The sequence below is a fragment of the Oenanthe melanoleuca genome, chromosome 1, assembly GCF_029582105.1.
Source record: "Oenanthe melanoleuca isolate GR-GAL-2019-014 chromosome 1, OMel1.0, whole genome shotgun sequence".
In the NCBI taxonomy this organism is placed as follows: Eukaryota; Metazoa; Chordata; class Aves; order Passeriformes; family Muscicapidae; genus Oenanthe; species Oenanthe melanoleuca.
Window position 1 is genome coordinate 32,173,311 of NC_079333.1, and position 121,896 is coordinate 32,295,206.

General features: G+C 38.9%; 2 protein-coding genes across 6 annotated transcripts in view; one reads left to right on the forward strand and one right to left on the reverse strand.

The window, feature by feature from the left end:
• EED (embryonic ectoderm development) overlaps positions 1-9,651 on the reverse strand; it is a 17,247-nt gene extending 7,596 nt beyond the window's left edge. The window contains exons 1-4 of one of the 2 annotated variants that reach the window (XM_056495884.1): positions 9,496-9,651; positions 6,515-6,667; positions 1,084-1,176; positions 69-134 (exon numbers count right to left, since the gene is read on the reverse strand). In XM_056495884.1, coding sequence (XP_056351859.1) covers positions 69-134; positions 1,084-1,176; positions 6,515-6,667; positions 9,496-9,615 — 432 coding nt within the window. In that variant the 5' untranslated portion in view covers positions 9,616-9,651. The remainder of the gene's footprint in view (positions 1-68; positions 135-1,083; positions 1,177-6,514; positions 6,668-9,495) is intronic. The other variant, XM_056495894.1, reaches the window with a different exon arrangement.
• Positions 9,652-57,237: 47,586 nt separating this feature from the next.
• Positions 57,238-121,482, forward strand: PICALM (phosphatidylinositol binding clathrin assembly protein). 4 transcript variants are annotated; one of them, XM_056496719.1, is made up of 21 exons: positions 57,238-57,541; positions 82,961-83,103; positions 85,262-85,337; positions 86,564-86,666; positions 87,478-87,571; positions 88,079-88,190; positions 89,512-89,618; positions 90,795-90,836; positions 91,544-91,629; positions 92,842-92,965; positions 93,294-93,430; positions 95,179-95,279; positions 104,521-104,628; positions 105,555-105,686; positions 105,797-105,827; positions 106,639-106,738; positions 108,453-108,476; positions 110,502-110,561; positions 112,844-112,948; positions 119,014-119,116; positions 120,029-120,116. In XM_056496719.1, the coding sequence occupies exons 1-20, from the start codon at positions 57,412-57,414 to the stop codon at positions 119,104-119,106; spliced, it is 1,908 nt and encodes a 635-aa protein (XP_056352694.1). In that variant the 5' UTR covers positions 57,238-57,411; the 3' UTR covers positions 119,107-119,116; positions 120,029-120,116. The 4 variants fall into 4 exon arrangements, with proteins under 4 accessions (XP_056352694.1, XP_056352776.1, XP_056352848.1 ...); XM_056496801.1 differs by lacking the exon at positions 108,453-108,476; XM_056496873.1 differs by lacking the exon at positions 119,014-119,116 and having other exon boundaries at positions 57,239-57,541; positions 120,029-121,482.
• The last annotated feature ends 414 nt before the right edge of the window (positions 121,483-121,896 follow it).

The following is a 121,896-nucleotide window of genomic DNA, read 5'->3' on the forward strand; positions in this document are numbered from 1 at the left end:
TCCTACAAAGCCTCTTGATTTTTCATAAAGGAGAAGCAAACACGTGGGTATTTAACTTAAAAGGATACATCAGCATCCACATAAGACTGCAACAGACGGATTTCTCCTTGGGAATGACATTCATACAAAGTAACCTGGAGAAAAATAAACAAAAATAAATAAGTGGGAGAGACTACTGCTTAGCTGTGACATTTCAAAAGGAAATCACATGCACTCATCTATTGACTGCCTGATTGGGAGAGGTAGAGGGCCTCTTTGGTTTAGATTTCATCTATCATTCGTTTAACAGGTGGAAATGGTTTGATAAAAGAATATCCACAGCAGTTTCAGTAAAACACCATTCCAGGACCTGTCAGCTATCCTTCCCATATAATGAGGTCTATTATTTGAACTGCCTTAATAAGATAAACCCTTGTTGGAATTAATTACTGCAGTCATCTCTAACATGGCTTGGTCTTGTAATGAGTCATTGATACCTTACTTAAACTTAGTTTAACGACTCATAGAAACCTTGCTTAAACTTAGTTTAGTGTTTCTGATGACTTGCCAGGCAGAACAAACCTAGAAATGAAACACTTCTTATTTATTCACAATACTTGCACAAAATGCACTTCTCAGCGGTTATTTTCAAGACTGAAATGACATCGATCCTTGTTCAGAGGAAGTCTATAAATTCACTCCACACAGGCCATCAATTTAGCTACTGAGCTGGCTGGCATCACTGTAGACAGCTCTCATCCTGTATATATGAGTAGATGACCTTTAGAAAATAGTAACATTTATGCAAAGTAATTTTATTGAGAAGATACATTTATGTACCTCTCTTCCTTATGCCATCATGCATATTACTGAAGGACTTTTTTCTTTACTACATAGATTAATTATCAAATAGCTAACATGACTTTGTAGAACAATCCAAAAGATGCAGTTCTCCCAGGTAACAGATGTTACACATCTTATAAATACATCTGTTCATATTAAGTATTGTGTGTCCATACAAAACACAGGTAAAGGGATTTCTTGAAAACAGGAATGCATGCAGAGCCACACAGAAGGGCGTATGACGAAAAACAGATTACTCACTCTGTTGCTGCCTACAGTGGCAAAAACAAGAGGATCACCTTCTTTGCTGTGCCAGTTAAACTGGACTCCAAACAGAGGCTGGCCATGGTCCTCCTATAGGTGTAAAGTAAGATTAGAGATAAAAAATCCAACAAAACCCACAGGCACATCATCGCTGTGAAATTCAACAGTTTAATTGACAAGTTTCCCTCCTCAAACTAATAGGTTCACAGCCAGTATAATTTTAGATAGTGAGGAGTTAACAATCATAGTTTTGTAACATCACATTTTAACTCGGCTGTCTCAAAGGGAGGTTAAAGGAATATTCTGACAAACACACCCCTCCCTCTTCTTTCTCCACCAAGCTTTCAAAAAGTAAAGGGAAAGAACTGTTGTCACAACTGTTGTTATGGCTAGAAGCAGGCAGAACTCACAAGTTGTATTTGCAGCTCTACTATTTTGTTTTACAATTTTCAATAAGGCAACCTCTGCATCTTAGGTCATACCTATATGCATTTTCTATCATAATTACTTATACACAAGGATTTGCAACTTCACAGGGAAGAATTACCAAGAGAGAGAATTATAATGGTAAAAGCATGTAGAAGGGTCACATTTAACTATTGCGTTACGGCTAGGTCTTGTAACTTTGTCACAGACACAAGGAACTCTCTCCAGGGTGTCACAATACTGCTACAAAGTTCATGTCTACAAAACGTTTTCAGATGCCTTTACGAACACTTACCAGAGAAACGCCAAGTATTATTTTTATACAACTTACATCAGTTTGAAAGAAGAAAAAAAGCAGGTATGTTTATGAATTGTGATGAATATGGTGGTGCTTGTTAATAATTGATAACAGTATTTTGGCCTGCCCTGACAGGATGTTTTCAGCAAGAATAAATGTTCATTGAAGTGCCTCCCCACAGGGGACTGTCTGGGACAGTGCAGGCAGGAAGGAAGTGTCTCATGATGGCTGTTCAGCAGCCTTCAAATGGCAGCACTTCAGAAACAACACGAGATGTACTAGCCCTGGCAGGTCTGGCCTGTCCAAAACCAAAGAATAAATTCGAGGAGGGGGTGTGAACAGAAAGTCTAACATTCCTTAGAAAAAGAAAAGGAAGTCTGGAAAAATTTTAAATAGCATTATTTAATAACAAGGCAGTATCTGTTATGAAGAGAAATAACTAGAAGAGCTAGAAAGAGAAAGCAGAAAATCTTTTGGAGATTATGGCCCTCCTGCAATTCTTAAGAGAGGTAGCAACTTTCAAACTTTAGTACAGATTAAAAAGGATTGCTCAAAGCTTAACTCAAAGTATTACCCATCATAACACAAAAGAACAAATTAATGGCTTTATGATATGAGGGATACAGGAGATCAGGAAAGGGAAAAGTAGCAAAGTTATTAGTAAGCACAGAGTAGAAGAAAAAACAGGTATTCAGTATCTTTAAAGCATTACAGAAAACTAGAAATGAAGAATGAGGAAAACTGTAAGCCATAAAATTGCATACACAAGGCCATGACTTTTTGTGTGCAATACATTTAACTTCACTTTGCAGCAACACATGCATTAATTTTACCTGGTAGCCTTAATTTTTGAGTGTTTTAAAGTCTTGTGCGAAGAGAATGGCTGAGACATCAAATTCAGAAAGCTTAATAAAGTTTTTCCACTAATAATAACTTGGTTTCAAATTTCTGCTTGAAGGAGTTCCTGCTGCTGAATAGTGAGTGCTTCTGACATATCACATGAAGACAGCACAGGCAAAATGCATCGATTCCTACTCCTTTATTACAGAGACATATTAGTAGGTTTTGCATTTATTTTTCTGGAACTACCTTGTTCTCTGTCATATGCTCTAATAAATTCAACAAAATATGGAAAGTGAAAAGCAGTATGATTTTCACCCTCAAGATAGGATATTTTTCCAGCATAAGTTGAAATAAGTGTCTGATTTTCTAGGTAGGACCCAGACTAAGGTGGTAAGTAGAGATATATAACAGAGTGCTATATTGTTTCCATATTTTTATATTTGAGTACATACCTAAAGTATTTTGCAAGCTTTTTCAAAGAAAATCTATTTCCCTGGAAAAAATTACTCTTCAAGACAAATATCTTTAGTCTACTTACTTCCCCCACACTACATTTCTCATACCAAGTGCTACAATCTCCAGGAGCCTGACTGTACATATTGCAGTTTTGCTGGTGTTTGATGGATGAAGCAGCCAGGCAGAGACTCTTGAAGGAAGATACCAGGGTATCTGCAGAAGCTCTGCTCCTATTTAAACTCCCAACTCCCTAGAGGTCAGAGACAGCACATAGCTATTTCAAAAATACTTGTCTGCTCTAATTTTTGTCCCAAGTGCAAAACAATGAAGGAGGTTTTCCAAAACATTGTACTTCTAGGTGCTGTACACAATGTTTATGCTCAGATGCCAAGTATGTGACACAAATCTGACACTGGTTTGTACAGACAGAAGTGACCCAGATACCCGTCCAAAAGTAAAATTGTGAAATGCCATCTTGTCCCTGCTGTGTATAAAGGGCATGAAACCCAAAGTACTCAGGTTCTAGAGAAAGAAGGCAGGGAAGAAAACAGACCTACTGCTACAGAAGCAAATAAATGATCAGTGGTGAGCTCCAGCCTTACTCAACATCAACTTGAGTTCAATCAAAAAGTAAGATTAGACTTGGTTTTAGACAGAAAGCAGTGAAGTCAATACCATGCCAAAAACAATCACCTGCACGAATGCCTTTTAATCCGTGTCACCCACACTGCCAGTGGGGAACCAACAACCCACACGTGCATTTCCCCTTCCCAGAAGTGGAAGTAAGCCATTATGGGCAGTGGATTTAATTACATTTAGACTCCATTACACATCAACAAGCTAGAATTCTGCGTGGCATTGAATACTGGTTCCCAAGCCAGGGGACAGCAAGTAGAAGCTGAGACAACACCAGGCTGCTTACAACTTAAGCATTCTCCCTAAGCAAAAAAGGGTAGGGAAAATAACTGCATTGCTTTAAGGGGAGCACAATAAAGAAAAATATACACGTTTCTGCCAAAAGATCTATGGAAAACATATATGTTTTCTATGCAAAACATATATGGATATATGAGGATGTGCAACTGTGCTAGCTGTGTTAGCTGTGTATGCTCATTTATAACCCAATTTCCATTCAGCCCACAGAAAGCAAAAATTTTTCAGTACCTCTTACAAGTAACTTACTACTCCAAAAAGCAATAAAGGCAGTTTTTTATTTCCTGTCATTTTCCAAGCTGTATTTTTGTTTTCCTGATGCTTATATTTCATCCAAAATAACTCCCAAAGCAGTGTTTAAAAAGCATACTTAGCAAGAACTGAGTTTTTCAGGCTGAGTCATAACCGTTTAACACTCAAAGCAGACAGTAATGGCCATATTTCTTTGTTTCCCCAAGGAAAAAAGTGAAAAAAAAATAAGAGGGAAAAACCAAGAGTACAAAAGTGGAAAAACACATTTATACACCCCTAAAGAATATTAATTTCTATTATCTTTAAACCATGTTGACCCTTCATTAACTTCAATACCTGCACCTTACAGTTTATTTCAAAAACATAAATGGGGGGATATATGAAATGGTACTCAAAGAGTCACAAGTGTCTTTCTAAACTCACATACAACATTCAATTCTCATTCTTCACAGTATCTGCAAAGTTAGTATGGAAAAAGAGGAAAAGGAAAAGAAGAGAGGCTTCCTCAGTCATGAAGTAAAAAATGAAATTTGGCTCCTACCTAGTCTCGTCTTAACATGCACACTTCTTATTATTACCATTAATCTCAGATCAAAGAGAAATAGGGGAAAAAACTAACAAAAATACCCCACTTAATTGAAATGCTACATTTACTCCCTCACAGCTTGATTCCACTTGCACAGGAATCTGTTCCCAGACCCCAGCCCAAATCCAAGGAAGTCAGGGATTGCTTAGTCTGTTCTAGCTTGGTCATAGCTTGGTCTTTTGGATCACCCTACAGTGGGGTCTGGATTGGCATTGGAGTGAGGGAATGTTTTGTTTTCCCAGAAGATATTTGGAAGTACTAACCCTTTTTCTCTGCAGATAGAAAACAAGTATGAGTAACACAGCTCAGAACTTGTTAAAAGTTTGGGTGTCCAAAGGCCCATGTCTGTGTTTGAAGTATGACTTGAAGCCACAAATAGCACCATCCGCGGGGGCGATTCACACGAATCATAGGAACTGCTGCCTACCTTGGTGAAATGAAACCACCTCCCTTCCTCCTACACCCTCAAAGGCCTGGAGGTAATTTTTATACTTTGAGAACACAATAAGATCAATTTGTCTCCCAGATATTTTTGTCACCGTAACTTCGTATCACAATTTCTCCAGTGGCAAAGCTCATTTAGAAGGTTTCCATGCTCCAAACCTTTTATCCCCTCCCACTCAGGTATGCCAGCGTTTCATTAAGGCAGCCTGAAGATAAAGTTCAGAAAGAGCCACATCAGCACAGCTCCACAGTTAAGCACGGGGGAATGAAAAAATACTCCAAGAGTAATTCTGCAGAAAATATCCACTACTGAACTACACAGATCCTCACAGAGTTTGCCGTAACTCCCATCTTGCTCCAGACACAATCATCCTTTATTTAGAGACCTTGTAAAAATGAAATCATAAGGCTTATTTACAGCTTTTGACATATAAATATCCCACATGAGGCTAAGGAATGAGGAAAGAACATCCTGACACAGTAAAATAGCCATGAATGAGAAAACTCGTTCAGTCCACCATAGTCTGCCACCATTGCAGTAGAAAACAGCACTACACCAAAACAGCAGAACAGGGAGTAAAGACCATGAATCCACATGCCCTAAAACCATCAGGTGTTATATGGGAAGATACATACTGCCTAAATCAGGTGCTAACACGTGATCTCAACACTCACAATAAATTAACTGAATTGCACTGCATAGTAGTTATGATACTGCCAGAGGGCAGGAAATACCTGATCTGGCTAAGTGTGAGGAAAAAGCTACTCTAAGATTCTTGAATTGATTTGTTTGGGGTTTTTTTTCAACGCATAGAGAAATCTGTGCAGGTCTTGTGCTCTGCATGGAGTTGTCCCAGGTTTTGTTTTAGTTCAATTTGTTTATCAGACTTCTCACATTTATCTCTAGCATCTACATCTTCAATGAAATGCATAACCATAGCATCACACAAAACTTAGCAAACTGTACGAAAACAGGGTTAATTGCAGCACTACCTACTGTTTCCTATCTGTCAGTATTTTTTTCTTCAAAACTTTGGCTATTCCAAGAAAGGTAATTGCTTCAAATCAGCAGGGAACATAATTGTTTAAAAATATTCAAAAGTATCAAGCTTGATGCTGTCTCACAACCAACATTAACATTGCTGCCAGTAAGTGGTGCCCAGCATTCCCTGAAGCTCACACATACCTACCTTTAGGCTATTTACACATTTGAAGGAATATTTGCACTTCTTTGACTTCCATTTTCCTTTCCCCCAGCTTTTTCTTCCCGGTGCATTAGGAGTGTTTGTTGGCGTATCGGGGCGTTCGGTATTAGTACCGCTTTCAATACTAACGGCATCATCCTAGAAACATTCAAAATTATAAAGAATGTCACAAAGAGATCATTAACTACTGTATAAATTCAACTCATCTTGCAGCACTTGGCCTTTTCACTTTTTCTTGTCATTCATGAAAACAGATCTCCCAGCACTCGGTGCTATTTGGATTCATGTATTTAAATCTAATGCCAGCATAACAGCATTCCTCTCTAGAAACAGAACATGAATCACACAAGGACTAATCCAAGAGGGAGAGATATGAACTGTGATCTAGCGACATTTCTTCAGAATACTGGTAGCTGCTCTTAAGAAAATGTCTAGAGATAAAGCAGCTGCTTCTCCCAGAAAACACCTTTGATCCAGAGGAAATGAGTACTTCTGTAGTACTGAAGAAGAGTTGTTTGTGTAAAAACACGAGGCTTGACCCTACCCAGAACTGAGCCATTCTGAGGCTTCTGTGCACCACTCACAGCACGGTTCTGCAGCAGGTCAGCATCGAGACCAGAAGACAACGTCCCACCTCTTCCTCCTGCTCTGTCCCACAGATACTTACTTGTTTCCACTAAAAGCTAAATTCTAATCAGCTAACTGGTCCAACTCGCCCTCCAATCATTAGCATAAGGTAAGAATGGGGAAAATTGAAAAAAAAAAAAAGGATACACAAAACACCCCATGCATCTGCTGAAAGACTTTAAACTGGCTTTGGATAATCAGCTACAACTATAATTTCACGAGTGGTCTGACTGCAGGGCACTGTATAAAAGGACATTTGCCTGCATCACCTGTCACACAGAACTTCACCTTCACTGGCAATGTACCTGCCAACCCTGTGCTTCCATATGAGTATACTCAGCTTGTTAAAAATCAATTTTTCCCATTTCTTCTGGCAAGATCCATCAGACTAGTGGGGGAGAAAACATCTCAGGCCAGGTAATTTCTAGAGCTGAGCTAAGACAGACAGAGGCAGACAACAGCCTGTCACTGGAGGAGATTCATGAAGCTGCATTAGGAACAGGGAATGAGGTCAACTATAAACATTAATACACCAATTCCCACCAAGCATTTATTCCTTGTCCCAGTTTCATGTCTGTATTATCAGAAACCTGTAGAGGTGTATTAGTCTTTGTTTGCCCAACAACTCTGAAAAACAGGACATACAGAGGACAAAAAGGAGGAAAGATACCACCCAAGCCTGTAAGTGAACTGCCCAAACCTGGAGTCATTCCCTTCACACTGGGCCCCTAAAGGAGCCAACCCTCCACAAAATTATTAACCAAGTTTAGTAATTTTTAAGATTTCCTGTTGTCCTAAAAAAATTCAGAGTTTGCCAAATTTTTTGCCAAATTTGCCCGAGCGCACTTGCCATAATTTTAATATTTGACAAGACTGAAGTTTTCTCTGGACTAGACAGATACTGTCAATGTGAGCACACAGGACAGCTGGTGTGGGCAACCATACTGGCTATCTACAACTACCACATAACCAACAAATCTGCACACAGGACACCTGTGGAGCAAAACACACCCTTTCTCCAAATCAACACTTTTATGTCAACTTTTAAACAGAATCCCCCATCTTGCAGGAGTAGTGGAGTCCAGTAATGAACTCTTGAAAAAGGAATCCCTTTGCCACTGAGGCAACCCACATCAGAGATTCAGAGAATCATATAATCAGAGTGATTTGTGCTGGAAGGGACATTAAAGATCATCTAGTCTAATCCACTGCCATCCACCTTTCACTAGACAAAGTTGTGTAGAGCTACATCCAGCCTGGCCTTAAACATCTCCAGGGATGGGGCATCCACAACATCTTTGGGCAGCCTATTCCACAGTCAGTGACAACCTACAACTGACAGCAAATTAAGCCTGAACGTGTCACCAAAGTACACTTGGATCCACAAATGCGGCTGAGTCATGAAAAAAAGCCAAGAGAAGTGGTGTGGAACATCTCAAACCTGCCTGTCACCTCACAAGCACCACTTCCAAAGGCTGTGGAGGATGTGGTCCAGATCACTCACTTGCTGGATAAGTGCAGGAAAAAACTTCCACACACTATAAAACACACACACACACACACACACAGAGTAACTACACAAACCCCCTCCACACCAGTAGCTACACAAATAGACTGCTCAATACCTTAGATTAAGTTTACCTTTCAAGTGTAAGTTATTCTACATCAATCACATTACCTTTGCTCTAAACATTAGAATTTCACCTAACTCAGAGATTACAGACCCCATCCCTGCTGCCTTCTGCTGACAGTAGTTTACTAACAGAATGTCCTGTTTCTCATTCACAAAGAGGCTGCACACATAAACTTGTGCTGCATGTTACTCTTCAACAGTGACAGTGAAGACACAGGATGCAAAACAGCAAGATGGGCAATGCTGCTAGTTTCCAGGGAAAACAAACAAAAAAAAACCCAAAAAAAAAAACCCCACAAAACAAAACAAAAGTCTGACGTTTTGAAGCAGAGTTCGAGACAGAGCCCGCTCACAGGTTGGGCCTCAAATCCACCTTCACCCACGTGGAGGCCAAGCGGGATTCTCTCCCCCGGACCCTCCCGGTCTCTCCCACCGGGGCCTCCCTCCAGCGGCCACCGAGCCGAGACGCGCGGGCTGAGACCCCCTTGTCGCTCTCCCCCCCATCCCCTGTCCCGCCCGGGACACGCCCGAGGGGGTCCCGGTGGGCGATGTCCCCTCACGGCGGGGCCGAGGGGCGGCGCCCCCCTCCCCCCTCCCCTCCGCGCTCCCGCCCGCCCCCGGCGCGAGGCCCCGCGCGCGCGCGCGCGCTCCCGCCACAGCAGCCCCCCCACACCCGCGCCGCCCCCTAACCCGCGCCCGGCCTCACGTTCTCGTCGCCGGACAGGTCCCCGGGGTTGCTGTTCTCGTCGCTGCTCAGCTTCTGCTTCTTCGCCGGCATCTCTCCCGCCGGTGCCGCCGCCGCCGGGGCTTCTCCCCGCTCAGACATCTTCCCCGCCCCCCACCCACCGCCACGCAGCCGCAAAGCGCGGACGGGGAGGTCGGAACGGCCGTGCCGTAAAGCGGCCGCGCTGCCCGGGCCGGGGCCGGGGCCGGGGAGCGCCTTTCCCGCCGCTGGAGAAGGGGCTGAGGGGGCGGCGGGGACCCCGCTGGTCTCGGGGGCTCGGCCGAGGATCAGCCCGTGCTCCCAGCGCTGCTGCCTGCAGCCCGAGCACGCCTGCGGTGGAGAAACAAACAGCCCCTTTCGCCGCCGTGTCCATCTTTGTTGTGCTCAAAGCGTTTGTTGGGGGCTTTTTGTGTTCTCTTACTCCACAAAAGTCCTTCAGTCTGCAAAGAGCGTTTCCGGATAAGAAAGACGGGCTATTCTCTGCTTCCTACTTCTGTACTCCCTGGCAAGTTCCTTCTGCAGCCATAAATTAAATAACTGTAGTTGCATGGGGTTTGATTATTTATTTATTTATTCGCAAACCACAGGTCTCAGAGTCATAATAATTGCAGTAAAAAACAACAACAAAGCAACAAAACAAAAACCCCTTTTAAAAAAGGGGAAATGTAATCTGCCCACAGGCACAGCATCTTATCTCCTATTCTTGTAGAGGCAGAAACAAGTCTTTTCTCCCTGAGGGGGATATTCCAGTCTCAAAAAAGCTTTGAGGGCAGTGACAGAAGTGAGCCGTGCCTTGTATATAAAATTTAATCTCGCATGAGTTTCAGAGATAAAGAGGAAGAGATATACTTCAAATGGTGTGTGTACTATAGTGTTTTTAGCAATAAACAGTCTCTGTTCTGTAGAACTCCATTGTAGGCTCCAATGAAGCATTACACAACATAGAAAAAAAAAGATGGTAGTTTACAGGTAAAAGCCCTGCATAGAACTGTGGTGTAAAATTGAGGTTTTATAGAAGTGTAAAAAAAACATACAAGCTTGTTTCTAAAATGCAGCAGGTTTTTTTTTTTTTTAGGCTGGTGTCTCATAATTAAGACTAAATCATGACTGTGCTGCAGATTTGTTGAAAGAAGGCCAGGCACAAAGTTTTAAGCGGAGAGAATTTTTTACTTCTCCCTGTGGGTACCCTTGAGCTACTGGGGAGAAAACAGTTCCCCTTTGTCCTGGAGCTGTCAGCTGACACACTCCAGATTGCCAGCTGAGCTTCACGTTCAACTCCACCATGTTTCACCAGCTCACGAGGAAAGTGGAAGTCTCAGCTAGCCTTCATTCAGAAAGGCTCCTCACTCACTCCCAGAATCAATCAGTTCATCTCCCTTAAAAACTGCTGTGTCCTGGCAGGTCTGTGCCTTCTCCTATCTTCTAGATGCTGGGGAACTTCCTTCTCAAGATGATAACTCTGCTTCCCTCTGTAGACATTTTTTAGTCTAAACCACTTGCTTTTCTTTTGCTTTCTTGGAAGACATGAAAGGCTGCTATACCAGGGGAGCCCAGCTTCCAAATGCCATAGTACATTTCATCTAGCTTCTATTTAAAGAATTAGTTATGTGGTTAAACACAAGCTTGAAAGTTCAGGGAGTTTGCTTCAGTTTGTGCTCTGCTGAGATTCTCTTTGGAAAGCTTCCGTGCTTTTCTCTGCCTCAGTTTCTCAACAGTGCTATGGGAGAAGCTTTTCTTATTTCCCAGAGGGGTACTATGAAAAAATATATTTATGAAAAAATATATTGCAGTTCATTATTTCTTTAATTAGTATAATACTGCTATATAAATACCATACACATATTAACTAAGAAGTAATAGGGCCCTTGGTATAGTATATAGAGGAAAACCGGAGAGCAATATTTTTTTTTTTTTTTTAAATCTGCAGTCAGTTTTAAGCAGTGATTTAATGGTATTTTTAAAAACACATGGTGGGTACTTAGGAGGCTGGATTTAATATATATGCGAAGATTCTGCCAAATATGAGTTCTCATAGGATTGCAACAATAAATGTCAAAAAAACTCTGGAATGAAGACATGGAGTCTTAATAGATAGTCTGGTTTGGTTTGTTGGTTTGTTTTTTTTTTTAATACATACCACAATATTTCTGGATCATTCAGTGACATTAAAATACTTTTTATATAAATGGGTAAAGAGTAAATCAGTCTCACGCTTTTCATTCATTCTCTACCAGGCAAGCTTCTTCACAGAATCACGGGATCATGAAGGTTGGAAGGAGCCTCCAAAGCTCAACATCTCTAACCCCTGCTCAAAGTAGAGCTGGTTAAAACCAGTTCCTCAAGGCCTCACTGAATCCAGTGATATTCTGTGTTCAGTGTTTAACTACCCTCATGGTTATCTTTTTTTTATGTTGTAATTAGTCAGAAATTCGCATGCTTCCATTGTGTCCTTTGCGTATTCCATGTCCTTTGTGGCTGTGTCTGCCCCCTGCTCCATGGAGCAGCAGATCCAAATGTTCCTCAGCCTTCCTTTTGCTGCCACTGCACCTACAGAAGCCTTTCCTGGTAACCTTCCCCTCTCCGTATGGTTTCATCTCCCAGATGAGTTTTGGCTTTCCTAACACAGCACTACACACTGAAGCAATGTCTCTGTGCTGTTCTTGGGTAGTCCATCTGTGCTTCCACTTTCCATACACTTCCTTTTTGTGTTGGAGTTTAGCTGGGAGTCCCTTATACATGCATGCTGGTCTCCTGCCACACTTACTTGGTTTTCTGCACATTGGAACAGACTGCTCTTTTTCTTAGAGGAGCTTCTCCTTGAAGATCAGCCATCTGTCCTGAGCCTCATACCAATTGGATCCTGCCAAAAAGATTCCCAAGTAGGCCAAAACCTGCTTTCCTGAAGTCCAGGACTGTGATTCTACTTGCCTTGCTTATTTCTCTCAAGATTTTCAACTCTACAGTCTTGTGTTTGCTGCAGCCACATCTTTGACCACCTCGCTTTTGTTTGTGGCAAGTCTAGCAAGACATCTCCCCTGGCATCTTTCTTCAGTGAAGTGATATGCTTCAGGTAGTCCACACAGCTTCTGCCTTCTTCTAGTGATGATTTTGGCAACCAGCTGCTCCAGGTAGCTGAGAACTTTTGTCTCCAAGAGTAAGCAGTGGATGATATGTAAGAAAGAATGTAAGAAATAGTAGTGTTCTAAAGAGTCTTAGAATTAGCTCAGGGTTTTTAACTGTGTGGGTAGCACTTAATTTTGCCATCTTAAAGATGAAGGGGCTGTGCTGTGCTGGGAAAGCAGGATATATGGAATAGTGAGCTAGTGGGCAGACATCAAGGAGTAGAGGCCTGGGTAAAAAGCTTTTTGTTCCCACTGACAGGGAGCATGGAGGGGCATTTTGCTTAGGCAATACCTGTTTTCTTCCAACCTGTCCTGTTACTCAGTGAAGCATCTGCATCTGCTTTTTAGGGCTCCTGCATTAACAGAGGGGCCCTGGCCTCTCTGCTGCCCCAATACTTCACTGCCTTCTGTGCAGAGAGCCCCACAGCTAAAATACCTGATACCAGGATCTGCTCTATAAAAAGTGTTTCTTATTATTGTTACTAACTGGTTTTTATGTATCCATAGATCAGAACTACTGAATTAACTGGGAAAAAGTAATTTTTAAAATTTTATTAGCTCGAGAAGAAAACACAGCCATGGCAACTGAGGTGAATTCAGTTCTGCTCCATGTATTGTCAATAGCCCTGTCAGTCCATCTCCAATTACAGAGGCTGTTTTACTGGTATTTTTATTAAGAGTCTGAAAACATGGCTGGATTTCCAAAACAGCAGTTGAGTTTTTACGTCTGACAGCTAACAGTTTTTGCATTATGAAAACAGCAACATTAGAAACCAATTGGAAAAGCATCCACACGGAAAACTGTAGCATCCCTTTTGTGTAATGGGAGTGCAACAGCCAGAAAAGGCTGCAGTCTTTTCCCCCCTCTCACTTTTGAAAGATTAATGGGTCAAGCCTTTGGCTGACTCATACTCTGAAAGCAAGGAACAGCTCACACATTTAAATCTTTCTGCAGAAGTTCAAGATGATATGGATAAAACTTACATACGTTATCCATCTGCCAGAACTAACAACCTGCATAAAAATGGAAGATGTATCTGAATAAGAAGACAAGACAGCTGAGTTGATCTGACAGCTCAGTGATACTGAAGGAAAGATATCTCACCCACCCCCCTTTCCAAACCTTCTTCATATTCCTAATTCTGGTTTTCTACCACTGCTCTTCCATTGGCTTTGCTTTTCAAAACACTCTCAATGAGCCAGTTCAGCTCACTAACCCAGAAGAAAATTGATCAAGCACGAAGTAACTTGATCCTTTGTCTTCAGCTAATGGGCAAAACCAGACAAATACAAATTCTCTGATGACCACCAAAAAGGAAGCTGCAGCCAGGAGTGAAAGATGGCAGAGAAACAAGATCTCATTCCGATGGTAGTGGTGAGCTGCAGCTCAGCAATGTCCTGAAATCTGTGTGCCTGTGTGGCCTGTGTGCCACTTCATTTCATGGTTTGTCTCCAATGTTGAAAGGGTTTGACCCAAGCTGTAGGTTTCTCTATGCTGCTCTAACAGCTCTGTTGCCATGATGACAGAGGGGCAATGTGCAAAGTATCATGTCAGTCTGTGGCTTCATGATCAGCAACAGCATGGCTCAGATAGTCCCATCCCACCCCATCCACCTAATTTCTCCTGCTTCCACCTGCCCTTCAGTTCTCTGCCAAGGAGTGATTTACATAGCTGTGTAAAGAATCACACAAGTCAAGAACTGGCAGAAGAAAACAAGGACCATATCTCTATTTTGTTGTATTAGATCAGTTCTCTTGTTTGTTCACAAAGTAGTACACAAACAGCTCTGCTGTCATAGTGCAGGGAGTGGTGCGAGAACAATTGGTGGGAAGAGAGGGAGGTGGCAGGATAAAAAGCCAGAATTACTTAAGTCAGTATTTTTACCAAATAAATCCTCATGGACTCACAGCTCATGTGAACAGAGCCTTTAGTCTAGTTTAAAGTGACCTTTCTTCCAGAATATCAGGTTCTGTATGTGAAGGGGCTCTCACTGAACCAGACAGGCACATAATAGTACATGAAGCATATTTGCAAAGGGACTTTAGAGCCCAGTTTATAGAAGAAATAGGGAGATCTACAGTCCCACATACTGGCTAAGTGACAAAGTACAATAAAGATTCTGTGATGTAACTTCAGCCATCAACAGGAATTCAGCTGCTGGTGTGCCTGTAACAGACGCAGTTTAAAATATCATAAATGTAAGGGCTGCTGTCCATCCTATTGGCCATCCCAGAACTAGTCCATAGAAGTGTGAATATTAAAGGCTCTAAATCGCCATAACACCAAAGAATCTGAAAGGCCAGGATAAGAAACTTACATTCAGTTAAACTGTATTTCACTTGCCATCCGTACAGTGAGCAGAACTATGTGCAGCTACCTCCCTAGGATTTTCTCCCCATCTTCCCAAAAATACTAAAAGGATGATCCCCACAAAGATTTGCATTCAGCTTGCGAGAGGTACAATAGGTTGGGAGCATCCAGGGAAGCCCCATGCTTCTATTACCACTTGGAGCCCCTTTGGCAGGCAAATCTTGGCCTAGGTGTCTCCTTAACACCAGGGAATACTCTTAGAGAAGCCACCCTGCCACACAGCCAGTCTGTAGGGAAGATAGTACAGACTCAGGCCTTGTGCTACATTGTCTGTTCTGTGACAACATCACTCACCAAAGGAGCAGCTGATGCAAAAAAAAAAAAATGGGTAAATGAACAAAATTTTTTAAATGCAGCTTTTGCCTTTGCCTCTGTATGTAATTTTTGACTTTTTTCCCATGCCACACCCTAGTTTTTCTATGTAGTTCACCATGGCAATACACTTTCCCTTAATATTTTTCTATTGAAATAGCCTTGCACAAGGCTTAGCCCAAGTGTTTTCCACTGAAACACACAGTCATGATGACTGTGTTGACATCATCTTCAGAAGCTACTCACAGTGCTAAAACTTCAGTGCAATGATTCACTGCAGCAAAATGTGATGATTTAGAAATTATTTAGACAGTTATGCATTGTAATTCAGGTTTTCTTTAGCTGCATGGTGCAGGAGTTGTTTGCTAGGGAAAATGGTCCAACACCTATGGTTAATCTGTATTTAAATAAATGCATTATTCTCTCAGCTCGTATTTCAGTTTCATTTTCCAGAAGTTGTACTGGAAAAACTCCAAAGTAACTGTGAAACCTCATAACAGGGTGCAAGCAGATTTGCCAGCAGTGCTTAAAAGGGCAAGAGTCCACATCAGCAGCTGCTGGAACAGCTCCTGTGTCCTATCACCTCATCACTTTTCTCTTGCGCCTTCTTTTCCCAAGAACTCTGCTCCCCAGGGTCTGCCTGTCTCTGTAGTGACAGGCAACTTTCAGTGCCAGAATCATTCCTCTGGTCGTGCCAATTCATGTAAACTTGTTGTCTCTCTACAAAGAGGAAAGTCCTGGGTATTAATATTTATTCCTTCCCACTCAGAATGTGTTTTCACTCTATTCCAGTGCAATGTAGCTGCCATTCCATTGTGACTTTCTGTCTTGCCTCAGCCATATGCTCCCTCCCCTCCACTGCACGTGATGGCAACCCCATCAGCTAAACCCATTCATTTAAACTGCATGGAGCTGCACTTTTTCCTGCATGATGCTGGAGGTGGTGTTGCTAGAGCAAGAGGGCTGTCGGGGGGATTCCTGCCTCACAAGCCTTTCCCTTGACACACACATGGTGTGGCAACAAGTTCACAGGCACAAAGATTTATTAGTGGGTCTCAAGGCTGAGGGCATACATTGAAACTAAAACGGAAAAAAATAATAGCGAGATTGAGAAAGGGAAAGGCAGAGCTCTTCTACATGGACTCTTAAAAAAAATGGGGAGAGAGTCCTGAGAAAGCATCCTCTCCTGGACTTCCCTCCAAGCTTCCCTGTAGTGCTTTTACCATAGCAATGATATAATGATTTTTGAGACCCACTCAAATTGGCTGAAACCACTTATGTTGTGGGTGCCACATGTCGGGTGGTTGTTAAGTTTTGTGCCCCCTGAAATGTAAACCAGAAGCAAAAGGATAGGAAAAGAGGGAAAGGAGGGGTGATTCCCACGCTGGTGGCAATCACTTCCCATGAGAACCTGCTGAGAACACTATCAGGGGCTTGCAGGTGCAAGGTCATAAGAATAGCAACTTGAGAACAACAGAATAACAACGTGAGAACAACAGCACGAGAAAAACAAGGGGAAGATTCTGCCCCAGGAGCTCTGGGGAACGTTGCCAAGGCAGCCAGGGTGAGAGGACACAGCTCTGGGAGGCAGGTTTGGGGTTGCAGATGAGAGGCCCTTAGCAATACAGAAGGCTCAGGCGCCTAAAGATATGGGTGCAACAGCCTGGGACATGCTGCTGGTGCTTGCTGTGCCCTTTTGTCAGTCACACAGCCTCATGCTGAGCTGGTGGAAGGCACAGTAAAGAAAATGCTTCTGGGCCAAAACATCATTTTAGCTCAACAAAAGCCAGTCAGGAAACTACATTTTCAGGAGCCTCTCTCCTATGTCTAACTCCTGTCCTGTGCTCAACCAGATCAGGGATCCAACAAAAGTCAAAATTAATGGAGCCAAAAAGAATAGAATATTTTAAAATGTTAGAGCCAGCATCAGAGACAAAGCAAGAGCAGAGAGGTGCATGGGCAATTTCTCCAAGCAGCAGCAAGGGCTAAGTCTTTCTTAAACCCATTGTGAGCATACACTTCCAGCCATGCTTTCCTTTCCCTTTCCTTGTATGGGCACAATCTTTATAGTGACCTGCTTCACATCAGGCATCTATCCATGAACTATGCTTCTTCTCTTTCTGCTGTCTTTCCTCCAACCTGGTTTACCACTCAGCCACACAAATAGTTGTGATGACCAGACAGAAAAGACTGTGCAGGGTACAAATGCCAAAGAGAAGGTAGGAAACAGAAAACATAAACTTTTGCTGCTTTTATAATAACAGGTTAAACTATGGCCCAAGATGTCTTTGCATCACTTTTCCACTTTAAGACCTTAAAAGTTTGGAGAAGAAAAACATGATCTATCTCCATGCTGGATATTACCAGACAGGGCAGTGCTGTCACAAGTGCACTGCACTGTTCCTTGCTGCCATGCTTTATTATTGGAGCAGCATTACCAAATGGAACTCTCCCTCATTAAGTCTTTTTCAATCTATTCAATAATAGTTTAGCTGCTGGAATGGAAAATGGCACATTCCACATGGAAATGACAAAGAGGTGGGAGGTGACTGAAAAAACACTGGGGTATAGGATTAGAATTCCAAGCACTCTTGACATATTTATAGAAGAGTCTGAAAATAGCTTTTTAATGGAGGTAAATCTGAGATACTGCACTTGGGCAGAAATGTTCAACTGCACAAGCATGGGACAGACAACATAGAAGTAAAGACCAGGCCTCAAGAAGGAGGCTGAGGGGATTATAACAGATAAAGATTTGAATAATGTCATCTACTACAGCTAAGGTCTTATCTGTATATCCAGTTCCAGGCACTACACTTCAATAATAATTTGGCTCTCTTGGAGAGTTTCCAGAGAATAACAAGCAGGAATGATTATAGGTTTGAAACCATGACCTGCAATGGAAAAAACTGGAACTTCTTACCCTTAATAACAGAAAAATGAGAATAGAGGGGATAACAGACATGAAAAAAGGGAAAAGTTATTGAAGAAATAAATTATTTTCTACAGAAGAAGAAGCAATGGGCTTTACTTGCAGTAAAGAAGATTCAGTTTATGTATAGGGAAAATACTAATAGATAATTAATGGGAATAGGTTGTTTTGAAGGATAGTATATGGAAGCTTTAAGGTTAGAGAAATGTCAGTCATTCATATTTTAGGCATAACTGATATAAGGCCAGTGAGGCCAATGGCCTCTTGAATTCCCTTCTATACAGACATATTCCAGATGCAGGGCAGACAAGGAGGAAGCACAGAATTAACAAGGATTAGTAGAGAACAAAATAGTCTAACAGATTACATTGCAGCAGAATCAGGGGCAAGTCTTGTTGGCCTGTTTCCTTCACCCTTAGTGCCAAGGTAAAATCTGGGCTCAGGGTAGCTGTGTATTTCTGATAATCTTTGAGAAACTGAAGAGGTAATATTTCCACAGTGTGCATGTTGGCTTATTGCTGGAAAGGGGTTTCTAAAGTTGGTAGGGAGAAAAGTTACTATGAAAACTGTGAAGTCTTCAAGTTCCTTTCTATATATCATGGCCTGTGCTTGCCTGTTTGCTTGACTCTTTCATGGCTGACAACAGTGTTGTAATACTATAAAACAGTGATTTTAGTTCAGCCTCAGACTGAAGGCTTGCTTTTAAATGCATAGACAGTCCAAGTCTGTACAAGCTAACTGTTCCTAAGCATGATTCCATGTAAATATGTGGGTGGCTCACAGGCACCATCTCTGCTCGTGCAGAGAAGCTGTGCAGTTATGTGCTGAATTTCAGGCTGAGCACCAGGCACTTTGCATTTACTCCTCTCCCACCTGTGATACCTTTTATTTGCCATTGGGATGCATATTACCCACACTGCTGTCTATAGATTGACTCTGAACATCTTAACTGCATCTAAAGAACATGTTAAATTGTTAGAAATGTCACTCTAGAGGGTACCAGAAATGCCTACAGTTTTAGCTATACATTATTGTTGGGTATCTGTTGTGCTTCTGTATTTGACAGAAATCATCAGATCCAACTATGAGCAAGAACATCCCTTAGCCCACTTCCTTCAGGATTATTAGCAAGACAGCCACAGAAAAACCCTTTAGAAAAATATATTTGGTTTCTTGCAATAAAATACAGATATGTGTACACTTCTAATCTTGTCAGACACTTGTCTGAGACAGCAGGATCTCACTGGTTTCTGACTACTTAGGAACAACTCACTTTTTTTCATTTCCATCTCTAAATCTGAAGCAAATAATTATGATGATTTCCTCACTAATGTACTTTGGACCCTATTGAGGAAAAGTTCACTTTTAAGTATTGTTTTATTACTTTCAGGAGGAAAAAAAACCCAGCTTTTTTAGGGACTTTTGAGATGAGCTGCTGAGAAAATTGCAGATTTAAGACTGCATGAAAAAATTGTTACTCAGACTTCATTCACATGTAGCATCTGTTGTATCTAACTAAATTAGCTCACTTCTATTTCCCTCTCATGTGGTACTAAGCATACCTCTTTTTCCCGTAATATTGTATGTAACACAACGTGTTATTTATTTTATGTAACACAACGTGAACTAGACACAAAGAACATTGGAGATAATCATAGCTGAAGGGCTTCAGACAGAGACAGGCTGACCTCAGAGGAGGGTTAAGCAGGAGCAAGATGCTGTCCTGGACACCAGAGGCTGCAATATTCCAGCCAGAACATTGCCACTGACAAGAAAAGCATAGGAATGTATTCCCCAACTGGTTCCATAGTGTAGTTCAATAGCTGTTTCATTTACACTTCATTGATTTTTAAGAGTAGAAAGGGTATTATATCATCCAGCTTGACCTCCTGTTTAATAAGCACAACTGAGCTTTACTGAATTCGTTAGTGTTGGGCCCAAAATCTCATGTTTATTAAAAGTATTTTCCACAAAGGCATCCAGTCCTGAGCTGAAGACTTGAAGAAATGGAAAATCTCCTGCTTCCCATGGTAGTCTGTTCCACTGGTTAATCACTCTCACAGTTGAACAATTGTGCCTTATTTCTCATGTGAAATGTGCCTGGCCACAGCTGTTAGTGACATTAAGTGGTACCTGGTATTTCTTCCCTGTAAGAATAAGTTTTGTTATCAAGCCACCTCCTACTTTATTTTTGGTTTTTATGAGGATTGTTTTGTGGTTTTTTTGGGGTTTTTTAATATTTTTTTTTCTTTTTTTAAAGATAAAACATTGCTTGTTAAGTGCAGAAACCAGCATACCTATGGTAAACAGCCATAACCACAAGCATATTTGCTGCCAGTATCCTGTGTGCCCAGCCCATCACACCTCTTGCCATGTTTCTCCTCTGGAGCTGCCTGTTTCTTTCTGCTGTCAGACCTTTCTCTCAGCCCATTTCAGGCACAAATAGTTTGGTTTCTTAATTACTTTAATGGGAAGTGTCCTGGCTCACTGTGACCCAACAGGGCAGCTTTGCAAGCAGATGTCAGGCAGCAGCACCTTATGTTGGGAGGAGGAATATGGAAGCAGCAAGCAAACACTGCTGACCACAGCAAAGGATCTCCATCTGCAGGCATGGTTGCCCACCTTTGGTCACAATTCGGTGACAATTTAATAATAATAATTTCAATATATGAGTCCCAGCTCATATAATCCCATCTTGTTCCTAGTGCCAACTCTCATGTTTATATGACTCTCGAGGACCCCACTCTAAGGCAATAAAGCCACAGAAAACTTTCACTTATTTCACTGAAGCAGTTTCCTAGCTCTTTGGTGCCCAGAGCCAGCTCATCAAAGGAATGGAAAAATTCCAGTGTCAGCACAATGGAGGACATTGAAATCTGTCTTCATGCTATAAGTGTCAGCCCCTAGAGCCATTCTTCATCGGCCTGTGCCCATGAGTCACAACCCAAAGTTTCTCTGACCTCACAGCAAAATGCCACTGTCCTCACAATTCATCTGTAGACCTAGAACAACCTTAAAGCTGACCATCTTATATATAAAGTCAAGTTTCAAAACAATATGGACACATGGAAGAGGTAATATAGGCGTGCATTTTCAAATTATTATTGGAATGAGCTCTGCCTCCATCTTGGACTACAGACCACAAAGAAAGCTGGAGATCAGCTTATTTTCAAACTCCCTGAAGATATTCACTGGAATGCACTCACTATGTTAAATACCTGAACAGGAGACCAGAGGTTTAGGGAGAAAATCTTGATTAAATCTTCAGCTGCTGCACATCAGGATGATGCTTAGGCTTCTTCAGAACAGCATTGTTTTATTCTTGGCTCAACAATGAGGTCTTTAAATACTGGAAAAAGAAAGAAAGGCTGCCTTGTTTTTGTTTAAGAGTTGTTACAATGGTGATCACTTAATCTAGCCTTTGTGTTTTTTGCCCAGGGAAACATTTAAAGAAAATGTAATATTTTAATTAATATCTTAATAGTCATGCTCATACATAGATTCCCACAGCAGCCAAACAGGCACTGGCCATCAGACTGCTGGTTATGATCATCTGTCTTCCCCTTGTACATGTTCATTTCATATTCATGGTAGCTCGATTCATTCCAATTTGTAAAGTAATAAATTCCTTACCAAAAGCTGATGTCACATTTTCCAGAAGAAGGTCTCAAAAGGTGTAATAAAAAAATTAATTTGTACATGACCATTTTCTAATCTAACCCTAGGAATTATTACAGCTCATATTGGCATGGCTTTATTTTTAAAATAGATGTTGATTTACTGGAAGCTGCCACAAACAATCAAAACAGAGTTAGTTATCTTGTTTCAGTTTCACTTACAGTTTAGCTGCATTCATGCCATGGAATTTTAGAGTTAATATCTCTTCCATGCCACAGTTTTATTGCTATTCCTTTAAATGAGAATGTTTCAATTTTTCATGAGAATATAAAGAAAATACTAATTAAAAAATAAAAAATACTCTTTTAAGACCAGTTAATCTCTCACTCTTATACCTTGTAAATCAATGGGGGTTGTACAGTGTTTGAAATACCATTTCCCTCCTTCCTTTCATGCTCACCGCTATTCTGTTTCTGTGAATGGCTCCTTGTGAAAAGCACATGAATGGAAGAATCCCAATGTGCCTCTTTTAGGTGTTCATTTCATGCAATTCATCATAGTCTCCCCTGTTATCCTGCTACTAAAATTAAGTTTCAGTATTCTTTCTTTAAATACCCATGGTTTTCCATTCTTATGTGAGTCTTACTGCCCATCTCAACCTTTTTCTTTTAACTATATTCTTTATTAGACCCAGTGGCCAAGCTGAGCTTATTTCAGAATATTCCTTCAAAAACTCTCTGCTCTGTCTCCAGGTCTTTCCTTCCTTAAATAATACTGACTAGTCTGCAGGTTTTGCCTTCCTGCTTCTCACCTCTTTCCAGATCAGAAATTAACATTCATAAATATATCCATGGTCACCACTTCAAACAAGGAATATGAGTAGCCCCTAGATGGCAATTTTACAGAAAATAATACAGGTTGTTTTTCTTATTACGTAAGCAAGAGTTTAGTTTGGGTAGAATTTTTTTTAATAGAAGTGTGTTTTATGATGCTTTTCCTTTGGAAGAGTTATGGCAAGTAATAAGAGCATTTGTTCTCTCATTTAATCCTTCTCCCCAGAACAGATCTGGGGATAGCGTTGCTTCCGGCATTTGTGACAGAATAGGCAACACTGTCCCCACCATCACTGCCAGGTCTATATAACACATGATTACAGGGAAAATGATATAGGAGGACACCAAACTGCCAGGACTGGAATGTCACCTGCCATTTGGTATTGTCATGCTGGATATAGCTTCTACTCCAAACTTTTGGCTACTCTGTGTTAACTCTTGGCTGTGATGAACATAGGTGGAGTAATTACTGATTTCTCTCATCTCTGGCCTCTCATTTTATTTCTCTTGGATGGCTTAACTCTTCTTTATTCAAAGGCTCATTTAAGTCCAACTTTCTGTCTCCTGATTCTTTCCAATTCATTTTATTGATGGATTTAGGGTACTATAATGTAAGGGTGAGACATAAATTTCCTTTTCCAAAGATGTCTAAGGGTTTGTCATATTGGTGTCATCTTTCTAGTGTGTCATTCCATTTTGAATTGTAGCTTAACCAGTATCCTAGTCACTGAAGCATGATTTCACTATTAGCTGTGTACATCATCCCTTTCTGGGTAGCACAGTTTCAGTCTGTGAGCTTATACCTTCCTGTAGATTCAGCTGTGACACTGGAAGAAGTTATCAGTCCCAAATTTTCTTTTTTGCCTCTCTTCCATTTATTCCTGATCCCTCATATCTGTCAAATGAGTTGTTTATGTAAGCACTTCCAAACCCATCTCTCTGGCAAAAGTGACCTAGATTCTGAAAATGAATTATTTAAACTTTTTAAGCCAAGTTGTCCCTTTTTCACTCAAATGAGTTAGAAAGTATTCCCACTGCTTCACCAGAAAAAAAACCCATGGAGTTGCTATTTTAAAAGAGAAGAAAGAATAACACTTTGGTGGAGAGACATGATGACAAAGGCAGCAGTGGCCACTTCTTCCACCACCAGCTGGCTCTAGTGGAGAAAACTTCTGCTTTCTGCATGCAGGGTATCTGCTCCACAAAGATTCCAGTGGATAAGACTGGAAACATCTCTGCTATGTGGATTTGCCAGTATGAATCAGCACTTCCTAAAGGATGTTCTACACTGTGCTCATCTGCATGATACAGACATTCAGGAGGAGAGTGTGAGCTAGAAGAATTTAATCTAAATCCAGCCAGGATCTTCCACTAGAGCAACCACTGGGCTGTTTTACATGTGACAGCAGTGAAAGTTAAATGAAGAGGATGCTGCTGATCTTCCTTTTCAGAGACCAGTATTGAAGTTTCCAGACACAAAATAAACTTTAATTCCCCTGCCCTCTCAACACTAAAACACTGAATGAGCATTCAAGTGTGCTATATAGTTTTATTGGTGTCTCATTGAATCTTAAACTCTTTCAAATCTCTAGAGTGACTATACACAGTTTTTCATGCTACCATTTATTCTACATTCCTGTAACTTCCTTCTTTAATCTTTGCTGATAACCTCATATTTTCTCTCATTCTCTGCATTTTCCAGCATATTTTCAGAAGGAAATTTATGCTAAAAAATAACCTTACTTCTCTGCACTGTCTTCTCATCCTTGTATGTGATGATGTAAATAGAGATGTAATCCAAACATACATGTGCTCTAGTTGAACAACTAGCACCTATATTGCTTAGGTTTTCAGGGATGAAGAAAGAAACAAATATTGCAAATGTAGAACCAGTGTGAAACTTCACCTATGTGCTTGACTGCTCAGGCTGCTTAGCTATAGGGACAAACTATATTAATTGGCAGTACAAAGAGTACAATTGTCCTAAGCAACTGGTTTCATGCATACTCTGTGGTGGAACACAGTTACTTGAGTGCTTTCAGGTATTTTCAGGCAAGCTGGATGAACTTCATTGCCCCCAGTGCCCCATGTCCATAGCAGAGGTGACTCTGTCTCAGCTAATCCCTTTGGGGTCCATGTGCAGTCAGTGGAGGAGGCAGCACCATCTATCCACTCTGGTTTAGACATTTAATTTATGATGTCCTGATTTTGGTCCTATGTGCCTGGCTATGAGTGAAGTAAAGGGATACAATGTAATCCAATATTAATGTTACAATTGTAAAAGAAGAAAAAAAAAAAATGAAAAGAAAAGAAAAAGTTAACTAAGGGCTCAATATTACAGTCTTAGTGTCTCTCAGTCCACTTCCATACCTGATGTGAACAGGCCCCTTTTGAGTGGATCCTATTAAATAAAGCCTAAAAGTTTAAAGTATAAATTGAAAAAAATATTTTCTTTTTGGAACACTGCTGTCTTACATAAATGTGACAAATTTCACAGTGTTGCACAAAAACTGTATCAAATCAAGACCCTGGTGAAGAGAAGGGAAGTGACAGTCCTGGAGCTGTAATAGAGAAAGTCATGTACAGATGTTGCCAAAATGTCAGGATCAACAGACTTGAAGCAGCAGCAATCTTTGCAATCAAATGTCTTAACATCCAATAAGTTCACTGCCTCTTGTGAACGTTATTCATGTGGATGATAAATCAGCAAGGTGACGATCAGGTGCTCCTCACAGACAAAATAATGGGTAGAGCTGGTGCTGAGCACTATTAAACACTTCCCTTGTCCGTGAGAAAAGGAGGGTTATTTCCATTCTACTAGATATTCTCCTCCCTTTTTCTTGAGAATTTATATTCTTGCATCTGCAGCCCTTTCTTTATCAGGACAAAACATTCCTGCCCATCTGCAAAGCCCTTCAGGCACCATGCCAGGTCAACAGCTTTTCCCAACACATAAGGCATGTTTTGCACAGAGCAGAAAACAGTTATCCAGAGGAACAGGACACACAAGATAAGGTAAAGTTGTTGAGGTGCCTCAGAAAGCTTGGCAGATTTCAGAAAGAATGCTGACTGATTCGACTGAGACAGAGATTTGTACAGAATTTTATCCAGAAATGGATATAGATGGCTGTAGGTGTTTCATCAGGAATAAAAGTCCTGATGACACCTATAGCCATCTATATCCATTTCTAGGCAGCTCCCTTCAGCCAGTCTTTGTGACCGAATGCTTTCACAAGGCATAAATAAGTGCTTAATGGTGACAGGCACAGGAGATAGTTCCCCAAATAACTAGCTTTTCTTCCTGAAAGTGACTAACTTTCATACATTTTGGAAAAACAAGTTCAATGAATTAATATTTTTTGTATCTCAGAGATATTTGCATTATTATTAATTACTGGCATGCAGTAGTTTAATTCTTCTACCTGTTATCACCTGATCGAGATTTCACTGGAGATAACATTGAAATGAGACACCACACAAAGCAGAAGACCTGAAGAAACTGTATTTCTGTAAATAACACCCTGGTTTCAAAGGAGAGGGCTGCTTGAGGGAAGAATAGGAGGTCTAGAAGAACATTTTCAAAGAAGGATATTTATCTCCTAAGACTGTAATCACAGCTATAACTGCTTTCTGTGGATTCCAGGCTAGCATAGCTCTTGTCAGCTATTCCACAGAACTAGTGGAGGTTTTCTTTCTGTTCTGAAGTAATTCCTTATGAGGTGTTTTAAGCACCTATATTCAAACACTCTATCTATTAAGTGGAATGGTATCCTTTGGTAAAAAAAAAAAATACAACATTATTGGTGAGCATTGATGATGCTCTTTCTAGAGCAAGTGAGGTGGTATCCCAGGTCTTGGCTGTATATTACGCCTCTCCTACTGTGTTTTGCCTGTTTCTTGTTTCTATGGCATGAGGTACGTTAGACATTTTATATACATTGCTTTGGGACATACAAAGGGCTTATATTTTTGAAAATTGTCTAACTTTTCAAACTATACCAGCTGATCCAACAAAAGATAACCAATAAATCTTGTCTCACCAATGTCCACTTGAAGAACAACCCTTTCTGTCTGAACAGCAGATGATAGGAACCTGCTACAGCCTGGAAGTTTTCTGCTTTACTTGAGCAAAATGATGGTGATCTTTTATTCTAAAGTGTGGTATTTTACAGACAAAAACAAAATACAAGATTTTTGCCAAAGGAGTGAATGCTTGTAACTGAGTGTTGGCTTCAGAACCTAGCTGAAGCTTTTCAACTTAAAAGTATGAAAGAATCAAAACCAGAAGAATAAAGATTTTCTAACAAAGGAAGCACAGTGTTAGTGTTTATGAAAGAGGACAGTGGAAATCTCCACTGGAAAGCTTTGTGAAATGTTATTTACCCTTAATTTTTCAAAATTTTTCAGTTTATTATTTTCTTTACTAATACTTTATTATTTCTATACTATGGTGGCTCAACAGAAGTTGAGCTCTGTACTGTGTACACATGGGCAAATAGCTTTAGAATCTAAACCCAAGACAAAAGACCTAGATGGAGAGTGAGGAAGCAGTGCAACTGCATTAGCCAGACAGACAGCATGGATTGCCAAGTATTTTCTAGGCATCATGGCCAAGGAGAGCTGCAAGAAGGAATCTGAATTAGAACCATGAATCGGTCTGAGAGATCACTAATAGGAATACATTTTTTTTTAAACATGGCAAATATGTGGCAGAAGCAGGAGTAACTCTCTCAGTATGCACGATAGGAAGAGAGGACAGAAAAGCTTAACCTCAGTGAAGGTGAAGAGATAGAGCTGAGTTTTGATGAACACAGAAGGAGAACTCAGTAGAACAATATAGATGTGGCTATGCATGTAGAGTATGGATTGTACATAAGAGCTGCACAGCTAAGAGTTATCCATATTCTGAGTAAAGTTTCATACGCTTAAGTAGTTTAATTTTTGACAATTTATGTATCTTGCTCATGCAAAAGACCTAAAACTTGCACAGAATTTTTGCCAGTGACTTGTATAGCAAGGGCTTTATCTTAGAGGAACTTAAACAATTGAGTCTGTATATAAATGAATTCAAAAGAGGCCAAAAAAGTCAAAACTGATATCCAGCATATAGGTCTGACTAACAGGATCATGTACAGTGCATAGTGCTGCAAAGAGTGAGAATCAGGTTTTGGTACTGCAGGCTGAAACATCTTCCTTAGTCAGATGGAATATAAACCCATTGCACATCCACTGAAGATGTCAAAGCAATATGAGGTTTTACTTTGAGCAGAAAGGACAGAACTCAGATGCCATTGTAGCATATATGTATAAATCCAAACCAGTCACCCAATCTTCCTTTATGGATGGTAAAGACCTACTGAATGGATTTTAGGACACAATCAATTTCACCTACGTTAAATATCTAACACAGGCCAGTTTTGAATAAAAAGATTCATAACTTTGGTCCCTGCAAGTGCCTTTTTCTGTCCACTGACTATGAAAAGCAATTCAGGTGCCTGGTTTAGCTGTAGACATCAATGCTACAGATGCCTAATGTTAGGTGAGATGACTCAACCATTGAGGCAGGTGTGGAGTAGTGACTGTCAGTCTAAAGAAAAGAGATGGTAGATTATTATACACGTGAGTGTGAGGTTTCTCAGGGATAAAGTGCAAAGAGAACAAAACTCTGTATGTAAGTGCTTTTGTGTGTAAGTGCTGCTCATCAATCTATCATGTATGGAATTGTTGCTTTCAGAATGGAAAGCTTCCTGCTCTGGAGAAGGAGGAGGCTAGATGCTCAAACTTCATAGAACATAAGGAAACTGCTAGCATAAGGAAAGCAACAAAGTGATTTCCCTAATGATTACTGTTAAGTCTAGTTCCAAGAATACTGTCTGTGTATCCAGCAAACTCTCTTGGACATGTACATTTCCTCTGGCTCTGAAGTACTAGGCTACAAAATACCATATAAGTGCATGAAATGTCCAGACTTTTTTTCCATGAAAAGAAAGCTTTCAGCATTGCAAAGCCACTTGCAGACATTACTATACATCTTTTTTACTGCTGGCAAAGAGCAGGAGGGCATTCTGTGTACATGGCACATCTGCAAATAAAGCAGGTCTGGCATGCAATTCTAAGTTGTCTCTTATTTCCCACTCAGATATCTTGCAGCTGAAAATGAAGGGTGTTTGAGGATAAGCATGTTTGGAAAAAATTCTTTGATAAAGAAAGCAAAAGCTCAACATTTGAATTAAAATCTCACCACTGCAACAAACTGAATTGTGCCAGGACAATCCTTTGAATGGATAAATAAGAATTCTGTGGATAAATAAAACAATAAATGCTGAAAGGCAATGAATTTAAACTCTATGGTCTCATGGTAAACCACTGTATTGTGCCTATATGCAGGGAGAGGATAGAAAACACTTTGCAACATGACATTTGGCCTCTACAAATAAATATTCATAAGTTACAAGCAAAGGGGAGAAACAAGAAACAAACAAACAAAAAAAAGGACTTTGTAGCTGCACAAATTCCTGTGGTTAGAAAGTATTTGGATAATGATGAGATATCAATAATAACCAGGAAGCAGAACAACAAACAACATAAAATACCAAACTCAGAGGCAGTCAGCCCAGAGTTTTCCATCAAAGTCAGCTCAAAAAAAAGGAGACAGATTTTAAATAGCTATTGTGGATGAACTCACCACTGTGTTTCTACAGGCTGATGACATGATGACTGCTTTGATTTCAATGTGATGTAAAGCCAAACCAGCACACTGTTGACATAGACCCATTGTCTCATACTAACAGAAACACTGTTCAGTTAATGGGTCAGGTCCTGACTGATTCAGACCAGAATCTGAGACCGGAATAAGCCAATTGAAGCAGATTATTTGATCCTAGTGGAGAACTTTTATCCTCTCTCATCCCTAGACCATAGATAAAACAAGTGTCAAGTAGCCTATACAGTGAAGGAGCACAGCAATGAGTGGCACATGGGGTTGGAATGAAATCCCTGAGGTTCATAGAATTTTCCCTTGTGCAGAGACAATACAGGATCCATATATGTAAGTTCTGCAGAATCTATCCTCTGAGGTCATAAGGGTAAAATTATGCTGCTGACAGTGCAGGGCCAGGGTGTGCTTTCTTAGCAATTGAATGTGCAGATCATGTAGCTGCTGTGGGGATAGCAGCACATGATAATGCAGACAGAGACAATAGATGATATCTGGGCAAGGGATCCCCTGTGCCAAGACTCATGTCAGTGATGTCACACCCTTGGCAGGGAGAGCTATGTAGCATCTCTCAAATGTCTGTTTGGGGATGCAGACCACAGCTTTGGCCTGAATTGCCTTCAGTTTCAGAGGGTCACGAAAATGCCTTCAGATAAAAGAGGCGTTTCATTGCAGCTCAGGGGCTGCCCATCTCCACCCAAGAGTGTGTGTATAGCAGTAGCCCTTCTTGTCACATGCTTTCATCAGTTTCTTAAAACAGAAAAGCCCACATACTTACAAATTAATGTATTTATTCTGTTAGAATAGAGATGGCCTTGTGGCTTACATTTAAGTATCTACCTATGGATTTGAAAAAAATCGTAGCAATCTGCCTATACATGAAATCCTACCAATCAGGGTTTTCTTGTCACATTACTACTAGTCATCTCTACCCTTAGGCTGAAGCTGTACTGAATTCTATTCAATACAGCATTATTATTTGCGCATTCTCCTGTATCAAGGCCATTAGCAGGCTATGTAAGTACGTAAGTGAATCTCAGTTTTAACATATTGCTGAATTAACAATAAGCAAAATATATTTTGTGTTCAACTGCAATAGCCCAGCATCAGAAACAGGATAGTTCTCCCTGTGCATACTAGGAAAGTGCTTGGTCCCTTTCAGAATGGAAATCTAAATTCATCCTAAGCATCATTTTGACATCTGAGAAAAGGTTTAGTAACATGTCTAGCCAAGCCACAGAACTTTTTCACATCTGGATTTGTCCCATGTGCTAAACTGCTTCAGTCTGTGAACAATTCCAAAATACACTTGGCTTTATTATTGTAAAAGAATGTAATGTTATATAACCAAACGTGAAAGCACATATTGTGGAATATTTCAGAAAGAACAACATGTTAAAATTGCACTTTTAAAATAAGGTTTGAATTTAATGGAGAAAATGGTCTCAACTGGTCTGCATATGTCAATAGTTTACTTTACGTAATCGGCTGAAGGCAGAGAAGTTTTCCTGCCAGGAAAACTGCTTTTAAAAATAAAATCACACTGGTGAAATGGGCTTTCTTCAGAGCAGAGGTGGGCCTCAGCTGCAAATATCGTATCTGGCTTGTTCAGAAGTTTGAAGCACTTAAATCCCAAGGTATTGCTCCACTACATCTTTGAAACAGATTTAGAAGTTATCCTTAAGGAATTAAGAACATGTCTCTCTTTATACTATTCTGAAAAGTGATAAAAATAAGATCTTGGGATGAAGTGAATTTCCCTTGAAATATTAGCAATATCAAGATGGACTTTTCCCTGGCTGTACTGAATGGCTCTTTAGGGTCAGAAAATCATCCTGAGTTCTTCTTCACCATTTATTTAGTTATGAACTGCCAGAATAACAACCAAGCTCATTCTAGGCCCAGAGGTATAGCTGTGTTAGGAAGGAGATTATGGTACAGTTGAAAAATGCCAGCCCAGACCTTCCAGAGACTCTTAGGAAAGGCCTGTCTCAAATTTCCACCTATAGAAGAGAGAATTTCAGAACAGTACTGTGGGAATATGTGAGAAATATGCCTTTGCTTGCAAATGGCACCACGTACTGACAAGAGACCATGACAGAGAAAGGTGTTAAAGGTTTTCTTACTTGTGGATAAGCAAAAGGTTTAACGTAAAAGAGAAGAGTGGAACTCCAGAGTGGATTTCTTTTAAATTCTTCAGTGTTACTTTTATGTATCATAAAGATGGGCCACCTACAGTTTGTTTGTTCCTCTGGAGTTTTTATCTTTTATTATGCTGCAGAATTGCTGAGTTTCATCAGCTAATCATGATCCTCTCTGTCATTTCTCAGGCCTGATAAAAATAACCTGTGCTTTCTGGGAGAAGAATGGACAATGAACAATGCTCAGGATAGCACCACTCCCTATTTCTGCACTGCTGTCACCAAGGAGGGTAACAGCATGCTTAATAAATGGGGGCAAAGTCTGCCTCATGGATACGCAGCTTCTCTTGGGGGATGTAGTTCACCTTGTGCACATATCCCTCACTAGCCGCATTTCAGCAGCAGGCGATCTCTGTGGGGGAAACACAGCAGTCTTTCCCATTCTGTGCCACCAGGATTACACAAAGGAAGGGAAGTGAGGAATACGTCATCCAGCTGAAACTACAGAGAAAATTCAGGGAGAAAGAAAAACATCTGAGCTGGAACACAGCCACGTCTCGGAGGTTAACACCCTACTTCTGTGAAAAGTGCCGTAGTCATAATGATACAAAAGTGGTCAAGTCCTCATGTTTCATACGAAGGAAGGCTTTTCAATTCAATTTCCATTTAACAAACCAAAATTCAGAGCAATGCTGTTCTTTCTAGGCACTCTAGACTTCTGGGTAAAATCTGCAACAAATAGGATGCCTTTTTTGGTTAGGAAATCTTAAAATATGTGGTGTGTGTCAGAATCCAGTGAGTAAATCAATTAATAATTCTCAGTCTATGGCTTATTTGTGAATCATTTCTTTGCATACTTTACTATGCATTACTCATATTGTGTGGTCAATTCCTTAAGGCTTTGTCTTCACTGCAAAAGGGATCCATTCTTCATTACAAGCTACCTGGGCCAGATCAGCTTTGCTCTCTGCAGCTGCATCTTTTTTTGAGTTTACAGAGACAGAAACTGCTGAGCCTTGCTTCCATTAGGATTTAAACTAGTATAGCCAGTTGGAGAAACACAGCAATTTTAATGGAAAAAAACCACTGAGCTTGTTTTGGATATTGTTTGCTTTGCAGTGAACATGTCATTTTTGTCCAAGACATTGTTTCAGCTCCCAAATTGAATGACGGAAATTTTTTAAGGAGAACAATGGAATGGCCTTCTTGTAAAAAAAATTCTGGTTGCCATCCAACTATTTGCAAATAATTCCAATTGTAGAAGTCAGAGTAAAACAAACTCTTTAAATTATTTGTGAATACACTTGAATTTTGTATTTTTTTAATAGAGTCTGCTTACTACCACACTTGGACATTGCTCTGTGAAAAGAAGGGGATCATATTTCCTGTCCAGAAACACCGAATTCTCACCCATTAGATCCTACTTAGTATATAAAGTCCTGCACCACAGTAGCTCAGCTTTCCTCCATCTTATGCTCCATGAAGCCTTAATATATTCTGATAAGAAACAAGATATCTAGAGGTAAGCAGGAGGGCCTAGCTAAAAATACAACTGAATTAAAAGCTTGCCTTTTGAATGCCTTTTTTGTTACTTAAGATCTGCCTGTCAAGTGAGGTGACATTCAGCATGAACTGGATCTTAGAATCTCAGCCTTAGTCATTTCTGCTTAATGCAATAACATCTTGAATGAAATAGTTTATTTCCTGGCAAAGGGTTTAAGAGCAAAATTAGACTGGGTTCTGGCATGGCACTTAAATTGGCTTCCAGAAAGCTTGTGATTATCTCCTGAAGCTGGCTGAGCCAAGGGTCTGTTCTTTATCAGTGTTTCTTGTTCTGTTCTGTCCTTTTCATTCGAGGTACAGCCTCACCAGTGCTGAGTAGAGGAGGACGATCCCTGCCCTGGTCCTGCTGGCCACACTGCTGCTGATACAGGCCAGGATGTCATTAGCCTTCTTGGCCACCCGGGTACACTCTGCTTCAGGATCAGCTGCTGCTGACAAACACCCCCAGGTCCTTTTCCACTGGGCAGCTTTCCAGCCATTTTTCCCCAAGCCAGTAGCGCTGCCTGGGGTTGTTGTGACCCAAGGGCAGGACTCGGCACTTTGTTTTATTGAACCCTGTACAACTGGCGTTGGCCCATCCATCTAGCCTGTCCAGATCCCTCTGCAGAGCTTTCCTGCTCTCCAGGAGATCAATACTCCCACCCAACTTGGTGTCATCTGCAAAGTGACTGAGGGTGCACTCAATCCCCATGTCTAGATCATCAGTGAAGATGTTAAAAAGGTCTGGCCCTAACACTGAGCCCTAGGGAGCACCACTGGTGACTGGCAGCCAACTGCATGTAACTCCATTCCCCACCACTCTCTGGGCCATCCAGACAGTTTTTAACTACAGTGCACCATTCCAAGCCATTTCTCCATTAGAATGCTGTGGGAAATGGTGACAAAGGCTTTACTAAATTATCAGTGTAATGGAAGAGATATTAAAGCTTCCATTACTGCTGGTTATGCAGTCCTTGTTTCTACAATGTCTAAAAAGACTCATTATTCTGTAGCCATGAGTTTACGAGATCAACAGCCTGGCAATGTAAAAGACAAAACAACTTTCATTATCAAGATAATAAATCAGTCACGAAGATCTACAAAATTACTTTCTTTTGCCCTTGAGACAAATCCTTCACACATAAAAGGGTAGGTCATCTCCACACAATTCAGTATTGAGTCTATTATCTTGGAAATGTGCACAAATTTATAGAAAACACCATGTGGTCTGAGGTTTGTGACAGACATTCCCATGTCGGTAAATGGGACTACAAGTGTGGAGCATTCTTCAGTGTGCCACTGGCCAGTCTTGAAATCATTACAACCTGCAGCCTAGAAGTGAATCCCTAGGAGGAGAATAACTTCAAATCCCTTTTTATTAATCCCTCGAGCTGATCATGCCCTTTCCTCTCTTGGGCATGAATGAAAAATTTAATTTTCCAGATTGCTTTAAACAACATCTGAGTATTTTGCATATGCAGGCAAAACATGCAAAACCATTAAAGCAAGAACAGAGAAGTCCAGAAGAATTTGAACTATTTAAACTTAGGCAATTTGCTAGAGAAAAAGACCCTTGCTATGGTTTGTTTCATGCTTCTGGTGAGCTCTGCATTCTAGAGATTGATCAAAATAGGACAAAGTTCATAGAAACTTTTGTTCAGTTGATTAGAATCATGGAGTTGTCTAGGCTGGAAAAAACCTCTAAAATTGTAGTGTCCAACCATTACCCAGCACCACCATGTTCACCATGACATGCTGTTCCCAGGTGCCACATCTACATGCCTTTTGAATACTTCTAGGGACGGATATTCCACCACTTCACTGGGCAGGCTGTTCCAATGCCTGACACAGGATTAACAACACGGTATTGAGTTAAGGGAAGAAAATGGCAGGAACTGCTGCTTGTATGGTGCTGTAAGAAAGATGCTTCGATTTAGATCTGAATTGCTGACAACTCTTAAAAAGTTCACGTGTGGCTGGTTCCAAAGCTGAAATTTACAGAGAAGCAACTGGCAGTGTGCCAGGAACTTGATCTCTCTGTTGCTTTCCAGGCACTAAATTGTTTTAAAGGAGAACCTAAAAATACATCAAATGCTCCCTGATGAATAATTTTCCACATATGCCATTTCTGTACTTGTCATAGGACTGTTATGAGAGTGAAGTATTCTACCAGCCACTCTCTCTCTGCTAAGGTGCCCAGCACATAATGACTATTTGAGAGCCTGGGATTCGAATGTCAGTACATCCAAAGCAGAGGAAACACATAGAACTTCATAGCTCTTACTGGGATGTGGGAAAGCTTCCTGGTTAAAAAAGTAATAATAATAATAAAAAAGCCTGTGAAAACTGGTAATTTCAGATTTATGCCTGGTGTTATGTGATCCTTCCTCCCTTTGAGGTACAGAGGATACCTTGTTCTACCTTCCGAAAACATCCGGCTCAGTGGAAGGAGGATGTTTGTTCTGTTCTTCTGAAGAAGTTTGAAGCAGAGCCCGGTCTGGGGCCCCTGATGAAAGGCTTCATGATGCCACACTCCCTTGAGGAGATTTTGAAGTAACCTAATTTGCTGTGAGATACAAATGAAACCGTTTACAATGAACAGGTTTTTCCCTTTTATGTGTAATGTAATCCTTCTTTTAAGCTGGTGGATTCCTGTCATTCAGTTTTGCTGAGGCACACACTGACTTGTTGTGCATATCCAGTTATAATGCTAAAAATATTGAGAACCCCAACTAGTGTGGCTGGATTACTTGCAATTACAAATTACCAAAATTCTCAAACTTGGTGGGCAAAATTTTGGTTTTAGCAAGATGTTTCTCAGCTGATAATCTAGGCAGAGATTTTTAAGCCTGATGTCATTATTTGCTTCTTCATGATAACTGCAGAAGATTCAAAAACCAGATTTGTCTGGTATACATTTATCTTGGAAAATAGATTGGAGAACTTGCATAAGTCTTACATAAAGTAAATGAAAAATGGGTCTTAACAAATATTTAAAGCATTTTGTCCACCATTGAAGATAGAATTTTAATTTCTTTCTGTTGTTGCTACCCATTAACTCAAATTTCTGGCACATATCCCGAAGAAAGCCATATCTGTTCAAGATTCCATGCCTTATATTTATTTTGCTGAAACTGCTGAAAAATTCTCTGCTGCAAGAAAAGAGAAAGCTGATTTCAAGATTTTTAAAATACAAACAACAATCAAACAAATTCCCAAACAAATATATTGTGATGCCTCTAAAAATACACAAGTTAAACCATCTCTGTCTCAGATGCCAGGTTCCTGTACTGTTATAACCATGACAGTTTATCTTTCTACACTGCACCATTGTGAGATCAGTGGTGCTGTGTGTGTGTCAAATTCCCCCAAAACTGCAATCTTGTCTTCTTTATCTAATAACCAGCCAGCTGAGGCCATGCTTGGCTGCAGTTGACATCAGTGAAGGAAATAATAAAACAGTTAAATGCCCAAAAGTTCTCACCCATGGCAAAACATCCCAACAGTCAGAATTACTTCAACTTTACCATGGCAGAAACAGGGTCAGAAACTTGTCCCGTATCATTCTCATCCTGCTAATGATGAGTTCACTGAAGATGGCAGCTTCTGGCCCTAAATGCAGAATTGAAATAAAAGAGATATCTAGACTCCCAAGGTTTTTTTCAGACTGTGTTTGGCTTATAGTGATGGTCATCATATCTATTCTCCACACCTGGAGTATTGCATCTAGTCCTGGAGTCATCAGTGGAGGAAAGACTTGAGCAGGTCAAGAGAAGGGCCACAAAAGTGATCAGAGGGCTGCAGTACATCTCCTGTGAGGAAGAGGTTTTCAGTCTGGAGAAGATAAGTCTTCAAAAAGACTTATTGCAGCCTTCCAGGAAAAGGGGCTTATGAGAAAGATTGAGACTGTTGACAAAGGCATGTAGTGCAGCACAAGAAATAAAAATGGGGTTTCTGAAGCAGGGCAGGTTTAGATTAGACATTAGGAAGAAATTATATACTGTGAGGGTGGTGAGACACTAGCAGAGAATAGTGGTAGATTCCCCATCCCTAGAAACTTTCAAGGGCAGGCTTGATGGGGCTGGAAGCTGGAAGCTGGAAGGAAGGGCAGGAAGATGTCCCTGGTTATGCCAGGTAGGTTGGAACAAGATGATCTTCAAAGGTCCCTTCCCACCCATTCTGTGATTCTATGCTTCTATACCTGATCAGCAGGCACCAAACCCATTGCCTGGAATAAAGTCAAACTGTCACCATGCTCCATCAGTGCAGCCTGCTCCTGTAAAGGCACTTTGGAGAAATCTTGTATCAACCACACAGCTAAAAAGGCTTAAGAGCATTCTTGTCAACAAAAATCCTTGTTTGTGAAGTAAATGAAGTGGACCACATTGTTTTGGTTACAGCTCCAGCAGGTACAGCTGTTATTTGATCTTGGCATATTCTTTTCAAGTCCTGGCTGTGTCAAACCAGTGACTTTATTTTGTTTATTTGCTTATTTGCAAAGAGCCTTTTTGAAAATATCCACTACTTTTTTTGTGGGTAATTTCACAGTGTTCAAATGCCTCAGTTTTTAATCCTTCTCTTACTGCAGCATGGGAAACTACAGAAAGCTAGCTTCACTCCTGGCATATCAAACAGGAACAGTCCACATCTGGGTCTGACTCCTTTGATGACATTTAAGAAATTCCATTGCTCGAGGAGTTTTGCGAGGAAGACAAAAGTCAACATTACACAATGCCTTGGTCTGGATGTCTTGGAGCAGGACACCTAGTCAAAAATACTGCCTTTGTTGTACTCAGCACACTCAGAGCTCTCGAGCTCCACTGAATTTTAGACTGACAGGGGTGATACAGGTGTATCTCCTCCAAAAATCGCAAGCCCAAAAGCAACTACAGCCAGTTTGACCTCAAAAACAGTATAAATCAAAGCAACCATCAAAGAGATCAAAGAGACATCAGCTCTGCTGCTCGTTACTACAGCAATACAACCTTAGAAACAAATTTCAAATTTGCCTTTAAAGAGTATTTATAAAAGTGCTTAATCTCATTCAAGTGGTGTAAGAACATCTTGATAATAGCCTCTATACATTCTATAGGATGAAAACACCTGCTTTAATACCTTACACAAACATGCTCTTAGCTTTGTGGTTTATCCAGTACTAAAAAAATGTTATGCAAAAATTCACTTTACATATTTCATTAACCTTCTTAACTCTGACCCAGCGTCATGATACATGCTGAGAAACTAACAATGTATTTTACATAGCAAATGTATGTCTCTGTCCCAGTAATTTCTGAGCAGAGAATAAATAAATGTCGATTTTCCAGCTGTACCAGCTGAGGAAATTATAGACCCTCCTCAGTAAAACACTTAGCATCTTGTTAATTTGAATAGCTCTGAGAGAAAGCTTTAAGCAGAATAAATGACCCTTTCCCTTAACAAGAAGTAAGGGGCAGAAAATGAGCAAATTTGCATATGGAAAATACTTACTATTCACCAGCACTAAATGTTTCCTGTTCAAAGCAGTAGAGAAGAATCTAATTCTCTAGAATGTTTTATTGAGGAGCTAGAAAGTTAATGGGAGAGGGAAGATACTACTCATGTTTACCTCAGGAAATAAGCTAAAGTCAGCATTGATAATTCTGCTGAAGTGCTCCCAATTTCCATATTAATGAGGTTCTTATTTGCTTGCTTAAATCCACATCTAAATAAAACAGGTCTGAGGAGGCTTCAGGATTAATGCTGGTAGATTCTAATAATTCAAACAAGTTTTCAGGGTCTTTTAATACTTACATAATAACTATAAGACCAAAGAATAACTTAGCCACGATTTTTAAACGTCTATGATTTTTGTTACTTCCTATTTACCTTGTGACAACTGAGAAAGGCTCAATTTCACAGAAGAGGAGCGCAGTTTTTTCCAAAAACAGACTTTCTGAGATATTTTGTGGAGGCCACTCAGATATTAAAGATGTCAGTGCCTTCAAGTAATCCATATCTTTGGAAAATCTTAGCCACAAGGGAACTGGCTTCTCAGCAATGTTGCAAGCTGTATGAGATAACCAGCTTGGCTTTAGTTTTCTGGCTAGCTCATAATGCAGTCCCTTCTGAAAACAAGCTATGAAAACACAGTCTGCTTGAAGTACTGCAAGACGCTGTACCATTGGGGAAGCAGAAAAATCTTCTATTCCCCTCACTGCACAGAAAATTCCAACTGATAATGCTCAGATGTCCTCTTTAAGTGACCTAAAAGAAGCTGCTTCACCATTTTGGCAACCATCCAGAGTATATATTTTGTGTCCAAAGCTGGGGAGAAAAAAAGCCATAGAGGTGAATGATTTTGCAGGAAGACTGACACACAAAAAAGCACTTGGAATATTTTTAACAGAAGCAAATGTTTCACACTGTTTTACCTTCAAAGGCCTGACTGTGGCTCTTGTTTAGTTTCTTTTGTACTTGGCTAGATCCCAGTGTATGATTTGCAGAACATAATCTGCCTTTCCTGTACCTGTGGGTTTTTTGGTAGCTCAGGATTAGCATCCACTGAAAAAAAAAAAAAAAAAAAAAAACATTTTTCAAGGCAGCATGTTCAACTGCACTCACCAAAATCTACGTTAACAAGATCAATAGGAGTGTGTGGGTTATACGACCCAGGGAATAGCTCATTTTGGGCACTTCATCAGTCATTAACAGTCACTGGAAAAGCCATAGGATTCCAACAGTGACTGCAGGTAGATATCAAATTTAATTGCAGCCAGAATTAAGTGTTTTAGGTTGGCAAGCTTTTGTTTAAACAGATCTGTAAATGGCATAAGACTGGCCCATAATAGCTACATAGCTGTTTCACATGGAGCACTGCATGTTAAAAATACCATAAAGGAAACCTTATCAGTCTCTACAACTGAAAAGAGGTTGTGATGAGGTGGGAGTGAGTCCCTTCTCCCAGGCAGCAAGTGTCAGGAGGAAATGGCCCCAAACTGTCCCAGGGGAGGTTTAGATTGGATATTAGGATTTATTTTTTTTTTTTATCTAAAGGGTTAAAAAGACATGTAGATGTGGACATGGTTTAGTGTTGGGCTTGGTATTATGGGTTAATGGGTGGACTCATTGATTTTTCCCACCTTAGTGGCTCTGTGATTTTATAAAATTAAATTCTCTTCCTCTCAGCTGCTCAGCTGCTCCAGAGTGTATGTTGGCCGCCCTATACCAGCGATGCACAGCAGCCACTAATCCACTGGGATGACCAATGTGACACAAACCAAGCACAATGCAGCAAGAATGTGCTGTCTAAAAGTCTGACTCAGAAAAAGAGGGCATATATGCATGTATAAGGGATGTGAAGAGAAGAGAGTCTGTACCTCAGTTTAAGAGCTGTGCGTTTAAATATGCAGAGAAAGCATCTCTGCATATTTACATGCAGAGTTGTATAAGGAGGTGGAAATTCCACTATCATTGCATCATCGCTGTTCCATCTGTGTCAGCAGAAGCATCCCACTGCACTGGACAGACAGTATGGCCTTGGTGGGGAGAGAGGTGGAGAAGAATGAAGCTGTGAATGGAGTGCAGAAACAAAGAAAATATCTTCATGTCATCCACACCTCTGATTTTTATTTGAGCATTGTCTTTATCCCCTTCCTGCATTCCACAAAATCTTCATATTGCTGTGCTCTCAGCAAGGGAACTGTTCTACACTGACTGTCCAGCCTAAATCACAGAAGGCCTGACAGCTCTCCAAAGCCTGCCTATAGTTTCTGTGTGACACTGAACAGAAAAACTCTGTAGGCCACTGTCCCTTCCAGTGCAAGAGCATGGCCCATGGGGTGAAGTTAGGAGAGGCCAGGCATGAAACAAACAACAGGAGATGGCTCTTCAGTTAATGGTTCGGCCGCTGTCCCTTTTGTCCCTGTGTCCTAGGGATGGGGATTAGTCCAACTCTGAAACATCACCAAAGCACACCCTGAGAAACTAAGAAGGGATGAAAAAAGAGAGAAGGAAGAGAAAATGAGAAGTCAAAAAACTGTAGGGAGCTGTGGATGAAAAGAAAGAAAGACATGGCAACAAATTGTTAAAAAATTAAAAGTAAGGAACTTTCAGCAATCTGGTGAGATGCTGGAACAGCAGTGCTATTCTGTCCAGGGGCAGAAGGACAAATGGAAAGAAACCTCACAAACTTGGGGATCAGTGAGGCTCAATCCTCTTAACACAACTGACTGGCTTGGCAGAGGACAGAAGGAGGTAGGTGAGGAGGTCTAACATTGTGGTAGAGTCTTAGTTGGACAAAGGAAAATAAAAAGGTGAGGGGAAAAGTGAAGCTGCAGGAAGAAATTCTATGGGAGTAAAAAGAGGGAACATGGACTGACAAGCCTTATCTAACTGTGTGATAGAACACATCTTGAAGAAAAGGCATAATTCTACTTATAAGCTGCTCTGTGAATGTATTTTTATAATAGAACCATAGAATAATAAAATGGTTTGTGCTGGAAGGCACCTTTGAAGAACCTGTAGTCCAAAACCCCTGCCATGGGTAGGGGCATCTCCCACTAGATCAGGTTCCAAAAACCCTGTCCAACCTGACCTTGAACACTTCCAGAGATGGGGTATCCACAACCCCTCTGGACAACCTGTTCTAGTGTCTCACCACACTTACTGTAAAAAAATGCACTGCCCAAGTGGGATTTTTCCACTTTTTGTCCACAGTGATCAGAGACAATAGATCAGAATATAAACTGAAAGACTGGATACCAGGCTAAATAAAATCAGTGAAGAAAACAGGAAGATAGGAAGAAATATCATCCTCAGTACAGAACATTTGGGCTAATGACTCTCCTGGCTATAGGGAGTGCAGGCACAGAGCTACATGAATGATGACTGGACTTGCATCTGTTTTCAACAGAGCTTGACACCATTACCCGTACAGTTCTGGGAGTGCTGAGAAGTCAGGGATCATGGCTGGGATCAGGGCAGTTTGTGCTGTATATGCCAGCAGGTTTTGTTTCTGAAGTGTGAACACAAGAAACAACAAGAGACAGTAAACAGACAGTGGCACTTTAAAAGAAAATGGTAGGTTAAGGAAGGAACACCTATCTATCTTGTCACCGACATTTAGAAGATGTCTATCACCCTGTTTTCTAAATCCCAAACAAATTTACAGAATTACAGAGTTCAGAGGAATCATGTATTTCTCTCTGCCCTTCTGGAACGACAGTGGTAAGTCAACTGAGTCTTAGATAGATGATATATAGAGGCATCTCCTTCCTCTGCCAGAATTTGGAGCCCTTAGTCAACTGGATAGAGGGAGACCAGTTTGTGGCATAAATTTAAGTGCAAGAACACAGACTTTCTGTTATGTACCTGTTAGACACTTCTTCAGTAGTTTTCTTTAAGTACAGGAGTTCTTCATCTAACATAAAATTCATAATTCTCTTGGGGAATCCTATCCAGATCCCAAAAGGAATGCATTGTCCTAAGTGGATGGAGACAATACCTCTCTCTCACTCTGACATTCCCACTAGGATATAAGTTAGAGGCTCTGTTTTGGCCCCTACCATACTTAGATAGCATATGTTATTCACTGGGAGTTACAGCCTTTGCAAATACATTTCAAATTCTGCTTGATTTAATCAGAGCAATTTTCTCTTTCCTAATGGATTGGCCTTTGCCTCTGCAAGCCAGGAACAATTCAGCTGCAGCAAGAGCAGGGAGGGCTCACTGGTATCACAGCAAACCTTCCACCATCCTGCTTTTCATGGTGTTTGTTCCCAATTCCTTAACAGCAGTCCCTCCTCTCAAAGTCCACTTCAGTTCAGTGAACTTGAAGCCCTGCCACTTCTCACAGCCACCTCATTGCTCTTGTAAATACAGACTCCTTATAAACTCTCTGTCTCTGCAGTGACAAATTGCAATCTTCAACTCCGATTGATGGAAAATTTATATCATCACAAAGCTACCTCTTACCTCTTTTTGTCATCTCCAGGACCTCCCAGAGACCTGATCTCCAAAGGTTGTGGCAGAGCTGCTTTTAATAGGCTTCAAGGAATGGGAGGAGTTTGTCTCAGTCTGTCCACATCTTTCCTCCCCTACCTTCAGCCAGAATTGAACAAACTTGGCTCTTTTCCAAGAACAAAAACAAAGGAGAGAATATTGCCTTTAATCTCCATGTCCTGCTTTCACTGTCACTGCATAGCTGTGAGGGGGATTGTGAGGGATAAATTAGTCTGTAGCATATCTGTAATTGCTCAAAACGCTGTAACAAAAAGTGTGAACAGCATGTGAAAAAGGGATCACCTTTAGAGCCCAAGTGATGCTGAGCTGAAACCTCTCAGCAAGAATAATTTTAAGAATAAGAGTGCTGTGTACTGAGCTCACTTTCAATGCTGATGAGAATGCTGTATTGAGAAAAGTGGGGGAAAGCCATCACCTGTGAGATGTGCCATCCACATTGGCCTAAAGCTCTTCTTTTACTTGGGAGGAAAATAACTAATTGGGGAGATGCAAGCAGTGCCTACCTGACATGACTTTTGAGATGTAAGCAGGTATCAGGAAACCTGTTGTACTACTATTAAACAACACAAACTCTGCACTGGGTCTATGACCAGATGTAAGAGTCTGTGGGACTATGCAAAGGACAATAAAAGAGGCATTATCAGCAGCCCAGATCTTAAAACAACATGACTCATATTTCATTACCATGAAATTTGCTTAAAAATCTCACCATTTCCTATAGATAGCAATTATGGAGAGGGGCTCCCCTTCCTCCTAAACTCTGAGCCCTGCATTCAGAAGTCCTTTCTTTGCAAACCCCAAAGCTAGAAACCTTCCAAAGAAATAAACAATAGTTGAATTTCTCACATAACCACTAAATTCCAGAAGCTGGGCTTTAATGTAAAATGCAAAGAATTATAAATGCTAACATCAACTTGGCAAAGTATCCTCTGTTCTTGGCAAAGGCGTCCTACAGGTGGCAAGTTTGAACTCTGGTCTGTCTGTGTCTCACAAGGCACAGAAAGGGACAGGTTGAGGGAAGGGCACCTGTCACAACATGATCCCCCATGTGCAGCAAGGACTATTGCTAAGGTATAAAGGCTGCATCGACCTGTACTGATTTGCTGAGCAAGAGACTTCAGAAATGGGTATGGCTTCTATCTGTCCTTACATTTTTGAGTCATTAGACAGCAAGGCTGTGAATCAGTTGCTTTTGTGCTACATGAAGAGCAATATTTATTGCACCCAGAAATAGACTGAGGAGGGGAGACACCCCATCAGTAGGAAAGTCAAAGAGCTTATCCATTTCCATAATTATGGTTTAGAGTACCTGCAGTCACATCTGGAGAGCAAAGCAGGATATGTATTCTCCTCCCCCTTCCTCCTCCTTTCCATGTGAAAGGTATGGCACTATGATGTACTGTCCAAGGGCTAAGGTCATGTTTGCTTTGATCTGATAACAAATTGTATAATAATAACTGGTTGGTATTCAAGGGAAAAACTGCTTGTTTTAACTTGTGCTTTATCATTAGAAGTGGAAACAAGGATTACTTATTTTCAGGGACACATCAAATGAAGGACAGTTTGCAGACAACTGGCCCATTGTCCAGACACAACTTAATAAAATCCAGCTTTTAATAGAGCTTCCAGCTCTCAGACAGGAAATTCTGATAGTTGTGAGGTGGCATGGGCTTGAATCCCAGCCAGACCTAGTATCTATTCTTACTTCTGCTACAAGTTTGCTTCTCAATGGCTTACTAGTTTCTAGAGGGAAACTGAAGAGCTTAGACCTACTTAAAATAAATTCCAAGGTATATCACCTTTGGCAAGCTTCTTTATGGAGATAATAGTGTTTGCTCCTTAGCTTTATGAGGGTATTTGAGATGTTATTACAACTGTAGTACTTTGACCATGTAAATGCTACGTTGTCATAATATTCTCTCCTTCACTCTGTTATGTCTGAAACAGGACTTTGAGATTTATAGGTGTCTCAGCCATCCTTCTCTCCTGGGTGTCAAAGACATCAGGAAATCATGCTCCCCTGTCACAAAGGCTTGTGAGTCAATATTAAATACAGCTGACAGTTTGACTCCTTGTTATTACATCACTAGGAGAACAGGTAATGTAGCTAGAAGCCGTAGATCAAGGATACATAATATATCACCTGCTCTTTGTCTATCAATGGCACTCACAGAATCATCTTCTTGGAAAAGCTGGCCCTCTGACACTGTTGAGTATATTTCAGAGCCAATGTTATGAACAAACCATTATTTCCTCTTTCAGAGGCAGGTTTTTACTACAAATAAATATACTTCAAATTGTGTCATCTTCAGAATTGTAACCCATATTTTACTGCTTAAAACCAAGTCAAAGTGTAAATGAATACTTTGACTACAACCTCTCTCCAATGCCAGTATAAAATTCCTATGCAGCCCCTTGGATACAGTCAGAAATTCTGATATATAAAAAAAATTCAACAAAATGCTTGATTAGGATACCTGGCTTTAAAATGTTTCAAGTCTTTCTCACTGTTTGAAACTTCCTAAAACCTTAAATCTAGATATCCCTCTTTCTTCCTGAGAAGTCCTGCTGCCTTTCTTAGTCATTTTAAAGGGCTGAATTCTCTTAATTTCATTTAAGAATGGAGGGAAAAGCAGTGGAGTATTCTGTTTCGCATTTGTGAAATACATAAGTGAGATGTTCAGCCACTGGGGAGGGAGGAGGGCTGGCAGATAAATCATAGTGGAAATTCAGTAACTGTGTTTCTCTTTTAAAATAAGCCTTCTATAGTTTCAAAAGACATTATTTATAGAGCACCACATGCAGTAAGAGTTTAACAGGCAAGGCTGACAGAAGGTATCAGTCTCAAAGCATGGTTCAATATTCAGTCACTGGACACCGAATGCCCATGGTTTTCATATCCCTGAACTCCCACTCTTGTTTGAACATTCCCACCTCTCATTGCCTTTACTCTGCTGACAGACTGTGGAGCCACATCACAGGCTGGATCAGGGAACTCTGATCCAACTGAAAAAGTAACACTTCAAAAAAGGCTGGATAAACATCAGCCATGTTTTTCAGCCAGGTAAGCTCCCTGGTCAGATTCATCACCCAGGTGCACAAGGGCTGCAAACACAAGGGTGGTGCAGGAGGAAGGGGGGGCCATAGTGGGAGAAGAGGAGGCACACAATATCTGTTTAAGCAATGCAAACAGGGTGACTATTAAACTAGTCCTCTGGTGCCTTCACCCCAATTGTTTGAAGGCAGGCTTCACTTTGGACGTGGTGAGTCACTCCCTTTGCTAAATGGCATTATTCACAGCAAAGAAAGCCTAAGGTTCTTGTGATCTTTGTGGGAGCCTGGAGTCATGTTAGCCATGTGAGAATCTCAGCATCCCTTTGGAAAGGTCAATTTAACTTGAATACCTCCTGACTGTGGAGGAAAAAGGCATGAAAGTCACATCATAACAGCTCAAAATGTTGAAAGCAAAGAGAAGAATCTCAGTCTCATAACAGCAAAAATGTAGTGGCTCCACAGCCCTTGCTATGCCAAATGATATGATAATTCTCAGCTATCTTCTTTAAGTGACCTAAGGGAAACTGCCTCACCATTTTGGGATCATAGCTAGATATTCATGTGTTCTGATCAGTGGAACTGTTTAATTACAAAGAGTTGCTTCAACATGATGCTGCACAAACTTCACTAATAGTCATCAAAGCTTGTTCTGTTCCTGTGCTACAGCAAATACCCTTGCTGCTTCTTAGGGCTCAGAGAAGTGTCAGCGCAGCTCTAAGGCAGAGCATGTGACTCCTGGGACTTGTGTCCTGTATGGAATCAAAGTTCTGTCAAAAGCCCCTGTACTCATGGGAAATCCTCTTCATAATTAACATTTATGTAACGACTCCTTTGCGGGCCAAACATATGTTTACATTCCTCCAGTCTGTTTTTTTAAGAGACAGTGCTGGCCAGATGTTTTTGCAAGAGCACTGGAACTGGGTCTTTGTTTTCAGCTCTGCTCCATCTACCCATGCAATGTCTCTAAGTCTCTAAGGAGACAAATGCTCCCACACTTCTCTTTGTTTACCAAACAACATGGATGCATTCTGCTTTTCTTGAGAGTATGTATCAGGGAGAAGTGACAGAGAGCCTGTGGAGTGACTGAGTCATCCTACCTCCCCCACCAAAGGAATATGGGTCTGGTGTAGAAGAGATCTGAGGAACTTTGAGGAACGATGCCCAAAAATTGTGTCTCACCTAAAGAGGTCACAGCTCTTCGCAGTGTGCTGCAAAGTGAATCAGTGGCCCTGACTTGAGGAAAGCCAAGATTTCTGCCTCACTCTCTAATCTGCAGGGCCTTTCTGCCTTTGTGCCTCCTGTCTTGGTGTTCATTGTCTGTAAAACAGATGAGCTATTATAATCCTCACCCACTGTGACTATAGAATATATCTCACAGACATCTGAAAGATGGAAGCTGGTAAAAGAGTAAGGTGCAGTCCAGTTGGCTTTTGAGTAACTCCTCTTCCCATTGCAAGTTCCCCTTCAGACCCCAGCTTTGGGCACTATTGCCTAATGATGTTCATCTTATACTGTGGTTTCTGAAGGCAAGCTTTTTAACAGACAAACCATCCATGCAAGGGAAACTCAGTCCTCTGAAAGGATGAGCTGTCCTTTTGAGGAAAAAAAATTATCTGGATTAGAGAAGGGATGTGGCAATTTAGAAAAGTTCTGCAGGTAGCTGTTTCTTCCAAAACCGTGAAATATTATGTCTGGGAATGAGGCAGTCTTCATAATAAAATTCTTGAAGAAAAAAAGAAAATTTCTAAGGACAGAAAAGGCCACTAGAAGTAAGTTTGGTAGCTTTCTGCACACAGCCCTCTCATACAGGGACTGGTGTTACTTTCAAGTTGAGCTGGGCTGTCTATGGAAAAGTGAATGGGGAGAGCAGCTGTCACATGAACTAATTTAATGAATATCCCCCTCACCTTATTAGCAGGAGTTTGAACTGCAATTTAAAACAGTAAATCTTTGCAGGGAGGCTTGCAATGTCCTTTCTCAAGGAATTTCTCTGGTTTCAGTCCTCACCGTCTCAGGAAAATCAGTTTTACCTTTCTGTAGCAGGACTGTTTTGAAAGCCACATCTGATTTCATCAGATGTTTTCTATTTAGGCTTTTCATAAGTTTTTCATGAAAATTTCTTTGCTTAGGGATGCATATCTGCGAATGGGAGAATTCTGCCCTAAAATTTCTACAGGAAAGTATCTGCTTAGTAAGACACTGAAATTCCATCATACACAGGCAGGTACTACATCTAGTCTAGATTTTGTTAGCACTAAAGATGTTTACTCAGTTGATGTTTGTTTCTGTTTAATAAAGAACGTATCCCCATCATAATATTATACCTCTAACCTCATCAAAGCCCTTTTTATGCAAGTGGGCACATAGGAATTAAAAAGTGGTGTGTTTTAACATCTTGACAATAGAAAATATTCTCTCCAGTTGAAACACCTTGAGATTTCACTTGCCAAAAGACCAGATTCCCAAATGAAGAGAACTGTTCCTAGGGGATGATGTTACTTTCTATCAGTAAGAATATCAGAGTTTGGCCAACAGACCTCACCAATTTCAACACATAAGTAGTTTTCTTCAAAATGTTCATGTCACTGATAATCCCTTTCTCTAGATTTTGTTCCTTTCAGTAACCCACAACTTTAAAATTGTGCTTTTCTGTTCTAATAAGTGGGCTAATCTTTGGTAAACCATCATACTTCATGTAGTTGAATATGTTTTGATAACATTTTAAGTTAGCACAGTTAATTCATGTGCCAAGTATTACATTTTTTCATTCCCCAAAAAATCAGGACAAACTGTACGTCTCCTGCTGTGTCCGAAGCTGATTTGGCTAACTTTCAGCTATGTTAATTAAAGAATTCAGCAATCCTATTTTTATCTGATTTTAAAATACTACAGATACACTGCTGGCAATTTTACTTCTTTTGATGCAAAATTCCTTTAATGCAAAAAAAGTTCTGTAGTTCATTTTATACTATTCATTTTTCACATCCATGCACAGATACCTGCTATAATGCTGAGAGCTGTCAATCAATTACAATGGCTTATGAAATCCACTTTCAGGATAAAGTTTAAGAATATAGATTTGCATAAACTTCACTAAAGGGTATATCATGGAATAGAGGAGGAGATAAAAAGAAAGAGAGGTCTAAAGGTCTTTCTTGAACAAAAATAGCTGCAATATCAAAAAGTTCTAGTTTGAAAAGAATGATTCTAATGCTTCTGAAAACTTGGGTTATCTGTTTGAAAAACTATTTACTAAATAAAGTTTATTGGCATTAATCACTTCGGCCAATGGACTGTAAAATATTGTGGACCAAAAAAACACCAATGATTGATATAATGTTCTAAGAGTAAAAGTTTAGTTAATTTGAAAATAAAAGGATTAAGATCAGGCAGGCACTAAATTTCCAGCACCAGCTCCCTACTCTTCACCTACAAAGTTTATTTATAACTGCATTGGTATTGCTGGCCATACTCCTAGCTTAGAGGGACAAAACCTATTCTATTTGAAGTCAGTAGGCATTTTGCCATAGATCCAATAGGAACAGAATTTGGCATCTGAAAGCATACAGCTATGTGATGAAATATGGACCTGCAAAGTATTTGATCTGTGGGTTTACCTGCCCACACTACTGTTTTCTTTACGACTGCTGTTAGTAAAATACTCTTTTAGGCATCTGATCTTTCAGGTCAACAAGATGTTAGACAAACTACTTATCTTCTTTCCTCCAACTGTGTTATCTAATCTGGATAAGTTCAGTGCATCTGATATTCATTTTTGCTCTTTATCATTCACTGGTTTTTCGGTTGTGAGAGTTAAAAAGTGCCCAGGTGCCCAGAATGTTTATCAGCACCATGCTTTTGTAGTTCCTAGGTTTCAGCTGCTATTGCAATGCACAAAGTCTTTAGCAATGAACAGGCTCTCTTGAAGAATATTAGAAGTGAATACCAACACATGCAGGGCTACTGTTTGACTTGAGAATATCCCAGTGCAATTTGAGAGACTATAATACTTTCTTTTGGATCATTATTCCTTCTTTACTTCTCTGGTAGCAAGCACTGCCAACATGTCTGGATTTCCATTGAAAAGGGATGCTGTATGAAAGGCAAAGGCAGGCTTAACTGATTACTGAAAGCACACAGAAGTGGTCCAGAGAGAAGAACCAGGTAGGTGGATGCATCAAAAGCACAAATCCTCTACTATCCTTTGCTCCTGCCTTCAGGAAAAAAAGTGACCAGTAAAAACTGTGGTGATTTTGTGATCCATAGATAGTGAGTTTGTTGGCTTGCAGCCAGTTGCCAGTGGAGGGATCCACATCAAACAGCTTTCAACGCAGTGGGTGACATATGATCTGAAGTCACAGAAGTTTGCTGCCAGATTCACTTGTAGCTTTAAACCGATATGGATTTATTGGAAGGTTACCAAGGCAATTTTATCCTTCTTGTAGCCCCTCTCCCATTCCACTGGTGTGGTGCTAGCAATTCCCTTGTTCCCAGCATAGCATCTCATTCCCCCTCTGGCACCTCAACTCTAGCCACAAGCAGTGGGGAGTTGTAAAGAAAGCACAGCCTGAGTCAGGACTGTGAGGATGAATTCTCCTGCATTTGGCCTTCCACTGTGGGATCTCAAGGCTGTTGAACTCTCACAAAGGTGTGTGCCTGACATAGAGTTGTGAAGGGAGTGCTGTGTCCCTGATATTAACATCTAGCCTGCATCTGTCCCTGGTTTCAGTGGAGAAGACAAGCAAAACATATTATCCAATCACTTCTAGTCAAGGCTTGTGGCTGAAGCACATTATCAAGACAAGCCTACTGCACTACTCCTACTAAGAAAGTATTGCTTTTTGAGTTCTAAGAAATAAAACTAGGAAACACAGGATGACAGAGAAGGTGAGAACATTCATTCCAATATTACTCACAACTCTTTTCTTCTCAGATCTTGAAAAAGAAAGCAATTTTAAATTCCTATTAATTTCTTTTTTTATGCATTTCCTCAATTTTACTAAACAGAAGCACTTTCATTTATCTACTTGTGTGTACTGGAATGAATTGGGACAAATCCTCTATGGATTTTAAGATTCAGAATAGCTTATACACCATCAGAATGTTAGGAAGCATTTAGTTAATATTCTTTTCAATGCAGTAGTTTGATTTAATCAGCATGAAGTCTGCCCACATGTAAATGCATGCACTGACCCCTGAAGCACAGAGCCAAACACCGATAGCCTGACTCACTCCAGTGGGCAAGACTCAGATCTCACATAAAGACCAGGGAGTGGAACCTACCCTTACAAGGCTTGAAACCAACTCATTGGCATAAATGAATTTATTTGCTTGAGGAAGAAAAAACAAGATTTACTTTTACTGCACAGACCTGATCATGAGAATACTTTTCACATGTAGGTTTTCTGGGTAAGAAGCACCATTCAAGTCAGCATTGGCAGGCCCCAGCTATTTACTCTCTAAAGTTGGCATTGCTAGCATCAACATTTTTGTTTCAGCTCCACATCAAAATTCATGTGGGTGTAAAGCTTTCCCAGACACAGAGCATGAGCACATGATCCTCAACATTAATGAGGGAATTGATTAAGCTCTGCTGCACATATATGTGTGCAAGAGTGTGAGCATAAGTACCAATTTTAGCTTGGCAGCAGTGGCTGTTCCATTGATACCCTGCCTATTTGTTTACTTATAACTTTTCTTAAAAATATTCCTTTGGGGCTGGAGTGTGTTCTGCTTGCTTTTGGCTCAAAGGTGACTGAAGAAAATGATAGGAGCTGCTTCCAAGTTACAGGAGCCCAAAAGGAATGCAGTTCCTCTTGTACTTGCCCTGCTGGCTTGGTGTTTGTGAACTGGCAGGGGAGTGAAATGAATGACAGTGCCCCCTCAGAGGTGCCCAGAGAAGGATTCTTATCAAATGCTGTCTCCTGCCAAGTCTCACAAACACTGCCAGCCTGCAATGACAGGAAGAAGCATTTGGCAGCAAGGCCCTAGGTTTTCAACATCAAACTAGGGGGAAGGGATGAGGACAAGTGTCACTAGGAGGGAAGGGGCCACTTTTTTCCCCTGCATGATATTTCCCCTCCAGAAATTTTGGGGAAATATATAAGTGCACTTACCATGCTAGTGAGGCTGTGTTGTAAGGCTTGCTTTTCCTTGTTCACTGAGTTACTGTGAGAGTGCCCACTGCTGAGAAAGGATGTGTAAAAACCACAGCAGGAAGGAGAAGCAGCAGGAGTGCATTAAGAATGTTTGCTGATGGGCAGTGCATGGCAGATGCAGAGGACAGCAAGCCTCTTGCTCTTCAGAGGTGTCAATGTTTAACACATCCACTGGGAAGTGTGAACAAAATGTAAGGGAGCTTGTTTCCTTTTTCTCTCACACTCAAAGACATTTACTATGTGCATTTGTCAGCCAGCTAGAAATCCTGCTTATAGCATTAAAGACATGATCAATCTTGCAGGGTGCGAGCTTCATGTCAGGACAAGGAAAGAAAGGTGTTAGAACACACAAGAGGATTCAGAAACATCATATTTGTTTTCCACCTCTACATAGATACTCTCATGAGGCATGGGAGCTCCTACCCAGATATGCTGCTCCAAAGTGAATACTGTAAAATTAGTTCTGATTGCTGCCCTCCTGTGCAATGGTACTGACTCACTTTAGTCCCTTCCTACGTGCTTTTCTCATGTCAAAATTACGTTAGCTTTTGGACAGCTGCTTTCTTTGTTGACAAACTCAGCTTCTTTTCAGGGACATTGACTACTAGTGAACTGGAGCTGCATGAGAAGGTGACATAAACTGCAGAGCTTAGAATACTGTGTATGAGGAAGGAAGTTGGATATTTGCCTTACAGAGAGATGCACAAAAGAGGAAATGCAAAAGGAATAAAAGAAACATGAAAGCTGTCACTATTTCCAGAAAATGGGAAGAGAATTGGAAAAGAGATCTCTGATTCACTATAGACTTGAGGAAGCTGTCTTTGAAAGGAATGGGTTTGAATAGATTTGAGGATTGATAGATTTGGAATAGATGTGAGGACAGTGTGGAACTCAAAGAAATACAGGTGATATAAAAGGATCTCAGAGCAAGAGCTGAATGTCCCTGTTTCAGCAGGAAGATTCTGGATAGACTCAAAGTGAATATTTGAATAGATAAGGGTGATGTATTTGAAACAGGAATGAACAGGAAATAGTGATCATTAGGGAAGGAAGGAGCAGAGTACTAAAAGTAAGAAGGATCAGAAACTGGATACAAGTGAAACAAAAGGAAAACCTGTGAACAAGCACATTTGGAGCAATGAAGAGGTATATCACTTTCAAAAGTATCCTAACTCCACTGTGTTTCATGACTATTTTGAATATTCCAGATTGTTGCCTCCTTTCCCCCTATCCAAACAATGTGGACACCTTGCCTACCTCTGTTGGCTTCCAGTCTTGTTGGCAGCATGAATGAGTAATAAGAACCACATTCCTGGACTACTTCATTTTACTATGCCACTAACAAGTGTTCTTTTAACCATAACTTTTCTTTGTTCCAGTTTAATTTTCTTTATCTTCTCAGAGGCATTGATGGAAAAAGTTCATTATTGTCCATGAAATTATTTAAGTTGCTATGGTGATGCAAATCATATTGAATTCTTATTATAGTCACAGAAAAACAGCATTGGGTCTTTGCCAAACTTTTTGAACACGGTTTTGAAATTATTACACTAGAGTTAAACTGGCACAGTTCTACAAGGCTGGGCAAAATTAGGCTACTCAAAAGTGCATCACTAACTGTAGATTTCTGCATTTGGTCAGCAAGTGGCCTGGTTCTAGCAGTGAAGCTGCTCTGGAGTTCTCTGTTGCCAGAGGTGCACGATAAATGGGCCATATAGTGGCTATAGACATGGACAAATGTAATAGAGAGCTACATTTGGGCAGCTGGTGTTTTCTACTTCCTACTGTCTATTCTACATCTTACATCTACTCTAACAGATGTTGAATTCCTGGGGATGACATCAAAACCACCTTCCCTGAAGAGCTGGGGAAAATACTATAACTCTTAACAGCAAATGAAACTACAATGATCCTTTAAATGGGTCATGTGAAACATCTGGATGGTAACTTGTTTCCAAATAGTTTCTACAACACTGATAGGGCATTTCCCAACCTCACGCAGGTGGCTTTGCTGCCTTCGCTTTTCCTCCCCATTGCCTCCTTGCCCCATCACTCTCAGCATTCCCTTCAGCAGCTCCAATGCCCAGCCCTATTTCAAACTTATTCCCTCTCTTCAACTTCTCTTCACTAGCCCCCTTAGCTTCCCAAATTATGGGGCTTTTTGTTGCTGTTAACAGATACGGCCTCAAATCCTTGGTAATGAGTCTGCAACAGCTTATCGGCATATGCTCACCTTTGTTCCTCATTAGTTTTGTGCCTCAGATGAGCTGATTTCTAATAGACCTGAAATTCAACAAAAACACCTGGCTTAGATCTGAAGCTGATTAATAGTGCCCCCAACACATGGCTCTCCTAATAGTGTACAGTAGCACGAAGCAAGGAGGAGGGCATGGATGCCAGCAGCACTGGGAACACCAAATCACCCTGCAGGACTGCAGGCATTACAGTGTGACCAGCACCTCACAGAGTGGAAATGACACTGTTGCAAGAAAATTATATACACAATAAATTACAGAGGTCATGCTGAGGCTAAGTTTGCAGTGCTATACAATACACATGGGAAGAAACAGATCTGTTAGCTTGTTTGTCCTTCCAGGACAGCTGAATACCAGCAAAATACTGTCAAGTTTTGGGGAGTTTGTGAATGCAAGATACAGCATTTTCACAGGAGCTAGATCCAGATTCTGGAAGAATTTTCACAAGAGAAAAGAATGTTGTTTAGGTTTGCTGCTTCACTAAATATAGGACTCCTATCTCTGCAGTAGGTTCTCTTTAGATATGTACTTCTTTCTCTTTTCATTCTCAAGCACACCCGGGCACACAAAAAAAAACAAAACCATATGAGTTATAAACTAATCGAACTTGTTTTCTTCAGGTTGGAAAGGAAAAGAGATAATGTTTTGATTTCAATTTCCAAATCTTTGGGAGGTGCTCAGATATTATCTATCATAGTGCTTCAAGCTTCTTGCTGTAATAGCATCAAGTGTCTCCCAAGCAATTAAAAAGCAACAATCATTTATCAAAACATATTTTGCTGTCACTTCTCTTGCCCATTTCTGCTTATGAACAAGCATTACAAGCAGAATTTTTAACTGTGGAGTAAAACTGTGAGCTTTCTGTAAGCAAGAAGAGCCATAAAAAAGGCAAAATTTATTTTTGGTTTTGGACCTCTAAGATCGAGGTCACTTTTTGTTCCCTTAGGAATGAGATATTTTGTCCAAATCTGGTCTCAGTAACTCCTAGAGTCATAAGCTTCCTCTGTTTGGATAGTTTCACTGTTCCTGGAGAAAGTGGTGGGCATCATCACAGAAGAACTGATGGAGCTTAATTTACTCAGGCCAATTCCATGGAATTTCTCCAAATAGCAGCCTGAAATGGGGTGTTGAAATCCAGGTCCTAGCTGAAGTTAGCATAAAAAATATCAATGTGTGCTGCTGTATCAGTAGCCTATAGCAACCCCTGTGTTTTCATAGTGTGAAGCTTTATACTAAAGCTGTCTTATGCCAGAGTCTGCTGCTATATACATCAGTGATTTATTTCCCCAGCATGGATATTTGGGACTCCTAAAGCAGATCAGAAGGAGCCAAGAAATACAAATACAACACTATCCTCAAAGAGCTTGGCATTATGAAGAAAGTAAGTTCTACATGTTGCAAGCCTTCTTTACACACACACACACACACACACACAAATGGCATTATTTGGGTTCAGCTTTCACCAGATGTTCTTCCTCTGACACCAATTTTCCTTGCACATTATAAACAGATAATCCTACTTACACATCCTGTCAAGCAAGCAGAGCTGAGTATCATTTGTGTACTGCTTCTCTTTAAGTTGCCCAATAAACATTTCAGTGGCTTCATGGATGGGGGACACTTACAGGACAGCTCCTCAGGAGGCACTTCTGGGAGAGGAAGAACTTTGTCAGCTGGAATCCTGTGGTTTGCTGTGTTATTCACTGCTGTCTGTTTGGGGAGCAGGGAAGAGCCCTGCTGCAAGGAGTAATGGAAGTTGCAGAGGGCTGGGAGGCTGGGACTGCGCTTCTGCTATGAGCCAAATAGCTGCTCCTCACTGTCTGTCGCTGGGACCAGGCTTACAGCTGTAGGTACCAGGCTGGGAGAAGGCACCTTAAAGTAACAGTTTCTAATTTTTGTGAACAGAAACCAAGTAACTTCGTACAAAGTCCCGGGCTGCCAAGGACACAGACACCCAATAAGTCCAAGAAGCATTGGCTGACCAGCAGAACAGTGGGCGGCTAATCATGAAAGACCTGCAAACCACCACTGGCCGTGATGTACATTCGAGAAATTTTTGGCGAGCTTTCAAACAAAAATAACTCTGAAGAGAAGCCCGATGGCAGCAACCAACCGGCTCCGAACCCCTCGCTGCCGAAGAAGAGATTTTTTTTTCCCCTTTGAGCTTTCCCCAGCCTAATGTGATGCCAAAGGAGCTTCCACAAAAACTTTTCAGGCTGAGAAATACAAACTACTTCCTTCAGGGGCGGAGACACCCCTCACTCGCTCCACGGAGATTTTACCCGGCGCTGAACCCCAACAGGGGCTCACCGAATCTCCCGAGGGGGGGCCAGCCCAGAGGAGGGGGTCTGCCCAAGGGGAAGGGCGCCCAGGGGCAGGGAAGGCTGTTCCAGGGGCAGCAGAGTCCGTTCCCGGGTCAGGGATCGCGGGAAAAGCGGTCCCGGCCTGAGGAGCGGCTCCCGCCCCCTACCCTCACCCCCGGCGCTGAGGGGGCGGCGCGTGTCACTCGGGCGGGGCGCCGGGCGGTCACGTGACGCGGGAGAGGCCCGGCAAGGCCCGAGGAGGAGCTCGGCCGCCGCCATTTTCCTGCGGCGCCCAGTGCGTGTCCCTGTCCCCGGCCGGGCGGGCGCGCAGGGGGAGGGGACGGCGGCCGGGGGAGGGGGGCGGGAGGAGGAGGGGTCCCTGCTCGGGTGACAGGTCCGTCCCTGAGGGCGGAGCGGGGGCCGCCTGCGGCACGGCGGGGTGAGGAGCCCGCGCAGCTCCATCCCCCCGGCGACTCCTCCCGTCCCGGCCCCTGAGGAGGGAGCGGAGCCGCGCTCGGTTCCAGCGCCGCCAGCGAACCCGCCATGTCCGGCCAAAGCCTCACCGACCGCATCACGGCGGCGCAGCACAGCGTGACCGGCTCGGCCGTCTCGAAAACCGTGTGCAAGGCCACGACCCACGAGGTCATGGGCCCCAAGAAGAAGCACCTGGACTGTGAGTACCGCGAGGGGACGGCGGCCCCAGGGATCTGCCCGAGCGTCCCGCCGAGGAGCGGGATTGCCCGGCCTGTCCCGGGGTCCCGCTGCGGGGCTGCCGCCCATCGCACCGGCCTCGTGGGGACGGGAGCCTCCTCGGCGGAGGAGCTCAGGGTTTCAGCACAGGGCATTCCCGGAGGGCGGGGGCGTAGGGTCGGGGACGTGGCGATGGAGAGCTTGGGAGAGGCTGTTCAGTGTATCTGCTCTCCAAAAGGGGCCTTGCCCGCTCTTCCTTATGCACAGGGCCCCGGACAATGTGAGCTTCTGAAGGACAGGACCTGCCCCATGCCCCTTTCTTCGGGAGCGAGAGAAGCACGGAGACCAGGCAGAGGAATGGGCTGCAATTTCCTTACTAATTGATCTCATTTGCGTTGTGCTAGGGCAGCACTCCCCCATTCTCCAGAGGAGGTGCAGGAGTTTCAGGAAGGAATAGCTGATCAGTTATCTTAATTATTTTCCAGATGATCTACTAGGGAAAAAAAAAATTCTTTAATAATCATGTAGATCTTCCGTGTAGGAAAATATGTGAAACGACTGTTTGAGGGGCAGGCAAATCTCTCTCAGTAAGGTTGTTCTTGGTCTTCTTTCTAGTCTGTCCCATTCAGTTGGGAAGATGTATCTAAGAGGACTTCTTTAGAACTTCAGTATCTGATCTTAACGTACCATACAGGGTCTGGCCATTTTTCAGCTTCTATTAAGAACAGATCAAAGGTGGGAAGGCTTAAAATGTTTTCTATCAACTGTAATCCGTCCAGGTGATTATGAAGAGAATGATGAACAGCAAAGTTAACTTTAGTGTGTCACCCACGAAGCTGTAAGGTCACAGGGCTGAGGAAGTTCTTGATCTGAATATTTGATTGTCTTGCATCTGTTTATTCTAGGCCTTTTAAGGACAGGCCCCCTGACTTCCTTTCACTTTCCCAAATATATAATAAAAAATACTGGAGAGATTTGTCTATGCCTTCTATATGTGTGCTTTCTCCCTTTCTCCCACCCACGTCTGCAGGAGAAGGTTGAGTCTTCATGATTCTTGAGTTTGTGCCTTCTGAATTGCTCTGTATCCAAATGAGCACACCAGATGATAGTAGTAGGATTATTTGTACTGTAGTTCTTTCTTCTTTCCACCAAAATGTGTGCATGTTAAAGGTTTAAGAAATTCTTGTTCAGCAAGTATCTGAGAGCAATGTGATTAATTTTTTAGGGTAGCCCCAGAATACCTGCCTCTGTCTCTTTTTGGTATTCCCTCATTCATTTAATCTTTTGGCTGAAGATGATAGTAACTGAATGATCTTGTTATTTTTGGTTAGCTAAGGATGAGGAACACTGAGGGAATCTTTACGTTTTGAGTAACTTATTGGCAGGTAGAGAAAACACCTTGGCATATGGCATATGTATGAAATTGTGATGTTACTGGATTTCACACAGCAGAAGTGAGGCTTCCTGGAAAACAAACCTTGTCAGGTTTAGCCTGTAATAGTGCTAAAAGCACAGTTTCAGTAATAAGGCATTTAAGAGCAGAATTATTTTGTGGCATAAGCTTTGTTGAAAAGAAAAGAAGCTGGCCAGGAAACTGCTCTTCAGGTGGGGGGGTGTGTGTGTAAGAGGGTGATGTTCTGAGTAGGGCTGCTGGGAGACAACCTAGTGGAGACCTCCAGTGTGCTGCTGCAGAAGGGTGCCTGGACTTCCTTAGAAAGATGTCTGGTGGTTGCTGGATGAGACCAATTCTGTGTTTCCTTTTTCTACTCTAGACTGTCAGGAGTTTTAGTTTCTACCTCTCTCTGAGAATTCTTTTATCTAAACAAAGCAAACTTTTTTTTTTTTTAATTAGTCCCTCTCCTCTTTTTAGTGGTTAAAATAGATCGTGGCTAGATGTTTTGTATGCTACCCTAATATGTTTGTTAGAAGTCTCTGTTCCTGGCATCAGGAAATGACACATGGTCTTGTATTTTGAACTTTTTCTTTGTTCATACTCTGTATGGTTGTATGCTTTAAAATAAATATTTTTTTACACAAGCTGTGACTCAAGCCCCACTTCTGAACTATTTGTGCATATCTTCCTTTGACTTGGTAAGTCCTGCTAGCTGACATCTCATTGTAAATGCCAGTTAATAACAGCAGTCTTTATAGGCAGCATGCTCCCTTAATATTTTTCTGATTATTGCTTATTATGATAATACAGTTAAAACTTACTTCACTATAGATTGTGTCCTGGGTGAGTGGATAAGTTGAGTCTTCCTATACTGTCCTGTAGTGAAGACTTAGTTTTGTGGCCTGTTCTATAACCACAACATACATTCTTGTTACTGGATTTCTTGTACAGATCTCAAGATTTCTAACTGTCCTGTTGCTGAAATTCTTTCTTCATTAAGCTCAAGCTGTCATGAACAGATTTAACTAGCTCAGCCTCATGTTAACCCATGAAAATGGAGGGAAATCCAACACAGATACTCATGAACATAGTTATTCCTTTTCTTATTTATCTTGCTCCTGACAATGTATGGAGTTTGAAAACTGAAGTGCTCTCCATCCTAGGTTACCTCTATTTCCTTCAGTGATGGTTGTCTTAATCAAGGAAGGTAAAAATGAATTCTTTCCTTAGCTCATGGTGATTAAAACGTAATATACTTCAAAAAATGCTTTCTCTCGCATTACAAAGCTTAGTTGTTTGGTTTGAGGGAGAAAGACTTCTAATTTATAAATGGACATGGCTTATAATAGGTAGTAACATCATCTTGAGGCTGTATACTTGAACCCATGATACTTTTTTTTTCTCTTCTATTTTGCAGGTCCAGCTTTAGAGCTGGGTTAAGGATCCTGTTTAATAATCTAAATGCTGCTTTCGTTATGATGGATTGCTTGTTTTACAGAAATCAGGTTTAATAGCCTTGCAACCCTCAAAGCATAGTTCTTGAATTTCTTTTATGGAAAACCTAGTTTCACTAGGACTTTGTCCCAGTTTTTACACCTGTATGAGTAGTGGGAGCTCTAAACTGATTGTAGGTTTAACTTGCACACTGAGATTGGTGCAACCCTTTCTTTCTAGTTAGCTTTTTGTCTCCACATTGAGTGATGGATAGTGATGCTAAGAACAAGTGCTTTAGGTTGTTGGAATATAAATGGTGCTGGAAAACTTGTTGCCAGATTTCACTCTCTTACACGATTCTGTGTGGGAGGTGTGCTTGTGTATGTATGTGTGGTGGATAATTAATATTAGGAATACCTGAAGTTAATGCCATGTAGATTTCACTGGGTTGGTTCAGTGAAACTGCTCTAGCAGTGATAGCTCAGTAGCATAAAAATTTTTGTGTACATGTGCATGTTGTGGAGTGTACTTAAAACAGCTTTGTTGTGATATGCATTCAGGGTTGGCCTCTTGAATGAGTGTGGCGTAGTAACCCTATCTGCTTGTAGCTAATGGAGTAGCCCTCTTTAAAGGAGAATGTGGACAGATGACTTGGAAGGAAGTTGTGATGCTGTAATTACCCATTCTTAACAGGAAATATCTCTGTAATTAAGCCAGAGTGTAATTTCCTTGATTTCTTATTGTGAAAGAAAACATGTATTTTTAAGGAAGACAGTAGACCAGAACCCTGCCCTGTGTTGGGTAGATATCTATGAGAAGCTGTGTAAGTGAAAGTAAACTTGAAGGAGCTTTTTGGGAACTTAATTCCTAAGTCACTAGTGTCAGCTGCTTTGGTTTTATCTAGAGGCTACTACTAGGACAGAGAAAAGCCCAGCTAAAGACTTGCTTCATGTTTCATGAAAGCTTCTGTTTCAAAATGAGATGGTACAAAGAGGGTAACTTGTGAAACTGAGGGACAAGGATTGTTGCTTTTCCCTAGATCACCCAAGACATTTGTAGAAAAGCTGGGAAAATCAGTGTTTTGAGTGTTCACTTGCCTTTACATGCTAAAGTGTAACTGGGTGATGAGGTGAATTAACTCCTAGTTCTGTGGATACTTCTGTATTCTCCAGTAGAAACAGATTATCCATATCCCTTTTATGGTATTGTAGTGCTTCAACAAACTCGTATTTTGTCTCTGGTTTTGGCAGAATCACCTGAAATTTCTTGCAGCTTTGCTTCCCATTCTGTAGTCGACTTAAATTTCTGGAGGCAATCCATTGTTATTTTTGCTTAGAAATGTTCTTTGTAACTGTAATTATTTCAAATACAGATAATTGCATTGTTACAACTTTATTTTGAAGTAGTCAGTTTTCTCTCTGAGTTTTTTCTCCTATGCCTTCATTTCTTTCTTTAGCCAACTTTCTTTTTAGTGGAATTCCTTTGGAATATTTGTTCGTGCCTTTTAGTAGAGTATGAGAGCTATCATACTTCTCCTGGCTGCCAGAGGGACAATTTTCTACTACAGCTGCTCATTTGCAGAAAGAATAGCCATGTAGCTGTGCAGCTGTTGTTTTATTTTACTTAGCCTGAAGCAATATTCTCCTTCAGATGAAGTAAGAGGCAGGAGCTAAGGAGAAGCTGTAGGACACCTGCAATCAGCTTCCTGTGAATCTTCATACCACCGTTGTTTCCCACTAGCTATGATTATTCAGGTCTCATGTAACTTTGGGCTATATCTCTAGCTGAGATTTTTTTTTAAATTATATTTTAATTTTTTAATTTTAATGGTGCAGTCATTTCTTGCATTTTCTAAAAGGGATGCTCGGGAGAAGCATTCTTTTGTAGTTCAGCCTGCGACCTAATGATCTATTTAAGTCTTCATTCCTAATCTTAAAATCAGTTTTTGATTTGTAGATGTGAAAGTTTTAAGTTGTCCCTAATGACTTGTCTGACAAAGTAATGATAGTTTGCATAATAATGGAGGAGATGATTTATCCAACATGGAATTTAAAGTTTCCCAACTTTGACTTTTACATTTGTTGCCTTATGTAAAGTACATGGATTTGTTGATGATGATGATGATGGTAGAATTCTGGGAAAGTTCACTTACAAAATGTTACTGATGTCTTGCTCCCTCTGGAAAATCAATTAATGCTTTAAAAATAGCCCATAGTAGCTTTACTACTGGTAGGATATGTGCACTTTTCTGTAAGCTATGAAGTGGCTGTTTCTTAATTATGATAGAAGAAATCAGGTAAGAATTGTAAATGACTTGTTTATGAAGTCTTGAAGCCCTCTACTGGAGCAATTATTTAATATTTTCAAGTAGTTTGCAATACAAGTTTAAAGCAATAATCTCAAGTATGTGTCCTTTTGAGTATTTTAGCAAACTCTTCTGCTGCAAACTGCTTTTTGCTCATGAGTATGTAAATTTGACCATTTAGATTTTCTGCTGGTCAAAGTCTTAACTCTGGGAGTAGTTGCAGTTTGGAGCTTAATGCTATCTTGCAAAGACTTGGGTATGAGAGAGACTTTATTACTGATTATACGTGCAGCTAATTAAAAGTAACCAGCAAGTAACTAACAAAAAAGAATGCAATCAAGTGGAAAGAAGCTTGTGTTGCTATAAAATTGTTTGGTTTAGTGTTTTCCTTGCTTTTCTCCATTGTGAAATATGATCATGAGTGGGCAGGTTATGAACTCTTAGTAACTTCAAAGTAATTGTATCCTTCAAAACTTGAAGAAGAAATATTGTTCTACTTTGTATTTCACCCCTAGTTTATATCAGAGCTTTATCAATTGGATAAACCTAAAAATAATGTTAGTAAATTCAGTGCTAAGGTGTGGTAGGCTTGAATCTACTAGCAGTAAATCCAAGTTGTGAGTAATATGTCAGAAATTGGGTATTGGGATTTTAGAAATTAGGGAACTAAGCTGTATTTAACTGTGTGAGAATAACTTAATGAAGTTAAGCGTTTCATACTGATTTAGCAAATACGCTGGATTTTCTGATTGTGACTAAAAATCTCCTGTGCTATTTTGCTAAAGGAGCTTTATTAAAGTAATGCTTGTCTGGATCATTTGCAATGTTATACAAGGGTAAATTAGGCTTTTATAAGTTTTACCTCAAAAGAGAGAGTGTAAATTAAGAAGATCTATATTCGAATTTGATTTGGCCATGTTAATTCACAGAATTAAGCATAAGACAATTTACTGGAGTTAACAGTGGTGGCATAAAGGGGAATCCTGAGACTTTTACGCAGGTCACGACATAAGTAGTCTAAATTAAAATAAATGTAAAAACCTCACAAAGTGGGAATTAGACTCATTCAGAGCTCTCCTATATACTTTCATTCATACCTATGTTAATTTTCCAAGTTGTCCTCATCATATCGTTTTTTCTCCTGAAAAGACACGTTTGAAATCTTTACTTGCTGTCCTTTATTTCTTCCTCCCAAGAAGCAGTCCTTTAGTCACATTATTCATGTGCTCCAGCAGCAGTGCCATTCTAGCAGGACTGATTCTTTTGCTGATGTGGGAAGTGAGAAGTTTGTATGGGTTGAAACTGCTCTGGTATTTCACATATTTACTCTAAAGATGGTGCTTGCAGTAGCTCAGCTATTCCAGTTGCTGGCTGTGTGTTATGACATCAACAAAGCATCTGCATTGTTTGTAATTTTTCTTGATTTTTTGAATAGTTAATTAAATAAAATTTAAAGCACAAATCATCAATCCTTAATAACACTGTTTCCTAGTTAAATAGTTAGTGTATAAACAAGTTTTCCGTGTTAATAACTTGTAAAAAAGGATATTTTTATCCGTTTATAAAAAGGTGATAATGAGGTTCCTGTCATTCCTTAATTACTTTAGTTCAAAAAGAAAAAAAGAAAAATAAACCAAACAAAACCCAATCAATCCACTGGTGTTCATCTGCACAGCATTTTAAGTTTCTAAAATTACCATAGCAAAGTAGATTTCAGACCCAAAGTGGGCAACATACAAAGTTTTAAATTCAACTCAGGCTATAAAGCTACAGACACAGGTAAACATTATTTAAATACTTATTTTTAATCTATTTAAAAAAAAAAATCTGTGCCTTCAGTCTGGCAGCCAGTCTACTCAGAGCAGCTCTGGTTGTCTGCGATTTGTTACTCTCTCTGGCATATGAGAAGGTTGAATGTCTTGGCTGTCAAAAAGTAGTAGTTGGTGTCTTCATGTTCCTTGGTGTTCTTAAGGGCTGGTCACAACTTGCTTTGCTGTTGGTAGCATTTGGGTTTTTCTAGGGTGGACACTGACCTGTAAAGTGACGTGAAGACTTTTTGTGCCTCTCTTTTGCTGTTCAAGTGTATGCTTTTTGTGCTTTTTGTCTTGGGTTTAGTTTTGTTCTGTAGCATGCCCCTCTCTTCCCCATTTCTTCCTGTGTTCAGAAGTTGCATCACAGTTTCACCTACATTTGCTTGCTGTTGCACTTGGTTTATTTGTCCACTCTTGCTGACAAATGGGTCAATATTTAATTGGAAATGGGGTCACACTTGAATTTGCTTTATCCCCTTTACTCCTCTCTCTGCCCAGTATTACTATAGTAGTTTCAGCCATCATTGCAACCTATTTCAAACTTTATGAATTTTTCTGATCAGCGACACTGTATTCTGGATCTGACCTCATTTTTTATGTGAAGTGTGAAACCTTGTTTGTGGTTAAGTCTCCATACAGGGAATAGTGGTGTTATTTGATGACGTTTAATTCTATTTCCTTTTCTATTTGCCAGAAGCCATTGGTGCTCATAATTCAGCATGTATACTGTTATGGAGATATTAAAAATAACTTTCATTTAAAAATCAGTTTGTTAGGAATATTTACTTGATTATGCATTGCAGCCTGATACAGTTGTAGTTCCCAAAGCAATTCTTCATTTCTGGGTTGATGTAAAGCTAGCCTCATCAAGTCTTGCTTAATCATGAAACGCCTTCATTCTTCTGTCTCACAAGGGGCACTTGAGTTTAATATTTATCTAAGCAGTTATGTCAGTTTGTAAGTTTTAGGGCAGAAATTCAGGTGTTTTACTTGCAATTACCTTTTATTCATCATGAACCACAACTATTTCAAATCCTAGTTGCAGATAAAAAAGAAAAATGTCTTTTTGAACAATATCCTTGTGTCTTGTTATTCTCCTGAGATGTGAAGTTTCTTTACTGTTTAGAAATATGCTGGAATCCTTTGGTAGACTTCAGTTTTGAATTAACTCTCTGGATGTCCATATCCCTGAGTTTCATTGATATAGCCATGCTCAGATCAGCTGGTTTTTATTCATATAATTGAATTTCGATTTATTATCCTCTAAATCAGTTTTTATGTTATATATTAATAGCCTGTCTTAAATTCATTAGGGATTATTGCTCCCTAGGCTGTTTGCAATCCAGTCATGAGTGTTACAGTGCAACACTGCAGAATAAGATTTAGAATACCAAAATACATGTGAAGTGGAGTTTAATCATACGAATAAAAGAAAAAAATGAGCCCAAATATGAACACTTCTGCATTTGTAAACTGTAGTTTTTTCTAATAAGGATATGTCATGTGTAGTAAGTTGTCACATTTGATTAGCAGTTGTATGGAAAAGCTCAGGATGCACAACTCTTAGCTGTAAGCTGTTTAACACACAGGGACTAGTACACTGTTTGTTGGGCTTTGAGGAAAAATGGTTGTCTGGATACAGACTTATTTTCGGGTTGATAGTTAATAAGCTTTTGAAAGCCCAAGCTTTTTTCTTGATCAGTTCAGTTGAAATGTTTTGCCACTATGTAGCATCATTTAAGCCTATCAAACATAACATAAATTAAGTCAATTTCCAAGAGGTTACTTTGCATTAGAAGTCTGGAGCATATGAAGTTTGTTTATTTGTGCTGAATTTGGTGTGTAAGTGGATGGAAATCAAAAGAAGTTTTTGTATTACTTCTCAAATACTAGGGAACAGCGCAGTTAGTTTAACTTCTGAAATGTGGAATTTCATTGTTATGAATTTGAATTGAATATGCTTGGGATTTCTTAGTTATGAATTTGAAGCTCATGCATTTCTAGGGGCTGATTTTCTCTCTTTTTTTGCTGGGATATTTTGCTTTTTGTTTGCACATAGTTTATGAGGAGACTTTCTTCATATTTAATGATCTCTAAGTAAGATACAGTGAGTTGGAGGAGATGCTTTTGTCCTTATTTTAAACTGTTAATGAGAAGTCTTTGTAGACAGGAATGTGGTCAGTCTCTTGGTGTATACTTGGGCTGACACAAGATGTCTTAACACATGGTTTTGCCAGAGTTCCATGTTCATTTAGCTCTCTGAGGTTTTAACCAATGAACAAACCTTACTTTGAAGTAAAAGGAGTAACTAATTTTTGTCTGTTTTGAGCTTTTCTTTTGAAACAGTTTAAGGATAGAATCTGGCTGAAGGTCTCTTTCCTTTTACTGAAAACTGAAAGGCAGATGTTATTTCCTACTTCTCTTGGCTTTAGTTTATCTTAGAGGCTGTTTGTGATAGGGACATGTCTTTGTTCATGGTAAACAGAGAAATTCCCAACTGAAAGCTGTGGACACTGAGGCATTCTTTCTGTATGCAATTCCCCTTACCCATCCAGTTTCAGACTTAAGAGTTTGAAACTGTGTTGGCTCTGACACATGGTCACTAATGAAGGGCTCAGGAATAGCCTCTAAAAGTGAGGCATGAGGGAAAAAACTGATATGGAGTTATGAAACTCAGACATAACCATGTTGCTGTAAAGAGGATGTTCCCCTTGATAAGGTTCTCTGCTTTATCTACTGAACATTGGTAAAGCTTAGTGTATGGAAAAGTTCAGCTTCCTTTTTATTCTGCATGTTAAATGAAGGTTGTTCCTGCACCATCCTAACCTCTTATCACAATATATTTTAAAATTTTTACTCTGAGCAGCTTTGACATGGTCTATAAGGGATGGTTTTGTTGTGCCCATGTAAAAGAGTGTTATTTAAATGTGCATTGAAGGTGTGCTTGGGATGAGCCAGGGTGAGTCTTGTTTGGTCAGAGAGCTCCAAATATCTCATGGGAGATGTTAGTCTAAATTGAAAAAGGAAGTAAAAGCTAAATTAGGCAGGCATTTCCAACATTTCTATTAATAGAATGGAAGAATTTAGCTGTACTTTTGCTTGACTGCCTCCCTTCATGGAAGAGCTGCACGCTGTACATGAGTGTCAGTTGAAACAATTTTGTGGTGATATCTCTGTTTCTATGGATAGAGAGGGGTTTGCCTGTTTGTTTTTTAGCTCTTGTAGTCACTTTATCCAGTTTTCTACCAGTTCATGTCCAAATCTGATCCCGTTTTGTTCAAAAGAAAAGATACAAAAGTGGCTGTCAGTAACAGATTTCTTTTTATGAGTTCACCTACTTAAAAGTGCAAAAAGTGAAATATATTATATGGAATTGATGGAGCTTGCATTAAAATGGCTGCAGAAGTGCTCTAAATTCATGTATTGTGAACTTTCCTGTTGCTTAAAAAAATAATTTGTAAAGTAGTGACACTTTTTTAACAAAAAAGACTAGAATTGTGCATGCCACCAAATGCTTGACATGGAAGGAACAATTTCTTGGTGGCGCTTCTTTCTCCTATTCCTGATGGGAAAAATGAAGATTAGTCTCACTTAGGAGTAGACAGAATTCATATAAAAGTCTGGTGTGCAGAGTAATTTTTTTTTTTTTTTTCAGTATAGTGGAAGATAACTCTCAGCCACATTGTGCAAAATTGTGTGTTCAGACTGTTTCATATAACACCAGGGAGTACAAAATTTAGCCTATTTGATCTCTGAGATACCAGCTCAAGTACCCAACTGTGTAAACCTGCACTGGCCTGTGTGATTTTCTGCCAGTCACTTTGTAGGAGAAGGATGGTGTTTGATTTTCACTGAATGATAAATATTTGAAGTTTGAGAATTTGCTGCTTTGATCAGTCAAATAATTCAGATGTTTTTAGTTTGTAATCTTGAGGGTTACTATTTTGAGGTTGACCAGCTTCTTCTGTAGAAACTTCGAGAAAAAAGTATTCCTCAGCAAATCTCCTTTGTTAAAGCTGTGTTTTGTTTGTCACTTATTAGCCCCATGATTCAACTGTCTTTGCCTTATTTTCTCCTCTTTTCAGGTTCTTCCACTTTTGTTGGGCTGCTTAGGTCACTGTTTATAAGCCTTTAAATCAGAACTACACTGAGACCTGTTAAGCTCTGTTTAGTCAGCTATAAGTGATTATCTGACAGGATGCTGCTGTATGTATTTCCTGAGAGACCCACAGAAAAGTAAGATACATAGACTATCCATACAAAATAGGAAATACTGCTTAGCTGGATTGTAGTATGATGTGTGTAAAGTTTATTCATAGTGAAAATCTGTGTTAAAGCTATCGTCTGAGGAGGTTTTCTCCAATAGCTGAGCATTGAGCTATTTATAAGGAAAAATATTTGCACTGTTTTGTAATAAATAGTACTAATTTTAAAAATTAAATCATTTGGACTTCTATTTATCTTATGCCAGAAAAGCACCATTTGCAATAATTTTATATATTGGACTTTTGATACTATATTAAAATGAACCCAAATTAGTAACTTTTGCATCTCTATGATGTTGGAAGAACGTGATGTAATAATCAAACCATTTTTGAATATAGCTTAAACCTTTTTGGTCTTAGGTGCAAAAATTACCCTTTTGTTTTTTTTTTTCCCTTTATCAGGTTAATTTTGAAAATCTGTGTAAATAGACAGCAATAGAATATGGAGTGTTGGTTTTTAACCAGTATACTACAGGGGCAAAAGGACCTGTAGTAGATGCTGACACACCTTTAGACTCTCTTGAGAGTACAGCTGTTTTGTACAACATACTAGCATGGACTCTTGACTCTACTTCCACACAACTAAAAGTTTGGAGTTTGGTTGGATGTTTTCCAGTAGTTAACTAGACAGCCCACTTGTTTTTCAATAATTAACCAGAAGCTGTAGAGGGTGGTATCTACCAAGAAATGTGTCCTACCATGCATCAGCTATACACATCTTCATTGGCAGTTTCAGCGCTGATGAAGGAAGGCAAATACAGAGACATAACTCTTTAACTTAAATACATGCTTCCTGACAGTTCCTAGAGGCATTCAGGAAAAATGTGCTATTCATGCTCAGAGTTAGATTTTGTCCAGAGGGAAATCTAATTTTCAAAATCTTGTTTTAAGATGGGAGAGAACAACTTTGCTGGAGTAAGACCTTTGAGCTACTGAAATGAGACAAGTATTGAAGTAGGCAAATCTCAGGTCAGATGGCTTTGGTTTTCTCCTATCTTTGCTTTTGTCTGTAAAACTGTCTAATTAAAGATGCTGCACTGCTGTTCAAAGAGGAAATGTGAAGTAAGTGTGTGTGATTAATTCCAAAGTAGCAAAGGTCTTTGGAATTTTTCGGCTTAAAGATCTGTTCACTGAGATGTGGTGGCAGAAAGTCAGGTTGGTGTTAACGCTCACTGGTTTCGGTTTCACTGTGCTTTAGTGTGATGGTACATCACTAATACCAAATTGCTTTCTGGTGCCTCTTAGAATGAAGGGATGTGGAAGGTAAACATGTAAGAAGCACCTAAATTATACATGTGGATACTCTGTATATTTAGAAGATACGTATCTTTAGATTCAGAAAGTGTGCTAGAAGTGTTTATTGCCAAAACGTGCTGTGCATGAAGTCAGTTTTTTTCTCTGTTTGCTCCTCTGTAATGTGAGATTAAGGAAGTCACAGGTGCTGGAAGTTGGCATGGGCTGAGAGAGCTGGAGTTGTTCAGTATGGATACAAGAAGGCTTTGGGGAGACCTCACTTCAGCCTTCCAGTACCTGGAGGGGAGCTTGTTAAAAAGGAGGGAGAGGAACTCTTTACACAGGTAGATAATGACAGGACAAGGGGAAATGGCTTTAAACTGACACAGGGTGGGTTTAAATTGCATACTACAAAGAAATTCTTTATTCAGAGTGTGGTGAAGCACTGGAACACATTGCTCAGAGAGATCGTAGTTGCTCCATCCCTTGAAGTGTTCAAGGCCAGATTTGGTGGAGCTTTCAGCAGCCTGATCATGGGTGGCATCCCTGCTGCGTTAGGGGTGTTGGAACTAGATGATCTTTAAGGTCCTTTCCAACGTAAACCATTCTGTGGTTCTGTGATAGGTACTTTGACAGTCTTTGGGTGTAATTTTTAACAGATACCATCTGAATGCCATATGACCAGGTGAGCTAAAATTGAGATTAGGAGTTCCTTGCAGGATTGAGGAGGGTTAGATACTGAAGCAAACCCTAGTTACATTAAAGGCTTATCTTCTCAAAAAGTTGTCTTGCGGCAGAACTATTGTCAAGTTGTGCTCATTGCGAATTTTTTGTTTGGTGGTGTCCTCTGTTAACAAAATGGTTTCCCTGTTGCAGTGGGCTGGGCAACAGTAATGTTGGTAGCCTTGCTACCACTGCTAGCAAGGTGCCAGGTAAGGCATTTGTTGGTACTCTGCCTGCATCCAGGACATATCCAGAGCAGTCTGCAAGGTTGGCAGCACAACAGCAGCTTGTACATGTGTTTTACAAGCCTTGTTTTAAAAACATGTCTGTTAGCACAAATTGTCTTTTACTGTATGGAGGTGTAATAGCTATAGAACATTTACAGGTTCTTTGGAGCAGAAAGAGAAGGCATTAAGTGCATAGTATATTCAACAATTTACAGTATGCAAATGGCTTGGGCACTATTCCTGTCAGAAACATAGAACCATGTGGTAACATTCAATGTGTACATGGTGATGAAGGTAACATCTCTGGCATCACATACTGATCTCTCAGCTATCTATAAACTATGTTATGTGCCTTCTCTATACATCTGAAGGTGAAATCATAGGATAAATTCATGTATGCAGGCTGCTTGAAATACCTTCATGTTTTCAGTAGGATATAAAAGCAGTGTTTATGCAATTTTCAAAGTGATTATTCTTCATCAAAGTTAAAATATTCCACCTAATGCAGTTCATCGTGCTTCCATCCATCCACTATGAGTGACTATTCACACTATAAGTATGATACTGGATGCTTACATATTATTATAAATTATATTAAATATATTAATTTAATATGATACCCTAATACATTACAGATTTATTTCAATATCAAACCAATAGCTGGTGGTCATTCAAAATCAAAGCCTGCCCAGCCACCTGTGCTTATGTCTTCTTAAACAGCAGTGCTCATATAAAACCCTTAGGGTATGTACCTGCTTTCTTGCTTGTCAGAACCTGAAACAGGGTGCATCCTCAAGTGTTTGCAGCTATGCACTCTGGAAATACTAACAATCTTGAACAAAGAACTATTCATAATTTTATTCATGAATGCATTGAAATTAGCATATGATCAGTGAAAAGGAATATTGGTTTCCCTCTTGTTTAATTAGGCCAGTGGGTTAAATATTCAGATTGAATGTACAGCTTATGCAAGAATTGCCATGTTACTTGGGTGATAGATGCAGACATTTTTCATCTTTTAATCAAGAATCATCTTCAGAATATGCTTCTCAGGCTTGTTATTAAGCATGTTTGTAAAGATAGGATCAAGCCTCTAAGTTTACAGATACTTTTCACTGAGAATAATGTGCTAGTGTATGTGTGGGAGCTAATAATTATTTTGGACTAGATTTCATGATAAAATGCTTTTAAAGGCTAGTGTAGGAACTGAATGTAGAGGAACTGAAAGTATTCAGCAGTTTTGGTATGTCTTGCATATTTCTTAGTATTAGGGAGCTGAAGCAATTGTTGATTTGTTATCTTTTGAGAAAGAATTTACTCTTAAGTGTGAGTGGCAGCTGGAAAATTAATCTTTAGAAAGGTAACTAATATACTTTAATACTTTTGTATTGATTAGTGGCTTTAGATTTTAATGAAGATAGTTATCTCCTGTTATAAAAACTGGTACGTACAGGTAACGGCCATGGGTTTTACTGTGTTTTTTCTTTATCTCTCAAACTTAGTGGAGCTGCTTTAATACTGATTGCTTAAATCATTTTGCCTACGGTTTGGAGGGTGCTTAAAGTGGAGAATATGCCGATATGTGGTTCTAATTATGCTTTTTATTAGTAACTGGTGTGTTGGTACACACTGTGTCAAGGGAGAATTGCATTGTTTTTGGGAGTATTTGCAGCTTCAGACCAAGATCAGAAGATGAAGTTACACTCATAAATTGGAGTAGTGCTCTATGACTGCTTGCAGAGGTCCAAATGTGTAAGGAAGGTGTAAAGCTTGAGTCAAAAAGGATTATCTGAATGTGCAGGAGCACTGCAAGAGGGTTTGGCTCCTTACTTAATTTTCATTATAAACCACCAATGTGAGAATGTAGGAAAGATGGGCATCCCTCCATATGTCTGTAGAAGGAAGTAATTTCCATTATCCAGCTGGGGCACTATATTTTACTATATAAATAAATATATACATTCATATATGTGTGTGTGTATATATATATAAATCAGTGAAACTGTAGAGAATCCAGAGGAGGTCAGATGAATTAAGAAGCCTGAAAAGCTAGGAAATGTTGAAAGAAAATTATTTATTTTATTAAGAAAAAAATAGTAGTTTTTCCATTGTGAGTTTTTTATAGAGAGTATGGATATTGAGTCTCCAGTGAGAAGCACAAGGGGAATTTCTTTTTTAATCTAAGAAAATATGGAACTGTAGATATGTGCAGTAACCACTGAAGGCCAAGGCAGACATCTTGGAAGAACAGAGGATGATTGTAGTGGGATGGTTGAGTAATAGTCACTCGCTGGTGCCAAAAGTGGGAGGACTTGTCCACTTCCCTTTTTCCTTCTCGTTCTTCTTACCTTTGCATGTCATCATTTCCTTTTCTTGTTGTGGCTTTTGCCAATTTTGGTATTTTGTGAGCCATTTTTTATCTTGTAGGATAATGAAAAAACTATGCTGTGTTGTGTCACCTCATGTGTCATGCCCATTATCCCACCCACCACCACTGAGGTCAGGGGTTTTTGTGTGGGTTTTTTCCATTATGAGAAGTTAGTATGGTTCAGAATAGTACACTAGGGCTGATGTAACATAAGCAATGGAAGTGTGTGAATGCTTGCAGGTAGAGACAGGAATGGGACCACCCTGTTTGTCATAAGTTGTTGTGAAAACATCCTGTAGGTTATATATCTTATGAATTTATGTTGGTCTAAAATAATTAACTTCTGCAATGTGTTAAACTTGCATGAAGATCTAGGTGAGTTAAGCTATGGTTTGTATTCAGCTTGAATGGTAGAAATGTTGGGGTCATGCAGTAATGAGAAAACTTGTAGCAGTACCTATAGATGCCAATTTCATTAGCTCCAAGTCTGGTCAGCTGTGAGCTTAATAGCCTTTCCTTATATGCAGAGGTAAAGGAAGAGGCATAAAACTGAACAAAACTAATTGTCACTGATAGTGGTTCCACAACTGGATGTCTTTAGAAGATAATTCCTCAGAGGAATCCAGGCTCCAACAACCTGTATATTTAGTCAAGAGTCTGCAGGAACTGACTGGAACTTATATGCTGTCCAGAGATTCTGGCCAACATGAATTATTTTATAGGTCGGTGATCCTAAGTGTGTGTATAAGTAATTTATTCTGCTATGATGATCTGGCACTTGAGCTTTAGAGAATCAGCTTCTCTTGTCTGAATGTGTAACATGATTCTTTGCAGGATGAACTGAACAGCCTAAAATTGCCATTTTTTTTTCCTAGAAGAAATGTATCTGATTAGATAAGCAGATAAGAGCAAGAATTATGGTGATGGTGTGTTTATTTTCTAAACTGCTCAAGCTTGTTTTTGTTCTGTCAAGGTACACTGAAAGCTTGTGTAAATCTGGTTGTAACTGTTTCTGGAATAATGATACAAATGTATTTGAAATGAGAATGTTATATTTACAATCTGTGGCTGGAGCTGTTGAGGCAATATTTAGCAGTATTTTAATGTTAGTCTTTAAAATGTGATGGGGGTACTTGGCAAGTTTAGACAACAAAAGTGATGTTCAAGTCTGTCTTGAGAAATCAAATCTCAAAAGGTAACATAGCTGCACTGGTCATTTTCACAATATTTGTAACTAGAGGAGTTTGAATAACCATTATGAATACTAAATCAAGTGGTAATCTGGCACCTTCCAGTATGTAAGAATTAAAATAAAGTAGAGTAAAAAGAAAAAGGAAAATTGTGTGACCTACTTAATGGTTTGAGTTGTGCTTTCCGATTTTTTTAAACTTCTTTTGCTGTTTCATTTAGCAGTGCTTTGTTTGTTTACAAGTTTTGGTAGGCACTACTAGTGTTTTTCAGAGAATTCTTCATTGAAAGCAGTTGTTCAACTGAACTAATTTTTACTGTATTTTTTGCAGAAAGTATCTTAATTAGTTTCTACAGTTCTCAAACAGAAGAAGTAAGTTACTCAAAGAGTTGTTATAGGAGAAAAAGTTAAACGATACCTGAGGCAGTAATGCTGAGTTCACAGGGTTACTTATAGAGATTTAAAGTAATTTCTAAGAATTCCAATAAGAAGCAGAGGTTTTAAGTAGGAGAGAGAATATGATAGTCTCGTTTGAATTGGAACTGGAAACAGACAAGATGCAGCTTGATGAAATGAACATATAAACCTTTGGCTATAAGACAAGTTATTCAACATTATAATAAATCGTCTTTCTGCATTTTTTTATCATGCTTATCTAATATAAATTAGATTAAATCATAGTTCTTTTTAAACATGGAAAGCTCAGAATAGAATGAGTCTTCTCAGATTTCTTTGACTCTTCTATAAATTGCTTCCTAAGTTGGTGCATGTAGCTGTTAAGATGCTGTTTGTATGCAGAGAAGGAATTCTCAGTGGTAATTTTTATTGTTAATTTTAAAATGTATGGTCCAGTTTTCCTTGTCCACTTTCTTGAGGGGACTTGGGTGAAGCCATGAGGCAACCTGATATAGTAAACCACTTCTAGTAAAGTGGTTTGTTACAAAATTTAGAACAAAGTGTGTTTATGACATATTTTGATTTAAACTGCAAACGTAGATGTTTTCTGTTAATTAGGAAAATACTGAACTATTCACTCAGTTTTCAAATACATGCGTGTTATATAATATTCTTCAGATTAAATTCAGCAGATTAAATGTCCTTTAGTGAGTGGCTCAGAATGAAATTTAACATCATTGTGTTTGATCACTCTAGTATGTCATTTGAGGTATCCCTGTTTTTTGCAGCTTAAGTTTTAGTTACCAAATGTATCGTTTTGAGGAAGAATCCTCTTTTATAAAAATTAAAATTTTACCCATTTGCATTAATGTTAAGAATTATTGTGAGTATTATTTTTAGATGAAATGCTTAGTTTTATAATGAAAAGTGCTTATTTACATCCAGGAACTTTCTAATCCAATTTCCCATATTTCATAAGGACATCACCTGTGAAAGAAGTGGGAAAATATTTTGAAAGTTACCTTATGCCTACATTAAGTTATCTGCTTTTAAAATATCCGTTTGAATGTGTAGAATCAGATCTGAATGTGTTAGGGTTTGCAGTTATCAGAACTGTTAATCTGTAGAAGTAGATTTTAATTATAGATCTTACAGAAAACCTTTTGCTTTTGTTCTTATTTTTGTATTTCTGATTTCTTGAAGTTTTTATAAGTGTCCTTTCATGGCACAGTTAAGTAAATCATCCAGATATTTAAATATTAGAGAACATTGTTTATATACGTTCTAGAAATGTTTTCAAAGAGCTTTGCTAGAATAAAACTGGTATGTATTTATGAAGTCATTTCAATTTTGTTAATTTTGTAACTGGATAAAATTAGAGCACACTCTTCACAATCGTTGTGTCAAGGTGAATAGAAAAAATAGCCTCCATAATCCAAAATATCTTTTGTCATCTGTAGCCAGTTGAAAAACTCTATACTTTTTATTGAACTTTTGGAAATAAAGGACTACTCTGACTTGCCAATTAATCAAGGAAGGAAGATGATCTGTTATAGAAGTTTGAAGAAAAAAAGTACAATTGGAAAAAATATCTACTATGCAGAGGTTAATATTTCTAGCATTTTGTGTTATATTTCATGCAACCCACTCTGGTTAAAAAGACACTTCTAGTTCAGTTAATAACAAAATAAAAATGGACTGTGAAAAACTTTGATGCTAAATTCAGTTTCTCCTTCGTTTCAGATCTGCTGACAAATGTTACATTGCTGTAACTGGAACATGTTTATTTCTTTAATTCCTGCCCCACCCACCCCCTCCCCACCCCCTGCCCTTCTCAATAACCCATATTTCCCCCCTCTTGTGAAACTTTCTCAATGTCCTTCTGGGAAGGAAAGATGTGGCAGGCATGTGTGCTTTCCCAGAACCTCTAACAGAACTATTTAAAATCTACATGGGCATATAGATCATGAGCTCTCAGGGTAAGCAGAGGAATGTTCATCTTAAACCTGTAAAATTTGTTTAGAAATAGTTAAAGCTTGCTGTAGCTGTATTCCTAACAAAAAATCAAAGGAAGGAATTTTTTTAGTAGTGGCTGTCTTCTCAATGGCATAAACCAAATAATTTTTCATCACATTAACCAATTTGATGTGAACTTGCTGACTTCTGATCTCTGAAATTTTTCACCAAATTCCTAAAGTTGTCAGTGTTAACTGCTGCTACACGGTGCATTGTTGGATGGGAAATGGTCACATTCTTTCTCACCTATTCTTTGGAAATGTTTTAGTTGTTTAATAGATTTTTAGATTCAGCCATTTGCATTTTGATTAAGATTGCAGACCAAATGAAGGAGCAGCTCTGTTCCGGTGATCAAATATTTGTGTAGAACAGGAAGAAAATGAGACCCTACCATGGAGGAAGCTGGTACTATTTGAAAATCATGGTATGAATTGAAATCTAGGCAGCCAGAGAAAGGAATTTAACTTGAGTGTAGATAACTGTGTCTTTTCCATTAGTATTTTATTTTTGTTTCAGCTTTTGGGTTGAGACACCAACATTTTTCCCACTCATTTCCAAACGTATGATAAAATGAAAGTGTGTCGGCTTTGAATCTTTTGTTTTGTTGAGAAACTGGTCCCTTGGAGGAGAGCAAAATAGCACTATATCAATAATTATTAAATCTTTTGCTCAAATCTAAAAATCATTTTGTATGGCCTTAGGTGAAAGGGGAATTGACCATGAGGAAATGCACACTTTTAACTAAAATGATCTTAAGGATAGACACTGTCCTGTATTCCACCATTGTGATTAGCTACAAGTGCTCCGTCGTGAGTGTCAGTCCACTGGCATGGCATGTTATCTCTTCTGTTTGAGAGGTTCTAAATTGTGTTCTGTTGAACTCCTCTAGTGGACATAAGTTGCATCAATATTAATTTGTGCAAGAAATGTTTTATATTTCCTTTTTTATTTTAAAAAAAGAAACACGTTTGCTGTGTTGACTTCAATTTTAAATTTACCAGTAAACTTAATGTGATGTGACTTGGCTCTTTGGATCCTCTAATACGTATTTAAATCTTCTTTTATTATTCTTGTAGTTTTTTTAACTGACGGATGTAATGTGTATAGCTCTTGGCACTATCTGCCTACTCATGTTGGATGATCACTAGTTCAGTTGCTTACTGAAAGGATACTGTTTCTCCCATTATGTTTTGTTTTTTTTTTTTAATGGCACAACTCTCAGTAACTTGCAAGATACAACCAATTACTTGCTTATTCTAGGTAGTATCTGTGGTATAAAAGATGAAAAAGCAGTAGCTAACAAGATGGATATCTGTCACAGTTGCTTGACCTATTTTGGAGTAACTGGAGTGTGGGGCACACATTCTGGCCTGGAAGATCTTATTCTTGTAAATACTTTCAGATTGATACTTATGAATTGAAATATTGTTCAAAATGAGAGATACAGGTAAACCACTGGAAATAATCAGGTACTGCATGTACATGAAGTATGTAAATCTGGCTTATGTTCAGTCTCCTTGTCAAGTTACCACAAATGACACAGTCTGAAACTGTATCTGAAATTAAACTGTTAACAAAAGCTATTCTCAGCCTGTTTCTCTATAATCTTACTGTGAATTGAGTAAGATTCTGGGAAAACAAATCAAAAGACTCATTCAGGATACCTCGTGCTTCTTTTTTTGTGGGGAAGGAAACTAGTTTTTCCTAACTTTGTCTTAGCAGGCTGCCTGGTGCAGAACGAGGTGCTGCACGATGAGTTAGGTCACAGGCACATGCTGAAAGCACACACATTCTCTGGGGTACTTTGGGACAGATGCCTTTGATGCTTTATTATCCAGCCTGACTGCCTCATGTTTGCCATGGGTCAAGACTCATGATCATGGGGTGGCTAATCCACATCTACATGCCAAATGTGAAGTAGACAGCATACTTGATCATAGCCTTGTAGCAACTGCTTTGTGTAGGTGATTGTTGGTTCTTTCTTGCTTATAAATCTTCGATCGTGCTCTGCTTTTACTCTACTTTGCACCTTTTTTACTTCTTTCACCTTGTAACTATGAATTGCATAAAGCAATGGATTGCTTGGTTCTTTCCTGTGATGAAGGCTGAATGGTTGAAAGGCTGTAAAACTCTTGGTTGGGAGGTGAAAGTATATTATTTTTCTAAGCCTGAGTATTGTACAGTATTGTACTGTATGTTTTGCAGTAGTTAACTTGAACAGGGTTAGGCAATATGCTTGCTTTGGTGCAGGTGCAGTTGCAAATCTTCAAGTGTTGCTGAAATGCCTATTGGCCAGACCTTTGTTATGATTCCTTGCAAAACCCTTGCTTTGATGGAAAAAGACTCAAACAGAACTGAATTACATGAACGTCCCTTGGTGGTGAAAGTTTTAACTCTTATAATAAAAATAAAATCTACACACTATTTAAAAACAAGCTACAAGTGTTTTCATGGAAAATTTAGTTTTGAATCTGAAACCTCTGCTGAAATTTGATATATGACTTAGTGTGGGTAGGTAAATGGTGTTCTCAAAAAAAAAATGTTTTGTCAATCACTTAAATAAGTCTAAGGTTTTTTGATCTTTAGGAATACCTGTTGGACTACTCTTTCCAACTTGAACTTACTTTGTAACTCACTTCTGGTTTTCCCTGCCTCTATTCTCTCTCTTTTCATAGATGTTGCATAGGTTTGTAAATTACTTTAGATAGGAAGGGAGCTCAGGTTTTGTGAACCCCAGTATTTAAACCATGCTGAGCATTAACAGATCTGGCTATTTGCAGGCTATGGTGCCTGACCATTTCCCTTTTGCTTCTCATCCTTTTTCTATGAATCTGCAAGAAATAACTGATTGAAGGTAACTTTATATTCCCTCTTTCTGCCTCCAGCCTTCTGTTTTGCTGGTGGAATAAAATCACCTCCTTCAACCACTTCTTGTGCATCATGTGCTTTACGCCCTGGGCAACCTCGTAGCCTTTCCCTTGGTTGTGCCCAGCCACATCTGTGGAAATTACTGTGCATTTGTTGCTGCCTAAGCTTTCCCCATATAAGTCTCCCAGCCAACTGCAAACTTAATATTGTTGCTAATTGCTGCCTTCTTTGAAACAAGGAATGACATTTGTTATCTGTATGCTGTATGCCTCATGCTGTGAAAGTTTTAACAGATTTTAGAATCACAGAAATCTATGATTTTAGGTGGTTTATATTTCCCAGGAGAGTTTATTTTTCTGCTGTGAGATACTCTGGGCCTTAATGCAGAAGGTCAATACATAAAATTTCTTTCCTTTCTGTAGTATTGATGGGGGTAACTATTCATTCTTCCTCCTCGACTCCCATGATAACATGATCAATGAAACAGACATCGCTCTTTCACCAAGGGTTATCTTTTGGTTTCTTGATTACTTTGTTTGTTTCTATTTTTGCCCTAAGATGAAAGCTGTTCCCCTTAGTGCTTTACCTTTTAGTTATAGACCTGCCTGTGGTATTGCTCATAGCATTTCCAGTAAGTAGCAGACTAGAGATATGTTGCTTTGGGGCCCTTAGGTTTCCAAACACATAGCTAGTATTTTTACAGGTGGGTGTGAGACGAGTTGTGTTAAGCGTAGGATGTGAAAATAGCTATATATTTGTTCCTCTCCTTTAATGAAGGGTGTTTGTGGGAATAGGATAAACAAGTAAGAACATTGTATATGCAGTGTGGGATGTAGTGCAGCAGTGTGGGATGAAGGATACCGTCTTCTGCTGTCTGTACTATGCTGCTTATAATATAATTAACACAAAAATTGCTGTTCTAATTTGGTTGTAGCTGTGCAAGTATTTCTTTGCCTATTTAGCATTGCTCATGAAAATACTTTCGAAAGAAATTTCAGAGAGATCTGACTTTTCTGAGATGTATGTGTGTAGGTACTTTGAGGTATTAAGACACACCAGATTGTTGTGCATCTGTTCAATCAGCATTTTGGAGAGAGAGAAATTTCACGTTTTACTAAACTTAGTTTGTAGTAGCTGCAGTTTTGTAGAGGCTCCCTTGTTTGTGTTTGCAAATTTACTTCCACTGAAGGCTGGGGTTGCCTCTGTACTTCTCTTCTTGCCTAGGCTCTCTCCCAGCTGGTCACTGGTTCCTCATAATGTACTTGCACTCTCTCCCTCTGTGCCCCCCTCAGGGTTCATTCATATGCTTTTCACATAAACACTCATCAGTCCTGTGAGGGATGATTTTCTGAGGGTTACAGAGTAAGCCCATTTTCTTTTATACGCTGCAAAGTTCAAAGTTCAGTGGCATTTCAGACAACTTTTGTCCCAGCACAAAATATAATCCACACTGGATATTTATTTGGGGTGGGTTTTAAAAATATTTTTAAATAGTGGATTTTCAAGTGCCACCTCTTCATTTGTATTATTTTTTTTACTGCTGGTCTGTTGACAAATGTTGCATTTAGGAATAGAAGTTCTCACTTTCTAATATGCACTGGCACCTCTTAGGACAAAATGTATGACTTGACATCCAGTGTATACCTTTGTATTTAATATATGTTCCTGCCAGATAGCCTTGCACAAATCTGCTTGTGTTATTATTTAGGAGGGAAGACCTGAAGGTGAAGAAGCTGCAGGGCTTGGTTTTAATGATCCAGTTCAGATCACGTCTCTTGCTGAGTAATATCCTGGCATTGTCTTAACAGCCCCAAATCATCATCCAATAATAGATAACCATGACTTAAAAATGAGGTCATGAATGCCTGTAGTCATCACAATTTTACTTGTAGATAAAAGAATATTTATCTCTCCATCTCATTGCATTTATGAATGTGGAAATAATTTCCTGCTTGCTTCCTTTAATACTTAAACATGTAAATAGCAGCTTTTTCAGTTCTGACCGTATTAGTTCTGAGTATGTGGTAGCTGTGCTTACCTGCTGCTCTGGCTGAAGGAAGGTCCTGTCTTTCAGGAGTCCTTCAAGGTGAATGGTTGCTCATAGCAAGATATAAAACTGTCTTCAAAGGTGAAATGTTTGCCTTCAGATTAAATGGGTGTTTCCAGTATGTCTTGGTAATCCTTAGGCAGGCATAGGGCATTCTGAAGTCTTGATTGTTATTGAACTGCAACCTTTGGCAGGTCTGTCAGTTTGAGTGAAAATTACTGGATTATTTTTGGAGTGATAATAGTAGGAAAACTTCATTGCTACTATGTTGCATTAAGTTAAGCTTTGTATTAAATAATAGGAAGCTGTATTATCATATAGTTGTTTCTGTTGTATTTGTCAAGTAGTGTTGTGATCTTAAGTCATTCTTCATCAGCCTTTGGAAATAAGTTACTGTATGATACATTGTTCTCTTGGTTGTGCTGAAATGTTTACATAAGTGACACATAAATGACACAGTAGTCCAGCTAAACAGAAATTGGAAAGCTTTGTTTTAGCTAGCCAACCTCAGGTCTTGTGCTCCTAACCATCTCTTTGGTTAGGACCAAACCAACTTTGCTTGAACTAAATTAATGTCAGTTTCTGGCCTTGTTGCTAGAGACTCCTTTTTCCACCCGACATTTCCTCTGCCCTTTTGAAGGTGTTGAAGGTACATTGTATCAAGACTAAGCAGTATTTGAATCTTTTATTACTCACTTTGAACCGATGTCTGAAAGGGTATACTGATCCATTAAGAGCCCAGAAATCTGAGATTACAGTTAATTCTAGTCAAAATCTTCCAGTAAAACTTAATTAAATGGTACCATGTAATAATTATTTTGCTATTTGATGCTTTAGGTGTTTGAAATCTGAGAGTTGTTATTCAGAGGTAGTGCAAATCATTATCGTACTTCTGCTCCAGGGCCTTCTAAGGCAGCTGCAAAAGCAGTTGAATCTTGGCAGTGAGCAGTGTGAACTTTGTATTATAAAGTTCTGATAGGCCAAAAACATGGTGCTTTTCAATATTTATTTTACTGGAAGACCCCTCAGTTTTCATCAGAAATATTACTACATAAAAAGAATGTACTGATCAACATTATTGATCTTCCTTCACAGAATTGATAATAACACAAATTTCTGTATTGCAGATTTAATCCAGTGCACAAATGAGATGAATGTGAACATCCCACAACTGGCAGACAGTTTATTTGAAAGAACTACCAACAGTAGCTGGGTAGTGGTCTTCAAATCTCTTATCACAACCCATCATCTAATGGTGTATGGAAATGAGGTAATATAAAAATGATATGTCTGAGAATAAGGAGTTGCATCTCCTTATTCCTGTAAATGTCAGCTAAATGCTTCCACTGACTCCTTTTGTGAGACAGTCTTTGGGTTTGCCTTTTTGGGTCCAACTCTGCATGAACACAGATCTCATTTTCTGTTTGTCTCTACTGTTTCTACTTCAAAGTGTGCAGTTCTAGAGTAAAAAGTAAGTGTCCCAAATGCTGAGAGTACTTTTTTCTATGTTTATATTCTAATGATGAAAGAAAAAACCCAAGAAAAACTAACTCACATGGGATTCTAAAAGCCAAAAATGGAAACATTTTTACCCTCATGTTGGGACTAACCCTCTAGTCTTTTCTCCTAGATAACTTGATTATAGATTAATTTCTACCATCACCCACTAATCTCTTGCAATGAAAACAAATGTGTGCCTATGAGTTGGCTTTGAGGGTCACCCTAGGACAGGGTGAAATAACACCAAACTGTTAACAATTGAACAATTTCACAAACATAACCCCAAGTTACACAAAAAGGAATAAACTGCTTTGTCTCACAATTTGAATTCCTCTGGAACCTTATTGCTTGAGATACCCAGCCAAGCATATCAGCAGCTTGAATGTTTTGCCTTTAAAAAAATCGGAAAAATATATTTCTAAGGCTTTCTTAGAAAATGTTTGTAAACATTCATTTTTACTGCAGACAGTCAGAATAAGGAAAGCTACATAAATTTTGGAATTGAGATAGGTTTAGCAAATTACCAAAATGTTTCTTTTCAGGTTGCATTCAGAGAACTGCTTCCTCTGACTGACTTCCTCTGACTGGGTTGGAGGGGGAGCTTAAGTTTTTAAACATATACTCGTTTCGCTTGCAAGTTATTGCTGGTCTGGGTGAAAATCTATTCTGTTAAGCTAACTAAGCCACAAGAGGGCAAACTTCTGTTGATGACTTGAAGCCTAAACTTTTTCATTGGGTTAATTTTTCAAGACAGTCTACACACTTTGCACTTTGAGTCATATGAATTTTAAACTGATAACAAAAGAGTTCATAGTAATTAAAGGTATTTCATGGGACTACTGTCTGAAGTACTTTCCTTTAAGAATAGAATTTCCAAACAAATTTTGCTTGCCAAATATATTACAGAGGTAGTGAGGGTGAATGCTGCTCAAAATGAAAGTTTTCACAGTTGGAAATAGTACTTGAACAATGTGAGTGCAAATTAATTATAGCACCATTTAGATTGCAAAGGACATTTAAGATCAAGTCCAACTGCTAAGCCAGCCCTGCCAAGCCCACCACTAACCCATATCCCCAAATTCCACATCTGTGTCTTTTATATACCTCCAGGGATGGTGCTGCCAGCTTTGGCTTAATTCCTTTATACTAGGTACTGAGTGCCTTTATTCTTTTCCACTTTTTTCTATGTAATCTACATATGCTAATGGAAGTGACGAAGTAGTACATGTTCCACCAATCAACACTGTTTTTTGTCTTTTGTCAAAATGTTTCTTGCAACTGAATGATTGGTTTCTTTTAGTAGCAGCTCTGTACAAACTTTTTTTCCTATAAAATTGTGTCAGTGATCTGAAATGTGGAACATGAAAATAGCATCATTCACCTTGTGAAGCATAATTTGTAATTGTGTATAATTAGAAGCATTATGATGGTATCAATGCTTTATATGGATTTTTGTGCTTGATATTTGATTTATAAGCAAGCTAACATTTACATCACCCTATTTTCATATTTAAGCTAAGTACCATTATGATTGTATGCTGAGCAAAGATGACTTGGCTAATTGATAAAATTAAATCAGTTGTTATAAAAATGAAATCAGTGAATCAACTATGAGCATGTAAAATGATAATGTATTTGGAGGGATTTTTCCAGAAGTTCAGAGTTCCGTATTCTGGCTTAAAGTAAGCTGACTAAACAAGGCGTTTGTATAAAATGCTACTGGGATTTGTTCACAGATTTATGCATTAAAAAATAACTGGTTTACTTCGATAGTTTATCTGTTTTTTTTAATAGTTTCCAGATTTGAAGTCAGTCTTAAGGCAGAAAGGCTGAATTTTATAGCCTGGATAAAAAGTTTTTAGTACTGTTACCTCAGTTCCTTCTCCTTGGTAACACAGTAAAAGTGTTCAATTTTTTCTCTTATCTAGCGTTTTATCCAATATCTGGCGTCCAGAAACACATTGTTTAATTTGAGCAATTTCCTAGACAAAAGTGGATTGCAAGGTAAGGTGTCTTTTTTTCATTAAAATTTAGCAATGTGCTGAGGAACGACAAAGACAGTTTGGTTACTCTAATGAACCCTGTCATTTAGGAAGTAACTTTTGTGTCCATTTTACCCCAGAGTGCATTTATTAAATAAAATGCTGTAATGGTGTGGCAGGAGTTGTCTGCTGGAGGAACATGTTGCATCTTTTCTAACAGGCTTACTTAAAGGCTTTTGACTTTCTCAGCGATACAGATCTTAGTATTCCTCTTATTTCTATAGAGATAGACCTCTCCAAATGAGGCAATTTTGATTGTTAGCTTATTTTTTTAAAAATGCATCACATCATGTCAGTGAGACAAGATCTGTATCTTAAAAATATAAAAAATACTTTTTTGGGAAATTGATCAAAGACCATTCCATTTATCTTTGAGACTAATTCGGTGGGCAAATAAGTGTTTCTCTGGTTCAGATTTTTCAACTGAAATAGTCCTCCAAGCTGTTATGCTGCACTTCAGTGCAGATCTGACCATACATGTAGCTGTCATTGTTTTTTTCTCCTTAGGTGGTTCCTTACTTTGTGTACTCTTCTTATATTTTTCTGATCTTTGCCAGAAGTATACTAGAACAGGCAGCCAAAGTGGTTGCCTGAGAACAGAAACCCTCTCAGTTATAACCAAGGCTCTACCAAATCGGCATTTTCTTGAGTTTTAACTCCTATGTTCTCAGCATAGACTATGAACAGATCTCTTTCTGAGTCTATACCCCTAGATTGACAGTTATCAAAATATTTCCTATCACTCCTCTCTTAACACAGAAAAATTTCTGTCATATTGTAGTGTTTCCATCAAAGCTTTTTTTTTTTTCCTGTTCAGTTGCAAATGAGACAAAATTGCAGAGATGATGTGAATGCCTTTGTGAATGCATCATTTAATTTTTTTGATAGTAATTTCTATTGTAGTATAAGAGAACTTGCATAAAATACTTTGTTTTGCTTGTGGAAGTAATTTCCTTAGGAAGTGAAGTGTAAACTTTTGCATAGTTGAGGTTGTCTAGATATTCGTGGTATTGTCGGTTTGATTTGCATGGTGAATACGATGACGTACGCAGTTATTTTCAGATTATATTTTTGCACAATTTGCATAGTTAATGGGGCTGTCTTGTGCTAATATTTTGCACTTTATTTTGAGTAACATTTTTATTCTTTGATTAGGTAGGTATTAAACCTCTAAAACTTGTTTTTTAGGTTATGACATGTCAACGTTTATCAGGCGGTATAGCAGGTATTTGAATGAAAAGGCAGTTTCCTATAGACAGGTGGCTTTTGACTTCACTAAAGTAAAAAGAGGGTAAGGACTGCATTTTGTTCTACTCATCTTGAAGTTTTCTCATATGTCCTGTAATTCAAAAGAAATACTGATGTCAGCTCAGGCTTAATACAGACAATGACTTCTTTTCTCTTTTGAGTATCTCCCATGACACACAAAGGCTCAACTACTCAATAGTGTATATTACAAAACATATTTTACTTCTGTTATTATAATCTTTTATCTTTAAACATTAACAGTTTAATGAAAAGGAATGAAAGATGGTATGCATGGAAGCCTATATTAAAAAAAAAAGTTTGAACAAGTCTTTCACAGTAGATTATATACTTTCTCTTTTGTGTAATATAGAGGAAATTTCATGTAGTCTCTAGAATATTTTTGAAAAAGCATGAAAAACATACAACTTTTTGCATATTTGTTATTCTTTCTTACCTCTTTAAGTTGAAAAGAATCCAAACTGACACAAAATAATAATTGGGTGATTGAAAAAAGAATATATAAAAATTGCTTAAAAAATAATCTTTAGAGCTTTTTTTTTTGTTGTTACCCGATGCATTATAACCATCCTATATTTCTAAACACTATCAATTGCATTTTCTCTGAGTAAAACTTCATCTTGGATTCATATTTTGACCAAATAAATTGTTATCTTTCTGCACTGGAGTTATTATGGTGATATTGGCTAGACATCATTCCTAAACACCATAAGGATGGCTTTGTATGGCAAAAACATAAATGATTTCTCTGATGACCTGATATGTTTTCTGTTGTTTCTTACTAACAATTGCCTTCAAAATTCATGTGAAGAATTTTTGCTTTTTATTCACAACAGGGCTGATGGAGTGATGAGAACAATGAGCACAGAAAAACTTTTAAAAACTGTACCAATTATACAAAATCAAATGGATGCACTTCTTGATTTTAATGTAAGTTTAGCAGCATGTACATTTCTAACATACCGTCAACTTCTTGTGCAAACATGTAAAATAGGTCAAGATTAAAGGTCTTGAACTTGTTCCATGTTCTCTGCACAGCCTAAAGAGCAAAAATAATTTTGTTCATTGGTATACCCCCAAGAAATCAGAAAAAAAGATACAATGCTCACTGGAAAGAATGCTTTGTGCTAAATTACTGTGTTATTATTGTGTACCTTATGTAAGAATTGCTTGTTTATTGAAAAGCTGATTATTTCTGCCCTCTGTATTTTAGTAATGTTAGTTAACATTAGGATTGTCTAACAAAAATGTCTGCCAAAATGATTTGATTTAATTCTGTGATGGGAGAAGATGTTAGTTTGTTATGGTGTTACTTTCCCCTGATAGCCAGTGAGATGATTGGAAAGCCTGTCTTGAGACAGCGTGCTGGAGTTTAACTATAAGTTTTCCAGTAAGAGATCAATCCAGTTCAATTAACTTTTTCTCTCATCTTCTCAGGTTAATAGCAATGAACTTACAAATGGTGTAATTAATGCTGCCTTCATGCTTCTCTTCAAAGATGCCATTAGACTGTTTGCGGCATATAACGAAGGGATTATTAACCTCTTGGGTAAATACAACTGCTTTCTGCAATGCTCTACTCTGGGGGGAACTCAGTGGATGATTCACAAGAGCTGCTCTCTTGAGAAACTGAAACAGTCTTACTGAAAAACATCAGCATTTTACTGTTATTTCCAATGTTTGTCTGTGCAGTTGCATTTGACATTGCTTTGTACCCTGGGATAGGTCAAATCTAAAAGCAAAGCCCATCCAAGATTTTATTCACTTCATTTTTTTTCTTGCACTGCTTTGTTGGGGATTTTTGTGTGCATTGGTTTTGAGTTTGTTTTTTTAAGTTTTATCTTACTGTACTGCATGGCAAACCTGAATTATAATATTGATTGGGCATTTTCTTAAGAAACAATTTGTGTAGTAAAGGAATCAGTTATGGTCAGTTAAAAATCTGCAGTCACAACATCAGCGATTGCTTGGCTATGTTGCTTTGTTTCCGTGATTGGCTGTCTTATGTTCCCAGAGCATATCTTATATTTTAAGGAGAATTACGAATTCAGGTTTAAGGCCCTTTCACTTGCACATACTGGAGATGAATGGGAGTCTAAATTTAGGAAAAAAATTAAGTTTAAAGTAATCTGTTGACTTGCTTGACGCTGTGATTGGATGAAGCTACCTGGTTGCTGTCATTACCCAGTGCTTGCAAAATGAAAAGTAAAATCCAGAATAAGTAAGTAAGGGACAATCTGAAGTCAGTCAATGTTCCAGTCTAAAGCCTTTGTCACCTTCCTTTGCCTTGGTAAGAAGTAATATGCAGTTGCTTTCACTTATGCTTTGAGTGAAGCTTAATAAAAAAAAAAAAAATGCCTTAAAAGGGCTTTTCAGAAGAGGAGTGGAACCCTCTTGATTTCAGCACTGGTGTTTTCTAATCAGTTGTACTTCACCAGACCATAGTAAGAGGCATTAGTTTGTCAGAGAAGATCAAAATCTTGCCTGATATCTGGCCGCTGGAATAGAGTAGATATTTTAATGCTAGATTGTAAAACTGCCTTTTTGTTTATTTCTTCTTCTTCCCAAGAAGATGGATTTACATTTCTTTGAGTGACCTATTCTTAAACTTGATTGTCCCCTTCAAAGTGGTTATGCTTTTGTGGTATCTAGTACTGGCAAGGTAAAGTGTAATTGCGTGCATGGAACCAATAGCTCACATTTGACAGAGCTTTTGTCATTTGGTACAAGTTAGGCAACTCACTTCTGCAGTTATCATAATAACAGATCTGCAGGTGTTTTCTGTTTGTCTTGGTTTATATGCTTTTACTTTGCATCTCCTTTGCAAATCTTGATTTCTTATTTAATGCAAATATTCTTACTGTTTCTAGAAAAATACTTTGATATGAAAAAGAACCAATGCAAAGAAGGCCTTGATATATATAAGAAGTTCCTCACTAGGATGACACGGATCTCAGAGTTCCTTAAAGTTGCAGAGGTAAACTTAAGTCAGTAAACTTTGCCCTTTATTTGAAACAGCTTATAAAGTGCTTATTTTATCATAAAACAGATTATTCTTCCTTCCTGCTTATTTGCTGTTCTCTCAAGGGTCATCTTGTTCATCTCTACCTACCCTGGTGATTAGTTCATTTGAGGGCAGTATTGAAAAACCTGACTGTGTAGTGCTTTGTAGTGCTTTGGCTTATCTTTTACTCGAGGAGACTGTATTCATGTGCATTTTAAAAATTTCCTTGGTTATGTAATACACGTGAGCTTTCTTTAAAGAATAGACTTGCCTTAAACAAACAAAGGAGCTTTGTGGTGATCTGCTTTCTATTATTCTAGTTGTATTCTAGTTTGAAACACACAATTCTACCAGAAGTTTTAGATGAAATAACAGCTTCACATATAAGCAACTGAGACAAACAGATGAACATGGGATTTCTTCAAGATTTCTTGCTGTAGGTGTGCTTGTAGAGGGAAAAGCAATTGGCTTGCAAAATGTTTAGTTTGTGGGGTTTTAAAAAGAAATATGTTTAGTCTGTGCCTTCTTGTTTCTAGAGCACTACTAAATTAGTGTCCTAATATTATGAAATTTTTCAGTTGAAGTGTACTCCTTTTTATTTCCTTGGTGTTCATATATATATTCATATATATTCAACAAAAAAATAAGCCTTCAAGCTTGGCTTGTCTGTCAGAGGTACTATCTTCAGCTGATAAGATTATCCATTGAAGTTGAGAGTATTGATCTTTGTTGTAACAGTATATGTCCTCCTAAGTTTCATCTGTATTTTAGAAAAATGTTTCTTTACAAAGCTTCAAAGGTGCTTTGTTTCATCAAATATATTCTGTGTATCAGTAGGTCTGAGAGTTTGCCATGTAAATTGTGGGATAGGCAAACTTCTCCATATTCTAAAACACTGGGTTCTTACTCTCTTATTTCTAAGATTCTATCTGTTAAAATATCTGTATAACACAAATACTTCAATGTATATGCAGTTAACAAGAATTTATTACAACCAGCCATTACAGAGTACAGATTCTGGAGATTTAAAATGTATATTGAACAGGTTTGTACTTTTTGCATTACTTCATGTTAATGTTGTTTACTTTCTGAGCATCTCTGCTTTCAACAAAAGCAAACAGGTTCTAAAGCTCATTTGTTTTATTACAGCAAGTTGGAATTGACAGAGGAGACATACCAGATCTCTCACAGGTAGATAAACTTATTATGTGTTTGCCAGTGCATGTCTGTTTTTTTGGGGTTGCATGATCAGGAAAAACCTGCCATTGTGGTACTAACTTACGTGTTCTTGTGTGCATTGTCACCGGGTTACCTCTAAGTTTGTGATTAAATCCAAGCTCTGTCAGAGCCTGGCTTTTGTATTCTGTGATCCTGTTGTAATATATTTATATCTTTTCTCTCATTCTCTAATTTAATTTTAAGATAACCTTATTTCCATCATGCTTGAAGACACAATTTATATCTGTGAGGTCACATAATGAAACTCTTACATGATGTTACGAAGCTGTGGTTTTCAGCAGCATTGCTTTTGGCTATATGCCTTTTGGAATTAATGTGAAGGCTTGCAGAGCATGCACAGAGAAATGACTTTAGGTACAAAGTCCTTCTTAGCATCTCTTAAAATACTGACTGCTTCTGATGGTCTGCTTGCTGTTTCCTAGCTGTTAATTTTAAAATTTCTGGACTTACTTCAGTCCTTGCTGATAGATCATTGTGATGGAATAATGTAGTGAGAAGGATACATCACCTTCTACTTGAAGTCATTAAATACGTACTGAATGCAGAGAGAGGATAGAAGTACTCTGGGTTGTTGTACCTGCTGCCCTACAGTTGCATTCTCTGAAAATATTTTAACTATTGGTTTCTTCAAATGTATTCCCCAATGTCTCTCTTTGCAGGCACCGAGTAGCCTTCTTGATGCTTTGGAACAGCATTTAGCTTCTCTAGAGGGGAAGAAAATCAAAGATTCCACAGCTGCAAGCAGGTGCTTATATCCTTGTCCTTTTGGACAATTTTCACATTGAGTGTTAAATCTGGTTTTTTGTAATTTCACTGTAAATTGGGACTTGAGGAGGCTTCCTTAAAGGCATTGTATGAGCAATGATGGATTAGCAAGTTGTCATGTCTTAAAACAGCTTCTTCCAAGTCAACAGAACTAGAATCTAAGGACCTGTAAGGACCTCCTCTAGCATCCCTACTTACACTTTTAGCATTTGATCCTGAACATCTGGAGATGTAAATTTCTTTCACATATTGCCAGCAAATGTTCCTTTTATATTAACAATTGGACTTCTGTAAGGTATGCAACATGAATAAATACATGTCCTTAAACTTTTACATCTCAATCCCTGTTTTGTCAAAAGCAAGGAAATACTTCCAGAAGTCCTTATGTTGAGAATGAATTTTAAAAGTAATGGGAAATTAAAGCCATAATGCATATGGTATAAGGCATTATACTATTGTGAGTGCTTTCCAAAACACAACAGGCAATATAGAGAAGTCCTCTACATGACATATTTCATTGTTTAAATTTAAAAAAGGATAATATTGGCGGTAAAACTTGTAAAATTAAACAACATTTTTTTATTGAATGTTAAAAAACTAAGGCAGTAATATTTTATAAGTTCTTTATGGCAGTGGCTATTAGGGCACGATTTTGCTCAGGCACTCCTTTTTAGAATATCTGCTTTCTTTTGTAAGATTACTCTGTTAAAAGTGAAGTACTTGTTTTAAATCTTTTTGCATACTCTTAAACATTATGATAAATTAAAAATTTCCTTTGGGATATATTAGAGGCATTGATAGTTTGTTCACTTAGCCTATTAAATTAACAACAGTTTGAAATGGAGCCCAGATGATTGGAGATTGCTCTTTTCCCGTTTACCAAAAATCACATTATTTGCAGGCACACAGCAAAGGCTTCAAATGTGAATTTTGTGATACAGTTTTGTGAAGCATTGAAGGTAGAAAACCCAAAAGCCAGTAGAGTGGACAGTGTGATTTCTGGGCATTTTTAATTTTGCATTTTATGTGATGTATTTTATTTCAACTTTTCAGTTGTGCAGTGTAAGATATAGCAAACATTCTGGAGATCTCAGAAGAAGACTGGGTGGATACAAACAAAGTGTGTTCTTTAGAAGCTCCTATCATGTGTCATCTGTTAACAGCCAGCTTTTCTCCTGTCCAATTACTTTAGGGCTACCACCCTTTCCAATGCAGTCTCTTCCCTTGCAAGCACTGGCCTGTCCCTCACAAAAGTGGATGAAAGGGAAAAGCAAGCTGCATTAGAGGAAGAGCAGGCTCGCTTGAAAGCTTTAAAGGTAGGCTCACAGAATTTTAAATTGAAAGTACTTTTCCTGTGTTCTTGTTGATAGTCTATTAGGATTCTTAAAGAAGCAAAGGCAAGAGTTATTAATGCTGAACAAGTACTGTTGGCAAAGTCTGAAAGCAGAATTATGTGTACTTAGATGGTACACTTTGTGGAGGGTTTGTTAAAATAGTTTTCTAAAACATTTGTGACACTGCTGACTTGTAATTATAAGTGGCTAACACTAGTGTGTGGAATAAAGAATTCATTAGTTCTGTTTTATTTACCTCCAGTGTCACACAAATGTTCAGATTTCTAACACCAGCTCACTTTTCCAACAGGAGCAACGTCTAAAAGAACTTGCAAAGAAACCTCATACCTCTTTAACCACAGCAGCTTCTCCTGTGTCAACTGCAGCAGGAAGCATAATGACTACACCAGCCATTGATATTTTTTCTACCCCTAGCTCTTCTAACAGGTATGCTGAATCCTCCACTAGGAGATGTGTTGCAGCTAGGGTTTCTTCTAAATTTCTGCCACAGAGTGTTTGCACCAAGTTGGTTGGGTGTAGAGTACATTGGCAATGTGGTAAGAAATTATAGTGAAGCTGATGGGAAAATAGCCTATTGCAGTAAATAACATTAAACTGTGTTCTCATCATCTGTTTGCAGAAGTTTCTGGAACAAACTGACTGCTGATAGCCCTTGTAGCTGTTTTAGTCAGGACACCAAGTATGAAGTAAATAGCTGAATCATTTATAAGAAGCAAGAGAATCTCTCAGTGTTAGTAACTGAAAGACTTCCTTGTAAAAAGATTTTTTTTTAATTGCTTTTTAGAGGCCAGAAATCTTGAAACAGGTGTGTGCTTTGAACTTGAGTATCTGAACTTGCTTCTCAAGTCTGAAATACAGAAACATCTGATAAAGTTTCTTCGAATAGACAGAAATGCTGCATAGTGAGGACAAGACTGTTTTCTTGTAAAAAAAACACTGAATGCTGTTTTTTCTTCATGCTCAAATTTACTTGCTGGCAGAATGACTGCTATAAGCAAAGAACAGATTTTACAGCAGGAGCTGTCATGAAGGGGATGTGCTGGGTCAGAAGTTCAGTGACTTGCTGTTAGGTCCAATGTGCTGGTTAATCACTGTCATTATCTTGAATAAGCTTTGCCTTGAAAATTATCTTTGTTCAGCTGCTCACATTACAGGGCAGTGCCAGCCCATGCTGCTTTTTAATAGGAGTAGCAAAATGTGATTGCAATCACTGCTGAAATGAATCCTGCAATACTGAAAACTGAATTATACGAGTGATTGGGTGAGCAAGAAAATATAGAGATCTAGGATGTCAGTACTAGCCATTAAACTCTTGTGCTTGTCTCATTTAAATAAATGTTTGGATGTCAGAGTGATTCAACTTCTATGCAGAGTAGAAGCCATATGTGCAGATTTGGGTTCATTTAATGTCCTAAAAGGTTCTGGGAGAGCACCAGTACTATTTTTTTTTTTTTTTCTTTTTTTCCCGAGACTTATCTAAAGTGTGAAAGGAACTCCCTGCAAGAGGATGAATTTTACTCTTCTTGTTTGACTGCCTAAATTAATGCAGCAGTTGTATATAAGCCTTCACTCTTAATTTCCTTGTGATGTTATAAGGTCTCAATTTGATTTTGAATAGTCTAAAATTTAAATATGTTTTCATTCACAGGCCTGATGTGTGATCAAGTGTTTCAAGGCCTCTTACATTTTGCTTTCCCCAAAGTTCTTTAATAGCTTATGATTGTGAGGTAGTTTCTCAGTAGCGATTGTAGTGGAAAGATCTGAGTTGTGGAATTCAGAGTAATATTTTGGTGGTGCAACCCACTAGAGTTCATTTTGTCCATCTATTTTTCCTGTGTTATGGAGTTTTCATGAGGTGACTTTAAAAGCTGATGAAGAGTTCTGAACATAACATGCCTTTGCCTACTGTTGGACTGTGAGGACACCTGTCTTTGTCTTGGACAGCTTTGAAAAAAGTCCCTTGGCATAATATACAACTTATCTTGCTAAACTGACACTTTTTTACAGAACTGAAAATATGAAGCTCATTAGCCCTTCTGATTTTGGCTCAATTCTGTCCGTTTTGTAATAAGTATTTTGTAACAAAGCTTTCGTTACTGTTGACAGTGGCTAGCATTTGCCTATATTGAAAACTGTGATGTAGTTCAAACAGTTGTATTAATTTATCTTTGTAGCACTTCAAAGCTGCCAAATGATCTGCTTGATTTGCAGCCAACTTTTCATCCGTCTGTGCATCCTATATCTGCTGCTCCACAAGTAGGAAGTACCTGGGGAGGTAAGAATTCTGAGTTCGATTAAGGCTCTGATTGCTATGGCCATGTTCCTGTACATGTTGCCCCTAATCTGGGGGCTATTTCTTCCTTAAAGAGAGAGATCTTAATAAGACATTACAAGCAAATAAAGGGATGGTAAAAAGTAAAATCTGTGTATGGATTAAAATAATGTAGCAAAATAATGTGTTGATTCTAACTTATTTTGATATATCTTATTAGCAAAGTTACTTTAATTGTTGACCAGCTCTGTCAGCCTCATAACTGCTCTGTTCAAGATTCACATAGCCAGCTGCAGAAACAAAGCTGTTTAGAAGCCAGTTCAGTGAAGACAGGCTGTGCTGCAAACACAGGAACCTGAATGTAAAATTGATTGTAATATGTGTTCTAAATTTTATCTAATGTTAAATCAAATTTGCTGGTGATAAGGCAGAACTTGGATGAGGCCTGAAAGGAGGTACTTGTGACAACTGTGCATAGAAAGAAAGACCAGAGTTAGTTATTGAAATAATAATAAGTCTTCTCTTTACAAATCTCTGCTATATTTCATTTAACTACAATAGCAAATTAGTAAAAAGCTGTGGTTTGACCTCTTAAGTGAAGAGGCAAAATTTATATTCTTCCCTCTGAAGTCTACTCCAGAACACCCAAATTTTTGTTCTGCCCAGTTTCTAGGATGGACTGAATTAGTTGAGATGATCTTATTGGTACAATCGAGTCCTCAAACCAAGGGGTCAAGCAAGAGAGTTCTAGAAAGGCATTAATTTTCTTACAAGATTGGAGCATTTCAGTGTTTACTCAAAGTTCTTGGCTGCTTTGCAGTGTTCCAGAATAATTCAGATACAGTAATATATTGCCAATATTACTGTTGGTTATACTGGTGGAGGATTAAAAAGCTTTATAACAGAGGGAGGGGGGAGGTTGTGTTGGTTTTTTTTTTATTTTTGTACATAAATGACACTTAAAATAGTAAACTCCTGAACTATGTGGCTATTTCCACATTATTTTTTTTTAAACTAGATGATTGCAACAGTGCTTTCTTTTATGATGCAAAAAACTGGGAATTGCTGCTCCAGGAAGTTTCATAGACATCAGAACAACCCTGTTCTGAATTTTTACTTTCCTATTTATTTTTATGAGCTATAACTCTTAACATCTCTCCAGCTATCTAATGTATCTTCATATTAAGCTGTGTATGTGTCCCACTTTCCTATTTACTTTTTGCTGTGTACTTTGTTTTGTATATCTTCTCACATTTGTTTGTAGGGAAATAACAATTTTGAGTGAGAAAGGCACTACTAATATATGTGGCAGCTTCTGAAAAAATGAGTTCTTTACTTGTTCTTTAGTTTTGCTGAGCAAGCCTCTTTGGAGAAAGATGTAGTGAGGAGTGTATGGAGTTAGGCATATAAATTTCAATGCTACAGTAGGCTTAGAATTTAGAAATGGAGAAAAATGGTTTGGCTCATCTTGATTGCTTTCTGCAAAATACCTTCTGTTTCTGCTTGTCCTGTTTGTTTTGTGGGTATAAGATAAAAGAGGAATTCTGCCTCTCAAAGGTCACATCACAATTCAGCCTTTCTTTATTAACTTGAAAATTGAGCCTGAAAGTCTGTATTTGTTCAATGTTGTGTTGCTCGTGGTATGAGTCTTCAGTAATAGTAGTTGATATATCTGCTTGCTGTTGACTCATTTCTAAATACTTATAAGAATTAACTGTGAAGATTTTGGATTGTCTGCTAAAATTTTAGGCTACAATTCTGGGATCACCATTTTTTGTTTTACCTTCCATAAAAGAACCCCCAGCTCTTCAGCTTTACAGGCATGAACACTCACTTCACACAGGTGAGGTAGATAAGAAGTGCTTTCCACATTTTACAGATGGGGAAATCTGAGCAATTAACTGACTTGTCTGAAGTCATACGGCAAGTCAGTGGCAGAGCCAAGAATGGAACCTGAACTATTTCCAGTCCTGTGCTCTAACCACTGCACAGCAACCCTCCCTTAGGTAATTTTCTGACATGATGATGTTTGTATTTGGTGTATATGGTGGCTTTGAGAAGAGTATCAAATCAGTTAAAATCAGTTGCCATTAAAATTTGTTCAGAAGTTCTCAGGTGTGTAACAAATCAATAAATTATTACAGGAGCATTATATTTGGGTTGCTGCCTTTAGTTTTGTGCTTCCAAAAGTGTTAAAGTTAACAAGGTTAAACTCCTTGGGGAATAGGTTCTGTGATTGTATTTTCTGATCTGTTTTCAGTTTACCTATTTCAGACTGTAAAATCTTTTGCCTCTGTGTTTTTGAACTTCTAATTGGATAACTTAAAAATTGAAAAATTCAAACTACTCTTTTAAATGCACCTAAATCATTAATGCCTAATGATAGCATACAGGTGCAGAGTGATTCCATTGATGCAAACAGATGCTATTTGTATTCAAGGATGAAATTGGGCTTTAGAAACATTGAGGTGGTGCTGTCAGAATTGACAGCAATTTTTAAAACTTGAATATGCAAGGATATAAATTACCCAAACCTAATTAATTTTCAGTTACGTTTGTTACTAGCATTTGCAAGTTCTGAGACTTGGACAAGATTGGACATGCTGGCTAGAGTTAGAATGGGGCAGACAAGCGGAGAATCTGAAAATGGGGTACATTTCTGAGCAAATCTTGATAATCTAAAGTTGCATTATATTGTCTAACTAGTCAAACACAAGTTCCATATACAGGCTTGGGAACTGGGAACAGAAAATAGTTTTCGGTTATTTTCTGGATGAGTACATGTGTAAAATAATTTTAGTGGTCAGTAGATTCAGACAAATACAATTGAAAACTTGTGCTTCTTAATTTCTTCTATATTGTTTTATCTGCACAATTTTTCGAGGTTCTTTGGAGACCATTCCAGCTGTGTCTGGTATATTTGCCAGCTATCAATTTGTACCTAAACTTCAGAAGCAAAGCAAATGTGTAAGTGTAGAAATGAGCATTTTGACCCATCCATTTGAATTTTTTCCACTTATATAATATATATAAAGAAAACCAATAAAATCAAGAGAATATGAAGCAGCAACAGAGCAAGGAAGAACTGATGAATGGATAATCTACCCCATTTTTATTGTCAGATTTGTTTGTTCTACATCTTTTAAAATGACATTCAAAGCCGAAAGCAGCTTTAAGGAGTAGCTGAAACAAAGACTCAGTTTCAGGCAACTGCCTGTTTGGCATGTCCAGTATATAAAACATACATGAGACAATATTTAATTTTGTATTCCTGTTATATATTGCAAATATTTTATCAGCTTATTCTGCCTATCTTTTATTTGGTGTTGGACACTGTCATTTTGCTCACTGAATGATTTAGGAAAAGGTCTTTTAAGGTATTTCACTTGTTCTTTCAACATAGCCAAGCAATACGGGGAAAAGTCAGGTCTTACCTAATAACTTAACTTGAGCTTGCAGCAAATCAAAGCATACATTAAGCCTGTGAAGAATAACGTAGTTAGACTTTTAAAATTTTATTTCCATTAGAACTTTTGTACAACTGAGCACATTATGAAGCTGTGTGGGACTTAGAGCTAAGAATCAGGAGGTCAGATTCAAGGACAGAAAATAATTTGCACTTCAAAACTGCTTCGTGCAGCACGATAGTATTTGCAAGAGTTGTGGATAAATGCATGAACTGGCCAGGTTAAAAAAAGCAAAGGCCAAGAACTGAAGTATTTAAGACATCTTTCCCATCATTATTATTCAGAAATTTCTCTGTAGTGGCTTTGTCTAGAAGAGTAAGCTGCAGTTTAGGCACCATGATAAGTAGGACTAGATAAAAGCCTTGCTGATCTTACCTAGTGAGTTCTTGAATTTTCCATCAAGGGTTCACAGGCTCTGAAACTAGACAACTCCTTCAGTCAACAGGTATTGTAGCTGCCTTCTCTATCCAGTTTATCGGTTAGATTCTGAATTATAGGAGTACTTGAGCTTTACAATTCCATCCATTCTTAGGAAACCTTGAAACTATGTGCCTTGGGGAGTCACTTGTATAGATCCATGTTTCCTTCATTCCAATAAGGTCTGACAGGTTTTTTTTTAGTAAGGAACGTTTTCCTCATTATGGCTTAGTGTCTGTTGTCTGTAAAAGCAGAGCAGTCTTTTGCTTGCTTGCAGGTAACAGCATACCTACAACAAGCTGCTTTGTTCCTGATGTCCCAGGTAGCGAGGAAAGCGCTTATGTCCTGTATGCTACCTTGATATAATCATAGCTCTTGGAAATACCATGATGCTCAGTAACAGAAAAATCCATAAGAACAGTTTGGAGAAAGAGGTTCAGCTTAGTTGGTTTTGTTCAGGTTTTTAAAGTTGACTTGAGGATGTTATTGCATTGAATTCTCTCATAGCACCTTGGGTTGTGTAGTGCTGACAGGCATCCTCTGCTCCAGAGACTTTGTTGCAAATGTCAGGATGTGACTGTGAGAAACAAAAAGTGATTGTGTTTAAAGAGGAATAACATAGCTACTTTCAGTCTAAAACACACTCAGGAAGAAGCACAGTTAAGACAGTGTTATTAATATAAAAAAAAATTAAAAAGGAAATTAGTAGCTAGTATCTGCAGTCCTGGACAACTTGAAAATGAAATAATTAGCTAGGTCATCCCAAGCTTAGAGATGTCAGGAGGAAACTAAATCCGTCTCCCTTTTCTTCTTTCTCTTGCTCTCTGGACTTGAACAGATCCTTTTTCTGCTACTGTTGATAGTGTTGATGATGCCATTCCAAACCTAAATCCTTTCCTTACAAAAACTAACGATGCTGCTCATCTGTCTGTGTCTTCTGATGTATCTACTTTCACCAGTAGGACACCCACACATGAAATGTTTGTTGGTAAAGTACCATTTTAAACTAATTTCCTATTTCCTAAAAATTTTAACATTATTTTAGTTTCTAAAATATGTTTTTTCAGCCTTTCAGAAGCTAAAAGCTGGTCGTTTTGGGGCTGGTTTTTTACTATGTTAGAATTTGATTTGGTCGCTGTGCAGTAAAAATGGTACTAAAATCTTTGCTTGGCTGCCTTGATGGGATTCTAACCCCATGTAAAGAAGCAGTTACAGTTAGAGCAGTTGGTTGAGTGCAGTTTTGCAGTTTCTTGTACATGGGAATTTTAAGGTAAAATGCTGCATATGCCTGAGAAGGAAAAGAAAATGCTGTTGCTTTCTTCCTGAGGTTAAAATGCCCTTTTTAAACAAAAGAGCCTAATCTGATTTTTTTTTTTTTTTTTTTTTTTTTATTTTATAGTGGATGTTTTTGCCCCAGTCATGTTGTCATTAACAAAACTGATAAAGCCACACACATATTGATGCATAATCTACTCAGACTGTTTACCCATGGGGCAATAAACTAACAACTCACTTGTTAAAAACTGTTCAGGTCTTACTTTGGAGACAGTTTAGCATGGCTGCCTCACTAGAAATCCTTCCAACATTTGTGTTGGTGCAGCTCTACAGTAATTTCATTACTTTTCAATATGAAGATTCAGTTTGTTGAAAAATCACTTAATTACATGTCAGTTCTATTAAACAAAATGAATTTAAAGACAGTTGTACACGACAGGCTGTATTTGTGCTGGTTGAATAGAATTGATCAAATTAAAATACAGACTATTAGAACAAAGAGAGTTTTTAATACCTCTGGTACTTGTTAACAGAGGTAAAACAAAGGGATTATCTCTTTAAAGATATTTATACTACCTGTACTTTGTCAGCCTAACTAATTAGTTTCCTGGCCTGTCTGTCTTTATTGGAAAGACAAAGCAAGCAAGATAAATATGTCTTTACATGTATATAAATTACTTTCAGTTGGTACTGCTATGTGATAATCTGTCTTTTCCTTGCTTCAATGAAATTTTTATGGTTCATGTAAATGTAGAATATTTGAAATACAGCTTTATTTTTTTTAGTAGGATGGTTATTTAGTCAGATTAGTTTCCTCTGTCTAACTTGTTCTGCAGTCACACAAAAAGTTGCAGCATTGCAGAGCTGTGAACAAGGACCCTGGTGGGCTTTTGTGGTGCTTACTGGTTTTTGTAGTATTTATCACATGACAGCTCTGTCACTGGAAATGGATGGCATTGATACATTACTTTCCCTTCCAGTGTCTCATGCTCTGAGGATATATCTAGAACCAGAGAGTGGCCTCCTGGCAGATGGATATGGGACATGTAGATGCAGTTTTAGCTGTAGCACGATCAAGGCACTGCGATAATGTGAATGTGGATTTAAAATAACTCTTTCTGATTCTTTAGATCATTACAATCCATTTACTCAACTAAATCCCTTTGTGACAACCAAATATGAATATCTTTCAGGTATAAGAAAAATGCCTTGAAGCTTTTACACTCATTTCCTCCAAGGGTGTAAAACATGGCATTTGATTGGAAAAAAAAAAATTGATCCAAATATAGTTGTTCCTTTGAAGCTGTGCTTTCCCTTTTGTGTTAGAGATTGTGTAAACTTGTTTCTTACTGTCTGTCTGATGTGTATTAATTTCATTCCATTGGTTTATGTTATTAGACTATATGTGGATTTATAGAGTGATGTGAAATTAAAGTTTTGAATAGCAGATAAACAGTGTATCTTGGTTCTCTTTCTGTAACTCTTGCTCTTCTCCTTTCCTGGCTTTCTCTCATGTGTGATACTCCTTATCAGATTCTTTTTGTGGTCCTCAAGCTTATCCTAACGCTTCTCATTTCCGCAATGAGCCTTCTTCTGTAGCTGGTCTATTTGGAGGTAGGTAACGGGATACAGCCTTGCCACACACACAGGTTTGAATGTGTTGTGTGCCTAGAACTAGTAGGCATGTTACTGACTGCAGAAGTGCCTTGTTGTAGTGGCTCCAACTATTATTCATGTGCTTGTGCCAGGTGTGTGGTCACAAATGGTATGTATTTTTTCCATTTGTGCCAAGCTAAGACTTGTTTAGTCTAAACATGAAATGAGTATCTCCCCATTTCAGGATCTCTTGTAGTTTACCAGTTGCTACATACCACACAAAAGACATGCATGTTTATACGTAGCTTCTCATCTTGCTCTACCTCATTGTTTTTAAAATAAAGGGATTGGGATGTTCGTGCTGCTTATGACAATTTTGTTGACGTATTGCTCTTAAACAGTGCACTAAACTTGTGTTAAGCTTTTCAGGAGAACAGGAGAAAGAGGTCTCTGCTGCATTAAAGTACTGGCTAATAATTTGTGCAACTGTGTCACATCTGTGACACATACTGTTGATGATTCTGGAACACTGTCCTGATAGTTATTAGAGAGACTGTGGGCTGTGACAGGTTACAAGCTGTCCAAACCATGTTGAGCAGGGTGTGTAAACATTGCTGCATGCAAGGCTTAGGAACACCTTCAGTAAATGGTTTGTGGAAGGCTTAGTTCTTAAATCCCCATAAAGTCACATTTTGGTTTAGTGTCTTTGCATAAAAATCAGTGAGTATCATTTAACAAAAGGTTGAATACTACAAATTACTCTGTTCCCTTTGTTCCTTATTAAAAAAGTGGGATTATTAGTTTCTGTCAAGTCTTGATATTCAAAGAAGCTCCATTAAAAATACTGACCTTTGCACCTTTCAAAATATCCCTGTTAAACAAAATGCCCTGAGTTGGTGGTTGATATCTAGAGTAGGATTTGATCTTTCTCAGGGGCTGATTCAAAGGAGTCCTGTGTATTATTTTGTCTTGGAGATGGTTTCATCTTCTTGAAACTTCAAAAATATGAGAGCAGGAAACTCAGCTTTTTTCAGTTGAGGCTGATTGCTAAAACAAAATATGAGCTGTTGTAAGTCAAGTTTTCTGTTGGTACAGACACAGTTTTAAGAGTTGCAGGACATCCCATCAAAGAAATTCCTATCTGCAGTTCAGAGTCTCTGAAATGGCTTGTTACAACTTTATGGTATACATGTCACAAAGATACTCATTTTGGTTTGTTGATTATTTACTCTCTCTTTTCCCACATTACTGCTTCCCATGTTTTGCTGTATGCAGTTTACTTTGATTTATTTTTAATGAAAACAGCATTGTCTAAATTTTAGTGATTGAATTAGGAATCTTATATTCCTTTAAGATAAAAAGAAACAGGTAATCCAAATTTGTTTTTTTCTGTGAAGTTTATGTTCAAGAATAACATCCTGCAGTTGCTAACTTTTTTAGGTGAAATGTGACTTATTTCAGAAAAACAGTAAGATTGAAATGAGGTGCTGTTCCAGCAAGCAAAATAAAATCCAAGAAGTGTTCTTTGTCAGTTATTTCTATCCACTGCAGTGTTTTGCTGCTGAAGTAGTTGTGATCCTTTCATTTCTCTGTGTCGTACTTTTTGTCAGAAACCAGAAGAGCTAATTTTCAAGGTGGCTTTTTTTTTGGTGCTTTTCATATACAGCAATAATTACTTCTGTTATTGCCTGAATACCAAGGTGATGCACATGCACATGCTTGTGTGTAATCAATATATAACATTGCAAACAAATGGCTATTACCTTCTTTATTGCTGAACTATCAACCTAATGCTGCTGAACATCACATGCAATGCTTCATGATGCGATAAATTTTCAGTGTTGAAAAATCATTGTGTATTTGTAGAACACTAGAGATACATGGAAGACAAATGAAGTAAGTTTAAAAAGCATTAGGAGTTGAAATGTGACTGTACCTCCCCATATTTTCCCATAATTTCTAGAAATTTAACTGCAAAACATGGTCAACTGCAAAATGTGTGTCCACAAATAACTAAGAGCTATGAAAATTATTGGTATTAAGAGTGTCTGATCAAAGGCATTACTAGTTCAGGCACCTTGGGATGTTTGGGATCTTGCTCCAGTTGCTGGATTAATATAAAGCATGGAGCAATAATCTTGAAACAGATTCTGCACTAGCCAGCTTCTTTTCCTGGAGAAGCATGGTGTCTTTTTCCTCAGTCATTTTATCGTGAGCATATGGTAAAAGAATAAGGAAGGTGACAAGAGATTAAGCAGTTGCAGGGTAGTGTCTTTCATGGCCTGTCTGTTCAGTTTTTTGAGACAAAATCTTTCCTTGGAGGAGTAACTTCAAATAAACTGCTCAGTTTCAGGGTGTAATCTGGACTTTTGAGGTATTCCTAGTCTTTCTGCAGTGCTGAAATATTTATTTGGCTTGTTTGGAATAAAGGTGGATTTGTGGGAAATGCTGTATAAAAACATACAATTTCTTTCTTTTTTTCTCCACAGGGTTCACTCCATCTCCTGTTGCTCAACCACAGCCATCAGCTGGCCTTAATGTTGACTTTGAGTCTGTGTTTGGAAATAAATCCTCTAATGTTCTCCCAGATTCTGGTGGTAAGACACTTGCTAAAATAAATTACATATGGTCCTTTCTTTAACTTATTTTGTTCTTGAGGTATAATCTCTTAAAATGTATTTACTTACACTACTGGAACAGTTTCAGATGAAAAAAAGAGCTGATTTTAAAAGGTGAATAACAGCATTAATCAAATATTTTTTCTTTACAGACTATGTCTACACTCTGCTGAAATATTTACACTGATTTCCCTCACTTAAATATTTTGTACTTTAAAACTTCATATAGTGAAAAGCCTTCATTTTATATGCTGTCAGCTGAAATTAAATCTGTATTTGTAGAGTGTGGTTAGAAGAGGTAAAATTTCATGTTTAATTTTATGTATCTGCAACACAGTTTTTGGCACTCCTTTGCCTCCTCTTTTGACATTAAGATTCCTTCAGAAAATGATCAGTTAATACACAGTTAATTTGGATTGAAGTCATAGTGCTCTTTCTGTTCTTTTGAACATCTGGAAAGTAGATATTTTCTGGTTTTTTGCATTAGACTCTTGACATTGGATTTTTTTTTTTGTAAGCCAGTGATTTGCTAAAAGCAAATACATATTTTGGTAAGGTTGAAACACTTTATTTTTTTTTTTTCCTTTATTTTATGTTTTGACTGCTTTACAGTCACTATGAATCCATTCCATGTAAAATTGTCTCATAGGTTAAACCATGGAAGTGAAATCTTATTTCACTGATAGATATGATAAATGAAAGATATGGTAAATGCCGTATGAAAGATATGGTAAATATCTTTTTTATCTAGAGGCAAGAATGTTTTGTCCTTCTTGTATAGAGTAGCTTCACCAGGTTAAATTTTGTATTTTAGCCATTGTGTTGACTTTGCTGTCTGTTTAATTGAATGTCGTGACATTTGTGGAATGCCTGTGATTGAAATGACTTATGTTTCTCATTCCAAGGCTTTGATGAACTAGGTGGTCTCCTAAAACCAACAGTGGCCTCTCAAAACCAGAGTCTTCCAGTTGCCAAAGTACCGCCTAATAAACTAGTGTCAGATGATCTGGATTCATCTTTAGCCAATCTTGTAGGCAGTAAGTATGGAACCACTAATATGTAAATACTTATTTTAATTTGTAAATACTTATTTGATTTCTTTTAAACAAACAGAATTTCAGTAGTCTCTTTTTCTCCCTTGTGACAGATTTGGGCATTGGAAATGGAACTACTAAAAAGTGAGTATGCTTAATCAGAAGTTGAGCATTTGGATTTTCATGATAGTAAATTTTCATGAGTGTACACGTTGAAACCTGTGCATGCCAACATAGTGTTAGCCTTCAGAGCACATGTGGGATTGTAATTCTTGTACAAGATGTAATGAGTTGTTGAGAGCTGTTCGAAGGTAACTGTAGACTGAGTGGCAGTGACCATGATAGCAGCAGGCAGTGTGTCCTGTCTTTGGTTTGTTTCAGACTTTACATATATTAAAAAAACATCAGTTCATCAAAATGTTTCTTTGTAGTTGTTGTAGGTAGTCATAGCACTCCTTAAACACTTGGTATGATCTGAGTGTGAGCAGAGTTGTTTTAAAGATTGTGAAACCTCGGTCTGGAGGCTGACCTTTAGACAAGTGAATTCTGCAGCAGGCTGTGTGGGATTCAACAGTGAACATCTGCTCTAGCAGCAAAGTTGAGACATGGGATTGGCAACTTTCAAGTTTATTTGGACCATCTGTGCCAAGTCTGAACTAATTCAGAAATCTAATATGTCTTGAAATCTAACTCAAATATCTTGACCCAAGTCAGATACACTAACTTACCTATTCTGGGCAACTTGACTGAGATGCTGAGGGGGCTCATGCTGAACTTCTTTTCTTACTTTTCCAAGCCAAAACATGTTGCCATGAAGTTTTCTATCAACTCCTTTGCTAAATGAGCTTCATTAATAAAAGAAGGCTCATTCCCAAGTGGAAATGGTGTTTACCTGAGAAAGTTTTATAAGAATGCCCAATGTTTTCTAACAATTTTTTAAAAAATTTATTTGAAGTGATGTAAACTGGACTCAGCCAGGTGAAAAGAAACTAACAGGTGGTTCCAACTGGCAACCCAAGATTGCACCTACAACTGCGTGGAATGCTCCAACGTTGGTAAGCAAATGCTCATTTTAAAATAGTGAGTTCCCTGCACTTTAGATCTGCAGGGTGATGTATAATGGATGAATTTGAAATGGTCTATAGTTGCAGTAAAAGGGTAATAGAAATTGAAGAAGTGGTCAGTTGGAGCTGTGTACTACTGTACTCCTGTGTGATTCTAGTAAATAGTTTGTGATGTGCAGGTTTAGCAGGGACCTCAGTAGTGTTTGAGCAGCCTCTCTCATGGGAGGTAGGGGCCTCTGGGTTTCACTCAATGGACTTTTCAGGTGCATGTGGAGACAGGACAAGAGGCAAGGGCTGTGAACTGACAGAGGTCAGGTTTAGATTAAATATTAAAAAAAATCTTTATGCAAGAGTGGTGAGGCACTGGCACAGGTTTCCAAGACAAGCTGTGGATGCCCCAATCTCTGGAAGTGTTCAAGGCCAGGCTGGATGGGGCTTTGAGCAGCCTAGTCTAGTTGAAGGTGTCCCTGCCCATGGCAGGGGAGTTAGAATTAGGTGATCATCAAAGTACTTTCCAACCCAAACCATTTTATGAATTTATGACAAAATTCTGAATTCTTTGCAGTCTATAAAAGCAGAAGTGTGAAAGTGTCCTTCAGGTGAATTTATAAGTCATGCATCATTACACTGTAATTTGGCCTGCTCTGGGGGTGGGACCTGGACCCACTGATACTTGCAGAGATGTCTGTGGCTACAGCTTTCTTAATGTATGTAACTACTGCTCCCCTGCCTGAGTTTGTGCAATTGCTTTTAATCTATATCAGTTTTAATGAGCAAGTTCATGTCTGTTTTAACAGGTAGTATTGGCAAGGATTTTGGGGTAGCAGTGTAGGGGGATACTTTAAGTACATTAAGGCTTTACAGAAGTAGTTTCCACAATGTTCACATAACATTTTTGCATGTGAATCCTACTCACCCTTTCACCAGTGACCTGGGGACCTGTACATGGACAGAACAGGCAACAAACTGCCCCCAAGGATTAATTGTATCTGACTCTGTCTGGGGGAAGTTGAATCTGCAGTGTAGTAATGCAGCATTGTGGATTTGGAAAGATAGAACTTGTCCCTGGATCCACCACCTCTTTCCTACCAGGTGTCCCCTATCAACTCACTACATTTTTTTGGGAGAAAGATATGTTTGTGGATTCTTATGGAGGGTGTGTAGATATTGAAGAAATTGTAACTACTTACCTGCATTAATGACTAGTAGTTTGAGTTTACCTGTGTGCTTGAATCTGTTTAATAACTCATGTCTTATATCTACATCTTGTGATGATAAGTCATTACGTTTAACAGCTTTTATTATTGAAAGATACTATTGAGACACTTCCTATGAAACTGTTCTACAAAAATCAAAAGCTTGAAAAAGAAACAGTGTGAGGAGAAAAAAAAGCTTTGTTTTCCTCTGCTGGTCCATTTATTGTGGAGTTGCTGCTGCTTGCTAAATAAATATGCTTTTGAAAATCTTTGGTGAAAAAGGCATATACCAAATAAATGGACTATGCAAACCAATGTCAAACTTAATACCAATGACAGTATCACAGGTATGTTGTCTCAGTGAATGACTTGAATTACAAGAATGTGTTGGAGTAAACATTTAATGTATTTGTGAACTAAAATGCTATCTGTGTATATTCTGTTGTGTAAGTATTTGCTTCTAATCCAGTGTTATTGCATTATGTAATTGTTCTCCCTGGGAAATACAGAATGGCATGCATTTTCCACAATACGTAAGTCAAACAACCCACAGCCTTTTTGCAATCGACTGGCATGCTGATATTAACCACTGCTGTTGCAGAATCTCATAACCTCCTCGCTATTTACACATTTCTCATTTGAAAATCTTTGGTGTGCCAAAAGTTGAGCTTTTCCTAGCATACACAAACTTCATAGGTGGTGTGCAGGCTCTTGAATTGAATGATGGCATGGGAAATACCAAGATTATTTTTCCTCGCTTTAAACTGTACCATCTGCTGCCAGAGAGCTGGGGTGTGTGTCTGTGCTGCCTTTAATGCATTTGGTGAATTCTGAATGAAGATAAAAATATTGTGTTTGAATAACTGCATGAAACCTCACAGGCTTCTGTTATACGTGGCACTTGATCCACATTTATGGTAGATCTTGATTTTTAAATTATTTTTTTTAAAGTGGGGAGAGACCAATATGTCATGAATGCTCATAAGAAAAAAGAAAATTAATGCAGATAGTTTACAGAGGGCAAGCAATAACCTGTGCTTGCTCTCTGAGGAGTGCAGGCTTTCATTTCAAAGGGCATTTTTCTTTATGTCAACAGTAATATTGGTCTTTCCCTGCATTCTCTTTTTATTCCAGGGTGGGTAACTCTGTAACTAAATGGTGGTAGGTCCTTATTTGAGCACTCAACAAAAAGTTTATTCAGCATGTTTGTGTAGGTGTGTGTACACAAGCAAAACCAAAAAAAAAGTTGTGATTTTCAGAATAGTTTTGCTCACTGTATGAAATATGACGAATACACTGTCCAGATGTTCTATCTGTTCTCATGGCAATTGAAATGCGAGTTGCTCTGGCTCTACTATATAAGAAAAAGCAGCTGATACCTTAGAACTAAATTCAGAAGCAGCTTTCTTGATGTCCTATTCTTGATGAAACAATTTATCTGCTTTAATTCATCCAGTATGATTAATGGTTTATCATTTGCCTGTTTTCTGTAGCAGTAATGTCTGTGTACCAAGAACTGGTTATCATGTTTATCTTGAATAGAAATCCCCCCAGCAAAAGCATGAAAATTACTGTCTTTTTCTGTAAGGGAAGACTGGCAGGAGGTGGAGTGGATAGACAGCAAGCTATCTGAGTATCTCTAAGCACCAGTTTAAAAAAAAAAAAAAAAATCTGAAAAAAAAATCCAACTCTTTTGTCCTTGTAATAGTAATGCTAATTTAGAAAGTGGATAATAAACTCTAGAATAAAGAATATGGCTAAGAGATGAAGAACTGTTTTTATTTATATTTCTAAGAATTATCAGCTGCTTTTCTACATATATATTGCCAAGCTGCTTACAAAACAGAAGTTCACCCAGGCTTTGTCTGTTGACAGCAATTTTACTGTACCTTCATGAAAGTACAGTAAACATATCAGGATAATATAAATGCATATGCCAAGTACTAAGAGGACTTCTAGCATGTTCAGGTTTAGTGAATGGAGTGAGTGAGGAAGAGGGAATGCAAACTGGGTATTCCTGTGAGAGTCTAATTTATATCAAAGCCTGCAAGGAGAATCCCCATAGTGTGTCCATATTGGCTAAAGAGAATTCCTGTAAGTGTTAGCAGAAGCAATGGTAATTTGCTCTTTCAGTCTGGCAAATTCTCTCTTAAGACTCCATGTGTACCATTACTTTTGATACTGAAATGTAGGTATGTATTTCATGGGATTAAAAAAAGTGCTTCTGCTTCATGAATATTTTCTCTTAAACTTTTCTGAGTCTTGTACTGTGTTCTCTAAATAGGATGTTGAGAGAGCAGTGCTTGCAGTTTACTTCAAACAGCCAGAAACCTAACATGATAAAAGCAAATACATTGTTAAAGATTTGCCACGATAGCCAGAAACTTTTCGCTTAGGTATTACACTCCATCTGAAATAATTAGGATGTACACTTAACATCAGACTGCAAATCCTATTTATTCTTTGCTATGTTCATAATAAGCTGAGTGCTGCAGTTGATCCTTAGAGTGTGCAGCAGATGTCTTCTCCTCTCAGTTCACCACTGTTTCTCACGCCAGGCACCCCCTGTAATGGCCTATCCTGCCACAACACCAACAGGAATGATGGGCTACGTGATGGTGAGTGGCATTCCTACAACTCCAACCAGCCAGATGTTATATATTGTTTGATTGCTTATAGTTTGGTAGCTCTTGTTTTTCTGAACTATTCTTCTGAAGACTGAATTTCAACTCTGATTCATTTATTCCTCACCAGAGTATTAACTTCTGGTTTTCAAACCATTTACATGCTCTTTGTCTGAATTTAAGCCTGCACTTCCTTACTTCACTTGTTTTATTCATAAATTTCTTAAAATGGAACTAGATCATGTTTAAGGTCCCTTCCAACCAAACCATTCTGTGATTCTATGAAAATTAATACAGTGTCTGTTCTTGGTGATCTTTATTGGCATAGAAATAAATAAGTGTATCATAGAAGTAAGTTTATCATGTCAATATAAATAGTTTCTTGGTGAAGTGAAGCCTTCCTTAAATACCTTCTGCTGAGGTTAGGAGCAAGTGTCTGTGATGATTAATGCTACAAAAGTGCAAGTTTGCAACACTGCAATATGGTGTGGTTTTGGTTGAGAATTGAATCTGTTAGTGACACACCAGTGCCTCAAGGCTTTTGACATAAACCTGACCTTGTTGCTTTTTGCTCTGAAAATGTTTGCTCTTATCTTAGATTTTAAAATATTTCTGAAATTATATGCTTTAGCTCTTTTTAGTATGATTTTGATGGACTGCAGCTTTCCTGGGTGAATAAAAGGCAAGAAAACTTAATTCAAGCAGTTATTCTATTAAATGCCTCACAGATTAAAGGAAAAAAAAAGTTAAATGTTTCATCATATAACCAAATTAGTTTAATGACTTATAACTTGTATACACTCAGTTAGTGAACTGCAGAAGTGGCCAAATGTGTTCTTGAGGGCCTCTTGAGAGAGTATCATGTATCATATCATTCCCTATTACCCATCCACAAACTCCCATATTCTTGATCAAAGTATGATTAAACTAACATGAGTGTGTATTCAAACTTGATCTACACATCTTTGCCCTTATGGTACCAGCAGCATTTTCATAGTTATGTTGAGTCAGCAGCAGGGGGAAGGTAACATATGTAGTGTACAAGAAGTAATCTTGCTTTTTTGTTACATTGTTGTGTTATGTTTAATTGTGGGGTTTAAATGTCAATGTGAAATGGAAACTGGGATTAAGGAGCTGTAACTCTGTTACCCTGAATTGCTGCTGCTTGTTCAGACATGTGCAGTATCTGAGCAGGTGGGTGAGATGGGCCATTGCAGAATGACCAGTGGGCTCCGTAGCACATCCTGAAATCTGCCCTGCCTCATTCGGACTTTACTCAGGACATTTGCCATGAGTAATCTCTGAAATGTTGACTCAATTTACAACCCTTGCTGTGAAACCTTTTAGCTTTTCATAAAATCAGTAGTGGGGATCAGAGTTCTGAGGATGGTCCTCTCCAAGTGCAGACTTTTCCCGTATGTTCCCATATGTTGTGAGCGTGCTGGGACAGGCAGCTTGCTTAGTGCTGTAGCACTGTGCCTGGGCATTCCCTGGCTGCTGCTGTCTCTTGGGCTAGCAATTGCTCAGTTGTTCTTACAATTTTTTATAGGGTGTTTTTATTAGGGTCAGTTTATTGAATGGGTTCACCCTGTGGTTGCCCAAACAGCTGCTCGGCGTGATAGAGGAGTACCACCACCACCACAATTAGTCAGGGAAAAGCTGCTTGGAATAGAGATTGCTTCAGTAGGACTGCTGCTGGCTGTCAACCCAAGCCTGAAAGGAATGCCAAAAGCAGTGCCAGAGATGGGCATCTGTGTTAAATATAACCTGACTTGTAAGACCATTAATACACATTAAACTCATTATTTGGCTCAGCTGGAGTGTTGGTAACACTGACTCTGATTGCATAATGACTTAACATTAATTCCACATACAGCTCTCAGTTTTCAGTTTTCTCCTGAACTCTGTCAGCACTGCACTGCTGTCTGCAAAACTGTGCTTGTGCTTTCAGAGGCAGTCAGGGAAGTGCTGTCAGACCTCATGTTTGGGAGCAGAAGGACCAGCACAAATGCTTGTCTAACAAGTGTTTTCGTGCTTCAGGTCTTTGCAGGAGGAGATTGAATGGGCTCAGTTGTTATTGAAAGAATTCCTTGGAAAGGCTCTAATGTTCCTTTCTGGTAACCTTTATTTGCGGAATATTGTAGAAAGATATCACATGGTTGCATATCTCAAATATGAGCAAAACTTTTCACCTGTTTGCCATTTTCCTTTATCACCTTAAATAATTGCAATGTATTAATGCTGTGTGTGATTTGATGCTGTCTGGGTTTTTTCAGCCATCACAGATGGGAGGCATACCAGTAATGACACAGCCTACTTTGATATACAGTCAGCCAGTCATGAGACCACCAAACCCCTTTGGCCCTGTACCGGGAGCACAGGTGTGTATATTCAAATTATTGCTGCTGGGAATGAATTAATGAGGCAGTTTCTTTAAAAGTACATTAAATAATGTTACTTTTATACATAGATATAATTAATATCTCTTATTTGTGTTGGGCAAATTATTGCACAAGCCTAGTGGATCATGAGAGGCTTGCTTCCTATATGCTTGTATCCATGTTAATAGAAGCAAGTTCAGGTTACCAAAGCAAAGAGGGAAGGTTTTTTCAGGCATTGTTTTTCTGGGGATGTGACAGTGATAAAGAATAGGAGAAGCTGATGTCTGTGCTCTTTGCTGAATATGAGCTTTTTCTCCAATGTCATATTCCATGCTGCTTTACCCTCAGAATATGGCTTTGTGAAATTGGCTATTACAGCTTTTTCCTAAGTATATGTGTCACCATTCAATATAAGTATAATACAATATATGTGTCAGCCTGTTACAATTAAAAGTATTAGATTATAATGTACCCAGGGTGCAAGGTGTGTGCTTATATTACAGCATTTGCAGGGGCTAAACAGGGTGTGTGTAGCCTTTTATGTCCATGGCTGTATTGGATGGGTTTGAAAAAATTGGAATCAGACTTGGTGGAACCTCAACGCACCACCCAGTTGTTGGTCCTGACCACTACAGTGGGAGGCACATGGCACATCCCTCTAATTTCCAGTGGGTTTTGTGTTCCTCCATGGTTTGGCAGGAGGCTGCATTTGCAGTGTAGTGAACATGTGCAATAGCAATACCCATCTACCCAGCCTTTCCCTGTGCCACCTTAGATGGAGTGCTCCTTAAATCCCCTGGTTACCCGTTTCTCGGGATGTGTTGTATCCAGGTTGATTACCTAACCTACTGGAATGAGTGTGCCAAAGGGCCACTCAGAACTGACTGCATCAATACTGGAGCTAAATACATACCTGTTAGTGATTTGTTTTACTTGTTTTTTGCAAATGTCTGTCACTGGGAAATTTCTATCTGAACTCACTTTTATAACCCAGTAGGCATCTTTAAGAGAGGGGCTTTTTTTACAGTAGGAAAAACATTTTAAAAAGTCGGAGAAAGAGGGGGTGGATAACCCTGACCACCTTCATACTACTTTTGGAAAATTCTGAGATCATTAAGACTGTGTTTGTGAACTGCAGATAGAGGCAGAGCCAAGTTTAGCTGGCAGACTGAAGCTCCAGGATTAAGTGTAGTTTTACTCACCTACCAGATATTTGTTTTTTTTTTTTCAAAGTTCACTCTGTACATCTGACTTCTATTAGAAAAATGAAATACATTGTGCCTGTATTTTGATCTTACTATAAAGAGCTCTGTCTCTATAGGTGACTGTTTAAAAGCAGTTGTGTATAACTTCACCTAGGTATAGGTTGGTGTTTGCAGCCTATAGGTTGCAGAGTTTGGGACTAGACTGTGGAGGGAAGAGAATTCAGCAATAAGCTGGAACTAAAAAGAGCCTCAAGCATTTTTCAGTGCCTCAGTCTGATCCTTTAATAAGAAAGGTTCTGCTGTGTGCTGCCAGTGGGCTGTATGCCCATTGTCTTCTACAAAATACAGCCTTGTGGATAGGGTATTTTTTCTAAATGTCTTCTTTTAAATGCTTTTTCTGAAAGGGATGCTGTTAGATGTCTTTAGCTAGAAATGCAGTTCTCAGCTGGCTTTTTCTTGGACTTCTGAGAGCTGCTTTGCACCTTTACTGTCACTTAAATGATTTGGTATTTTTCACATGAGTTTTATATCATTTCAAGAGGACAAATAGTGTTTATGAAAGTTTTTAAATATTGACAAAGTAAAAAGATCTTCAAGGATAGGAGTTTTCTCTACGTAAAAAAAATACACTGAAATGATTCTTAAGAAACAAAACACCTGCCTACCTGCCTGAGTCAGTTATGAACAGGTAGATGGGTCTGAATAGCTCAGTGAGCCTTTCTGCTTCATTTGACATTGCAGGGCGTGGCCTAGGTTGAATCCCAGCTGGCTGTCAGAATAGGAGAAAGAGGAATTAGTCACAAGTGAGGTGTGTGGAGCTATATTTATTCTCTTATCTGACAATGTTTGGCTCCTGTGAGAATTAATTTCATTGAAAACACACCCGTTGAGTCAGCATTTGCTGTGACCAAGAAGGGTTTTCCCTGAGACACACAGTCTGTGTTGCTGGAAGGTATTGAGTGTTCAGAAGCCTGACATGAGTAAACCATCTTAAATTTAACAAGAGCTGCATGTGAGAGCTTCCCCATACACAGCAGAGTTTATTAATGTAAAGCTATGGAGGGGAGTTATAGTTTTATCACACTGAATTTACTGTGTGCTGAGTCTTGAGGCTCTTCTAAGAGCATATTTCACAGTTTAAGTTTAGTTAATGCTCTTGTGCCAGAAATAGAAAAATGAAAGTAAAAGAAATAGGAATGTGTGTTAATAAACAAATCCTAAAGAATAAATAATGGTTATCTGAAAGGCATACAACACAAACTGCCCACATGGATCACTGTAAACACCATTGTTCTAATACTGGTTTTGTCCCTGGCGTCATCACTGTCAAAAACTAAATAGTTTTTCATATTTACTTTTAAAACACCAGATTATATCACCTCCAGTCTCCTGATAGAACTTGGGTGTTGTCTACAGTAAAGAAAGCTGAAGGTACTTAAAAGCATGATGATAGATATGAAGTTGTTGCCAAAAATTTTCTTGCTGAGTTGTAGTGAGTTGAGAACACGCTGGGAAAATAGGCATCTTAATGTTGTGAAGTTTTTGTACAAATGAAACTGTTGTTCATAACTTGATGCTCTCAAGGATTAGTCTTAATAAATAAGTTTTTTTTTAATCTCTAGACATACCTATTTTGCTTCTTTTCCAAGTGTTCGTGTTACATGCCAGCAACTTTTTTCCTAATTGTTGCAGTCAAAAGTAAGGTAGTTTGGTTTTTAAGGACAAAATAATTGTGAATGAAACTAGAACAGTCGTTTCTTTGAAAATCTGAGTGCAGAAGGCAAGGCATTCATAGTTTTGAAAGGTGTGTAATTTTTCTTTGAAAATATCTATCTTGCAGTATTTCCCACCTGAGAAAGAAAAGAAGTTTTCATCATGATAAAATAGTGGGCATTACCCACTGCAAGCTATTACCTGGTGTGCTACCCAGAACAGTGAAAATGGTTGGAGTTGTTTGATGACATTGTAGCTGGTGAGGGGGAAGTGTGTGTGTGTCTGAGGAAGGGGCAGGCTGAATCAGTGGTTCAAGCAGAGGGATGGCAGATGTGATACAGTACAGCAAATGGCTGATGTTCCAGACAAGCCACATCTGCCTGATGCACAGGGGCTGGAATGTGTCTGCCCATCACTAGGCCTGAGTGTCACAATGTGCAGCAGCAGGGCTTGGCTGTTAAATCAAGAATGGTGTTGTGTTGGCCACTATAAAACGGTACAATTAGGACAAATCCAGGTGCCTTCACATGTCACATGTTCTGGTGTGATTGTCCCCAGAAAGACATACCCTAAGGAGGGGGAAGCAGATGGATAGTACAAAATTTAAGATTTAAAATAGAATAAAGAAATCACTCCACCTACTGCCAACATGTATATAAATTGTAACACTGCAGTTATTAACACAGCCAATTGTACACAGCAAGCAGCAGGAGTGATCACCTGGGTGATGGAAAATAGGTAAATGTCATAATGAGTAAGTTGGTTTGGTGGATGTTTTGTGGTTGTTTTTTGGCTGGGTGTAGGGGGGTGATTTGAGGGCTGTTGGCAAGTGTAAGAACAGGGTATGAAGTTCAGGACAGACTTACGCCAGAAAGCAGACCTTAGAGATACTTGATTTGGCACATTACCCCTAAAATATATGCTAAAACAGCCTGACAGACTTGTTTCATGGGAAACCAGAATGTAGTTAATGATGGCAATCAGCCCAATGCTCACTTACAGACGGGTTCGTAGGCTTTACTGTGACTCCAGGGAGCTTTGTCTTTGTTGGAGGCAGTGAGAAGTGATGGCTGGTGCTGGAGGAGACTAAGCTGTCTGAGCAGCACAGTGCAGTGCATTTCACATCACACCAGCTCTGGACAGAAGGGCACTAAATCCACAGCTCCAATTAGATCAGCACTAGAGAAACTGATGGCCAGCACTATTGTTTTAAATGCTTCTTTTTAGAAACTGCTAAGAGCCGTCCTGGTTTTCAGATCTATTTATAAACAGTAATCTGGAGTGGTGCAATGTAGGAAACTGTCTAAAATACTTTCCATTAATTTTTTTTTTTTTAGGCCTCCTTTTTAATAATCAGAGGAATCTTGTTAAAATGTGTATTTGCTGCAAGGTGTTGTCTTGTCTGAATTCAATTATGGCATCTAGGTAATAGCATTGTCAGGTTTTTCCCCTCACATTTTAACCTGAACAGGCTTCCTGAAATTTCCCCTGTGTCTGGTTACGTGCTGATGTTGCACAAATGACTCTAACCTACCAGTCTTCCACACTGCTTTCAAACTGCATGTTACTTTGGACTTGATATGGGTTGGAGATTTGCCAGCTCAGTTTGACAGGAGCTTTAGTATGTGACTTCGAGGCATTTGGCCATAAAGAGGACAAATGTCTCTTGAAATCAAGTGGCAGAAGACATTCCTTGCTGAAGTTAGGACTCTATTGGACCATATCCCTAGTCTGCCTATGGCTTTCCAAAGGGAAGAACCAAGTTTAAGAGGGGGAATTCTGACATCCTGAAACTGCTTCTCAAGCATTTTCTATTCTGTCTCATGATTTTTCCGTAATTTATTTATGATGACTGGATCTGAGTGCCCCATTGGGAGTGGGGTTTCGGGAGATGAAGATTTCAATGCAGATCAAGCATGTACTGATCCTGAAGGAAGTCCTTCTGCTCATGTGATTTCTGAGATGGACATTCATGTGAAAAATTTAAATGTGCAATGTCAATATTTACACTCCGAGCACTTCTGCAAGCAATTCCCATAAGCAGATGCCCTGTCATGCATAGGTTGGCAGGTGCCTGGCATTTCCAAAGGAAAAGGTCTTCATGCAGTATTTTTTGCCATGGGCACAGAGTGCAAGTGACTCAGTTCTGAACAAACTGTTCCAGTGAAGAACCTAAATTGGAGCATGCTGACTTTGATTTCTAACTGCAAAAACATGCATGTTCTACCCAGGGGGAGGGCCAATAGGATTTAATAAAACACCATTTATAAAGGGAAAAGTACTAGCACAGAAGGAAAAATAAATCAACAAATAGCAGATACTCCTGCAAATACACCTTGCAGATTATTGGTCCTTCCCAGCAGCACTAGTTGGAGTGCCAGTATTACCCACCCCTAAGTTATGTGCTTTATATGACTGAGTTTGTGGTGTGGTGCTTTAGGTACATGACTGTAGGATGTAATTTTTATGAATGTACAGACTATGAGTCACAGTCTTCAGTTCTCACCTAAACAGCCACAGTTGCAGTTGAAACTCTCATCTTTTTTCCTTTTTTTTTTCTTTTTTTCTTTTTTTTCTTTTTTTTCTTTTTTCTCCTACTCATAGAATATATCCCATGTTCTCCTCCTAGGTCCCAAATTGAGAATTATATATTCTCTGCTATCCAGCCTCTTTTTATATGCATCCTGTAATGACAAGAAAAGATGCTGAGAGCTATTCCTTCTGGAGAAACCATCTGGAAAACTGCCATGTTCTGGCCAGGCCCCAGCATCATCTCTCCCTGCCAGGCTGTTGTTTTCTCAGTAAAGCAAGGAGAGGACTAACCTGTTTCACAGAAGCCAGGCTGAATGTGTTATATCTTCTTTTGAGGAAAACTGATGTGAAAGTGTGAGGTTATCTGCTTGTTTGGCAAATGCCACTGGCATTTCCTTTCTGCAGGGTCATGTCCAGCTTGTTTCTGCATTACACCAACCATTGAAGAGGCTTTGTTTTCCATATGACCAAACACCTTGTTTTAATAGTTGACTTCTGCCAAGTTTGCCTCTTAACCTCCCCTTGTCCTTTCATTACACGTTCAGCTTTCATATTCTGTCATTCTGAGACCTTGTTTTCTTTTTCTTTCCCTTTCTCTGTCGTCTTTCTTACTAGCTGTCTGCAGCATCCAGCCCTTCCAGTCAGAGTCCTCACAGAGCCTCAGGAAAGGATCCCTTTGCAGAGCTCTCTCTCCAGGATTTCTTGTAGAACAACTTAGGTATTGTCCATTGTGCTGGGGAGATGCTGGTGTTTGTGATATGAAACAAAAAAGTTCTAATTCAAGTTTTATTAACATGGCTAGAACTGTTTCTGAAGGAAATAAAGCCAAATCTTGTTGAGTCAGAAGCACTGTGGAAGTGACTTGGAAACTGTGTATTTAACTTCAGCAGTTTAGAGGCTGATTGAGTGTTTTTGCCTCAGTCCATTGGAAATAGAACCAGCTCATGTGGTACGTGCTGCAGTTAGGGAGAAGGAACTGGTGCTACCTGGTATTTACCATCTCATCAGGAAAATGCTCAGTTACCCGTTAGCAGCAGAGCCCTGAGTACTGCTGGCAGAGTGCTCATGTGCTTCCCCATGGCTTGACCAGAGAGTTCCCTTCACGCAGGAGGAGGTGCTTGTTTCACATGAGCCAGGGATCCATTTTGGTACAGAGGTGCAGTGGAGAAGTTGTGTTGGTTTTGACCAGTCAGAGGCAGGTGGAAATTAAATAGTAAAATGAGTGAAAACATGAAAAAGAAATTCAAGAATTCATAGTATAAAGAGAGAGTAGGCTTATTTCACACAACTGCTTTTCTTTGTGCACTTCCTCTGGTTCAACATGAAAAATGATCCTGAGTTCATAGTGGTGTTGGTCTGTGTTATGGTGCCGCTGGTGACAATATTTCATGGATAACTAGGTGGGTTTTATTTTTAATGCAGAGCTATTCCAAAGGCTGGTGTCATTGGAAGAACATCCTGGTGGCTTTTGTTGTTTCCTGGGCCTGATTTTTTTAAAATATTTCTGTTCAAAACTTCAGATCATGGGATAGCTTGGGCATCAGAAGAATGGAAATTTTTGAAGAAAAAAGGTTTAGAGTGAAGTTCTACTTCTGTTGCTTGTTAACCCCAGGGTTTTTCATCTTTCCAGATTCAGTTTATGTAACCATGTTAGATGGAAGAGAAAGGAACGTTTCCAAAAAGATGTGCTCAGCAGTAAACTCCCACTTCCAGGAAAAAATATGAACTTCAGTCTCTCAAACTCTCCTCTTCCATGAAGTGATGCAGTAAAATGAAGAAGACCAATGAAGGAAGCTGGGACACCTCTACAAGAAGACATCAGTACACAATACAAAGCCAAGAATTGCCATGAATTAAGACCAAGATCTATTTTTGTCCTGGTGACTAACACGTCAATACTCTCAGCTTCTAATAATATCCTTAATTGGTAACACACGAAGAGAAGCCTTTCTTCTGGAAATTGATATTGGTGTTTGGAAATGCTGTCTGGATTGGAGATGTGTCCTTTACCGTAACTCGAAACAAGACTCTGGGCAGGGGAGGGTCAAATCCTAACTCTTAATTCTGCAGTTACCTTTTCTTCAGTCCTCACAAATGTAGGCACAGCAGTAATGGAAATTAACTTTTTTTAAAAATTATATATTCAGTTTGCAGTAGACATTCCTTATGTATTATTGTTTGTATTTATTTATGATTATCAATTTAACATTAATATTGTATCAAAAAAAACCTCCTTATGAAAATGAGTATGGATGTATACAGTATGTCTGATTTTTATCCACAAAGAATGAATCTGATTCAGAATGCTTTTCAGCTGACATACAGAGCACTAAATATTTTAAAGGTCTGAATCTAATGAATTCTCAGTATATATGGGAATTAGGGAAGAGCTGTAAAACGCATTAATCCTTATAGTCAATTCTGTGCCTAGGATTTTGCAAGGGAACAGTTAACTGACTAGAAGAAGCACTACATTTTTAATTCAGCATTAGTGCATTGGGAAGGAACTTTATTGCTTTGTGCTTGGCATGTCATTATTTTTACATTTGACATTATAAGGCCTTTCCAATATGAATGTGAGGAATTGCTTTCACTTTAAGACTTTCCTTCTTTTCTGTAAAAAAAATTAAATTGAGGTGTTGTGTGTTGGGGGGGGAAAGCCTTTTCATTTGGCTTGTTTATGATCATGTACCTTTTAAAAGTAAAAAGGGGGAAGTAGCTTCCTTACATACGTCTGGTGGGTATTTAGTTCACGAGGAATTAAAGTAGCGCTGTTGATCGGTGCTTTGTGTAAATACATCATAACTTCTGGGTGGAGTGGGGCCTTCAGAAGGACAGTCAATGATACGAAAGCAATTCTGTACATGAATTAAGCATACTTGCTGCATTGTCTCTGCAGATTCTATTTTTGTTTAAAATATTAAAATGTATGTTAGCAAAAATGGGTGGATTTTCAAATAAAATGCAGCTTCCACAGAACTTTTGTTACGGTATGAAAGTCTGAGGTGCTTCTTTTCTTTTTGCTGCTTAAAATGTGCACTGATAATTGCTTTGTTTACTTAATAAAATACCAAATGTATTTCATATGTGCATATTGTATTGCAGGAAGTGCAGCGCTCTGAGCCTGGGGCTGACATGGTCCATGCAGCCTCTTCTCCAGGCTGGCATCACAGACAGCCTCAGTGTTCCAGTAACAAGGTGTCTCCTTCTTCCTGACCTTCCTGACCTAAAGTGACATTTCACCATCTTCCAGTTTTTCAAAATATTCATGGCAATAAACTTGTATTGTTTATAACTGAGCAAGAAGCATAAATATGTCCCCAAAAATTATCTTCCCTAATCTTCCAGCAGAAGGTAGTGCTGGAAAAGCTGTAAACAGTTTGAGACCATCTTCTGTAATTAGACACAGGAAGAGTTGATAGAAGTGAAACTTTCCTCTTCACAATGACCTGAGGTTTGTCCTGGAGGCCAGGGTATCATAAACTGAGCAGTACAGGT

What these genes read in the sequence shown, in the direction of transcription:
- PICALM (XM_056496719.1), top strand. Translation starts at nt 57,412, where the DNA reads ATGTCCGGCCAAAGCCTCACCGACCGCATCACGGCGGCGCAGCACAGC. An exon ending in GATTCCACAGCTGCAAGCAG is followed by an intron (nt 91,630 to 92,841) that starts GTGCTTATATCC and finishes CAATTACTTTAG; the next exon opens with GGCTACCACCCTTTCCAATG. An exon ending in TTTAGCCAATCTTGTAGGCA is followed by an intron (nt 105,687 to 105,796) that starts GTAAGTATGGAA and finishes CCCTTGTGACAG; the next exon opens with ATTTGGGCATTGGAAATGGA.